We start from the raw sequence: 144,179 nt of genomic DNA on the forward strand, positions 1-144,179 counted from the left end.
TCCCTGCTGTCATCTCCCTTTCCACCTGCCAGCCTGGGGCTCGGGCTCATTTGGGTTCTTGCTGCAGATGTGACCATACTCTGCACACAGGAGGTGCCCAGCCCTCCTGTGTTGCAAAAATGTCTTAAGTCCACACCCAGACTCGTGTGTGTGTGTGTGTGAGAGAGAGTCAGTCACACTCCTTCTGAGGAGTGTGAGCCAAAGAGACCCTGTCCTGTGTGGGAAGCGGGAGCTCCTCACTAAGGCACAGAGAAAGCACAGTGGCCTCAACCTGAATTGCCAGGGGAAAGGGAAGATGGCATTTCTTAGAAAAGCTATCGAGTGCAGTGGGTGGTCCCTGCTTACCCTGTCTGGAGATGGAGAGACTGAGTCCTGGAGACAAAGACAAAATTTCCTGTCCGATAATCATGTTTTCCACTTCATGTTCAAAAAGTGGGAGGGTGGGGTGTGGGACATGTGGGAACCTCTTATATTTTTTAATGTAACATTTTTTGTATGATCTATGTATCTTTTTAAAAAAAAGACAATTTAATTTAAAAAAGTAATTAAAGAAGTATTTGATGGATGCTTTAACTTGCAGAGCTCAAATATCTCCTTCGGTGTTGTTGAGCTTCCCCGGTGTCCTTGAGAGTCCCCAGCAGCTGTGTCTGTGTATGTACCCCTGCCTTTTATTCCTAAGGAGTGGAGTCTTCTCTGGCTGGAGAGGCTCTTCACTGTCATTATTAGGGGAATTATTACTATTCTTAGTCTCTGCTTTCCTTGCAAGTTTGTGAACAGAGTTTATAGCTTTCACATATGCTAGCCTCCATTTAGCACTGTGGAGAACATCATCAATATGTTTTACTTTAGGATTTGGGCTTTAAAGAGAGTAGGGTGTGGTGAGAAGGCTGTAGCCTCTTGCACCAGGGCGCCTGGATTCTAGTTGGGTGACTTTGGAGAAGTGACTTAACTTTTCTCAGCCTCCGTTTTCAACAGATCTGGTAAGGGAGGATGGTAACACCCACTGGGGCGTTCCTAAAATAATGGCTACTGCTTGCTTGTTCTTAAAACACCTTCCACCTGTGGCTCCGCGGTTCTCTAATCTGAGCTTGCCCCAGAATCCGCTGGAGGGCTTGTGGAGCCACAGGCTGCCGCCCACCCCCAGAGGTTTCCAGGCAGTAGGTGGAGGGCAGGGCCTCAGGATTTGCATGTTTGACAAGTTCCCAGGCAATGTTGAAGCAGCGGGTCCCAGGATCACACTCTGAGAATCACTGCTTAGCTCATCTAAGTCAGTCATCATGACAGTCCCTTAAACTTGGTATTGGAATTATTGTCATTTTGCCGAAAAGGAAATTAAGGCTTAGTGACTTAAGTAACTTGCGCGGGGTCACACGGCCACTGAATGGTAAAGCTCAGATTCAAATCCAGGTCTGTTTTATTCCAAAGCCTTTGTTCTTAAACTCCGTGTGAAGGTGTGTGTGAGTTTCTAGCCTGCTGCCTGCCTGGCAGGGATGAGGTGCTCAGTCATTGCTGGCTGCAGTCCCTTTGCCTCTTTAGACCCCCAACTGGTGCTTAGGCAAGATTATAGCTGACACTAAATGGTTTTCATTATTGTTTTGTGATGAAACAGAACCAAATAATACTCGAAAACCTTGGATGAGAAAATACAGACTTGAAAAGATGGCTAAATGGAGAGGTGCTGATTCATCAGACAGTCACGGGCCTCCAGGGCCAGGAGGGGCTGGGGGTCGTTCATCCACCCCCACTCCATATGCTGCAATAGCACAGCAAGGGGCCCCCACCTGCGTGGGCAGGCAGCCAGTGACGGGAGCTCATCCCTCCTGCGACACGGGAACGGTTAGAAGGGCTTCCTTTTTAGAGTGGAGGCTGGCCTGATGGGGTCAGCAAGGCCAGTGGAGAGAAAGCACAGCCTTCTGTCTTTCTGCCGGCTCCTTTCCCATGTGGGGTGGGGGGTTCTGATGCCCCACAGCCCTGCAAAGAGAGCATGAGCGCAACCCCAGAAGGCTGGGCTTCAGGAGGCAGTGAGACCTGTAAAACTGGACCTTACAGAAAGGGAGGTATCTAGACGAGTGGAGTGGGTTGGATTCTTGATAGGGGAACTGGCAGGGGCAAAGGTCCAGGGAGCAGAAATGCAAGTGGCATGCTGGAGGTGCATGGTTTGGCCACTTTCAACAAATCCAGTCCTACCTCGCCAACGTTTTCCCTATAGAAACTTATTTTCTCATCTGGTCAGATGGTGGGCAGCCTTGAATACCAAGCTGGGGCATGGGATTGCCATCACTGAGATGAAGGAGCCATGTAGGCCCGCGGCTCTGGTGCTCTAGAAGGGGGAAGTCCCCATCCTGAACCTCACTCAGTCTGTGCTCTGGGTTTTGGTAGGGGCATGTTGTCTTTCTTTCAGGATTTTCAGTCTAAACATTTCTGTAAACTTTCCATGTGAGTTCTCTGGAAGCTGAATCACCCTGGAGATTTCAGGCAGGCAGCCTCTCTCTCTTTTTTTTTTTCTTGTTGCTGGAAGAAGTAAATTTAGGGAGAACCATTGTCCGCATTCCAGCTCCCTCACCCCTGAGCTGGTCCTGCTTAAGCTGGTACCTTCATCTAGTGAGCTCAACCCTAAACTCTCTGGGTCTTAGCTGGATTAAGGGCCTAGATTGTTGCTGAGGAGGAAGGAGGTACCTCTGTAATTGCTGTTTAAATCTACCTAACAATAGCCACATGTGGAGCTAGATTTGAGGGTTATTAAATTTGAGCACCATTCTTCCCCCAAATATGCCTTTGTTTGCATAGCTGGGCGTTATGGGGTGGTGGAGAGGCAGAAAGTTGTCTAATCAAAAAGAGCATTTCAGAGGCCTTGTTTCTAGGAGAGCATGGGTCCTTGGTTCACAGGGAAGTCTCAGGATCCGAGCCTGCAGCCCTGGCAGGGGCAGGTCATTCTGCAGGTGCCAAAACTGTAAACTCTAAGGTCCTAGGCCAGGGCAGATGCTTCTAAGTTTGGGGGCCTTACCCAAGGACCCATTCCCTTTTTAGAGGGCCTCATCCCCCTGCAGCAGCCCTTGGTGAACCCCTGGGTCTTATGGGTGACATGGAGGATGGGGCATTGTGGAGGGAGGCCTCTTGGATGACTGCTTTGCAGACATTTGAGTATGGATGTGCTTCCCAGCTTCTCCTTGTTGTCCTTTCCCACAACATGGTGAAGGGCTGGAAAAGCATAGCACTGCCTCCCAGTGCTTTCCTTATGAGGGGTGGAGGAAAGGCTGGGACAGCTCAGTTTCGCCGTTCTGCATTGTAAATCCTGTGAGCTGACTTTGTGCCATAAAGGCTCATTTTGATCAGTTACAATTTTGGAGACATGCCAGGCGTGTATGTGTGTGTGTGAGAGAGAGAGACAGACAGACAGGGAACTGGGTCAGGAAAAGTCTTGGGATGAATGTGACTTTCAAGGGGTTGGTTCCTAGAAGGATGCAGCTAGGTTCCTTGCGACCCTTGTTTGGGTGATGTGCTACCACCTGAGGTTGTGGGGCCTCCGCAGTCAAGGTCAAGCAGTGCCAGCTGGCTCTCGGGCCCTGGAGGCAGAACAGCAGGTGATGGCTTATGCTCTGGGAGGGCTCCCCCCACAGTGCTCACTGAGTCAGCCCCAGAGCAAAGGGTGCACCTGCTTCCCTTCTGAGGGCTACTTACCTGTCACCTGCCAGGCATGGGGGCACTGTTAACCACAGAGAGTAGAATCAAAATCCTGCAAAGAGCTGCCTTTGCCGGTGACAGAGCCTTTGATTTTTTGCTTAAATTATAGATTTAAGCAACTTTGTAAACTAGGTTATTAAAGTTGAATTTCTAGAAAAGGAACCTAAGGAGTAACAAAGACAAATGGCAAACAGGGAAATTACATTTGTACCATATGATTGACGAAGAACATATAAGAGTTCTTGCACATTCGTAGAAAGTTCTTGTTTGTGAGGATGGGTGGAGTGGGGGACCCTCATGTGATACTAGTTGTGAACGGCCACAGTATTTCTGAAAGACGATTTGGCAAACTGTACTAAATAACTTTAAAACATGCACAAGGCTTTATCTTTGGTCTACTCCTCTAAAACTTTGTTTCTTACCTTCCCCTGTCTCCCCTCCGCTTTTATTTGGTAATGGGCAGTGAATTTTCCTTTGTGGAGTATGTTGCATAATATATTTGCTTTAACTTTTAATATTATAATTTACACTGAAGCACCATTTACAGATTGTTTCTACCCTGCCCATAGTCCATGTTGCTAACGTTTCTAAGAGCACTCTAATACCAGGCTTTTCTCACCAGACGCAATGGATGTGACATGATGATGGGGGAGAGTGTTACTGTGGGGGGAGTGGTGGGATGGGAGTGGTGGGGACGAATGGGGACCTCATATTTTTTTTAATGTAATATCTTTTTTAAAAAATGAATAAATTGAGTAGAATTTGAAGAAAAATAAATAAATGCAAGGGTGGGGATGGAGGAGGAAAGAGTGTAGGTCAAGGGTTCAAACCCCTGCAGTACCCCTTTCCACCCGAATGGTTTCTGGTAAGTTTCCTAACCTCTGTGAGCCTCAGTTTCTGCATCTTTCCCAAGGGGCTAAGGTTCCCCACAGGGCATTGTTGTAAGGATCAAATGAAGGCGTGTGGGTAAGCTGCCCGAGCACGGTGCCCGCGTGCGGGGAGTGCTTGGGGAATGTGGCTATTGTTCCTGGGTGTCAGAGTTCCTGAGATTGGAGCTTAATCATCTGGGCCCTGGGAGCCTCGGTGTGCATCTTGTCCAATCCCCTCTCCTTGGCAGCACTGCATTCCAGGCAGCCCCAGGAGACAGCAATCCACCCCAACCTCAGGGACCTCAGGGAAAGGAGAGCCCAGACTCTTGCTTACTAATGCATTCCAGGGGCTCACCCTTGGAGCCAGGAAGTCCTCCTGAGTGTCTATACTTAATCCCCTTGCCAGATTTGAAGCTTATTTTCTCTTGCTGTTTCCTTAGGGAAAGAAGACCATTATTTTCCTCATATAAGCTAAGGTCTGACTTCTGTGGCAAGCGGCTCTATCTTATAATCTCCCTGTGAAATCACCTGGTAAGAAAAGTCATAAGGAGGAAATGAGGCGGGTAGGGCTGTGGAGAGAGACGTGTGCGACGTAACATCCTGGGACTTGCTCCTGAACAGCGTTTGTAAAGGGATCACAAGCCGCTAATGGCCCTGCCTTCCCCCTTGGGCCCTGAGTTCTCGAGTGCTCCCTTGATATCTCACATGGCTCGCTCAAGCCCTGCTCACAGCTGGGTCATGACCCTTCCACCCCAGGACATCCAATTTGCACCCCCTCCAGTATTCCCCATCTCGGGAACTATACCTCCGTCTATCCATTTATGCAGCGGGAGGCTCCCTGACCCTCTCCACGCCCAGTTCATCCCTAAGCCCTGCTCGTGCTCTATCCCTCGGCTCTCGAGTCCTCCACCTCGTCCGTCTTCTCCGCTGCTGCCCTAGTCTAGTTGCCTTGACCTCCCGCCTAGGCAGGGGCAGTGGCGTCCTAACTGGCCACATATTCTCACCTTGTATGCCTGCAGCTCTTTCTCCATTCAGCACCCAGAGTGATCTCTTCAAAACACAGGACCGATCATGATACTTATCTGCTTAAAAACCTTCCAGTGGCTTCCACTGCCCTCTGTATAAAGGCCAAACTCCTTAACGTAGCTCATGAGCCCTCATCTGCCATCATGCTGCCTCTTGTTCTCTGTTCTCCAGGCAGATGGGCTTTCTCTTAATTCCTCAAGCATTCCATGCTCCTTTCTACTCCAGGACCTTTGCACATGCTCTCACTGCTTCCTGCATCACTCTCAGTCATAACCCGGCTTTTCCTGATTAACAGTTACTTATCCTTCAGAGCTCTACTCAATCTTCACTTCCAACAAGCCTTCCCTGAACCTCAGGCTAGGCCAGATATCTTTGTTAAAAGCTAATTGATATTCTATTCTAGAACTAATGTGATTAGTAATGGAAGTAAATGTAGCACTGAGATGGAGAAAGTGGTCATGATGGCTGCTGGGGGTGGGGAATGGGAAGAAGAGATGTGATGTGGGGGCGTTTTCAGGACTTGGAGTTTGTCCTGGATAGTACTGCAGGGACAGTTACTGGACATTGTATGTCCTCCCATGGCCCACTGGGTGGACTGGGGGAGAGTGTAAACTGTAATGTGGACCATTGACCATGTGGTGCAGCAGTGCTCTGAGATGTGTTCACCAAGTGCAATGACTGTCCCATGATGATGGAGGAGGTTGTCGTTATGGGAGGAGTGGGGTGAGGGGGGTGGGGAGTATATGGGGACCTCATATTTTTTTAATGTAACATTAAAAATAAATTAATTAATTAAAAAAAAAAGCCAATGTGGCCCTGGCTTCACACATAGGAGGTCCCAGGTTCAGTCCCTGGCCCGGGTATCTAAAAAAAAAAAACCCAAAAAAACCCTTTCTTTCCTTCAGAGCCCTTCGGTGTGTTTGCAATTAGCATTTGCTAACGTGGTTTTTGGTTGATGTCTGTCTTTGCCACCACACTGTTTGCCCCCAGGAGGGCCAGGTTCTTGTTGGCTTTGCTCCCCCTTTCACCCTCGGTACCTGGCATAATGTCTGGCATGCGCTAGGCACTCACTCCACACCTTTATCTCAGGTTCAACAAGCACCAGAGCTATGGGGAATGCCTTCTGAGTGCAGGCCCATTTTCCTTAGCATCCTTTCTGTGTCTGCTCCCTCCTGCCTTCCCCGCCCATGTCTTTGGGGGAAGGATGGAGTACTTGCTTTATGCAAGGCATTTTTCAAGTCCCAACCTACCGCAGTAGCTTTGTGCTTCTAAATGGGTGGGTGTACTCTGAGTCTTTGTGAATGGGATTAAGCGCAAATGCTAGAAGGGCTCTCACTATTTATAGGAACCCTGGGGTAAAGAGAAAACAATCCTTTGATAAAGCAAATAATCACCAGCTAATTTGCCCCTTTTGTGACTTCAGTTTATTGTAGGTACTAAAAGAGCTTTGTTAGCTACCTCTTAGAGAAATGAGTGGCATCGGTAGTCTCCTGGGGACAGTGTCTTATCAGTCAGCTGGCTCTCCCTTCCAAATGATGAAATGATGAAACCGTCACTGTTGATAAACCCCCCTGTGCACTGAAGAGCTAACGCCCAACCCCCCCCCTCAATTCCAAACACACAAGCCTCTGGCAGTTTCAGCCTGTCGGTGTTAGTGGGTGAGACGCCAGGGGGGCAGGCAAGCGGCCTAGTGGAAAGGGCGGTCTGGGTTTTCATCCTAGCTTTGTCCCTGGCTTGCTGTGTGAGCTGTCTGCCTCATCTTCTCAAAGGGAAAATGGAGATAATTGTCCCTGCCTGTGTGGAGCTTGCCCATCGTAGTGGATTAAAGGTGCTTTAAAAAGTCTAATATTATTCAGGTCCAGGAAACACTGAGGATTGCAATCTATCAGTTGGCAATTCGCTAGCTTTCTGGTAAATTACGTTTTTTAAATGCTTTGTCTTCTGTTCTAATGTGTGACTTTCTTGCATGGGTTCACCTTACTTCCCTGGGCCTCAGTTTCCACATCTGTGAAGCAAGATGAGTTGATTCTGGGTTGGCAAATAGAACTAGATGCGACTTGCTGAGCCTTGGGGTAGGCAGTGCATCCATGTACTTCCAGCTTGCTTTGGGGAAGTTGCTCGGGTGGACCGTGATGTTTGAAACGTACTGCACAGGTCAACTCAGGCCTCAAATCTGGACCCGTTCATGTATTTCAAAGATGTCACTTTTTTCTTTCACCCACCTCGCAGTTGGTTCTTTGTCTTCTCGTGGAGGTGGCCATGATGTGTTCCTTTGCTTTCCTGACTCTTCCTGGGGTGAGTAAGGTGGACCCCAACAAGGATTTTGCCAGTCTCCAAGGAGGCAGACTGATGGCCATGTCCCTCCCTGGAATGGGTATTTGGAGCTGGGTGTCCTGGAAGGTGCTATCATCTGGAAGCAAGCTGGTTTCCCACCTTCTGAGGAATTTATCTGCCTAGAGGTGATCCAGGCAGAGGAGTGAGGAAGAGAGAGTTATTCGGAGTGAGTCAGAAACTAATAGTAAGGCGGCAGTAGGCTTCAAATCCCACAGCATCTGCCAGGGAGAGGAATGGGGAAGAAACTGCTGCCCTTCAGGAAGCTTAGGTGAGCGAGTCAGCTCCCCCTCCCCTTCCATCCCTGCCTCCCTCTTTCCAGTGTAGGGTCTCCCACTGCAGCAGGGGAGCTAAGGGTGGGACAGGGAAGCATGGGGCCTGCCAAATGGCACCTGAGCTGAGTCTGGGTGTGGGGAGGTGGGTGGGCAAATGGTGCATTTCCCTTGGCTCTTGAGGGCGGCAGGTCAGCCTGAGGCACCCAGCTCTGTGCAGTGGGGAGCTGGACTTGGAGGCAGGGGCCCGAATGCCGGGGTCTGCCTCCCAGTTCAGGTCCTGTGGGAAAGGCAAAGGCTCTTTGGTCTTCGCAACACTCTCGTGCCCTTCTCTATTTTATTCTTTCCACTTTGCTTAGGAAATTGATTTAATGAAGCCATTATGTGGCCAAAGAGGCCAGACCCCAAATGTGACCTCCAAGCCCCAAACCCAAATATTTCCCTTGACTCTCCTGTCATTTCGCAAGTGGCCATAAGCCCTGCTTGCAAATTCTGGGCATCTCAAACAGACACTTTTCTCTGACCTGGTTATGCCTTTTAACCAATTCATTTGGGGGCAAGTTCAGAGATGAGGATGGGGGAAGAGAAAGAATTGTCTTTTCTTAACCGTCCTCAGGACTCCCTGAGCAGGCTTGGAGGATTCTCACTAATCTAATCCCTGTCAGAAAAGGAACCATAAAACAATTCAGGCTTTAGAAGCCAAATCCCCTTTCCGAACTTGCACTATTTCTATATCTCTCCTTTACTATTTTTCCTCCTTTGCAATGAAATTGAGCTTCGGTTTCTCAGTAAGGGTTTCAGTGGATAAGGATTTCATATTTCACTCTTCCATTTTTCATATTTAAATTTGCTTTACTCTCCAGTTTGACTTTCCACTGACCCTTGAAGAATTGGCGTATTTCAAGGAGGGGGAAGAGATCTCATTATAGGAAATGAGAAAAATGGAGCAGAGTTTTAAAACTTTTAATGACTAAAACACAGTGTTCCAAGTCAGTATTGTATTGGGGTTGAAATCACTGTTTGGTTACAAGTCTTTTAGGTCTAAAAGGGGTTGATGACATCTGTTCAATTTTAGATGTCTGGAATACATTCTAAAAATAATGAAATCCAAATGTATGACCAAATTAGAGAACAATTTTATCTACGATGAAGAAGTTTTTAAAATAAGAGCAAACATTTCGACCAAACAAAGGTTTAAAAGACCCATCAAGCCTTTGGCCATCATGCCTTGACTTTTCCCAGTGGGTTTCCATGGCTGAGAGACCATTCATTTTCTTTGTGTGTGAATCAGACATTATGATTTAATTTTATACCCATTTTCCTGTCCTTGCTACGGGCGTGCACTCTGTGCCATCGGCCCTGGAGAGACTGTGTTTAGGGAGGTGAGGAGTCTTTACAGGAAAGCTCCAGTGATGAAGCAAAGGGCTCTTGTCACAAGCACTCGAGGGCCACTTATCAGCCTTTATATAAGAGTCAGAGCAGCCATGGGAAGGACCCTGGCAAAAATAAAAAAATGCAAAGGCCTTTGTTGATGTGGGCAGGGAGCTGTCCTGGGGATTGGGGAAAATGCAGGGTCCTCTGACTTGCTCCATTCCCTGATGCATTCTCGGCCTCACTTTTACTACCTGTGTGAGGTGCCCAGGCATGCAGCATTTCTGGGAGTCTTGCAGCAGTTGGCTTTTCTCAAGGAAGATTCTGTTGTGGTGAGCACCCCCTGCCGTTGGGATGGACTCGTGTACACAGGACAATTCTTTCCATACTCCCTAGCCAGGCTGGAGGATATGTGCCCATCTAGGTCTCCTTTATTGTCCTCCACCCTGGAAGTCCCATGAGCGTGGTGTCCTCAGATGGACATTGTCATGTCTACTCCACACTATCAGAGAAGGTAGAATGCCCAGCCCTCTCCTCCAGCCCTTGGTGAAACTTTCCTGGAAAGGTAGGTAGGGAATGACTGTCAAGGTTTTGCCTGGAGTCTTACAGGACTAAGTTACTGGGCAAGGTAGTTCTGCCCCTCCTGGGTATTTGCGTCTCCCAGATGTTTGTGAACCTGCCCCTCCAGTGTTAGCTTAAGTCTTCCCTTGAGAGCTAGCCCCTTCTTTGTTGAGTCCCCCCACCTTACCCAAAACTGTCTGGCCCAGCTCCTAAGTTCCAGGGTTAGCTCCCTGAACAATAGCTCCAAGGAGCACATTGACATATTTCACCTACAGCTTGGGCTTGGCTGCTGGACATGTCCCAGGGGTGGGAGAAGGTGAGTGGTCCCAATTCCTTGTCCTTGCCCAATGATCACAGACCACCCTACCCTGTGGTACCTCCAACAACAAGTAATTGGCAAAGAGCTCCAGTTCTACAGGAACTTGGGACTGAAGTTTCATTCGAGTCTGGGGGGTGGTGTGGAGAACATAGAGCATGTGACCTTGGATGCCTGAGTTTTAAAATCTGTGAAATGTGAGGATCAGTGCCAGCCTCATAGGAAGCCCAGATGATAAAATCGTTTTGGAAACATTGTGAAGACAGCAAATTATAAATGGTTTAGATAAATATGAGGAGTTTTAATTTTTGTTGTAACTAATAGAAGTATAGAATTAGTAGTAATGGTAACAATAAGTTTATCCCTATAGTATTATACCCATTCAGGACACGTGGTTGAAAGAACAGGGAATTAGGAGTCAGGCCATTCGATTTCTACTACCTAACTCTCTGCAAGTTCTCATGTCTTTGGGTCTCCATATCTCCATCTGTAAAGAGCAGCTAGTAGTCCCCCCTCTGCTTTCCTCACGGGACCCCTCAGAGGCTGAGCTGTGTGGTGTGATCAAGCACTCTGGCAGACTGGGAAGCACCTTGGGAGGGGGTTGGACTGGTGTTGATGTGGTTGGCTTCTGGGAAGGGTGATCAGGCCAAGACATCTTGGCGAAACTCCCAACAGCCCATCCATACCTTTGACTGTTCTGATTGAACATTTTCTTGAGGACCAGGTGCAACCTACCAGGTAACCAGGCTGTAGGAGTTGGCCCCTAATTTATTATCTGGAAGGTTGGGGCTAGGTGAAACAAAGTTTTGTCAGTATGGCTGTAATTAGAGTTCAAACTTCGTAAGATTAAGTACAACTTAATGTTCTAACTATGGTGCAATAAATTTACAGCATCCAGGGCTGGGTGTAGCTGTCAGTCACATTTTGCCAGGTACAATTAGAAGGACAGCTTGGGTTTTAGTTGACCATCCCTCCTCAAAGGTTTCTATGCATGAGCCAAATTGTCCTACCAACCAGGTCTTGCTCCATGAGCTGGGGTGGGGGCTGGTGCCAGTTCTCATAGTGCAGCAGCCATTTCCCCTCCAAGTGCCTCTGGTGTCCAAGGGGTATCAGTGCCCTCTGTACCACCCTGTGTGGTGGCTGGGAGGGTCTTGGAGGAGTTCAGTCCCCTGTTGGAGGGCTTTTCAGCATTAAGTGTGATATCAGTAAAAGTAGGTCCTGTTAATTTGTAAGGTCACCTTGTTCTGAATTAAATCAAGGCCCATCACTCCACTGGGAGGGATGCAGGGGAAAGGACATAGGAATATTTGAACTTGCTGGTGGGACTGTGAGGTGGGTCTAGCAGAGGCAGCTATTGAGTTCTTAGTCTTGAGATCTTTTGGCCACACTTGGCCCTAGATCCAAGAGGGGCATGAGTGGAGCCTCTGTCCTCCCCAGGGGCACAGTCTTGATCCCCATGACGGCCAATAGTATCAACAACATCTCCACTTCATTGAGTACATGCTCTGTGCCAGACTCTTCGCAATGGCTATCTCATTCAAATCATCACAGTCACCCAAGAGGAAGGAACTATTCTTACCCCATTTTCCAGTTGAATAAATTGAGAATCAGAGAAGTAAAGAGACTTGCTCAGGGTCCTCTGGCCAGTATGAGGGGCTTTGAACTTGCCAGTAAGTCTCCAGGCTCAGAGCAGGCATAGGCCTGAGCAGCCTAGGCAGGCCTGGGCAGTGGGGAGGTAGGAGTGGCACTGACGCTGGCAGGAAAAAGACAGTCCCTGTAATTCCTACTCTTTCACCTCTAATCCTAAGCCCTGTCATAAGCAGGACACTCAGTCATCACCATGTGGCCACTGGGCCTTGTGGGACAGGCTGCGGTCTTGGTCAAGGGTGAGTGGGGATAGGGAGACGGATGAGGAGGTGGAGGAGACAGTCGTTTGTGCCAAGGTAGCTGAGCTCGAATCTGAGTCAGGTGCTGTGTCAGATATGGGGATACATCAGTGAGCATGACAGACAAAGTCCCTGCCCTCCCGGGACTCATGGGTTCTCACAGATAACACACACACTATGAAAAAACAAGAAAAAGTACACAGTCGGGAACTGGGTGATGTGATGGAAGGCTGCTTTAAACTGGGTGGTCAGGGAGGACTTCCCTGAGGTGGTGGCATCTCAGCAAAGATCTGCAGGACTGGGAGTCAGCTGTGAGGAAATCAAGGGAAGAACGTTACAGGCAGATGAAGAGCAAGTGCAAAGGCCCCAAGGTGGCCCTAGTAATCTAGGTGGTAAGGGAATAGGGTGGTAAGAGAGTGGTAAGGGAATAGGCAGAGTTCGGCTCATTAGGGGCTTTGCAGGCCGACATTTAAGAGTGCGTGTGAGCCCAAGTACAAAGTACAGTGGTGGCTGTGGTAGTGACATGATCAGATTTGTATTTTAAAAAGATCCTTCTGACTGCTGATGGACAATGATTGTAGGGAGCAAAAATGAAGACTGGAAGTCAGTTAGGGAACAACTGCACAAGTCCAGGTGCAAAATGTTGCTGGCCTAGGCTAGAGTAGGGGGGGAGAGGGATGGAGAGCAGTGCGTGGGCTCTGGGTGTTTGGAACTGCTGCTAGATGGCCACTCCATCTATCCTTTTGCTCAAGCCGAGAGTCGTTCCTGACCTCCCTCATTCTCTCACCCCCAGCGCCATTTGCTGGGATGGGGGGAGGTTAGAGGAACAGCAGGTTTGCAGGGAGTGGAAATTAAGAGGGCAGCTTTGAATTTGTTAACTCTGAGGGGCCGACAAGAGGCACGCCAATAATGATGTCAAGCTGGCTGTTAGAGGAGTCTGAAGCTGAGAGGCAAGTAGGGGCTGGAGAGAGACGTTTTGGTCTTTAGATGGCATTTAAAGCCACAGGACTGGATGAGGTGGGAGTTGGAGAGAGAAGAGAAGCGAGCTCAGAGAACTGAGCCTTGGGACGCGGTGGTACTTAGACGTGGGAGGAGCCCGTGAGGGAGCCTGGGAAGGCACAGCCAGGGGGTGGGAGGAAAACCAGGAGAGGGTGGGGCCATCGAAAGCAAACGAGAGAAAGGGTTTGGGGGAAAAAAGGTTGGCTTTCACCACAGGGAGCTGTCGGCGACCTTGGTGAAGGCCTTTTCAGAGGAGAGGTGGACTCAGGAGGGTGGGGAAGAGAGGAGAGGGGAGGAGATATGTCAGATCCACACAACTCCCAGGGAATTTTGCTCAAATAGGAAACAGTATTTAGTCAGTCAAAGGGGTGCTGATGCAAAATATCAGAAATTGATAAAGGGTATTTATTTGGGGTAGGAGCTGACAGATGCCAGGCCATAAGGCATAAGTTACTTCCCTCACCAAAGTCTATTTGGAACAAGACGGCTGCCGACAGCTGTGGGGGTTCAGGCTTCCTGGGTTCCTACGTTCCTGGGTCTTGCTTCTCTCTGGGTTCAAGGTTCCTTTCTTCCTGGGGCTTGCTTCTCTTTCCTCTGTGAGCTTACTTCCCAGGGCTCCAGTGTAAGGCTTCAGCATCAAACTCCAATATAAAAAATGCTCAACTCTGTTCTTTGCCATGCCTTTTATGCTTTAGTGGATGGGGACTCAATACCCTAATTATAACTCAATCATGCCCAGGTACAGATCAGATTACAAACATAATCCAATATCTATTTTTGAAATTCATAACCATATCAAACTGCTACACTCCACCCTCTGAATTCCAAAAAGACAGTACAATATTAAAACCTTAAGTCAGTAACAATGCAAGGACTAAATCATATCACATCAATTTAAAGAAATACAGTTTGTCTTGGAGCAAAGTCCTGTCGGCTACAGACCTCTGAAACTTACAAAACAATTTATCTGTTTCCTATACACAAATGGACAAAGGATAATAAACATTTTCATTACAATAAAGAGAAATTGGTAATCCTGCAGGGCATCCTCTATTCAAATTCAGTCTGAGAGTCATTCTTAGGAAGATAGTTTCTTCTCCTTGGGGTCATATGGGGACCTACCCTTTCCACAGTCTTGCCCAATGACCATTTTCTTGGTTCCACCCTCATGAAGCATCTGGGTGTGGACAAAGCTCCAGACTTCTCCCTCCAAAAGTGTTGGGATGATTGCCACACCTCACCCAATCTTTGGATCTTTGGGTTAGAATCTTAACCCCCCTAGTACAGTGATGTGAAGACAACATTCCCCCTAACCTTTGGCATACAGGCTCAACGCTCTCAGAGCAAAGAGTTGACCACCTGGCCTTCCCTAACTTTTGAGGGACATGTCTGGAGCTTGGTCCAACCCAAAACCTCCCACCCCTCTCCTTGTACCAAATTCTGTATTAGTCAGCCAAAGGGGTGCTGATGCAAAAAGCCAGAAATTGGTTGGTTTTTATAAAGGGTATTTATTTGGGGTAGGAGCTGACAGATGCCAGGCCATAAAGCATAAATTACTGACCTCTCCAAAGTCTAATTTCACTTGTTGGAGCAAGATGGCTGCTGACAGCTGTGAGGGTTAGGGCTTCCAGGGTTCCTCCCTTCCAGGGTCTTGCTTCTCTCTGGGTTCAAGGTCCTTTCTTCCTGGAGCTGGCTTCTCTTTCCTCTGTGAGCTTACTTCCCAGGGCTCTAGCGTAAGCTTCAGCATCAAACTCCAACATCAAAACTCCAACATCAGAAACCCTCAACTCTGTTCTTTGCCATGCCTTTTACCCCTTGGTGGGTGGGGACTCAATACCCTAATTATAACTCAATCATGCCCGGGTACAGATCAGATTACAAACATAATCCAATATCTATGTTTGGAATTCATAACCATATCAAACTGTTACAGAAGCTAAGAAATGGGGCAGAAATTTGACAGAGATCTGGGGTTGAAGGCAGTGTCTTTTTTTTTAGACACAGGAGAAATTACAGCAAATTTGCTTCTGATGTGAATGATCCTAGAGGGAGGGAGAACTGAATGGCCTAAAGAGAGAGGGGACATCGGCAGGACTGATGTGTTTGAGGAGGCACGGGAGGAGGTACTAGGTGCACGAGGAGGGAACTGGCCTTGGATGGGAGCAGGGATACTTTCTTCAGGCCTGCTCACTGGAGGGAAGCAGAGAACAAATATATCTGGTGGGGGGACTCCCCAGGTATCTGCCCCAGCCCAGATGTCTCTCTGGGTTCTTCCACCCATCTGTCTCTTGGCATATCTAGTCACAGTCCTTCAGGTACACCTGGTCCTTTCCCACCTCTGTCTGCTGGTCTCCAGCCTCCTCCTTGTCCCTTCCTCCAGGGAGCCTTCCTAGATTACTTCAGCCCACATCATGGCTTCTAACAGACCCCTAGTCACTGGGCCTCAAGAGCTAGTGGGGGGGGGGGAGCCATCTTGTGACATCTCTGGTTCATTGTCATGAAGTCCTCACAGCTAGGGAGCTTGCCATGAGTTTGTGGAGCCAGAGGGAAGAAAAGTTGAGGGCTTGGGTTTTGGAGTCTAACTGACCCAGCTTCAAGTCAGAGGTCCCTTACTAGTTTTAATGACTTTTGGCAGTTTCTTCCAACCTCTCTGAGCCTCAGTTTCCTCCTCTGTAAAGTAAGGTTAATAACAGGACTCACCGCACTGGCTTTTGGTAAGGGTTAAATGAGAAAATGCATATAGACGGTACTGGTGCATCACTAGCACTCAAAAAATATCATTATTGTCATTGTCATTGTTAACATTATCGCCCCTACTGAAGCAGGCTAATAAGATAGGGAATTAATATTTGGATCTGGAACCTGGCAGAGTCCACGTGGACATCTGGAACCCCACCTCCTAGGACTCTGCTACCTAAAACAAAGACTTCTTCCTGGGAACAAGGAAAAGGCCTGATGTTCTCTAGGAACTTTATCATTGGGCCCTCACTAAGGAATTGACGATGGGGTAATCAACCCAAACAGCAAAGAGCTGGAGCCCCCTCCCCTTCCATTAGCAGAGGGGCGGAATAATCAACAGTTTAAAAGCCAGGCACAAACCGGAGCCCCGGCTCTCTCGCCCTGCTCTCTTGCCTGCAGACCTGTCCTGCCCTCTGTACGCCGCTGTCGCCATTTTCCTCTGCCATGTGGCCACGCAAGTAACCCTGGGGACTTATAATCCATAATGGGGAATTGTAGCTTGTAAATTAGCCCTTTCATCCCTTTTCATTGCCCTCCTCACTACCTGGGACCCCTGCTCTGCTATTTTCTGTTTTCTCCCATTTCTCTTCCCTCCCTGCCTGAAGAAATTACTGGCCTAACTCACCCGATGTGCTCTTGAAATTCATTTCTCTAGCGTAGTCAAATAAAATCCGGTAACACTACCATTTCCTTAATGGGACCTTAGGTAAGTCACTTAACCTTTTTATGCCTTGGTTTCCTCATCTGAAAAATGAGGATAATAATAATACTCTCCTCAGAAGGCTGCTGAGTTCAGTGCATTTAGGTTTCCGTACTAGTCTAATCCAGTGGCTGGCACACTGAGGATGTTCAGGAAGTGGGGCTTGCTGCTGCTGAGACGACACAATAGTAGCGACTGCTCTGTCTTCCCTGCTGGACCTGAGCCCCATGACAGCCAAGATGTGGTGTTGGGGGGCTGGGTGTCCACCACGGCTGACAACCCCCTTCTGCTCTGGCTTGGCTCTTTCCATAGTGCTGCTTGTACTTTCCCAAGAACCCATTCGTCTCTGGCTGTAAGGTTATAAGGCTTCCAGAAATTAAAACACACACACAGACTTTTCTGACCCTTTAAACTTCATTTTAAATCTTTCTAGTGCCTTAATGACGCTCAGGCTATTTTGAGCATCTTGGAGAAGTGTGACTGGCAGTGCTCTTTTTATTTACATAAAAATATAGGAATGCACATGGACCCAAATATGTATCTGTATAATTAAAATAAAAATCATAATCCCCTAAGTGGGCTGTGCTAGCGAGCATCAGGTTTAATAGGGGATTAGGAGGTGGAATTAAAGTTGCCCAAGGGGTACACTCAGACTTCAAACACCTTTCAGAAAACAAATTAACGTGGTTTTCAGAAACCATTTTCCAAGGGCAGCAGAGGGTTTTCCTCAGGCTTCCCTGCTTTCTTTTGAAATGTATTTTTAACACTTGTGTAAGGAGTCGGGACTTGTGACACGGGGCTTCCTGTGCTCCCTTCATTAGCTGGTGTCTGTGGGAGAAGAATTTGGCTCATTATTCGGGTGTTTTGATCTCCCTGGCTGCTGCTGCTGGCCCCGGTGTGGGGCCACCCTTTTTCTTTCTTGTTACCTAGTGGTGTGGAACCAGTGGTTTTGTGGCTCAGCCTATTTCCACATCGTCCAGTCCCGAACCTGGCTTCCCAGAAGCTCTCAATTCCCTGGAGAGCGGGAACCTCAGGCAGGGGCAGAGCTGGGGGCTTGAGGGTGGGGCCTGCCTCAGGCCCAGCTGAGAAGGGGGCAGAATCGGCCTCAGGCCCCAGTATCTTCTGGCCCCTTCGTTTATTCCCCTTTCCCCTCTCTTTCGGATGCATCTGAAATTGCACATGCAGCCCCTGTAGGTAGACAGTTCCGTCACTGCAGTGGTTTGAGTACCCTCTCGGTGGAGGTTTTGAGGGAATCTGTGCCCCAGCTGTGGAGTGGATATGGATGGTCATTAAAGTTTCTTCCAAGCCTGAGATGCTGCAATTTACGCTTTGCAGGGGAGTCTGAGCAGGGCCGGGCAACGAAGAGACCTGTGATGGGAGATACAACACCTGGCCCCAAATGGGAGGTATCAGCGAACCCTTTTTGTGTTATCATGGCTCGAGGCCTAGGACCTAATGCTCTGTTCTTACCTGGAGGCTCCAGGCTTATGCTCAGCCATAGCGTTTCCTTGAGATATTTTATCCTGCGGGGACTTGAGACTGAAACTCCAAATTCTATCTATCCAGGTTCCCTGTGAAAGTTGACTTTCTCCCTGTATAAATGGGGATAATAGAGTAAGCATTTATTGTGTGTCAGACACTGCTGGATGCATTTCGCTGCTTATTTCATCTGAACATCTCAGAGGAGGTGCTACTATTGTCTGTTTTACAGGTAAGAAAATTGAGGCTCAGGGTTCACTAACTTGCCCAGGGCTGCACAGCTAGTGAGTGTTCAATAATAACGTCTGCTGAGCATCTCACAGGGAAGTAGAGGTGCTCCCTCGACCTACCCTGAGCTCTGCTGGGAAGCCCAGACAGACGGGGTACATGACGGGGCTTGTCATGTTGGTTTGGCCAGTGCCTCTCCATCTTTGGTTGTCTGAGCCTGGCAGGGGGCAAGCAGTGAATGTGGTATTTTTTCTCCAAAAGGGAGCAGAGCTCCTGTGGGATGGCCAGCTGGTGGCATCCAGGCTGGAGAGATGAGTGTGCCATCCTCTAGAAGTTTTCCTCACCTTTGCAAATGGGCTGGCAAAATTTGGAAGTGAGCTCCGTGAGGCTGACTCATCCTGAGTTCACACAAGGCGGCTTTGCCCCGCATGTTGCCTCTGCTTCCTGATACTGCTGGGCAAGTGCCTGCAAGCGCCCACGAGGCAGGAGGAGGCGTGTCCTCATCCTGTGCAGGGGTCCTAGGAAGGAGGGGGCGCACGTATTTCCCTGCCTGTGGGTGAGGATGTGAAGAGGACCTGGGAGCTTAGCAGTCCTTCTGGTGGGACCTGCATGTGAGCCCCCTCCCCCATGGCTGTCTGCTCTGCTCTCACAGGGGACCCCTGTCTTGTGTCAGAGAGGTGCAGTCACCAGAAGCGGGCTGCTGGGGGTGGGAGGGGGGGCACGGGAGACTCTGCTGGGTCCAAGGGTCAGGCCTCACTAAGGAGGTGGGCTTTGGGCTGAGCCTTGAGGGTGGGAGAACGTCTCCAGGCATAGAAGGGGTGGTGAGTTTTCTGAGCACAGCCTTGGACCAGGCAATGTGCTGAGCTCACAGCAGCTGTGCTCTGAGTTCACGCTCACACCAGTCCTGCGCTTTTACGTGTGAGGGAACCCAGGGAGCAAGGGCTCGCCCAAGGTCCCACAACTGGATCCGTGCTCAGGACGGAGGCACACCCGTCCCCTCGCCCCCTTTGCAGCTGGTGTAAAGCAGGAGCTGTGGCAAGGAGGCCTGGGAGGACCTGGTGGGTTTGGTAAGCAATTGGGAGCAAGGAGGTGGCAGAAAGGGATTGGGGTGGGGGAAAAGAGAGCAGTATGCCCAGAATGTCAGAGGCCTCACCCAGCTGTGTGAAGATAAATGTTTAACAACCGACATTTCAGAAAGAAAAAACACAGTCCTTATTTGCAGTGTTTGCCAATTTCCGTGGTGTAAACAGTTCCCCTACAGCCGATTTCAAGCTGCTGGTATGAATTGAACACTTGGCTTTCCCAGGTTGCATGAGCTGGCTTCAGGGTACCGCTGGCCACATCTGTCTGGTCCTGGCATTTGAGTTTATTTGGGAGTCAGCAGAGAGCTAACAAGAGAACAGGAAGGAGGTGACCCTGTCAGGCCTCAGTTTCAAATGCACAGCTCTTGGGGTGGTCTAGCCTTGGGAAAAGAGGCTGGAGAGCATGGTTAATCAGGGGGTCGGCCTGGGGTGGGCAGGGGTGGGTGGGGCTCTGGGAGGGGACTATCATGGGCTGGATGAGCCTCTTTCCCTCTCTCGGGAGCCTCAGAGGTCTCTTGCTCTAAAAATGCGTTTCTCAGTGGGAAGTGTCCCAAGACAGTGAGACCTCCCAGCTCTCCTTTCCCCTCTAAGGTCAGGCTGGGTCCAGAGCAGTTCATTCACATGGGAGCCCTTGGCTTCTTTTGTACATCCAGTCCAATGACTTAACAACAACAAAAACATGTGTTTCCTCAAGAAATGACCTGGGAATTTTCATTTGGGGGGAAAAAGATTTTTTTAGGAAGAACCCTAGTTGGGGAGTTCAGCTCAATCTGAGTTTGTGCTTCGCTGGGACAGGGGTCTGCTGAGCTGTTGGGACATCTTTGGGACAGGGGAGAGGTCAGCCGGGAACTCTTGCCCTGACCCCATGTGGGCAAATGAATCAGGGACCAAGATGAGGTCAGGCTCAGAATCAGCAGCCAAGGCTTCCTGAGGGGAGAGAGTTTTAGCTGGACTTTGAAGTATGGGCAGGATCTGGAAGGGTGGGGGACTCTAGAAGGGGGTCAGGGTCTGAGAGTGTGTGGCCCTTCTTGGTCTCCTTGGTCTCAGATGCATTCCCCGCCCTTACTCTGCTCAATGATGTCACAGGGCTGGCCCTGGCCAACTCCAGTTCCCAGGCTTCCTTGACTGCTGGCTTCTGGCCAGGTTTGGCCAATGAGAGCCACACACAGGAGACCCCAGGAGATTGGACGGTGGGAGGAAGGAAGAGCAGAGGGTATTTCTTCCTCCCTCTCCTGCATAGGTGATGTCTCCAGCAGCAGCCGTGTCTCTTGTGCGGTTCTAGCTTTCGTTCCTCAGCCCCTCTCTCCATGGTCTCACCCCCTCACGCTGAGGAGGCCCCTGTGTGGTTTTCACTCCTCCTGATGACTCTGGCTTCCAGGGTCCGGAAGCACCACCTGCTGTTCCTCCAGCCCTAAGGTTGGTCCTGGCTCTCGGATGCGGCTGGTCTCTGTGCTGCTTCACTGCCCCCTGCTTGTCTTTGCAGCTCTCCCAGCTTGGTAAGTAGCTCACTGGGCTAAATTACTGGGCCTGGTCTCATGGACTGTTTTCCTGACTGGATCCTGACTGATACGTCCTGCCTCTTGGAGTGGGAAGGGATGAGGGGCAGGCTCCTCCGGGGGGAGGGGAGGCGGTGTCTTTCTTCCCGCTTGCCTTCGTCTTGGGTCAGACTACAGGCCTGCCAGCCTTCCGGCTCAGCCTGTGACTGTCTGGGACCCAAACCCCAGGTGCTGGCTGAAGCCCAGCATCACCCACTGTCATGCAGTTCTTCATTTGTGGGGTCAGGAGCAGGCCTCTCGAGCCTCTGTCAGCACCCCTGCACTGACGGGCTTTCACTCTTGCCTGGCCCTCCTCCTTCACCTGCCCAGACCTGCCTGGGGCAGAGGGCCCACTGACCTCGGGGCCTGGCCTTTCTCCACATCTCATTCTGTAGGTTCTTGCAAGCCATTTATGAGTGGGAGGAAGGGACGAGACCAGAGTTCTGTCTTGTGAAGGGGAAACACGTGCTCAGGGTTATGAACCAAGGACAAGAAGACTCGGCTCTGATAGACTTCCAGGTCCCAAATGTGGCCACAGGAAGGTTTGGGCATAGGAATGTGTTTGTGAAGGGGTCCTGAGACCGTTTTTTAAAACTCCAGGGCGTCCAGGAACGAAGTTCAGAAATCACCGGTCTAGTCCAAGCTTCCATTTTATGTATGAAAAACTGAGGCCCAGAGAGGAACAGAGACATCCCCGAGCCACACTGTAGCTGGGAGCAGGGCAGAAGCTAAGGCTGTGGTCTCCCAGCCCAGTGCCTTGCCAGGGGCCTGTGTCTGGGGTCTCAGTGGCTTTGGGGAGCACGGTGGGATGAGGGTGGATGGAGGCGTGTTCTCAGGAGGCCCGTCCGCTGTCCAGAGAGGCCTCACCAGGTAAGAACGGCCATGCCACTTAGTGCGCAGGAATTCCTGCACCCCAGCAGCTGTGGCTGGGGCCTCCATTTCCAGGTCCATGGAGGCCTCTGCAGAACCCCAGTGACCCCAGGCCACTGCTCTCCAAGTGCAGTGTCTGCACACGCGTGTGTGGATACCTGCCTCTGGGAGGGGCATGCAAAAAATCCCCGAGTCCGCTCTGGCAAGGCTGAGGGCCAAGTTGCGCAAGAGGTGAGTGGCTGCGGCTGTGGTCGTGCTTGTGTGACTTTGTACAGAACCAAGAGGGCTCCACTCTTCGTGGGAGAGGGATGACTCAGCAAAGCTGGGCCCCTTGGGGGAATTGCCAAGGGAGGGAAAGGTGGTGGGGCTACCCTGCCAGGAGAGGGCTGGGAGCGCTCTCTATGCCCACACCCACTGTCCCTCCCTGCCCCAGTCCAGTGACTCGCTAATGCACCCACCGAGTCCTCGCTCACACCCACCCCTGGCACTCTGGCTGCTTGAGCCGTGCACAGGACCTCCTGGGTGAGCTCCCCTGATGCCTCCACACTGGCTTGGTCTAGGCCTCTGGTTTACACGCAGTTGAAGTCTTGGGGGTGTGGAGGGTGTTCCAGGCAGAAGGTAAATCACTGGCAAAGACAAGCAGTCAGGCAGGTGTGTTCAAGAGAGCCCCATAAAAGAAGACTAGAGAGGAGGGGTCGCTACCTAATCGTACAAGGCCTTTAGTGACAGGCCAGCCTGGGCTTTGCCTGTTAAAATGGGCACCATTGAAGGTTTGGGAGCAGCTGAGTGCTGATGCCAAAGATGTGCTCCCAGGAGGCAGGTGGGAGTGGATAGGGCACCGGAGTCAAGCCAGAGGCCAGGGTAGGGTGGGCCGGGGTGAGGCTCACACAGTTTCCAACACGTGTGGAAGAGGGCTGGCACAGGGCAGTGGCCGCGGAAGGGAGAGCCAGGCTGTCAGGCTGGGGTCACTGAGGGGTCAAGGCCAGAGATTGTCCCACCATCTGCTTTCCCCACTGTGAGAGGATTTGGGCTCAAGAATGTGACGTGCTTTTATGAGCGCTCTGCCTCGTGCTGGCTGGCTTTGGGCAAGTTCCTTAACCTCTCTGAGCTGTGGTTATCTCATCTGCTAAATGGAAATCATATTCTCTACCTTCTAGGGCTGTTATGAGAATCATATGTGCATAGCCAGGCTTGCGGGTTGCCTGGGATGGAGAAAGTGCTTGGTTCCCGGAAGCAGGGCAGAGGAGATTGACTCATATGCTATTTGATATATTCCTCGCCAGAGTTGCGTCCTGGGAATTCTTCAACGTAATGCCTTCCGGGGCCTCTTCTTTGAGGCTCCTTGGGATCTGCATGTGGTGCCTGTCAAGATCCCCCTCCACTTGAGGAGCGCCTTCCCTTGCTACGGGGCCCGTGAATTAGGCGAGGCAGGAGCTGTCCTGCCCTTTTTACCAGCGGGGGTCACTGAGGGGTTAAGGACGAGGAACCGTTCCACTCATGGCCATGGGCTGGGCCCACTTCTACCCCCTCAGCCTCCTGGCTTGGGGAGCCGGAGGGGAAGATTTGCGTTTGGGTGGGTGGCCTGACTAGGCTGCTAAGCCTGTCACTTCTAAAGCCTCCTCCTTTTGATGATGGTAATTGTCAAGATTTCTCAGAAAGAGGCTTTTTTTAGCAAAGAAATGGGAAAAAAATGTAGCAATTAACTGAAGTGTGTTTCTGGGAGGAGCCTTGGTGTCTTTCACCCCTTCTGGTGTCCAGAAGGGGGCTAGGTGAGGTGAGCTGGGAGGCTGTGGGCAAGCCCCAGTCTCCTCCCGGGAACCTCAGTCTCCTTTCTGGGATATCTGAGCTGGAAGTCAAAGCCTGGTTGTGGGCTTTCTTGGGTCACCGACCACATGGAAAAGCACAGAAGCCTCCCTGAGGGCCAGTGAGTGATGGGTGGGCACAGAGCCAAGTCTTGGGGGCCCCTGGAAGGGGAGCTCCCTTCCTGGGAGCTGGGCGGTGCTGCCGCTGGCTGAAGAGCAAATCCTGGGCCTGTTCCTCCCACTGCCGCCACGCCCAAGGCTGCCCCCGTGCGCTGCCCCTAGCTTGGCTGGGCCGCTGGGCCTTTGTCTCTGCAGATTCCTGGCTTCAGCCTCACCTGAGCAGTGTGCAGAGCTGACTAACAGGGAGCAAGGCTTTCTCCACACACGGGGTACCCCCTCCTTCTCCAGGACAGCTTCTGGGGCAGGAGGCTGTGTGTGTGCCAGGGCGGAGGCCACGCTTGCATGCATGCTTGTGTGGATGTGGATATGAGAGAGATAAGGAGAGAGCCAGGCCGCTGCGGGGCAAGGGCCTGGCCCTCGGGCCTCAGGGAGAACAGCCTGAGCCGCGATTTCCTAGTGGGGCCCGGGAGAGTTGCCGTAAGAACAGCTTCCACCAGCGTGTGGAGAGTTCTCTCCTCCCTGGACAGTTCCTGCACTGGAGTGTCCTCAGCAGCTGGGGAGGTTGAGGGGACGTAGAGGCATGAATGAGGAGGAGAGCTGGTTTTGCTCAGAACTGGCTGCCCTGGGGGCTGAGTCTTAGGCGAGTCCACCAACTCCCGTGCTTTTTTCCCAAGGCCTGCCTGCAGGCAGGAAATTGGACAAGATGCCGCCTTTGCCAGTCTGAACCTGGGGTCTGATCTGAGGAGTGGCTAGTCTTGGTACCACCCTGAGGACAGGTGCCACACCAGCGCAGACCTTTGGCAGGATGCCAGGGCCTGGTCCACCCCCGAGCCCTGCAGCAGCACACAGCCACCCAGCTCTGCAGCCCAGGGCTCAGGGCTTGCCCGTAAAATGGAATCACGGCCTATTTGCAGGGGAAAAAACCCAAACTGAAGTGAGCGAATATAATGTTCTCAAGTGTAAATTTTTCTCCCATAAAGTTTTAATTAAACCTTCGGCACCTATAATGCCTTCATCCCTGGAAAGCCCTCGCAGGTGCCAAAGTTACAGAACCATTTCAAACACGTGTGAGCCCAAGGAGATGGTTAGCAGATTCACATGGGCAATGGGTGGGATTGGGAATTTAGCAGTTCCATAGTGGTTTAATAGTTGTGTTTTTGGCTGGTAAGAGTGTGCCTGGTCTGTGTGCTGGTATTTGAGATATCCATGCTCTGTTGGGTTCTCCAAGAGGGTCTTGGTGCCAGATACCCAGGCCCTGGAATAGGTGAAGAAATCAGTGCCTCAGGAGCCTGTTCCTCAATTCCTAAAGGTCTGCGTTTCCATTTTGACAATAATCTGTCAAAATTCATATACTCTTATCTCGATTATGTGGCTAACCGCCTTGTAACCTGGTATTGCCACGTGATTTTAAAGTAACATTTTTGCATGCCTTCGCGATGGCATTTTTTGTGTTTGACTGCTCATGTTTGCTCTAAGGGAAGTCCAAATGCAGTCACGGTCCATTGTAAAGAGGGAGAGTTCAGTTGCATTAGTTCAAAAAAAGAAAAGCGAGTGCAGGGCCAAGCACACCCTGGTATACCGTGCCAGCGGCCCAAGCACCTGTTGCTTGTGGCAAGGATCAAGCTCGTAGGGCAAGCAGATCCTGACTTGATGCATGTGGCAACTTGCTACACTTCATTGGCAGCAACTGTGCTGGGAAACACGTGAGGAAGAGAGTTCTGGAATTAGGATTAGGAAGAAATGGATTAAGTATCTATTTTAAGGCAGATTTTAGTATCACCAAAAGGCTAACTATGGTTTCAAGTGAAAAAGATGGCTTTACAGAGTTATGGCATGATACCTCATTAAAATTGGTATTTCTGGGTTACATTGTGGGAGATTTTTGGTTTTGTATGACGTCTGGTTATCCTGAACTTGCAGATAAAGTTATGAACTCCACTTTGTTTGCATTCACCTATTCTCAGGCATTAGTTCTCTGATTGGTACTAATTAAATCAAAATGCAGAAACAGAACTGGACTGAGGCCACATTTCTTAACTATTAAACCCATTCTTGGCAATTTAATTTTAGCAGTGCACATTATCTACTTGTGTTGGTAGCTTTGTTTGTGTTTAATTTCCAAATTTGCTTTGGCTTCATAGATGCTTAAGAGCAATACAAAAAAGGAGTGGATAGCTCTCGTTTTTGTTTTTATATGTGTATTCATTCATTTACCTAACACATTAATTGAACAACTACTATGTGATGAGTATGTTCTAGGCACTGAGGATGCAGCAGTGAACAAAGCAGGTGACATCCCTACCCTCAGGGAGTTTATAATCTAGAGGAGGAAAGAGACCAAAACAAACAAACAAAAACCCCACAGACAAATTAGTAAATATACAATATAATATTAGATGGAGATGAAGAAAAAGTTGGTTGGGTAAGGGGATAAAGATGATGAGGAGATTGGTGTGGGCCGGCCTCTCTGAGGAGGTGACATTTGCTCTAGAGACCTGGTTGAAGTGAGGGAGTGAAGCATATAAAGATCCAGAAGAAGAGTCTGAGCTAAGGGACCAGCATGTGCAAATGCCCTTGACCCAGGCACATGACCGTGTTTGATGTATAATTTAATAATATGAATAAAAATTTGATACACATCAACACATGGCAAGACAGGGCACTCAGGGTTTGGGAGCCTGCAGCAGGTACTGGGGGAGCCAGTCTGGTGTGGGGGACCCAGGAGGACCCCAGACCCAGACAGAGAAGTCTGTGGGGACTGAAGGGTTTCCTTGGGCTTGCTAGTGGAGAGCTTGGCACAGTACCTTGGGCTGAGGGAGAGCAGAGGAGTGGCTCATCCCCACCCCCTGGATTGTGCTCCCCGGTCATGTGGCCACCTGGCGACCTGGCGCAGCCTGCATCAGAATCACGCAGTGGGCTTGTTAAGACACAGACTGCTGAGCTCCACTCCCTGCGTTTCTGATTCAGGAGGTCTGGGGTGGGGCTGAGAATGCATTTCATCAACAAGTTCCCAGGTCATCCTGCTGCTGCGGGGACCACACCTTGAGAACCACTCAACTGTCCAGAGAATGAGGCCCAAAGCCTTCAGCTAAAGGGCCTGTTTGGGCCGTACAGGGATGCTGTGTGGCGGAGTGGGCCCTCCTGTGAGAAGCAGACATGATTCTGGTGCCCCAGGGCCGTGACCAGGCCGGCACTGCCCCTTGCTGAACGCAGGCGCGTGCGTGGGTGGCAGGCATTGCCCATGCGTCAGTGAGTCCATGCAGCCACTGCTGCCCAGCAACCTCCTGGGTTAGGGAGGAGCTGCAGCTCCGGACAGGGTGGAGTCCAGCCCTGCTGACTGTCAGTGGCGTGACCACCCGGTGCTCCTCATCTCTGCCTTGTGATTCCAGGGACCCAGCATCTCTCTCTTGCTCGCTTTTCTCTCTTGCCCTCCCACTCTCCCCTGAGTTTGGCCTGATCTTCCAATAAGGGGCATGTGTGAAGGTCCTTTGCAAACAGTTGGGTGCTCCAAAAATGGGAGGTTGTATTATTAGAGATGAACCCCTGATGCCCAGCTGATTTTCCCAAGTTAAGGTCTCTACTCTTCCCATTGATTCACCCTTGGGTGTGGATTTGGGTGTTGGTGGAAGAGAGAGGAGAGGCAGCAGGCCGTGCTCAGCCTGGAGGCACGCAGGGGTCTGATGGGAAACAGCTGAGCCGATGGCTCTGCACACTCAGACAATAAATCCTGGCTTCTGAAGAAGCTGCAGAAAATTGATTTTTTACAGCTTCAGTGGTCATCCTGAAGGATTTGGTGGGGTGGAAATGGGGCCCATTTTTTCATCTCTCTGCCCTGTGTGCTGCCTTGGGTCAGGTGTTCAACTGGTTTCTCCCAAAAGAACAGAGAGCCCTGGATCAGCACCCTCTACTGCTGCTTTTTCCTCCCACTGCCTTGCAAACTGGAAAAGGACAGAGGGCCCCACCTTCTTCAGATACTCTCAGTTTCCAGCTGTTTGTTGTCCCTGCTCCTCTTTGGGCCCAGTGCCACAGATGAGAAAGGTGCGTGTGTTTGTGCAGCTACGCTGCGGTTAAGGAATTTGTACAGGGATGCAGCTGTGGCTCTCTGGTATCTGGGGTGTGATGGTGCAGGCCTGGGGGGGGGGGGGGGGGGGAAGAGGCTTGCTGAGCTCGGCCTCTCCACACCTGTCCAGTCCTTCATGCATACTGACTGCTCTTAGCTGGGGGGGGAGACACAGCCGGCCATGTAGGTCTGATGGAGCAATCCCTGTGGGTACTGAGTGGGCTTCCCAGGGGTAGAACCTTCCCCGGGTGAGCTACTGAGGGCAACAGGGATGGCCCTTTGGCACATTTCCCCTACGTGTGTGGAGAGAGGACTTAGCCCAGCCCAAGGGAGTAGAGGATTCCCACAACCAGGGAGGAAGCCACAGCTATAGACCTGGAGCCACAGCTATGTTCCTGGAGCTCCCATTGTCTTTGCATGACTTAATGGAAAACTTGACCAGGGTGCAGTGAGACGGAGCCATGACCTCTTGGCCCGGCAGCCAGCTCAAGGAGTGGTTTAGCCAACTAGAGACGTGCTGTGTGGGCAGCCACGTCCACCCTCCCAGCGAAGAGTTGCAGGGGCAAAGGACCTGGTTCTCTGTTCCAACTCTGCCTGCAAACAGAGCTGCCATGGGCACATCTCTGTACCTCCTCCTCAGCTGGAAGGGGGGAAATAATTCCTGCCTGGCTTGGCTGCTGGGAAAATGGGATGAGACTGGGCCTAAGTCCCCAATTTCGGTCCATGTGTGGAGGTAGAGTAATTAGACTCAGGGTGGGTGCGGTCCACGTGGAATTGCTTTTGTTGAGGTTGGAATTTGGAAAGGGACCATCTTTCTGGTTGTCCTCGCTGATGTGGCATATTGGTGTCCTTTTTCCCTGAACAGCGTCGCCACACTGTTCTCGAATGTTTCCATCTTGCTTGACTTATTGGAAGGAGCAATAAGTGAACATACTGCCAAAAGATATCAAGTTTATCGGTTGTTTTGATGCTAAAGGCCCTGAAGAGTGGCGAGCATTTCTTTTTCCTGTTCTTGTTTGTGATGGCAGTGTATGTCTCCCACACCTGGCATCCTGGTGCTCCAGCCAGGGGTTACAGCGGGGACGTGGGGAGTGAGAGGGAGGGAAGGGGCAGCATGTGGCGGTTTACCAGAATGAGAATGAACTCTTTAAGTAAAAAGTGGAGTGCTGATAAGCCCTGATCCAGCCCAAAGTCGGAAATAATAATGTTATGGTAGAAGATAATGTGGAAATCATTATTTTTCTCCAACTTTGGCCTGATTGGGGCTTATATATACTGGCATTTCATATGTGTAGCATTAATATTATAATGTTATTAATAATCATAATTATTAAAGAGTAGCTAGCTTCCTGACTCTTATTTGCCTGGCACTGTATACTTTAATTTCCATTTTTTATTTTCTCAAGAACACTATAAGTAATTATTGCTTCCATTTTTAAAGTAGGGGAACAAAGACTGAGATTGACTACCTTATCTAATGTCCACTGAGGCAAAAGCAGGGAAAGCCTACAGTTCAGACTCTGGACTGAGACCCTGGGTTGGTACCCTAAGGGTACCAATTCCTGGGTGCTAGGCTGTGCCTACATGGGACAAATGAGCAGGGAGCATACATGTTTTTGTTATAATAGCAGTGAGGATGATGCTTGAAGCAGTGGTAAAGAGCATGGGATTTGGAACTAGACTGCTCAAATCCCACTCCTATAGCACTGCTTACTAGCCAGGTGGCCTTGGGTAAGTTGCTAAGCTCCTCTGTGCCTTGTTTTCCTCATCTGTGCAATGGGTATAACAGTTATGCCTGCCTCAAAGGGTTTTTGTGAGGAGTAAATTGTAGAGATGGAAAGTGGCTGGCAGGTGCCCCCAGTATGAGTTGGTTGTTACGTCATTATTGTCCACCACACGTTCTCCCAGGTCCATACCTTGGCGTGCAGGAAGGATGTGGGTCAGTACAGTGAAAGCGGCATGTGATGGATGTCCAGTAGATAGTCACCGGATAAAGGAGTGGAATTTACTAGGTGTCCTGGAGGCCTCCTGTAGTAATCTTCTCTTAGAGGATTCTCCCCACACAGGATTCCTGCCTGAGTCCCACCCACAAGTGGGGCCGAGTGTGACTCTCACGCGTGTCACCCGACAGGACCGCCTGTATCTTCTTGGCTGGAGGCCCAAGGTCCCCGTGGGTCCCAGTGCCTCTTTGACAGGTATGTGATGGCAGACCTGCAAGGTGGGGGTGGGGGCGGTAGGGAGTGGCTGTTCCTGACTAGTGGGGGCTGCTCTAGGTGGGCCCGGGGGTCCTTCCCCAGCCTCGGGAGAGGGGCTTGCATAGAGCTGGGGCAGCCAGTGCAGGAGGCTGCAGAGCCTGTCAAGGTTAACAGATAGTCCTTGGCTCTCCCCTAGGAAGTAATTCAACTTCTCCCCTGACTTAGGCCACATTGTTTCAAAGCATGTGGTATAAACTACTGACCACTGGGGAATTGCTTGAATTAACAAACTCATTTTTCCGGAGACCTGAGGTTGAACTTGAGTGAGGAGTTCAGGGCTCTTTTGCAGAAATCCAATAGATCAGGAGAACTCATGTTACACCATGTTTTCAACCTTGATCAAATGCACATTTTGCATGGTGAGGCCTTCTCCATGCCTGCACACTTCCAGCTGCACTGGATTGCCTGGAACCATGGCAAACTGGGACCATAGCTGGCACTGGGGCTGCGGATGTGGGAGAGCCAGCCTCTCTGCCTGGGTTGGAAGGAGTTTCAGAACCTTTCCTCCCTTCTTCTCTTCCTCCTTTCCCCCTCTGGCACCCTCTCCTGTGCCCACACTACTGAGTGCTTTTTTAAAAAGAAAGAATGGGTGTGAAGGCTTTGCTTGAACAATCCAGGTCCCAGGCTGAATCATAGGGCCCCAGCTCAGCTCTCCTGCGCGTCTCTCTCACCGCTGCCTGTGGAGACCTGCTGGGCCCGCTGTCCGTCCATCAGTGGGTCCTGGACACAGGAGTCATTGTAGGTCCAAAGCATCAACAAGGAGCCCATCCCTCTCCCTCTCCCATCTCCAGCCCCAACCACACAGCCCATGTACAGGCCTGAGCCTAGAACAAGAGTTCAGTGGAGGCTAGGGATGGCTCCACACCACAGGAGAGGATACAGGCCTGTCTCCTGTAGGCCAGAATCTCTCAGGGGTGAGGGTTCCATGTGTGATATAGGTGGAAAACCATAGGGGAAGTGGATGCCCAGGGCACAGGCAGGGTGGGACTCAGGAAGGAGTTCAGATAGAGGGACGTAGGCTCCTGGAGGGGGTCGGGTGAGATTTGCAGGCCCAAGAGAAAAGAGAACAGTTTTTGCTGGCTGATGAGCTTTTCAGAAAGCATCTTTGCATCCTGGGCCCCAGACTTTGTCATCTGTACAACAAGGATTTGTGTGTGTATGTGTGTGTGTGTGTGTGTGTGTGAAGCAAGGGGTATGTGGCCAAAGCTATTGGTCATTAACCTGACCCAGAATCCTGATGGTCTGGGGGGCTTTGTAAAACTAGATGCATGGCCGTAACCCAGTTCTACTGATTCGGTAGCTCTTGCGCAGGGTCTGGACATTGGCAGTTTAAATGCTTGCTGGGCCAGCCCCTGAAAATCCTGTTTCCCACTGCATGGGTTGACTCTTCTCAGCCTTCTTGCTTTCCTGCCAGAGGTTTTTGGGGTTTAAGGATTTCAAATCATGAAGAGTCATTTGATGGACTTTCTCTAGGTTTCAATTCACCTATTGGCCTGACAGCAAACCCCCAAACTCAGCCTGGCCTATAGGAAGTTCTGGATTGTGGTGGCTCTGGGGCCTAGGGGTAGGAGATGATGACTCGCTTACTCCCCTTCGGCTTCTCTCCACCTGATGGTGTCCTCATCCCCTCCTCTTCCATAGTTTTTCTTTGTTCCTTGGTTTCTTCAAACTAGAGTGAGCCAGGGTTGACCAGTTTGGGGAAATGTCATGATTTTTCAGCTTCATCTGCTGCAGCCCTGTGGTTCTTTTGGTATTTCTTCAAAGTTCCAGGGCAGGGAATCTGATTGGCTTACCTCATAGGTCAGTGGTAGGCCATGGGTTGTTGCCCCAGTGGGCAAGTGAGAAGGCCTGTGATACAAAACATGGTTGTCAAAGGGCTGCCTCCTCAGGCTTGCCGGAGTGGGGCAGGCAGGCGGTGGGCGTGACTGGCACAGAGAGTCTCTGTGTGTTGAGGCAGAATCTTCTAGGAAACTAAAGCTGGTGGGTTTCCCATCAGGGAGAGCTGGTGGCTAGTCATGTTCTCCATGTTCAGATGGGGAAGCTGAAGGTTAGAAAAGTTGTCCCACTAAGAAATGCATGCATGAGCTTGAGTCCCCATTTTCATTTCAGGTGTAAAGAGGTCAGAGACTTCAAAGTGAGGAGTGGGCATAGCCCTGGAGCCTTCACATGGTTGCAGGTGTGGCTCCCTCCTTGTGTGTCCCAGGGCTTGAGGTGTTTGAAGAGAAATAACTGGCTTGGGGATCCCTTGGCTTCCTTGTTTTACTTGTCATATTGGAAAAACTTTTATGGCAGAATTTCTTCATCTGAGCTCCCCTGGGTGGCTTTAGGAGCTTGTGAATCCCTTGATATTGGATGAAAAAATGCTGCATTGTATGAGCTTTTCTGGAGGAGTCCATACCTCTATTAGATTCTCCTAGCCTGTCATGTGAAAACCTGCTACTCCCTGGGGTTTTTTAGTTAAAACAATTTCTTGTGTCTTCAACTATGATGAGATTGTGTAGAAATTGCCTTTGCTTTATTTCATCAAAGGAAAGTGGGATGTTTTGGTAGTTTGAACTGTGTGCCCCAGGTTGCACAGCTCTTACATCTTGGTCCTTGTTCTGGTGGGTGTGGACCCATTGCAAATGGCAAATAGATTTCTTGAAGATGTTACTTCAGTTAAGGTGTGGCTCAACTGAATCCGGATTACTGGAGTCCTTTATAAATGGAATGAAGTTTAGGCAGAGACAGGAGCCACAGAAAGCTGCAAGTTAATGGAACATGGAAGGGAAAGGAGAAGATGCCGCCATGGGAATTGCTGTTTGATAGAAAAGCCAAGGACCCAAGGCTCACCAGCCGCCAGCCCAAGGATGCCACAGTCTTCAGTGGGAAAGCATTGTCTTGCTGACACCTCAGTTTTGGACTTCTAGCCTTAAAACTGTGAGCCAATACATTCCCATTGTTTAAGCTAATCCACTGTTTGTTACTAGTTTTAGCAGCTGGGAAACCAAAACAGATTTCTTCAGAGTCATTGTCTTCCCTCCTTACTTTCCCGGTGGCTGCTGCTGTGCCAGGCACACTCTGGGTGGACATCACCCAGAAAAGGATGTGTGAGCTGAGTGCATGTGGGCTGTGCTTTATGTGTGGGTCAAGAGGGGAATCACTTGTGCTCACTTCTCTGATCTTGGCACCTGGCTGAGAAGAGCACATAGACTTGGGTGCAGGAGATTTTGTCATCTTCCCCTGCTTATCTTCCAAAAGAGCCTCATGGGCTTCCTGGAATGAGGGCCTACAGGGATAAAGATCCTCCTTCAATTTTGTGGCTCAAGTCGGCTTAGCCTGATGTCCAGGGTTCTCGTGGCTTTCTATCCAGGTCAGGGCCAAGTCTCCTGAGCTTTATGGTATTGTTTTAAAAGACCAGACCTCTCAGTGAATGCCACTAGACCTTCTCCTGAGCAGTTGTCATGTACAGTATTACTTATGTGCCAGAGGTTCTTTTTTTTTTTTTTTAAAAGATTTATTTATTTATTTCTCTCCCCTTCCCCCCCACCCCAGTTGTCTGTTCTCCGTGTCTATTTGCTGCATCTTCTTTGTCCACTTCTGTTGTTGTCAGAGGCACGGGAATCTGTGTTTCTTTTTGCTGCATCATCTTGTGTCAGCTCTCCGTGTGTGCGGCGCCATTCTTGTGCAGGCTGCAATTTCTTTGACACTGGACGGCTCTCCTTACGGGGCGCACTCCTTGCATGTGGGGCTCCCCTATGTGGGGACACCCATGCGTGGCACAGCACTCCTTGCGCACATCAGTACTGCACATGGGCCAGCTCCACACGGGTCAAGGAGGCCCGGGATTTGAACTACAGACCTCCCATGTGGTAGACAGATGCCCTAACCACTGGGCCAAGTCCGCCGCCTGCCAGAAGGTTCTGATGGAGACACATCAATTCCCCTGTTTGGAATGCTGGAAGACTCTCATTTCCATGGGGATCCTGGTGCTGACAGTGGATGCTGTCACCCTTTCACAGTCTGCTTCATGTGGACATGTGTACTGTTTATGTGGCTAATAGGCTTCCTCACTGAGGTGACATTTACATGCTATAAAAAGTCCATTAGCTGAATTTAAGCTTCTCCAGAGATTGTGGAGCCTAATCTGTACTTGGCATTTGACACAGAGAGAATTGAAAATCTAAAGGATCCTTTTTGCTGGGCCTTCACTGGGATTGGAGAGATGAGCTTTGCTCAATGAATAAGTAGGTAAATGAATGAATGAATGAATGAGGTGAGTGAGAGAATGATATTGTTGGGCCAAGCACTTATCTCGTAAAGCTTGTGGACAAAAATTAGGCTATTTTTGGATGAGCCAGCAGAGCTTGGACAAGTATAAATATAATCCTATGAGACCCAAAACAAGAAATTCATATTCAGTAATTCAGTAATTGGGATTCAGCCTTTGATTTTTAATGCCAAAGTTGCATGGTCTGAATTAACTATGGGACCAAAACAGTTTTGTTATTTTGGAGAGCAAAGTATTTTAAAATAACGTTCCTTATTTTTAAAGCAACTGTTAAAAAGCCTTTTGTTTTTGTTTTAGTTAAAGATTTCACTAGATTGAGAATGAATATCAGTTTATTTTTTCCTGGTGCTGCATTCTAAACTGGAGCCTGGGATTGTCCCTGACCCGGGCAGGGCCCTTTGGTCCATCTGCAGATGGACCAGCTGCACTGGGTCCTGCTTCTGTGCTGTGAAAGTCGCTTGAGTACTCAAGCTGTAGGTGGGCACCAGGTTTGTTTGGGGAAATATCTCTGCTATGGCCTGGTTTGAGGACCCCCTGGACAAAAGCCTCCCTGATTACCCCACCCTCTCTGACCTCCAAGAGAGTGCCCACCCATGCCCTTTTTTTTTTTTATCCCACCCAGGCCTTTTGAGGTTCACATAAAGCCACAGTCAAATGTGAGCTCTCTGAGGGCAGGGAAAGACTCCTGTTTTCTTTTTTTTTTAAAAGAGATAACCAGGGATTGAACCCAGGACCTCATACATGGGAAGCAGGTGCTCAACCACTGAGCTGCATCTGTTCCCCATCCTGTTTTCTTGAGCCCTTTCCTCACCCATTACTAGATATAGAAAGTACTTACCAATTGAGTTCCTGGTGGCACCACCTCAAACAACACCATGTGAGGCAGTGGGAGGCCAGGAAAGGATGCTCTAGATCATGGGAGGCAGAGAGGTGCAGAGTTAAAATAGAAGCTTTAGAACCAGAGTCCTGATTTGAATCCGGCTCTACCTCTCACTACCTGCATGACCTTGGTGAAGGGCCATGACTCTCGTAAGCCCCAGTTTGCACGCCTGTGAAATGGGGATGAGGATGATATCCATACTAAACAGGGTTAGCCACCCCCCTGAAAATGATTATTGAGTGCTGTGTTGCATAAATACAGGAGAGCAAAATCATAGCAGTCTGGATTTGAATCCTGGTGCAACTCATGTGACCCTGAAGCTCAGGGAGGCTGAGTAAGCTGGTCGGTTTCCTCTGCCAATGGGTGCGCCGTCCCCTCCTGCCTAATAACACGCCGTGTTCCGTGCACTGGGCCTTGCCGGGCAGTGGTCGTAAGCATGGGATCAGCCCTCTCTACCCCCAGGGGCCAACCAGCAGAGGGTAGACACCCTCCTCTCGCCACGGGATGTGGGGACTAACTGGCTCCTGTCTGCACGCCGGGGCTGTGATGATTGCAAGACCAAGCCTCCCACCCAGATTTGGGGAATTTGGAACCGAAGGGCTGGAGAGAGCACCCCCTTTCCCAGGCAGTCCCAGGAGTGTGCTGAGCCTCCTGATTGCTTGCAGGCCGCGGAGCAGCCAGGCTGCGGAGCTCGGCCTGGCCCTGACCTCGGGCACAGGCCCCTCCGGTGCCTGGCTTGTCATCCACGGCCTCGTCAGGGCTGGCCCGCTGGGCCGAGGGGCTGCCCTGTGTTCCTCTGGGTCCCGGGCCGAACACACCGACTTATGTAATGCTGCTGAGCCAACATTTACGAGTCGCAGCCAATTTGCCGGCCTCAAGTTACACTGTGCAGATGCTCTGTGTTACGGTTTGCTTTTGTCTCGGAGGCCGTAAGCAGATAGCATAACCCCGCTTACCATTAGACGTTTCGCAAATCATCTGGGCTGGAGCGTGCTGCAGCCAGACAGTTCATTTATGCTGCGAATGGTATGATTTGTAAAGTAATAAATTTCCCGTCTCTCTGCCAGCAATAAAGTACAGCAAGCAGGCGAGGCCAAAGCCCTCCAAAAATAAACGGGCTCCCAGTGTGACCTGGAAGAGAGCTCTTTCAGGTTCTGCCCCTCTTGGATCCTGAATTCATTGGATTCTGGGAAAGCAAGCTTGGCCCATAAATCCCCTCTACCATCTGGGTAACTCTGGGCCCAGCACGGATTGGCTATTAGCATGTGTAATTGGCCCCTACCATGACACATTTGTCATTTCCTAGGCTTTAAAGGGAAGGGCCTGACAGACAGTGCTCAGGGCTGGGAGGTTGGAGAGTCATTACCGTCCCTCCCCTCTTTGAGGCTACACTTCTGTGCTTGGGCCAAGACAAGGCCGTTTCTCCTGTGACGTTAGCAAGATGCAGGGGGAGCAGGTGCGTGCTGGTGGCGAGGACAAGTGCTCTGTAAACTAAAGGATTCTCTGATGAGCAGGTGGCTGCTCTGAGCAGAAGGTCAAGGACAGAACTGGAATGAGCCTTAGGCTGGGAATTGGGAGGTATGGGTTCTAATTTTCTGCAAGTGGTGGACCCCTGTGATGAGCAGACACTCGCACAGTGGTAAAGGGGGGGGGGGGGGATAACACAGGCTGTCGGGGAGACCCCAAGGCCCCTGTCTTCTTGCCCTGTGTTGTGGCTTCTGCCTAGAGTGGCTCTGGTCTTCTCTGAACTCTGCCCTCAATGATCGCAGCCCGCTCAGCTCTGACATTCTGCTGGTCAACAGCATTGGTGTCCCCTCCGTGGAGAAGGTGGGCCTGGAACTAGCACACGGTGATGCCAGCCATCCTCACCTCAGCTTGGAAGTTTCCTTCAGAACCCTCCTGTGTTACACGGACCCTTCTTCTCCACCTTCTGCTTGTTCTCTCTTTTTCCCTCTTCTCTTCTTCCTTTCCACCTCTATCACCTTTGATATCTGCTTTTTTGGTCCCACTTTAAATTTAAATGACATCTAACATTTAGGAAATAGAGGAGAGTAGGAGCAATACAGTTGTGTCTTGTGCTACCACCCAAACCCAGTCACCGTGACTGTTTTGCTGGGTCTCCTCCAGGCTGAAGGTTTCAGTCCTGGCTTTGGGGAACCCAGAAAGCAACACCCCTTCAATTAGGGCAGTTCTGCTGTCACCTGTGGACATACTGGGCATTCACAGGATAAAAACGTACAGGAGGAGTGTGTAGATTCACTCCTTTCCATGGAAAAGGTCTAAGTAGGGAGAGTTTGAGGTTTGTAAAGTTGCTTCCCACCATCAAGAGCCAGCCTATGAGATCTCGGAAGGAGGGCAAGCTGAGCTCAGGGATGCCCTTCTAGCTCAGTGTAGCTTCCAGGGTCTCTTCCCCCAGCATCAGCGACCCAGTCCTCCACTGCTAGTTCTACCCCTTCATCTTCTTCCAGGCCTAGGTGTAGGTCCCAGCCCCATCACTCACTGCGTGCTGATCTGGGCCAATGCACCTTTGCTCTATGAGCCTCACTCGCTCTGAGATGGGGATGATCACAACTTCGGCTTCACACGGTTGTTGTGAAGCTCAGAGGAGATCTGTATGGAGTTTAGCAAAGGGCGTGGCATAGAGTGTTTCAGCAAATGTTGGCCCATAGTGCAGTGTAGGGCATCCAAGGAGGGCACTGTACACAATCTAGTGTATGTGGATGGTCCCTCCCCCTGCCCCAGTGGGCGGCGCGTGCCCTTCACCCTAAAGGCAGCAGCCCTGAAGGGGGTATCTCCAGGTCTGGAATTGGGAAATGAGAGTCCAGGAGAAAAGTCTGTCGGAGAAGGAGAAGCCAATGTGGGGTTCTAAAGGGAACAGTGAGAGTCTTTGGACCTTGTTTTGTGGGGGAGTGCACAGTTGGGGTGACCCAGGTCATGGGGGAGGAAGTTGTTCATTGCAATCTTTGCCTCTTTGGAGAGAGGTGAGAGCGGGGGCTGACCGTGTGGCCAGGATCTGTCATTGAAGAGACCAGAAGAAAGGCCACAGAGAAGGAAATGCCACTGCAGATTGCCAGGAAGGAAACCCTGAAGCTGAGACTGAGGCTCCAGGTGGACAGAGTCCAGGGCCCTCTGTCCCTCAGGACTGAACCTGATGCCCAGACTCCAGGTCTGGGCACAAATGGCAGTGGGTGGGTAGGGATTGGCTGGGGTCTCTGGGGCTTTGCTGGGGTGTCCAGGATCACTCCTCCCTCCAGCAAAATGGCAAATGCTTGTTGAACATGTATGATGTGCCAGGCACTGTGTGAGGGACCTTGTGTATCTGACTCTTCCATTTAATCTTTACAACAGCCCTGTGAGTAGGCAGAAGAATGCAGTAGTGGAGTCTCAAAGAGGTTAAGTGAATGGCCCAAATTTTCCCAGTTGGAAAGTAATAGAAACAGGATTCCAAGCACTTAAAAAACTTCCACGAGGGTGCAGATGTAGCTCAGTGGTTGAGTGCCTGCCTTCCATGTGTGAGGTCCTGGGTTCCATACTTGGTACCGCCTAAAAATAACATAAATAATGGCCTTGACTTAAAAAAAAAAAAAAAAGACTTCATTTAACACTTCTACTAGATGGTAAGCTCCATGTGGGTAGAGATTGGGCCAGTTCTCTCTCCTCTGGATCCTCTGCTATAGCAACATACCTGTCATAACTGCAGGACTGAGTGAATGAACAAACGAATGAATCCTGCATCTGAGGCCTTGGTGCTCCACCTGGGCTGTGCACATTGTCCCGTGGCAGCCCCCGTGCTCCCTGAGGACCAGGATCAGGCATTACTTGCTGGTGGGGGGAGATTGCTAGGCCCAGAAAAAACCATTGAGTCACGTGTTTTCCTTGGGTTTTTGGGGATCCATGATTCATGCTTGTAAGGAAGACAAGAGAGTGACTCATGCTGATTTAATAAACCTACCAATATTCTCAAGAAGTGGCTGATAAATCGCTGGCTGGCAGCCTGCTCCCTGATGTCTGCCAGCGCCAAGTGCTCAGAAATCACCAAGTTAAACAAGTTTGCTGCAAATTCAATCTCCCCGCATTATTTTCCTTATTTTAGGTAATAGCGTGAGGCGCCTTTCCTCTGGCACTGCGAGGTGCACCAGGAGGCCCTGCCGCTTTTCTTGGGGCCCTGTTGGAGAAGGAATGCAAATCTTTACGTTCAAGCTCCTGAGGGTTTGGCGGGTGATGAGTCGCCAGGGCCTCCCAGCGTTTACCTTGTGCCCTGGGAGGCAGACGGCGAGGCCTCGGGGGGCCAGCCTGTGTCCCAGCACCTGAAGGCGTAGGGTAACGGCAGTGGGGCCTCGTCTCCACGGGGTAATGAGAACAAGGCCGACAGCAGTGTCCTCGCTTCTGAGCAGGCTGTCAGGACTGACACACCTCCGTCAGGCCGCTGGCTCAGGTTACCTGCAATAAACAAGTGGAAGTGAAGTGGGGCAACCCAGAGGGGCAGGGGAAGGTGGCAGCGAATGGATCTTTTGAGACAGTTCACAGGCTGCCAAGAGGACCCCTGACATCCAGCAGGTATTGACGTTGGGGTAATCCCATTGGTTTATGATTCCATGCTGATTTCCCATGTACTTCTGCTCTAGAGCATTTAGGCAAGTGGACTAGAAGAAAATTCAAAGATGCCCTTGACCAGGTTAGCATCTGGGCAGGTATCCAGTTACTGTTTATAGTTTGAGCTTTGGAGCTCTGATTCCTTTTAGAAGTGCCTAAGGTTCAAAGCAGAGTGTGGGGTGGGGTGGTGAATGGGCCATCAGAAGTGGGGGTGCCCCATTCAAATGTAAGAGACTTCCAAAACTATGGCCCTTTTCTGTTAGTTCTTTGGTGCCCCTTCCCATATTTAGTGGGTCCCTAGTGGTAAGTTAACTCAGTGCTGGGTCTGGCTACGTGACAGGACTCTGCCTTTGAGAGTCGACACTTGGAGAAGTTAGAGAGCAGCCTTGCAACCCTTCTCTCCCCTCCCTTCCCTCTTCCTTCTATCCATGCATTCATCCAAAAGATATTGACTAAATGTGATACCTTATGTAAAGCATTTAACATTGTCTCCTCCACAAATAAATGTTAGCTTTTATTATCATAATTAACATTACTGCTATAATTGAACAGCTCTTGCTTGCTTGACAAAAATGATGGGTAATGGTACAAGTTGTAACTGTTAAGTAGCTAGTGAACATACAGTGTGGGTGCTGGGAAATCATAGATGTAGTCCAAGCTTAGCCCTCGTGCTGCAGATGGGGATATGCAGGCTGGAGAGGTGAAGGGGTCTCAACAGGGGTCTCACGGTGAGGGTGTAGCTAAGCCAGCCCTAGAATCCAGGGCTTCTGCCTTGGCATAGCTGCAGTGGTAAGGAGGCTTCCTGGAGGAGGTGGGCTTGGAGGTGAGCCTTAGAATAAGAATAGGAATGGGGAGACGGACTTTGGCCCAGTGGTTAGGGCGTCCGTCTACCATATGGAGGTCCGCGGTTCAAACCCCGGGCCTCCTTGACCCGTGTGGAGCTGGCCATGCGCAGCGCTGATGCGCGCAAGGAGTGCCGTGCCATGCAAGGGTGTCCCCCGCGTGGGGGAGCCCCACGCGCAAGGAGTGCGCCCGTGAGGAAAGCCGCCCAGCGTGAAAAGAAAGAGCAGCCTGCCCAGGAATGGCGCCGCCCACACTTCCCGTGCCGCTGACGACAACAGAAGCGGACAAAGAAACAAGACGCAGCAAATAGACACCAAGAACAGACAACCAGGGGAGGGGGGGAAATTAAATAAATAAATAAATCTTTTAAAAAAAAAAAAAAAAAAAAAAAAAGAATAGGAATGAAAAGCCCTGGAGAGGAGAGAAGACAGAGAGCGCAGCCTAGCCTAGGATGGTGTAGAGGAGGGGCTACAAGAACAAAAGGGCCTGGTGAGACTGAGAGGGGTACCGCTGCCATCTCTGTAGCATCATCTGTGGGGTGCTGATAAGGTCCCGTTGTACCCAAATCACTCTCTTGGTCACCATCAGTGGGTGCTGCTTTTTGGCATTTTCAAATCAGACATGGTGACTCAGTGCTCAAACTTGGTCTGCTTGCCTGCTTCTGCTTTTGTGCTCAGTGGGAGCCACAGGCCACTAAAGCACTTCCTTTGGGCTAATCTACTATTGTCTGTTATGATGCATTTACCCTTGATGAGGAAACCTACCTTTACAATTAACTCCTAGTACTACTATTCTAGGGCTGGAATAACAAATTACTACAAACTTGGTGGCTTAAAATTTATTTTTACACAGTTGTGAATATCAGAAGTCCAAAGTCAAGGTGTCAGCAGGGTTAGTTCCTTCTGGAGGCTCTAAGGAAGAATCTCTTGCAGCTTCTGGTGGCTGCTGGCAATCCTTGGATTGTTTGGCTTATGGGCACATCACTCCAGTCTCATCATCCAACTTTACATGAGCTTCTCCCTGTGTTTTTTCTTCTTCTTATAAAGATCTTGCCATTGGATTTAGGCCAACATGGATAGTCCAAGATGACCTCATTCTGAGTTCTTTAATTACCTCTGCAAAGATCCTTTTTCCAAATAAGTTCACATTCACAGGTTCTGGGTAGATATCTCTTTTGGAGGACCACCATTCAACCCATTTCACCCATGTGAGAATATGGTTTCAAGAGATGGGTTACAATGTGGTGCAGCAGTGCTCAGAGATGTATTCACCAAGTGCAATGAATGTCCCATGATAATGGAGGAGGCTGTGGTTATGGGAGGAGTGGGGTGAGGGGGGTGGGGGGTATATGGGAACCTCATATTTTTTTAATGTAACATTAAAATTAATTAAAAAAAAAGATGGGTCACAGAGTAACTTTTGGTAGGACAAGAGGGTAAGTGTGGATGAGACACTACAGTGAGAGTACTAGGAAAATTCATAGAAGCATTTTGGGCCTTGATGGTGGTTTTTTTTTTTTTCTTTTTCCTTTTCTTTCTGAGAATGAAGACCCAGGGCCCATCTTAGAAGTTATGATCTGGGACTTACAGATATCCAACAGAGTCTCCTGACAGAGTCTACCACGTGAAGGATGGGCCATTGTGACCACAGCTTGGAATGGTTCAAAGCAGTGCTATCCAATAGAACTTTTGTGATGACGAAAGTGTTCTTTAATGTTTGTGCTGTCCCACACATAGCCATGTGTGTCTATCAAGCATTTGAGATGTGGCTAGTACAACTGAGGAACTAGATTTTTACTTCTATTTAATTTTAATTTAACTTAAATTTAAATAGACATGTGGCTAGTGGCTACCATATTGGACAATATAGTTCTCTCTCGAGTGTTTTGATATGACCCTTCTCCTGGTTTCTTGAGGAGAGTGGAGTATTTACGTCAATGAAGATAATGCTGTATTATCTACATGGGAAATAACTGTCTTTTACATGGAAGAAAAATTTGGAAGGAGAAAAATTTGGAAGGTCCCATAGAGAGACAGCTGAGCCTGAATTTCAGCATTCTGGGAACAGTGATTTGTAGACTTAAACCTGTACCCATTTTTTTAATGGGAGCCTTTAGCCAATTTAGCAATTCATACAGCAAACAGTGATGCTTATACTTGTGAATAACATAGCTTTGAAATGACAAGACATTCTGAACAGTCCATGAAAATGTCTCTCTCCTGCCTTAAATATGTGTCTGTTTCACTGTGTTTACTTGTCCATGTTGGTCTTTCACACACCTTTTGCCATCTTTCCCTCTTATTGTCTTTCTCTGTTTCTTATTTCAGACTCCTTTTCTGTGCAACTTTCTTTTTCTATACCTCTCTGGTGCTTGATTAAGAGTAGGTAGGTATGTATTAAGTGTATGTTGGGTTACTATTCCTATGTATCTCCTACCTCTCTCTCTTTTAAAAAAATTTTTTTTTTCTCTCCACTCCCCTCCCCCCTCCCCCCCTCCAGTTGTCTGCTCTCTGTGGCCATTCGCTGTGTGTTCTTCTGTGACTGCTTCTATCCTCATCAGCAGCACCGGGAATCTGTGTTTCTTTTTGTTGCGTCATCTTGTTGTGTCAGCTGTCCGTGTGTGCGTCACCATTCTTGGGCAGGCTGCACTTTTGCATTGGGTGGCTCTCCTTACGGGGCACACTCCTTGCGCGTGGGGCTCCCCTACGCGGGGGACACTGCTGAGTGGCAGGGCACTCCTTGTGTGCATCAGCACTGCACATGGGCCAGCTCCACACGGGTCAAGGAGGCCCGGGGTTTAAACCGCAGACCTCCTATGTGGTAGATGGACGCCCATCCATTGGGCCAAGTCTGCTTCCCTCTTCTACCTCTCTTTAATGTGCTTTCACAATGTTGAGCAGAAGCTGTCCTAGGGTTCCGTTTCTCCCTCTAAGTGAGGACATAAGGTGAAACGACTACCAAGGCCCCCACCCCTCCCCAGCTATAGGAGTCTATTACAGGCCTGAGTGTTTTCTTATTTGTTGTAATTATTTAACAGTCCATGTTGTCTTTTCTTCATTTCCCTATCAAAGTGTATTTCATCATGAAAAGTTTAAAGTGCTTTTTTTGTTTTTTGCGTATTAATACTTAAAGTTGTAACTTTTTGCTGAGGAGCAGAGGCCAGATGGAATCGATTGGTTTTAGATCCAATACAAGAAAGCATGGTTTGCTCTTTGAGTAAAACGGGAAAGAGGAGTGTTTTCCTTTTGACACCCTTGTAGCTGACAGTTGCCTGGTAGTTAAGCTGGAGAAGCAGCTGGAGAGGCCACAGTGAAATCCATACCCACTGGCAGAGAGGAGGTTGCCTGGCAGATTTCCTAGTGCTAGCAGGAAAGCGTGAAAGCCCGTGTCCACACCACTGGCCATGTTTGGGATTCTATCAGTTAGGAATTCTTTGTTCTTTTTCATGGTTTCTGGAAAGTCACAGATAAAATTTGAGTCTCAAAAAGCTATTTCCCCCGTGCTCTCCCAGATGGATACTGTATACTGTCTTGCTTTAGAGTAAGGATATTTATTTTTGCACAATGTTTAGACATGATCTTAAGCAACACTTCATTTATTTACACATTTGCATGTTTTTGAGTCTTCTGGATGAAAAATAAAGTGTTTGCCTGACAGCAGAAAATCTCAAAGGAGGCGGCTTCTGGGGCGACATTCTCTGTAGCGACTGGACATACGCAGGCTTGAAGCACATTTCTCTTGTTCCTTGCTTCTTTCTGACATGTACGAATCAGCGTTGGTGGCTATGAGACTTGAAACTTGTCTGCTTGCTGGCCCCTGTGCTCATGCTCGATGGGAACCCATGAGTCAAGGCTGGAAGTCAGAGACCAGGAGTAGAAGAACGTTCGGGGCCTCAGATGCTGATGATGCAGGCAGGTCGGGCCGGTTTTCAATGGGGAGCAGCAGTGAGGACACTGCCGAGGGGCACACGCACACTGCGCCGTGTACATATAAGACACAAATTAGGGATTTAGAGGTGAGGAGGCCGATGAGTGTTGCTAAGCAACCTTGCAGCTGGGTCTCGAGGTAATACTATCTCTGGAAGCAGCCTGGTAGGAAGGCCTCCTGAGGACAAAGCTGAACTTCAGAAGCAGCATCTTCTGCGGCTGCGCCCGTCTGGCCTGCTTTTAGGAGGGGACAGGAAAGGTCAGCCGAGCCGTGCTGTTACATAAGCTGCTTGGGTGAATGATGCATCTGCGGATTCTTCATTTATGATGTCCTCTTTCTCTTATGTATTTACTCATGCTCCACCTTGCACCAAAGAAGACTTGAAGTGGTTTCAGAAATACAGATTCTGCATCAAGACAGACTTTAAATAAGAAAAGAAAAGGGAGTGAAGGGAAAAGAAGGGTTGGAAAATAGGAGTTCAGCAAATATTTATTGAGTGCTTAGCATGTGCCTGGCTCCATGGGGAGATCAGTGAACAAAGCACCTGTGGTTCCTGTCCTCCTGGAGCTTACAGTTCAGGAGGGGTGAGAAAAAAAGGCCATGGATTTAGGCTGGGTGTAGAGTGCAAATCAGACTTTGAGTCTCCTAGCAGCCAAAGCAAGAGAGTAGAACCATTGGTTGTGAGCGGCTAGGTGTGTTGCTGGGGCTGTCAGTACCAGTGCAGCAAAAGTAGTGAGCTGCATCCTCATCGCCAAACTGTTTTCAGGTGTTTGTCTCCTGGTTGGGTCCAGGGAGCCAGCCTAGTTGTCCTGGTGGACCGCTCTCAAGTGCAAGGCTTGGACTTCCTTGGGCCCAGCCAGTTTCAGAGCTGTTTCCTATCCCCTCCACCCCCATATCTTAGGTCAGACTTTCCAAGCCTCCCCCCACCACCACAGCTGAATGCCTTTTATCTCTGTTAGTGTCATTTTTCTCTCCCTTACCTATTCAGGGTCCTCCATAGTTTTTGTTGTTTAAATTTTTAATTTTTGTTAAAATTTTTCATTGGAGAAGTTGTGGGTTTACATAATAAGTATGCAGAAAATACAGGATTCCCATATACCACCTCACCAAATGTGCTGAGCATTTGTTACAATTGATGATAACCCCTTTTTTGTAATTGTATTATTTGACGTGTTAATTAGTTTTCCAATCCATGAATGTAGAATGCCCTTCCATTTATTTAGGACTTCTTTGATTTCTTTTAGCAATGTTTTGTAGTTTTCTGTGTATAAGTCCTTTGCATCCTTAGTTAAATTTATTCCTAGAAATTTGATTATTTTAGTTGGTATTGTAAATGGAATTTTCCCCTTGATTTCTGCCTCAGATTGCTCATTACTAGTGTATAGAAAGACTACTGAGTTTTGTACACACTTCTTTGCTGCATTCATTTATTAGCTCTAGTACCTTTGTGGTAGATTTTTTTGGACTTTCTATATATGGGATCATGTCATTTGCAAATAGTGAAAGTTTTACTTCTTCCTTTACAATTTGAATGCCTTATGTTTCTTTTTCTTGCCTAACTGCTCTGGCTAGAATTTCTAGTGCAATGTTGAATAACAGTGGTGACAGCGGGCATCCTTGTCTTGTCCAGATTTTAGTGGGAAAGCTTTCAGTCTTTCACCATTAGGCATGATATTAGTTGTGGGTTTTTCATATATGCCCTATATCTTGTTGAGGAAATTTCCTTCTGTTCCCATTTATCTAAGCGTTTTTTTTTTTTTTAACAAAAAAGAAGGCTGGATTTTTGTCAAAAAAGAGGCTTTTATACATCAGTGGAGATGCTCATGTGTTTTCCCCCTTTGTTTTGTGAATGTGGTATATTACATTAATTGATTTTCTTGTGTTGAACCACCCTCGCACCCCTGGGATAAAATCCACTTTATTATGGTGTGTCATTTATTTATCTATCTATCTATCTATCTATCTATCTATCTATCTATCTATCTATCTATCTATCTCCCTCCCCATCCCCCCCGCCCTGGTTGTCTGTTCTCTGTGTCTATTTGCTGTGTCTTCTTCTTTGTCCGCTTCTGTTGTTGTCAGTGGCATGGGAATCTGTGTTTCTTTTTGTTGCTTCATCTTGTTGTGTCAGCTCTCTGTGTGGGCGGTGCCATTCTTAGGCAGACACTTTTCTTTCACACTGGGCGCCTCTCTTTACGGGGCGCACTCCTTGTGCGTGGGGCTCCCTTACGCGGGGTACACCCCTGCGTAGCATGGCACTCCTTGTGCGCATCAGCACTGCACATGGGCCAGCTCCACATGGGTCAGTGAGGCCCTGGGTTTGAACTGCGGGCCTCGCATGTGGTAGACGGACGCCCTAACCACTGGGCCAAGTCCGCTTCCTGCGTAATTTTTTTAAGGTGCTGTGGGATTCAATTTGCAGGTCTTTTGTTGAGGATTTTGCATCTATATACATTTTGCATCTATATTTATAGATTATTTAGATAATCATAATTTTATTATGATGTATAATTCTTTTAATGTGCTGTGAGATTTGATTTTAGGTATTTTGTTGACGATTTTTGCATCTATATTTATTATAAGAGAAATTGGTCTGTAATTTTCTTTTCTTGTGGTATCTTTATCTGACTTTGGTATCAGAATGATGTTGGCCACATAGAATGAGTTAGATAGTGATCCTTCCTGTTCAATTTTTTTTTAAAAGATTTATTTTTTATTTATTTCTCTCTCCTTCCCTCCCCCCACCAGTTGTCTGCTCTCTGTGTCCATTCACTTTGTGTTCTTCTGTGACTGCTTCTATCCTTATCAGCAGCACTGGGAATCTGTATTTCTTTTTGTTGCGTCATCTTGTTGTGTCAGCTCTCTGTGTGCGCGGTGCCCTTCTTGGGCAGGCTGCACTTTCTTTTGCGCTGGGCGGCTCTCCTTATGGGGCGCACTCCTTACGTGCATCAGCACTGCACGTGGGCCAGCTCCACACGGGTCAAGGAGGCCTGGGGTTTAAACCTTTTTACCACAGACCTCCCATGTGGTACACCCTATCCATTGAGAGAAGTCCACTTCCTCCTGTTCAATTTTTTGGAAGAGTTTGTGCAGGATTGATATTAAATCTTCTTGGAATGATTCATAGAATTCACCTGTGAAACTGTCTGGTCCTGGACTTTTCTTTGTTGGGAGGTTTTGATGACTGATTCAGTCTCTTGTAATTGATTTGTTGAGGTCTGTTTCTTCTAGAGTCAATGTAGATTGTTTGAGTGTTTGTAAGAGTTTGTCCATTTCATCCAGGTTCCCTAATTTGTTGTCCTTTCAATTTCTGTGGGAACAGTAGTGATTTCCCCCTCTAATTTCTCATTTAATTTATTTGCATCTTCTCTCTTTTTTCTTTGTTAGTCTAGCTAAAGGGTTGTAAATTTTATTGATCTTCTCAAAGAACCAAAGTTTGGTTTTGTTAATTCTCTTTTTTTTTTAATTCTCAATTTTATTTATTTCTGCTCTAATCTTTGTTATTTCTTTCCATCTGCTTGCTCTGGGATTAGTTTGCTATTCTTTTTCTAGTTCCTCCAGGTGTGCAGTTAGGTCTTTGATTTTAGCTCTTTCTTCTTTTTTAATGTAAACATTGAGGGCTGTAAATTTCCCTCTCAGCACTGCCTTTGCTGCATCCCATAAATTTTGTTATGTTGTGTTCTTGTTTTCTTTCATCTCAAGATATTTACATTTCCCTTGCAATTTTTTCTTTGACCCACTGATTAAGTGTGTGTTATTTAACTTCCGTGTATTTGTGGATTTTCCAGTTTTCTGCCTGTTATTGATTTCCCACTTCATTCCATTATGGTCAGAGAAGATACTTGTATAATTTCACTGAGTCTTGTTCTATGACCTAACATGTGGTTTATCTTGGAAAATGATCAATGAGCACTTGAGAAAAATGTCTATCCTGGTTTGGAGGTATAATGTTCTGTATAGTTCTGTTAGGTCTAGTTCTTTTATCATATAATTTAAGTTCTCTGTTTCCTTATTGATCCTCTGTCTAGATGTTCTGTTGATGAGAGTGGTGTATTAAAGTCTCCAACTGTTATTGTACAGGTGTCTCTTTCTCCCTTCAGTTTTGCCAGGGTTTGCTTCATGTATTTTGTGGTGTTGTGATTAAGTACATAAACATTCATGATTATTTCTTCTTGGTAGATTGTTCCTTTATTAATATACTGTCCTATTTTTGGTCTTTTATAATAGCTTTTGGCTTAAAGTCTATTTTGTCCAATATTAGTATAGCTATCTTTTTCCATTCTTACACTTTAACCTACTTGTGTTTTTGGGGTTTAAGGTGAGTCTCTTGTAAACAACAAGATATAATTGTATCATGCTTTTTAAAAAATCCATTCTGTTGTTCTGTGTCTTTTGATTGGGGAGTTTAATCTATTAACATTCAACATTATTACTGTATAGGCACTACTTATTTCAGCCATTTTGTCCTCTGGTTTTTATATGTTGTATCTTTTTTTGTCTCTTTTTTCCTTTATTGCAACCTCCTTTACTGTATAGTTGATCTTTTATGATATATCTGATTGATCCCTTTCTCATTTCCATCACTGTATATATTATAAACTTTCTTTGTGGGTGCCCTATGTCTATAACCTACTAATTGAAAAGATACCAACTTAGTTTCAATAGCTTACATGTTCTCTGCTCCCATATTCCTCTGGTTCCCCTTTAGGTTGTTTTTGTCCCCTTTACCCCTTTATATTTTGCATGTACATTATCAGGAAATATGTCTTTTTCTTATTCAATTGTATTCTGACTTTTATAGGAATTAAAGAGTAGAGTTGTTGTACTATTGGGTTTTACATTTACCCCTTTAGTTACCCTTACTGATAATCCTCATTTCTTCACACTACTTCCAGCCATTCTATCCTATCTTTTCCTTTCAACCTGCAGAACTCCCTTTAGTAATTCTTGTAGGGCAGGTCTTTTGTTGAGAAACTCTCTCTCAGTTTCTGTTTGTGAATATTTTACGCTCTTTCTGTTTGCCAGATAAAGAATTTTTGACTGGCAGTTTTTCTCTTTCAGTATCGTAACTACGTCATACCATTGCCTTCCTGCCTCCATAGTTTCTAATGAGAAAATGGCACTTAGTCTTATGAAGATTCCTTGTATGTGATGAATCACTTTTCTCTTGCTGCTTTCAGATTCTTTATCATTGGCATTGGATATTCTGATTAGTATGTGTGTCAGAGTAGGTCTATTAGGATTTATTCTGTTTGGAGTGTCTTTCATTTATTTATGTCTTTCATAAGAGTTGGGAAATTTTCATTATTTCCTCAAATATTCTTTCTGCCCTTTTTCCCTTCTCTTCTCCTTCTGGGACACACATGGCATGTATGTCTGTGCACTTTGGATTATCACTCAAATCCCTAAGACACTACTCAGTTTTTTTCTTTTCTTTTCTCTCTTTGTTTTTCTATTATTTTTTTTTTAAGGACATACTAGGGATTGAACCTGGGACCTCATACATGGGAAGCAGGGGCTAAACCACTGGGCTACACCCATTCCCCTGTTCTTTTATGATTTTGATTATCCTATCTTCTTGTTCCCTGATGCTTTTGTCTGCCTGTTCAGAGCTGCTGTTTTGTGCTTTTAGTATAATTTTTAAAAATTTTTAAGGAGGTGCTGGGGATTGAAACTGGGACCTCACACTTAGAAGCAGTCATTCAACCACTGAGCTATGCCTGTTCCCCTTTAGTGCATTTTTAATCTCTGTTATTTTGCCTTTCATCACCATAATTTGTTATGTTTCTTTTTTATGCCTTCAAATTCTTCTTTATGCTTACACATTGTCTTCCTAATATCCTTTATCTCTTTATGCATATTTTCCTTCATCTCCTTGAATTGATTTAGGAGATTTGTTCGAACTTTGATTTATTGTTCTAATTCTGAGTCTCCTCTGAACTTTTAAGTTCTTCCTTGACTGAGCCATATTTTCCTGTTTCTTAGTATCGCTTGCAATTTTTTTTTTGCTGATGTCTAGGTATCTAATTATCTTCTTGATTTAACTCTGAAGGCCAGTTTCTCCCTCCCTCATGTCTAGGGTTTTATTGTTGATTGGCTTTGTGTTAAGGCTCTTCTTTGATGCTTGGTCCAACTTATTTTCTTAGTTCTTCTTCATCTGATTCTTGCCCTGGATATGTGGTATAATTTTAAAGATTGTACTTTATGTGTAACTGTTTCACTTCCAGGAGTAAACATCTTTCCCTCTGATCCTTCTCTGGGAATCTTGATCTCTTCTGTTTTTGTGCAGAATTTTCTTCCCAGCTCCTATGATTTGCTTAAATTCTCTCCCACACTCAGAGACCCTGTTTTCCTTATTCTTTTCAGTTCTTGGACCCTCCTATCTTACAGCAGCTCAGTTTACACTATATTTCCCGCGCCCCCCCCCCCTTTTTTTTTCTCTGGTTTCTTCCCTGTTAGGGTTTTCTGTCCCAGGGAGCCAGATGGGGTCAATCCAAAAAGGTGGGCCAACTCCAAAAAAGTCTGTTTTGTGTTTAAGCGGTCACGCCAACAGAAACTGAAGTGAGTAAACTCAACACTTGCTAGCCACAGCTCTACTACAGTCTCTTCCCCTACCACCCCGGGCAGGGGGTAGCTTTTCTGTAGCTCTCCTCAGCAGCTTGTGTTCTGTCCTGTGTTCAGACTCAGGTCCCTGTGCCTGAAAATGTATGGGGCTCCATCTTGCTGCTATGGGTAGCTCTATATTGTCTGTTCCTGCTGGGAGGTGGAAGGGATCTCTGCCTCTGCCTCTGAGTGTTGCCAATCTGCATGGGATTGAATGAGGGGGAGGGAAGTGGACTGGTGGTCTGGGACAGAAGTTTCCACCGAGTTTTTAGTTTTTCTTTGATTCAGCATTTGGGAGTCCTTCTCCAGTCTCTACTATTATCTCCAGAGGTCTAAGCTAGTGGCATTTATCTTTTTATTCACTGAATCTCTGGGGATGTTTTTCTTATATCACCATGTTGATAACATCACCAGCCTTCCAGTTTTTAGTGTGCCCTTTACTGATTCTCCCAGAAACATTTGTGAGCTAGTCATGTTTTTAGCCATTTTACAAAGGAAGCAGAGGCACAGAGTGGCTAAGCAGTTTGCCTGAGGTCTCACAGTTTCATAACCCCACTTTTTTTTTTTTTAACATTTATTCCCTCATATTTTATTTACTTATCTCAACATTTAATAAATATAAAGTATCTTTTATTTCAAAACATTTGATTTCTAATTGCAGAAAAAGTTGATTAATTTTCTTGAATTTAACCACACTATTTAATTCTTAACCAAAATTTGGAAATACTCTTAGTTCTTTTTTTTATTATTATTTTATTTTTCTTCTCTGTTTTCTTTTAAATGTTACATTAAAAAAAATTTGAGGTCCCCATATACCCCTCACCCCACCCACTCCACCCCTCCCACATCAACAACCTCTTCCATCATTGCAGCACATCCACTGCACCTGGCAAATCCATTCGGGAGCACCACTGTACCACATGGACAGTGGTCCACATTGTGGTCCACACTCTCCCCCAGTCCACACAGGGGGCCACGGCAGGACACACGACATCCAGCATCCATCCCTGCAGCACCACCTAGGTCAACTCCAAATCCTGAAAATGTCCCCACACCATATCTCTTCTTCCATCTTCCTACTGTCAGCAGCCACCGTGGCCAACCTCTGCACATCACTACTACAATATCTTCCCTTACTAATCACAATAGTTCCCCAGCAGAACACCAGTAAGTCCACTCTAATCCATACTCTATTCCTCCATCCTATGGACCCCAGGATGGTTATGTCCAGTCCCCCCTCTACATCAAAAAGGGGCTTAGATTCCACTTGGATGATGGAGGCAATTCTCCTGCTGGAAGCCGTAGGCACCCCTGGCTCCCTGGTGTGGTGGCTGACCCTCTTCACCTCCCTGTCAGCTGACCAGGGTAAGTCCAAGAAACCAGAGGGTAGAAGCCACAAGTCTGCTGAGGCCCAGGGCCTAGCCGTCACATGGGCAGTCCAGAGATTTGAGTCTCCTGAGTATACACTAACCCAAACACCTAACACAGGTCTGGTAAAAGTAACAGAAAAGGCATGTGTAGAAAGGTCATATCTGAGTCTAACTCCATCACACTCAGGAACAGAAGCTGCAAAGTAGGGCCAATTGACATGGCCCTGAACTCCAGAGCCATCTGCTCTGACCATAGAACCTGTGGGTCGCTGCAGCCCTCAGGAGAACCAGCACCTGGGTTTCCATCTACCTTGGCTGTCTTGGTACCCTGCTGAGGTGTGCATAAGCATCACCCCTCTGATGACCTCCTGTCTCTTTCTTGGAGACTCATCTATATAAACTTACTTGCATGACCCCACTTTTACCCCTTATATTTGGCATCATCAGATTAGGCATTTATTGTTATGCCCTCTATAATGGGAGTCTGACTTACTAATAGACTCTGGAAGAGCTTATCCTTCAGTCCCTGGCATCTCTATTGGAGACAGGCTAGAACATTGTTATTCCTTCCATTGGCAGGCTGGAGTCAGGCTGGACCAACTTCATCCTTCATCCCCTTCAGGGGGGCTGGCAGATACTGGCAACTGGGAACCCAGCCTTCCTTTTTTTTTTTTCCTATGTGTTCATTCAACAAATATTTCTTGAGCATCTATCAGGTACTATGGTAGGCAGTGTGGGTATGTGGTTAACCTTTTATTGTGTCTACTCTCAAGGAGTTCATAGTTTAGTCGAAAGAGAAGGGTCAGTACATGTGAGGTTATAGTGCAGAGTGAGAAAGCAGGAATATGTGAGTATAAATGAGAGTTCTAATCGCCAGCAGAAATAAAAACAGAAACAGGCTAATAAGTAATGCAAATCCGAAATTATTTCATATGTCCTGATCCCAGACTTCCCCTCATCCTGAGCAAGTTATGCATACAGAGGCAAGAAGGGCTGAACATCTCTTGTTCTTGGAAGTGTACTCCATTAATGCAACCTGAACTTGTGGCTGTCTGGAGGTTTAAGAGAGAGTCTTGCAAGGTGAGGCTGCCATATCAGCCTTTTGTGCAAAAGGAGTCTTCCTAAGTGCTTGGAGCCATGGGGCTTACTTCTCATTGAGGAACATTTAAGGAATCACCACTAAGTACATGAGGGCATGTGCCTTCTGCATGCCCCACTAATGAATGCCACCTGCTGTCAGGTTACACAAGCAGTGTTCTTGGAAATATTTCAATGTTTAGATCCTCTTTAAAGGAAGCAACCACAGCTATTCCAATTATGAATTCTGAAATACCCTTTTGTAGCCATGGGGGTGGAAGTTGATAGGGCCATTGTGTTATCATTCCACACATATCCCAGAGATAGAGACCTGCATAAGTAAAACCATATTTCTGTTTTTAGGATCCAAGGTACCAATCCCAGGCAGGCTCAGAAAGCAGCACGTGGGGAACATTCTCAGACTTAGTAAGTAGCTGGCCTGATGATAGAGGAGATTAAGGTGCTTTTGATCTCATCCTCCCTAATGGCAATGTCTCTAGTTTTTTAAAATGACTTGGGGAAAGCTTCCTTTGACCAGCCAAGAGATTGCTTCAGGAAGAGTCAACCCTATTCTAGACATGATGACTGGGAGAGTATGCTGCTGAATGATAAATATATGTAGATGAATTTTCCCATCTGCTCCTTTACGATCATGGGTTGGGCCTCCAGATCCATTATGTGATGACTAGGGTGCACCAAGGCTCCCAACTTCCCTTGTGAGTCAGGCTGTTTGTAGAGGCCCTTAATGTCTCAGGGGCTCTCTCTGGACCCTCCACTCTTCTTGCATTTGCCCAAGGAGTTGTCTGCAGGCCAGTCCTGCTTAGGGGCGTTGCTCTCCTGCCATACTCTGCAACTTCTGCCCAGTCTCAGCCCTCATCCCTTTCTTCTGGGTAGGTAGATTTGGGGGAGGCTCCTCCTGAAGACGGTAGGATGATGCAAGGGTATTCTGGTAAGATTAATTCTGGAAGCTGCAAGTCCTTGTGTAAGATTCATGTGAAAAAGTATGAGTATGTGTGTTTCTCTGGCCTTGGATACATGAAGAGCTATATGAATTATTCAGAACTCAGATATCAGATAATCAATGAAAAAAAATTAGTTTAAGTAGGGCATTTAACCCTTTACCCACTCCTTAATGACCTGGAAGTTGAGTATGAATTCCAAAACCCAGATTCCTTGGTTTCATGTGCTGATTTTTCCTGGATATTAGCTCTGTGGCCTTGAGCAAATCATTTACTTTCTCTGAGCATGAATTTCCTCGTGTGGAAATCAGTGTCTATCTCACTGAGCTTTGTGAAATGAAATGATGCATATGTACAACACTACTTGCTTTATCTGATGTGAGTCCAACAAATGTTAGTTGTTTTGCTGTTAAAAGTATTCCAGTTTTCTCCATTCTTTCACTGATTGTGTATAACTTTCTTGCCTCCTATATGTCTAGTCATGTTCAAGGAACTATAGGGTTCAGGGGGAGGATAAGATTTCATTTCAATTTCATTAGAAAAGACTAAAATGCACAAAGAGTGAAGCTGTGTACCAAAGCATATAAATATATATATCAAAGGAGAGAGGTTATTAGTTATTAATATTCATATTTAATGAGAGATTCCACTTAGGTTGTAAAAAGTTTTAAGAGAAAATCTCTCCCACCCTAACAATAAGAACAAGCCAGATAATGTACAAAATTATACATTTTAACTCTGTAGGAGAGCTGAGGACACAGGTGATCTACTGAATTAAAATCCAAAGGGTGACAGATCTATGAGAAAAGATTTGACATATGATTGTTTCACCGAGGACAGGGAAGCAGGAGGTGATAGCTATCACATAAGCAGGTAAGAAGAAAACAACCAACATTTTAATGACTTTTAAAGGCCAGGCGTGGGCTAGCATGACATTTTAGAATTTCTTGGAGCCCCAGACATAATAGGTGTCTGCTTGCTAACTCTTGTCCATGGGCCTCCAATGATCACTCACAAGAAAGACTGGGGACAGGGAAGGAGAAAGGAGAGAGTTCTCTGTGGTACAGCTGTGCAGGGCCTGCCTAAGTTTATAGGTGAAGCAGGGGAACCAATGGAAATCTACCATGCTCCTACCTTTCAAGAGTAAGAGACAGAAGTTATCTGCCACTCAGAGGAGAAAAGGAGTGCTTAGAGAGCCCCATCCCTGAGGCAAAGGTGTATAAGGTTTGCCTAACACTGAAGCTAGAACAGGAGAACCAAGATAAACATGCTTGTGCTGAGAAACCCTCTTGGGTTTTACATGGAAAGAAGCAGTGTTCTTCTGCTTCTGAGGGAGGGGCAGAAAACCCACCCTTACTCAGAAGCTTGCACTGAGTACAAGACAGTCATAGTCTGCCACTGGGGGTGAGCCAGAAACCTGTCCAAGCTCTGAATTCTGCATTGAGTCTGAAGCAGTGGTGTCTCCTGCTGGAGGGAAGGACAGGAGAGATGAGAATCCTCTCTGCAGTGCAGGTATGTAGCTGCCTAAATAAATATGCCTGCCTCCTGGGCCTTGCGTCAAGGCAACAACTTACCACTTGGATAGGGGCTGGAATACTGAGAGAAGCCTCTTCCATATTGCAGACCCTGCTGAAGTCTAAGAATGTAGGAGAATTGAGAGAAACTCAGCTTCACACTAACTGTGAGGCAGTGACAGTCTGCCACCAAGGGAATTTGAAGCCTGTAGTGCACAGTATGTAACTAAAGCAATAACAAAGTCAAAACCCAGCTCAACTACCGACTAGGCACCAACTCAGCTTACCATAATAAAAGCATGATAGAGCTCATTTACCTCGGTCTCTACTATTTTTTACACAATACGTGACATTCAATATAAACTGTTAAGATACATATTCACACACACAAGCACACAAAGCCAACAAACAATAGTATGACCAATTGCCAAGAGATAAATAATCAATAGAACCAGGCCCAAAGATGGCCCAAATGTTGGAATCATAGACAGTGGCTTTAAAATAACCATGAAAACGATTATAAAAGAAGGTGAAAAAATGAGCTTCTGAGATCAATGGGAGAAATGAGCTAACACATACATAATTGGAGTTCCAGATGAAAAAGAAGAAGAGAAAGAAAAGGGCTGAAGAAATATTTTAAGAGATAGTACCAAAATATTTTCCAAAAATAATGAAAAAAAGAAAAACAACTACAGATCCAAGAAGCTCAGAGAACTCAAAGCAGGATCATGTAAAATTGCTGGAAACAAAGGATAAATAAAATATCTTGAGAGTAGGTAGAGGAGAGAAAATTGCACGGAGATGGGGAGTGGGTATAACTCAGTGGTTGAGCACCTGCTTCCTGTGTACAAGGTCCTGGGTTCAATTCCTGGTATCGCCTTAAAAAAAATAAAAATGTAAAAAGAACTACACAAGGAGGAATAATGACAATGACAGTTGACTTCTCATTAGAAAAATGGAGGCCAGAAGACATGGAATGCTCCAAGAAAACCGTCTTATGAACCTTATATTCTATATCCAGTGAAAATAGCCTTCAAAAATGAAGGAGAGAAAGACATTATCAGGCAGAAAAAAGCTGAAAAAAATCAAGCTCCGTAACAGGGAATGTAAAAATGAGTTCCAAAGGAAAATATCAGAAAATATAAAAATGAGTTCTGAAGGAAAATACCAATGGTACTTCAAGAAAGAATGAAGAACACCAGAAAGAGTGAAAAAGTGAAACAAAGCAAAACAAACCAAAAAAACCTTTTAAACTCTTTAAAGACAATTGTCTATTTAAAGTAAAAATAATAAAAGAATGTAGGATTTATAGTCCTGTAGAGCTAAAACATGACAACAAGAGCACAAACGGTAGGAGGCTTATAATTGGAAATATATTGTCATTAAATTATTAAATTGCTCCTGAAGTAATAGAATATTTTTAAGTAGACTGTGATGAATTAAAAATGAAGATTGTACTCGTTAGCAAAATGACCAAAAATACAATACAAAGATGCATGATTAAATGTCATTAGAGGAGACGAAACAAAATTCTAAAAATATTTTATTCATCCTAAAAATATAGTGTAGGAGGAACAGAAAACCAGGGCATAAGGTATAAATAAAAGGAAACCAAAATTTGGTATATGTATATAAAAATGTATGAATAATTCCATTACATATAAATGGATTAACCATCCCAACTAAAAGGCAAAGGTGGTCAGACTGAATAAAAATGGAGACGACTAGAAACTATAAAACATTGCTGTGAGAAATTAAAGAAGATCCAAATAAATGAAAATATATTGGGAGTCTCTTTATTGAGAGACTCATCATTTATTAAGATATTAACTCTTCTAAATTGATCAATCCCAAATTCCAGCACACTTTTTTTGACAAAATGATTTTAAAATATACATGGAAAGGCAAAGTACCTAGAATAGCCAAAACAATACTGAAAAAAGAATTTAGAAGGCTAACGCTATGTGGTTTCATGACTGATTATATAGTTATGGTAGTCAAGACAGTTTGGAATTAATAAAAGGATGGGTAAATAGATGAGTGGAGCAAAAGAGTCTAGATATAAACCCCCAAATGATATGGTCAAATGATTTTTCACAAGGGTGCTAAGGAAATTCAATAAAGGAAAATCTCTTCAATAAATGGTGCCAGAACAAGTGGGTTTACATTAGAACAAAAGAACTTTGAGTCTTACCTCTAAACATGTATAAAAATCAGTTCAATATGGATCACTGACTTAACATAAGAGCAAAAGCAATAAAACTACTAGTAAAAACAATATTTTTGCAACTTTGGGGGCAGGTAGGCAAAGATTTCTTAGAGGGTCATGGAAAGCATGGGCCATAAAAGCAAAACTTAAGAAATGGAGTTCATCAAAATTTAAACATTTCTGCTCATCAAAAGACACTGTTAAGAAAGTGAGTAGGCAAATCAACAGATTTGCCTGCACATATATCTGAGCAAAGATTTGTATTCAGAATATATAAAGAACTCTGACAGCTTGACAAGAAAAGACAAACAGTCCAATATAAAATGGACAAAAAGACTTGAATAAAAACTTCACTAAAGAAGATATACAAATGGCCAATAACACTGAAGTGTTTAATGTTATTAAGCACCAGGGAAATGCAAATTAAAATTACAGTGCATTACCACTATACATCCACAAGAAAGGTTAAAGTGAAAAATGTGACAACACTAAATGTGGGTGAGGATGTGGAGTTACAGGAACTCTCGTGCCTTGCTGGTGGGAGTGTAAAATAGTATATCCCTTTGAAAAACTGTTTGGTACTTTCTTTAAAAGTTAAAAATACATTTACCCCATGATCCAGCGATTCCTCTCCTAGATATTTATCTGAGAGGATAAAAATATATTTCTATGAAAATCCTTGTGTAAGAATTTTCATAGCAATCTTATTCATAAAAATCTGAAACTGGAAAGTAGCCTAGATGTCCATCAGGAGGAGAATGGATAAACTCACAATGCTATAGTCACACAACAGAATATAAACAAAATAAAGGGATGGTCTACTAATACATGCCACATCATGGGTGAATCACAAACATATTATGGTGAGTGAATGAAGCTGGAGACAAAAATGTGTTTACTATGTGATTCATTTGTAAGAGCTTCTAGAATAGGAAAAACTAATCTATAAATCAGTGCCTGATGCTGGGAGGAGTGGAGGGCAGGGGGGAATGGGGTTTTTAATGTAACATTTTGTTTGATCAATTTATCCATTAAAAAAAAAGACAATAAAAAAAGATTATGTTAAAAATAGTCCAATGATAGAACTATTATATTATGATGGAAAAGTGCTGTTGGAACCCTAATTTAAAATACTCAGTGAGAGCTGTGTTCTTTAAATCCAGCAGCATTATTCTTGAACCCAAATCTGCCAATACTGCCTAAGCCTTGGGGAAGGGCAGGTAAGAGGTGAGCCTTCTGGCTCCCGGAGGTGGGATGTCCCATCGGTCTGTGGGACAGCCATCACAGTGATGTCCACAGATGCGTCTCTATGATGCCTGTTAATTATCTGCTTCTCAGTCTGGAGTTTATGAAATGCTGTGTACTAGACTTCAAAAGCTGGGGAGTCATCTTCGTTATCTCTCTGAGGAACCCAGCTTATCCTTCCCTCCCAATCCGTGACATCAAAGACTCGGTTCCATTGCAAAACCGTCTGGTACAATGACGTCAGGCTAGCTTTCCTCTGGAAGGGTTTGGAAAACAGTGATGACTCAGAGCTTCTCTGAGAAGCACCTGACTCACCCCTGTCTTCTCAGGTCTTGCCCAGGGTCTCTGGCTCCCAGAGGCCTCAGTGTTGGGGATGCAGGGCTCACCCAGCTTGGCTCTGCTTGGATGTCGTGTTGAACTCTAACCCGCCTGTAGGAACAAACCTCGCAGGCTAGGCCTGGGAGTAGCGGTTATTTGCTTTGCTTTGTTTTTGTGATTCTCTTTTCTTTTTCTCTTCGATTTTTGTTGCCGGTGATAGTTTCCACTGGTTGGGGGGTAAAACTGTACTCTTTCCCTGAACTGACAGCATCTGCTTGAATTCTGACCTTTCTTTTTTATCATCCTTTTAAAGTTGAGTGCCATGACATTTCCTTATCAGAATCTTAGGTGAGAATCGACTTCTGTTTGTTTTGCCCTCATTTTCCTTGTTAGAGTAAATTGTTTCCCCATATCAATATATGTTTTTCAGACTAAAGACAGTTGAATTTATTTGTGGACAAAAATGGAATGAAAGTTTGCTTCTTCTTTTGTTTCTCTACACCCTGGTATGAATTTTGGAAGTTAAAACTCTGTGCTGTTGCTTCCCATGTTAACGATGCCCATCTTACTAACTTATGCTGCAGATGTGAAGTTTCAGTTTAATTTGGATTCTGGGACTATGCTTACAAAGGTAAATGAAGACCCCAGCTTCGTAAATCTTTTTTGTTTTTCCACTTTCATTTTTAAATGTAGCTATATCCAAAGTTTATGTCCATTTAGCTGACCTTTTCAATAGTAAGAGCTATTTTATAAGGCAGCAGAAGTGAAAGTTATCAGCAAGGCTGGGTAATGTAAAGTATTTATGAATGAACGCGCAAAAAACCAATCTGGGGGTGTAAAATGTGGGACTGCACTCCAGCAGAGCTGCTTGTGACTTGAGCCTTCTTTGCAGTAAAGCATAATTCATGCTGCTGTTAGCCCTTAAAACAGGAAATAATATACCCATTTAACTTAATCACAATTTATATTACATGTGCATATTTCTAAACAAATGTTGTAGATGGAGAGTTTGGTAGCAATAATATTTATGAATTACACTTTTAGTTAGCAGAGGAAATGTGTGACCTCTTACATTTGGTTTGACATTTGAATTTGGTGTTCAGTGTATTTGACAGGGGTGATGGATTCTCATTAGCTCAACGTATAAACAGGAAATGCTTCCTTGGTGAACAGTTATTAATGTGGGACATCCCTGAATTTAAATTTTTAGTTGCTAATTCTGGTCTAGACTGTGAATTTATTTTATTTCTCTCTTTAAAAAAAATGGTAAAAACAAGATGTGAAGTTTGTATATCAGCAAACCTGAAGGACATATGAATGCCAAGCTCTGAAAACTGGAAAATTTGGTTGATAAACTGGAATCATGATGAGCTTGCTGAGGTCTCAGATGCAGGGAGCCGTCCTGGCTGGCACACAGCTTCCATGTGGATTTGCAATTGCTTGCCTTCCTTTCTAAATAAGATAACCTATAGGAGTTAGAACATGACGTGGGGCAGATTTGAGTAAGCTCATACTTAACCTTTATCCACATCAGGATTAAAGTAGTTCGTGCAAAACGGGCATCAGAACAAGTTTGCAACATAGCTTAAGAGAGGAATTTCATTTTGAGGTTTTGGCACTAACTAAGTGCTCTGTGACATACAACAAAACAGAAACTGGAGGGAAGGATGAAGAAAAACAAGCAGAAGGTCTGCCTTCAAATGGAAATGAGGAGAAACCAGCCGAGGGGGCCAGCCGCCCACCGGGGGACCTGGGCCTGTGCAAAGCCCCCTCTGAGTCGTGCCTGGAATTGAATTCGAAGTCAGTTAGAAGCCTGGAAAGTGAAGCCGGGAGGCCTTTAAACTGAATTTCAGGCCTTCAGGGGAGGAAAGGAGCGTTTTTATTGTCGGAGGTCAAAGTTTAAATTTAGTTTATATCAAATTACCAAAATATGCTTTCGGTAAGGTTAGATTCTCATGCTCAGAGAGAGTCGGACTGTAATGAAAGCAAACACGGCAAAAGATAATCCCATTACAGATGAACTCTTCACTTGAACCTCAAACATTTGGGAACCATAACAACACCCATGTGGGCAGGCAGATAAAGGCTGAGGCAGGAACCTCGGGACCACTTCCTCTAGCATTGCCCCTTCCCACCTGGCACGCCCTGCCTCTGCTTAGTCTTCTAGTAGTTTGTAAATTCCTGATTTAGGTAGGGCTTTTTTGTTTATTTGTTTTTTCTTCATCCGGTGGTAAAATTTAAGCCCCAAGAGGGCAGGGCTCTTTGGTTTCTTTTGTTCACTGTTGTGTCTTCACCTTCTAGAACCCAGCCTGGCTCCTAAGAAGCACTCATTAAGTATTTGTTGAATGAAAGGAAAAGGGACCTGAGTTGCTCTGAGCAAAAAGAAGAGATTTTAAAAACCAAACATTTTAAAGTTAAGGTAGGGAGCCAGCATTTTGGTGTTCTGGGGAGAGAGGCGGTTGCCCTGGAGGTAGGAAGATTTCATCATTCCTGTGGGCTCTGGGCTGGAAGCCAGCAGTGCCCCTTTCTGGTTCTGGTTTGCCAGGCTCTGAGCTCCCTGAGGGCCAGTCCTGTCCCGCTGCCTGGGGCTCGCACAGGCTTAGCACAGAGCAGTGCAGGTAGCGAGGTGTTGAGCTGAATGGAGTTAGTGAGGGGTGGAGTTAGGAGAGCCCTCTCTTGTGTGTCTGCAAGATGACGTCTGGCCTTCCCATGTCCTCTCAGGACACTGAATGGGTCCAGGCTGAGCAGGGCAAAGAGAATCAAGTCACAGACTGGAAGTTGCCTGGGGACCAAGGATCGGTCTGGGTGGAGGATGTGATCCTCCCAGGAAGTCACTGGGCTGCGCTAAGCGGGCCTGCCCTCTTCCTGGCTGGGGGTGAGTGGTGTGAGGGCTGGGAGAAGGCACTGCCAGGAAGGCAAGTGTCTCCCTTCAGAGCCAGCTGTGCTGTTCCTGGTAGCCTAGGAGCATCACCCCCATCAAGATACGACCAGGCTTAAAACAAATCATGCATCACCCTTTTGGACTAAGGATGTGCCTGTGGGAAAACCACCCGCCTTCCTTACTCCTTTAGAAATCACACGTGAAATAGGCCATGCTCGTGCCTCCAACGAAAATGATTTGCAAGCTTTCTCTTTTTCCTCCTTTTTCCGCAGAATAAAATGCAGAGGCTGCCTTCTTCCAGCCTTCAAATACTCTCTTAGGAATATTGGTATAGCTCACTATTTTCTTTTGGTCTCTCCAAACAAAACATTCTTCTAACCTCTATTTCCCAACACTTACCTCCCAATCCCTGGTTAGCATTACTGCTCCACCAGAGACCAAAGTGAAAAGCTAGAGGCTTCTGCTGCAAAGACCATGTCTCTGAACAAACATAAATTCAGCGTTATCTTCACTGAGCGCCCACTGTGGCCAGGCCTGGGCCTGACGGTGGACCATCCGGACCAGGCTGCTGCCTGCCCTCCAGCAGCCTCGACAGCAGAGGGGCAGGCGGGGGCTTCGGAGTGGGCTGGTGGGCTGGGAGGGTGGGGGTGCCTGTGGGAACTGACCTTGGCGGGTCTGGCCAGGACTGCTATTCTTGTAACCCCAGAGGTGAGCCTTACAGGCCAGGCTTTCAGAAAGGCCTCAGAGGTCAATCTGGTTGTGAATCCTTCCCTAGAGAACCATCTCTTGAAGTGAAACTGAAACCAGCTCTAGGCAGACAGTTTTCGGGTAGATGTGCAAACTGTCTTACCAGTGCCACCTTCTGAAGTGGAGGAGAGTCCCTGGGTGAGCTCGGGACCCTTCTCAGCCCTCACTATGAGGAGAGCCGTGCTGACCCCTCGGCCTCCTGGTGCCTGGTGCCCTCACATCAGGAACCTTAGCTTACGCCATTCGCTCACTCTCGCACTGCCCTTTTCCTGCGGTCAAGTCCTTCCGCTCTCGGAACCTGACCCCACCTCTTTGGGAAGGCCTCCCTGTACCCCCAAGTCTCACCTCTGAGCCTCTGTGGATTTCTAAATTGTCCTCTAAGAGTCTCGTGCGCTTTGGCTGAGTCTCCTGAGTGAGGGGTTGTGCAGCTTCTCTAGCCCCGCCATCGTGTTTATTAAGCACGTCCCTAGGGTTCTGCTACCGTTGTCCAAATGCCATAAAAATTGTTTTCTGGGGGTGAGAGATGGGAGTGATTAAAAGCTTTTCTTTTTCAAAAAAATTGTAGAACTAATAGATGTTTTCTGCAACAAGCCGAACAGTATAGTTTGGCTATAAGCTATTTTTTAAAAAAATTTGTGGTTCCCTCTTCCAATCCCATTCCACTAAGTTGCCAATGTTAACAGTATAGGCAGATTTCATCTGTATCTTTCTCCATGCACAGACAAAATATATACAAAAATATAGGGATTTTACCCTTGTCCTTTTTTTTTTTTTTGAAATAAAAACTGGCTCATATGAAACACATTACTCTACATCTTGACATTGTTTTTCAATTAACACTATATCATTGTATTGCACTGGCTAATAAACTTGCTGAAAAAAGCCTTCTCTGTCAGTAAGAGATATCGATAAATTCAAACCTGATACACACGAATACCTTTTAAAAAAACATTTAGTACTATGAAGGAAAAATAAAAATGGAGATAGACTCACTAATAAAACAAAAGCAGCAAATGTTAAAGGAGAATGCATTATAATAGATGAGTAATTAAAAACAAATCCATTGGCCTCTTTTTATGTCATATAAGTGATTAATTTTTTTCTAATAGATGTATAATTTATATTCAGTGGTGCAGACATAATTTATTCAACACTTTAACTGATGGACATTTGTTTTGATTTTAGTATTTTGCCCTATTCAACAAGGCTGCAATAACATTCTTGTAGATATGGCCTATAGGACATATTCTAAAAGTAAGACTGTAGGTGTTTTAAATATTAATAGATACTGCCAGACATCGCTTATAAAGGTTGTAGCAATTCATAAGGCCTTAGCAATGACTGAGAGTTCCTATTTCCCCATTCTTACCAGCACTAGTATTACTAGTCTATTTTAGTTTTGTCAGTCAGATAGCTAAAATTGGTTGCCTTAATTTATATTTTCCTGACTACCAGCAAAGTTGTTTATCTTTTCATTGTTTGTTGGCAACTTATACTTTATATTCTTTAAATTGCCTATTCTTTTGTCTATTTTTCTGCTCATTTTCTTTTTTCTTATTAATTTGTAGGAGTCCTTTCTTATGTCAGCATATTAACCCTTTGCTACATGTGTTGCAAATATTTTCTCCCATCTATTGTTTGAATTTTTCCTTGACTACATAAAATTTAAAACTTCATATTGCCACATATTAAAACCTTCTTTTTCTTTATGGTTTTTTGGTTTTATGACATTCTCTTAAATTTTTTTCCTGATATTTTATAGTTTCATTTTTTAAAATTTTCGATCTTTAATCCACCCCGAAGTTATTATCTATGTATTTGATGTACAGAGAGGTCTCCTTTCATTTAATAAATGTTTGGACTAAGTGACTATCCTAGGGGAGAAAAATATGCACAGAGTTATTCTGCCTTTATGATATTTTGGGTTGGGAGGCCTTGTTCTCAAATTCTTACCTTTGGGCTGGAAAACAGCACCCTTGTTCTGACAACATATGAAGTGTGAACCTGAGCTCTGGTTCCCTGACCAGGTGAAGTCTCCTCTTCCCTTGATATTTAGCTGCCAGTGGGGAGAGGGGAGGGTTTGGATTACACTCTCAAACTCTGGCCTCTGCAAAGATCTCAAAGCAACAAATATCCCTTCTTTGGCTTGGAAAAAAAAAGGTGAACCGCTTTCTGAGTTACGACAACACCAGCGGGGCCTTAAATCACCAGGCTTCTTACATCCTGGTGACGACACAGCCCTGGTGTAAGTAGTCCTGGTCGGAGGCACCCTTGTCCTGGGGGGCTTGGGGGCGGTGTCCGTCTGGCTTTCTTCTCCGTATCTACTCCCCGCCTGAGATTTTCTTTAGGCCAAGTTTCAGCCTGGAGCAAATTTTTTATGGCTGTGAGCTAATCCCCTAGCAAACCCTGGTTTATATAGAAACGCTGACACAGTGCTAGTTCTGGTGATTCAACTCGGGCGGCTGGGCTATTTATGGCTCCCCAATGCCAATAGGGGATAATTCTCATTTAACAGATTCAGTTTCTGTTGGGACCAGGGGTCCCACTTTTTCCCCCCATGGAGTGGTGGAACTTTTTGCCCCAAGACCTGAGCCAGGGGGCGGCTGCCTGTGGGGAGGGCCTGCCTTGGAAGCAGCTTGAGCTGCCGTAAGTTACAACCGAGGTGGGCTTTTCATCTTGGGATCGCGAGAGCCTTAGAAACAAATAAATATTTTCATCTCCTATTTTGTCTCTGGGCAGTCGGCCCAAAAAGCGTCTTGACTTTCCTCAACTTGGGAGAAAAGCTGAGGATGACTTAATTCCCCTTTTCCTCTTCCCCTTTCTGCACTTATTTCTTTGTATTGAGGACCCGGAATGAGGGTCCTGTGTGGCGCCACTGCTCGTGGGCGTGAGCCAGCAGATTGGGTCACGAGGCCCCTGGGAGTCGAGGCAGGGTGCTGGCAGACCCGTGCTGAGACCCTCCTGGGGGTGCCCACGGTGGTCAGCCTCCAGATAGGGGCTGGTGGAGGTGTGGAGGGCCTGGGGGCTGGCAAGAGGAGGCCAGTGCTTGATTTGGGCTTCATTTCCACCCTCGGTCTTCCCATAAGCAGGTAAGAATCTTGGTTTCCGGCCGTTGCCCTGGGAAGAGCCAAGAGGCACTTTGTTCCCGTTCCTCTTGACTTTCTTCTCAACCTGGGGGCCGGATGTTGCCACTATAAGATGAGGGGGTTTGGAGCCCTGAACTCTGCTGGGTCTAGGGTAGAGGCAGGGAGCTGGGAGCTGCGGCTGGGGATGCCATGTGGCCCAGGCCCTTTCTTACCCCTTCTGGCCTGATGCCACCCAGCGGAGTCAGTTTTCTGTGTTACCAAGGGCCCTATTGGGATGGCTCTCAGGGACCCTAAGAGCAATCTTCTCCATATAGGCGGGCACCCTCTTCACCACGTCAAGCCCTTCCCACGTTTGGAGGATCAGACACACGAGCAAATTGCATTATCCCCATTTGGTAGATGAAGATCCTGGAGGCCAAGGAGTGTAAGTGACTTGCCCGGTTATCGAGTAGCAAAGCTGGGACTTGAACCAGGGCCATTTGGCTCCAGAGACTGTGCTTGTAACCACTTATGTGTGTTTATTGATAGGCTCTGGGGCTCCAGGAAAGATCCACAGACCAACAGGGTCACCCCAGGAGCACCAAGCATTGCTCTTAACAAGGCACCCAGATCGGCCCCACCTAATTCGAGGCCTTTGAAGTCCGTGATGTCAAAAGCAGGGCAGCCGTGCCTTTTACCAGCTTTTATGGGGCCTATCAGGGGGATGGAAGCACTTAGAGATGGCAGGCAGATAAAGGATGGGCTGGGTTTGCCCTGATAAGATGGCCCGAGATGGGGGGAGAGGCTGAAGCCGCCAGGACTGTGGTTTTTTGCTTAGGAATAAGTGCGATTTCTGGCAGAGCCGGAGAAGCCGTGAAGACAGGCTGGCGGCCGCGGGATTTAGTGGTTTAGCTTTGCTGAAATCCCCAACTTCAAGGACTTCCCCTGGTGACTGAGTTTTGTCAGGCTAATTAAGAGCAAGCTTGCCCCTGCCTCCAAGCTCTGGGAAGAGAGGAGGGAGAGAAAGCGTGGATGAGGGATGCCTTGAGCAACTGGAGAGGAAGGAGGCCTGCTAGAGACTGGCAAAACAGGTGGTGAGGAGGGCCTGGGCCACTGCCTCACAGCTGCTCCTCATGGGATCTGCCTCTCAGAGGTCTTCCAGGCCTGGGCACGCACCTGGGGATGGGAGGAGTGGGGCGCCAAGCCTGGAGGGCCTTGGACAGCCCTCGGGTTCAAGGTTCATCAGTTGTCTCACCTCCACACATGAGCTCGACTGGAAACTGGAGCTTGGAATGTGGCTTGTGTGGAGTGGTGGGTTCAGAATGAGGGAGGGGACTGTGCTGAGGGTGGCTGGGAGCTGGCCAGGAGGCAGGGGACTGGGGAAGGTCCTGGGAAAGGACCCCCAGGGCTTTCTGAGAGCCGTCTCCACAATGCAGGCGTTACTGGGAATATGCGCCCAGTGCCTGGCCCTTAGCATGGCTCAGGATATATAAGAGGTCTTAGGAACTAGTTTACGCCTCCCTGAACCTCTGTGATATCAGGTGGATACTTCTGTCATCCCCATTTTACAGATGAGGAAGCCTAGGCTCGGAGAGGTTAAGCACCTTGTGTGACATCATACTGATAGAAAGCATAGTGAACCCATGTCTGACTCTAGAGCTTAGCTCTTGAGCACGGGTTATGGAACTGACAGAAATGGCTTCCTGGAACTCCGGCCTCTGCCACATGGGAGAAGAGGGGCCTGAGAGGGGCCCTGCTCACCCGTGCCCTGACTTCAAGTCCCACAACTTAAGAGGCTTTTTGGAAACTAGCTGGGTCTCTCAGCCTGGCACGGGCCAGGAAAGTAGGGGCCCAGAGGCATTTGGTAAGCTGTTGGGGGGAATAGCTCACCTCTAGTCTGGGGGCGGGGGCAGGTCTAGAGAGCCCAATCACTGGGTACAAAGTGCTAGGGTCAGAAAGCCGGAAGCCTTGAGAGCACGGCCCATGTGGGAATCTGTGCTCGCATCCCAAAATGCTGAATAACAGGGCCAGGCAGATCCTGTCATGACTAACAGAGCAGGCTCAGCAGCAGACTTGGATGAGGGATCCAAAGGGCAGGGGCTGGAGAAGGGGGTTTCTAGGATTTGGGGGAGAGCGGGGAGGGGGGAAGCTGGGCCTGGGAGGATGAGCAGAGTTTGAAGGGTCAGTCCTGGCTAAAGGATAGTGTTGCCTCTGGGCTGAAGAGGCCAGGGGTCTGTTTGGGTTAAAATCTTGGCTTTGCTTCTTGTGACCTTGAGCAACTTAACCTCTCTGTGCTTTTCCTCATTTATGGGGAGAACAGTAGTACATGTGGCATACAGCGGTTTTGAAGATCAGATAAAGTAATGCAGATAGACAGCTAGCCCTATACTCAGTAAACTGTGAGGTGACTGCGTGTCAACTTTCTGCTGCTATTAGTCTCATAACTGAGAGACACTGATAGCCACAATCTCGGGATGAGGGTGGAGGAAGCAATTTCTATTAAAAATGCACATTCCTTTTGATTTAGCAACTAAACATATGGGACTTTATCTTATGAGTATATTCATAAATGAATGCAGTGATATGCATTTAAGGGCATTCGTTACACCATTTATTATAGCAAAAACTGGAAAGAGCTATAAATGTCCATGATAGAGGCCTGAATAAACTACAGTACATCTGTACAATGGAATGCCTTGAAACCCTTTTAAAGAACATGGTGGGTCTATAACATAATGTAGAGATCTTATTGCCAAGATATATTATGTACAGAAAAGGAAGATGTAGAGCAACATGTATAGAATAGTTTCATTTGTATAAACATTAATAAAAGGTGTATGCCCATATGTATGCTTATATGTATAGAATATATCCCATGGCTTACATAAGAAACTATCAAGAGTGACTACTTCTTAGACAGAGGTCCTGGGAGCCTGGGAAGTGAGAGAGACTTACTGCTTATCCTTCCTTTTTGTATTGTCAGAATTTTTTATTATATGCATGAATTACTCTTATAACCGGAAAGAAAAATGCCATGCCAATTGAAGCCATACATTTGTAGTGGAGAAAAAATGATGTTCCAAGTTGTGTGTGTGTGTGTTTGAACTTGAACAGTGATTTTCCTTTGAAATTCTACTAAGAATTATCCAAAAAAAAAAAAAGACTTTCAGGCATCACTACCCATCCAGATGTTCAAGCCTAAACTGGGGACCTGCAGTGCTTTGATCAATGGGAGGCAGAAATCCAGGGATTGGGTTTGGGCTGGCCAGTGGGCTGGGGAAACCTGTCCTTCCTGAGGGCTTGAAAAATAGGTAGTTCAGTCCTGTGTACTTGTCTCCCCTGTAGAATCAGAAGACACAAGCCCATTGGGTGAGGATTGAGGATCTTGATGTGCCCTTAGAGCAGACACACCTGTGCTGGCTAGCAGGTGTTCTATAGGAGAGAGATTGTAGGGTCAGGTTGTCCTGGGAGAAGTTTGGCTAAAGCCAGTCCTCCAACTCAGTGAGTAAATCTGTGAGGGCATCAGGACAGCTTTCACTTGTATGGAATTTGGGGTACAAACTGTCTTCTCTCTGCCACCAAGTCCTCAGGAGCTAGAGAGGGGCTCCTGTCAGAAAGGCAGCTGGAGAGGGTTAGGCTGTGAGAGCTGTGAGCCTTTGGAACAAGCTGCATTCACAGTCGATCTGTGGCTTCCAATGTTCAGGCCATAGGAGTTAAAGCTACCCTGTTTTCTTCTCCCTCTTCACCTTCTTTTCCTCCTCCCCCTCCTTTTAGTCCACTTGGGATTTTTATTAGTTTTTGTTTTAAATTTCATTTTAAAATGTTATATTTACACATAATTTAAGGAGTCAAATAGTTCTAGAAGGTTTGCTGCAAACATGTGTGCATGCACACGCACACAAACACACGTGGGTGCCAGTCCTGGGCTTTTTTTGCCCCCATCTGCTATTTCCCATAGGCAATCACTTCTAGTAATTTAGCTAATTCTTTTGATATTGACCTCTATATTTCTAAATATCATACTTAAATTTACGCTACTTGAATTCATTTTTGGCATTGTTTATTGACTTCTCACTATGAAAGATGAAGATTTAGCTCTTTTTTTTTATCACCACACTTACCCTCTCTCGTATTTCCAAAATAGTTAAGCACAATTTTATTAGATCAATATTCAATGATTATATTATTTTGAGCCTGAAAACACTATTCACAACTGAGCTGTGATGACTTATACTTTCTTTTTTTTTTTTTAAAGATTTATTTTTTGTTTCTTCTCCCCCTCCCCCGTGGTCTGCTCTCTGTGTCCATTTGCTGGGTGTTCCTCTGTGACCGTTTCTATCCTTATCAGTGGCACCGGGAATCTGTGTTTCTTTTTGTTGCGTCATCTTGCTGTGTCAGCTCTCCATGTGTGCGGCGCCATTCTTGGGCAGGCTGCACTTTCTTTTGCGCTGGGCGTCTCTCCTTACAGGGCGCACTCCTTGTGCGTGGGGCTCCCCTATGCAGGGGACACCCCTGCATGGCACGGCACTCCTTGCGTGCATCAGCACTGCGCATGGGCCAGCTCCACACGGGTCAAGGAGGCCCGGGGTTTGAACTGGACCTTCTGAATTGTGTAAGATGCTTTCTGTGTCTGCTATGTTTGCAGATCATTCTTCACTACCATCTCGTCAATTCCCTTGGTTTTCTTTTCTCGTGCATCTTTCATTTCCTGGATCCCATATCCTCCTCCTTCTTGGGTTACTTCTTCATTTTGGTGGAGCACATTCTTTCCCCACTAACTTACAGAAAGATAAGCAATTTTTTTGAGACCTTGTGCATCTGAAATGTATTCTACCCTTCTGCTTAATTGATTATTTGATAGAATTCTAGGTGGGAAATAATTTTCTCTCAGAACTTTGATGATCTTATGCCAATGTCTTCGAGCTACTGGTATTGCCAAGAAGTTTGAGCCAGTCTCATTCTTCAGCCATTATATGAAATTTATTTTTCTGTCTGTCTCTCACTTGCATGCTCTTTCCCAACTTAGGAACTTTTCTTTGTCTCCATTTTGTGAAATTTCACAAGGAGGCTCTTTGGTGTGGATCTGTTTTTATTCATTGTGCAGGATACTTTATGGCATGGTCCTTTCAGTCTGGAAATTCATGTGTTTCAGTTCTGGTTATCAATGGTGAAAATAATTTCCTTGATGATATTCTCCTCTTATTTTTTCTTTTTATGTTTTCCTCCCTTCCCTGGAATTACATTTATTTGGATGTTGGAACTACTCAAATGTTTCTTCCATATTCTTATGTTTTTCTCCTGTTTTTCATATCTGCTTTTTCTATTTGCTAATCCATTTCTTTACCTTTATTTTTGAAGTTTTTATTGTATCTTTTCCATCATTTTAAAAAATTTCTGTGAGCTCTTTTTTTTGTTGTTTCTGCAATGTTCCCTTTTAAATAGTATCTTGGCATCTTGTTCTTTCTTCAAAGATGCACTATCTTCTCTTATACTGCCTGAGAGTATAAATGATAGTTTTACTATCATAGTTACTTCCTCCTTGCCTTTTTTTTTCTGGTTTCTGCTTTCATATTAGATACTTTACTCAAATGACTGGCAACTCTTAGTTGTCTGCTCAAATTTAATAGTGGAGGTAAATAGAAAGCTGACTTAAAATTTCTATGTACTTTGGTAGAGCTGGTTAAACTATGAACTTCCTATAGAGTAATCTAGCTGGGCTGTTTTCAGAGACTTTCCTCAGTGTTGGTGTATTTTGTTTTTATTCTCTCTAAATTATCAGATTTCTCAGAGAAGAATTCTCTAGTCTCCTGCCTGGAATATATATATATCTGGCTACCAGCATTCTGGGAGCTTACAAGGTAAAGAAGCCTGCACGTCTTCTTACTTAGTATGCAAAATTTCACTTAGTCTTCCAGTTTTCATTCTGTTATTCCCATTTTCCACTATGCCTGGTGATCCCAAGACTGTTGCATCCTCTCCAGAAAAGAATCCTGAGTCTTCTCCTGGAGTGGTGAAGAGGCTGTTACCTGGCTACATAGCACGAGGATGAGTACCTGAAAGTTTAGTTGCTCCTTAATCAGACTGTCATCCAATCCTGTTCCTTGTAGATTCATATTCACCCCCATTTCCAGAGGTAATGGTGCTGCCAATTGCTGACCGGCTTTCATTATTGCTGATTTAGGGCTAAATTTTTCAGATCTGCTAAATTGGTTACCACGTGTCCAATTTCCAAAATGTTATTGCTATTGTATTTTCTCCAGTTCTTTGTCTTTGGTGGTTATGCCTTTAAAAAATTCTTTCATTGTCAATTTAGTGGACATTCCAGAGGGAATGGAGGTAAATATGTATTTGCTTGTGACCATCGTTACCCAGAAGCTATATGTGTTCTTCCCTTGAAAGCCCATCTGATGATTAGTTAGCTTTGAATCAAAGTCCATTTCTCCCCCAAATATGGTGTTCACAGAAAATTTCCTTGTTGCATCTAAATGTAATTGATTTTGATGCATTGGTTGGTTTTGGGGGGCTGATAGTCTGGCACCACTTGACCAGAGCATAGGAGCACATTCAGGGATCATCACAAGTATGCAAACCTCTTAATAAACTCAGAAAATGGCTTGTGATTTGAGTTGAATAAAGTATCTTCATTTTCCTAAGCACCATTTCCCTATGTTTTAAAATTTAATATAGTTCTAGGATAATCTAGCCCATATGTTTCTTATTTATTTGCTTTTAATACATCATAATATTGCTTCATAAAGCACTACTTGAATCTACATTCTTTATTAGTTTTTTTTTCCTTAAGTAAGCCCTTTATTTAGCTTTTCTTTAGAACCATATTTTTTTCAAAAATTCCCAACCACAAAGTTGAACTGAGCTTCCAAAGATCTGAGTTTCATTTGAAATTTTTACTTTTGTTGGGTTCTAATTAGGAAAAACCTGTGTTCTCTAAAACTTTGTGAGCACTGTGTGTGTTTCCCAGCTAAGGAGATCTGTGTCTAGAACCATGAGATACATGTCCTTTGGTCCACTGTGCAATTGGATAGACAAGAAGGAAATATGGTTCCTGCTTCAGCAAGCTCACAACATACTTAATTAGGGAGACAGAGAAAGAAGGAAAGGGACCAACATTTCTTCACTACCTACTATATGCTAAATATTGGGCTGTCCACTTTACCATTATTGTCCTATTGAAACCTCAGCAAGATAAGCATGCATTTTATCTAAATTTAATCCTTAAAATAAGCCTTTAGGCTAAATATAATTATTATCCCTATTTACATAAGAGTATTGAGGCTCTAAAATATTTCTTAACTTTCTCAGGGTCACAAAACTAATAAGTGGTAGGAGGTTGTTCTAGAATACAGGCAGGATTCCAACATATAAAGACATACTCTGAGAAGAGGGAAATTATTAAGTACCTGGTGAGAGTAGATATTCAAGAATGTTTGGAATTGATGTAATGGGGGCAAGGTAAATACTAAAAGAGATGAGAGGAGATTTATGATGACTGCTACTGTTAAAGAAGATGTCCTGAAGGAGACCATTATCCCATATCTGTTTCAATTTCCACCACTGCCAGTTTATTCCAAGTCACCATCATCTCTTACCTGAATTACTATACAGCTTGCCATTTGGTCTCCCCACTTTCCCTCTAATACTATTACTGCCTGTTCTTCACAAAGCATCTACATAATCTTTTTTAAAAAAATAGAGGAATAATTTATCTAACGTGAAATGCACACAGTTTACATGTGTAATCTGATCAATTTTGACCAGTGTATGCACCTGTGTAACCAATACCATAATCAAAACATAAGACATTTCCATCTCCCAAAAGAGTTCTTTGAGGTGGTCTTCTAGTAAATCCCCACTTACGATTGGCAACTATTCTTACTTCAATCACTATGGATTAATTTTGCCTGTTCTTGAGTTTCATATAATATTGAGTTTTATATTCAAATCATGCAGTGTGTATCCATTTGTGTCTAGCTTCTTTCACTCAGAATAATGTTGTGGGATTCATCCATGCTATTGTATGCATCAATAATTCATTCTTTATATTTGTTAACTAGTATTTCCATTGCATAAATATACCATAGTTTGATTATTTCCTGTTAAGGGAGATTGGGTTATTATAAGTCTGTGGCTATTATGAATGAAGCTAATACAAACATTCTAATACAAGAATTTTGGGTAGATATATATATATTTTTTTCTTTGGAGATAAATAAGACCAAGTAGACATATGAACCTTGATCATCTCTCATTTAGCATGTTTTCAAGGTTCATCCATGCTGTAGCATGTAACTGTTCTTCACTTATTCTTATGTCCGAATAATTTTCCATTGTATGGATATATGACATTTTCTTTATAAATTCATCATTTAGATTTTTACTGTTTTTGACTATTATGAAAAATGTTCTTGGAAACATTTGCGTACAAGTTTTTGTGTTGACATCTATTTTCAGTTCACTTGGGTATATACATGGGAGTGGAACTGCTGGGTCATGGTAACTCTATGTTTAACGTTTGGAGGAACTGCCAAACTGTTTCAACAGAAGATACACCATTTTACATGTCTATTAGAAATGTATGAGGGTTCCAGTTACTCTACATTCTCACCAACACTTGTTATTATGTCCTTTTTATTATAGTCATGCTAGTAGATCTGAAATGGTATCTGTTTGTGGTTTTGATTTATGTTTCCCTAATGGCTAATGTTGAGCTTCTTTTCATATAAATATTGGTCATTTGAATATCTTCTCTGGAGAACTGCCTATTCAGAGCCTTTATCCATTTAAAAATTGGATGGTCTTTTTTATTATCAAATTTTAATATTCTTTATATATTCTAGATAGAAGTCCCTTAGATATATGATTTTCAGTTTGTCTTTTCACTTTCTTGATGGTGTCCTCTGAAGCATAAATGTTTTAAATTTTAATGATGCCAGATTATCTTGTCTCTTTTGGTGTCCTGTGTAAGCAACCATTGCTTAATCCAACATCACAAAGATTTATATCTATGTTTTCTTCCAGGGGTTTTATGGTTTTGCTCTTATGTTTAGGTCCTTGGTCCATTTCTAGTTCATTTTTGTATATGGTGAAGTATGGATCCAAACTCATTCTTTTGCATATGGGTATCCAGTTGTCCCAGCACATTGTTGAAAATACTATTCCCTCCCCACCCCCCCATTAAATTGTCTTGACACCCTTGTCAAAAAGCAGTTGACCATAAATATAAATGATATAAATGCCCATGGGTTTATTTCTGAACTTAATTCTGTATCACTGATTTATACGTCTATCCTGAGGCTAGACCCACATGCCTTGTTTACTGTAGCTTTGTAGTAAGTTTTGCAATTGAGAAGCGTGATTCCTCCAATTTAGTTTTCTTGTCAGATTGTTTCAACTATTCTATGTCCATTAAATTTGCATATGAATTTTAGGATCATCTTGTTAATTTATACAAAAGGCAGTTGGAATTTTGATAGGAATTGCATTAAATCTATAATTCAATTTGAGAAGGAAGTGTTCAACTATTGAGCTATATCTGCTCCCCAAATAGAGTTGGTTTTTTCATTTGTTTGTTTGTTTTTAGGAGGTACCTGGGGATCAAATCAGGGACCTAGTACATGGGAAGCAGGTGCTCAACCACTTGAGCTACATCCACTCCCACATCTTTCTTGCCCGCCCCCTCATGGTTTTTTATTTTGGTTGTTTTTTAAAATATATTTTTATTGCAGAAGTTGTGGTGAACTTATATAACAATCATGCACATGTGTAGAATTTCCATACAACCTTTCACCAACACACTACATTGTTGTGGAACATTTGTTACACATTATGAGATAATATTATCAGACTGTTACTACTAACTGTGGTCCATGGTGTATATTTGGCATATTTCTTCCATACCCCATTTCTTTTTAAAAGTCAAATTTATTGGCCCAGAGTTGTTTCTAATAGTCTCTTATTGTCTTGGTAATGTCTATAGGCCTGTAGTGATGTCCTGGTATTATTAATTTGTGTCTTTTTCCTTTTTTTCCATAAAACCTTAACTAATCTTTGTCTAATCTAACTTTGATTCCAACCCTCCCTCCAATTATCAGCTTTTGGCTTCATTGATTTTCCTCCATTGTTTATTCATTTTCTATTTCAATGATATATACTCTTTCCTTCCTTTCAATTATTTTGGATTTAATTTGCACTTATTTTTCTAGTTTTCTAAGGTAGAAGTCTGAATCTTTATTTTAGACCATACTTCTTTTCTAATATACACATTTAAAGATATAAATTTCCCTATAAGTACTACTTTAGCACCATTTCACAAATTTAAATATGATGTGTTTTTGTTTTCATTAACTTTAAAATATTTTCTAATTTCCCCTGCAATTTCTTCTTTGACCCTGGATTATTTAAAAGTATACTGTCCATCCAATTCCAAATACTTGGTGATTTTATGGCTATTTTTCTCTTTTTGGTCAAAGGATATATTTTATATAATTTCAATCCATTAATTTTGTTGAGACTTTTTATGTAAAGCATGATAATCTATCTTAGTAAATCCTACATGTACATTAAAAAATACATATTCTGATGTTGAGTTGAATGTTCTCTAAATATCAAATCAAATTGATTAACAATATTGTTCAAGTCTTCTGTATCCTTAGTAATTTTCTACTTGTTCTATCAATTAGTGATGAAAGAGTATTGTAATATCCAACGATAATTGTGAATTTGTTTTTCTGTTTTGGTTTGCTAATGCTGCTGGGAGCAAAATACCAGAAATGAGTTGTCTTTAATAATGGTATTTATGAGGGTAAAATCTTACAGTTCTGAGGGTGAGAAAAAGTCCAAATCAAGGCATCATCAGAGATATTTTCTCACCAAAGGTTCCCTACTGGCAGATCCTGCACTTCTGTCACATTGCAAGGCAAAATGGAGGGTTTGCCAGTCTTTCTCTGCTTTCTCCTGTAAGCTCACCTTCTCTTTCAGCTTTGAGCTTCTCCACAGGCCTAGACTTTTAAGGGGCCTCATTGCTCCAGTTTCTCCACTGATTCCAGCCTCTCTGTCAGCCTCTCAGGGTTTTTCTGTTATTTCTGTAGCTGTAGGTGATCCTGGAGTTCTTTCTCACATGTCAGGGCAAAAATGGCATTGTTCTTCTCTGAGTGTTTCTGCTTTCAGTTCTCAGTTTATATAAGACTCCAGCAAGAGGGTGGAGACCTATCCTGGGTCACACCTCACTGATGTAGTCTAATCAAAGGCCCTAAGGCTATCTAATCAAATTGATCTAATCACAAATTCCCTTAACTGAATCTAGTGCAATCAAAGGGTCCCAGACCCACAAGAATGGATTAGTTAAAAGAACATGATATTTTCTGGGATTCACAAAATTTCAAACTGTAACATTGTCCTGCTAGTACTGAAAGTTATTGCTTCATATATTTTAAAGTTGTTATTCAGTGTATTCATTTTTAGGATTATGTATTTTTGATGAATTAACTTGCTTATCATGAAATGTCCCTCTTTATCCTAAAATCCAGCTTTCTCATGATTACAGTTTCTATGGTATATCTTTTTACTTTTAAAATCTCTCTCCTGTTTTAAAATCTTTTTTTTTTTAATAGAGAGTATGTAGTTGGATCTGACTATTTTATCTAGATTGAAAATTTCTATCATTTAATTGGACTGGATAGACCAATTACATTTAATGTAATTAATGGCATGTTTGGGTTGGGTTTAAGTATATCATCTTGCTATTTCTTCTGTGTTTATTTATTCTGTCTTTATGACTTTCATAACCTTTTATTGATTTATTAGGTCCATCTTGCTTTATTTTCTTAGTAGTTATTTTAAACTTTACAATATGCATCTTTAACTTTTCATGGCTTACTTTCAAATAATTTTGTTTCATTTATAACATAAGAATCTTAAAAAAGTAAATTCTTCCTCCTATCCCTTGTTGAATTTTAAATTATTTTTTACTTTTACATATATCATAATCCCCCATGTATATTTTTTGGTACTATACAGTCAAATCACTCTTAAAATTTTAAAACTTTTTATTTTTTACTAATTTTAGGCTTTCAAAAATTTTGTAAAAATAGTATAGAGATCCTGTATACCCTCCACCCAGCATCCCCTAAAGTTAGTTAACATAATGCATAACCATAATACAATTATCAAAACTCAGAAATTAATATTGATACAATTCTGTTAACAAAATTACAGACTTTATTCAGATTTCACCAATTTTTCCACTAATGTCCTTTTTCTGTTCAAGGAGCAAACCCAGGATCCCGCATTGTTTGTAGTTGTCTTTCTCTTTAGTATCCTCCACACTTAGTTCCTTTACTTGTTTGTCATGACCTTGATACTTTTGAAGAATATTGTTTGATTATTTTGTAAGAATATCCTGTAATCTGGATCTAATGTTTTCTCATGTTTAGATGGAAGTTCTGTACTTTTGGAAAGGATACCTCAGATATGATGTTTATCGCATCAAGGGCCACATGATACTTAAATGTCTTAATACTTGTGTTAATATCCATCACCTGTTAAGTTGGTGTCTACCAGGACTCTACACTGAAAGTTGCCAATTTTTCCTTTCTAATTAATAAGTCTTGGGATGAGATACTTTGAGGTCATGAAAATATCTCATTTCTCCTCAAATTTTGCTCACTAATTGTAACATCCAATAGTGGGTCTTTCTGCAACAACTAATATTGTGCCATTCTAATTGTGATTTTCTATTCTCATCATGTCTTTTAATTGGAACTCTTCTGTAAGGAAGAATTTTCTCTCCCGGCTGTTTATTTATGTTAACCCATACCTCTGAGAAACAAATTTACTAACTAGATTATAACATTTCAGTATAGTTTTTTTTTTTTTGTCTCTTTAGCCTTACAGTATCTAGTCAAAATAAGGTTTTTGAAAGAAACTTAGGTTAGTTTGTTTCTTACCTATCCCCTTTAAAGTGCTTATGCTATTCATTTGTAGCGCACTTAGGTTAATCTTTTACAGTTTGTATTCCATTTTGGGTTCTCACAACACACCAGTTTATTTATTTTTATTTATTTATTTTAAAAGATTTATTCTATTCATCATTTAACGCCCCCCTTCCCCACATGGCTTGCTTGCTGTCCACTCTCTGTATCCATTCTCTGCGCCTTCTTCTGTGCCTGCTTGCCTGCCTTTTGTTGCGTTATCTGTAGGTGTGGGTGGCCAGCTGACGCAGGCCAGCGTGCCTTCACAAAGATGCCCTGGACGCAAAGCCAGGCCCCCCATATGGCAGACGAGAACCCAATTGGTTGAGCCACTTCTGCCCCCCTGGTTTATTTTTATATATATAAATCTACATCCAGTAAAATTTACTGAACAGTTGTATGAATTTTGACAAATGCACAGTCATATGTGTACCATAATAATCTTGATGCAGAATAGTTCTTTCACCACCAAATTCTTTTGTGGTCACCCATTGTAGTCAGCACCTTCTCTAATCTCCGTCCTTAGCAATCACTGACTGGTTTTTCATTTGCATTTTTCAAAATGTCCTAAAAATGGAATTATATATAACCTTTTATCTCTGATTTCTTTCATTTAGCAATATGCATTTAAAATTCATCCATGTTTTATGAATCAGTGGTTTGTTTAGTTCCTTTTGCTTATTAGGTAGTATTCCATTTTATGGTTGTGACATGAGAATGGTGTTTATCCATTTACCATTTGAAAAACATCTGGGTTATGAATAAAAATACTATTCATATACAAACTTCCACTTACAGGTTTTTGTGTGGACATAAGTTTCTTTTTTTAAGATTTATTTTATTTATTTCTCTCCCCTACTCACCCCCCCCCTTGTGTCCATTTGCTGTGTGTTCTTCTGTGTCCACTTGCATTCTTGGCGGCACCAGGAATCTGTGTCTCTTTTTGTTGTGTCCATCTTGCTGCGTCCGCTCTCTGTGTGTGTGGTACCACTCCTGAGTGGGCTGAGCTTTTTGTGTGCAGGGCAGCTCCCCTTGCGGGGTGCACTCCTTGTGCGTGGGGCTCCCCTATGTGGGGGACACCCCTGCATGGTACGGCACTCCTTGCGTGCATCAGCACTGTGCATGGGCCAGCTCACCGCATGGGCCAGGAGGCCCTGGGTTTGAACCCTGAACCTCCTATATGGTAGGTGGATGCTCTATCAGTTGAGCCATATCCACTTCCCTGAACATAAGTTTTTATTTCTCTTAGTAAATACCTAGGACTGGGATTGTTGGGCCTTATGTTAACTGCACTTTTAACTTCTCAGAAACTGCCAAACTGTTTTCCACAAGGGCTGTACCATTTTGCATTTCCATCAGCGATGTATGGGAGTTCTACCTTTGTCAGCACTTGGTATTATCATTTAAAAAGAAAAGCCTAGCCATTATGATAAGTGTGTAGTGATCTTATTGTGGTTTTACTTTGCATTTCTTTAATGACTAATTGATATGGAATATCTTTTCATATGCTTGTTGTCCATTTGTTTATCTTTAGTGAAGGGTCTATTTATGTTCTACTATAAGGCAGGGTGCCCTTTTATGATTTATTTATTTCTTTAAATCTGTTTTTCATTAGCAAAGTTGTAGGTTTACAGTGCAACCATGCAGAAAATAGTTCCCATATACCCCACACACAGTTTTCCCTATTATTAACACTTTGCATTAGTGTGGTACCTTTGTGACAATTGATGAAAGAATTTTATTATAATTATAATTATAGTTTGAAATGTAGTTCATAGTTTACATTAGAGTTCACTGTGTTATACATTTTAATGTTTTTAAAAATAAATGTAGGGAAGCGAACTTGGCCCAGTGGCTAGGGCATCTTTCTACCACATGGGAGGTCCACGATTCAAACCCTGGGCCTCCTTGACCTGTGTGGAGCTGGCCCATGTGCAGTGCTGATGCGCGCAAGGAGTGCCGTGCCACGCAGGGGTGTCCCCGCGCAGGGGAGCCCCACACGCAAGGAGTGCACCCTGCAAGGAGAGCTGCCCAGTGCAAAAGAAAGTGCAGCCTGCCCAGGAATGGCACCACACACATGGAGAGCTGACACAATAAGATGATGCAGCAAAAAGAAACACAGATTCCCATGCTGCTGACAACAACAGAAGCAGACAAAGAACAAGTAGCAAATAGACACAGATAACAGACAACTGGGGTTGGGGGGAAGAAGGGGAAAGAAATAAATAAATCTTTAAAAAATAAATAAATGTATATAATATAAATAACCTAAAATTTCCCTTTTTAACCACATTCAAATATATAATTTGGTGGTTTAATTACATTGACAATGATGTGCTGCCATCACCACAATCCATTTTCAGAACATTTCCATCCCCCTGATGTCAGATTTTTCTCTAGGTTCTTGGCTAAGCTATAAGAAATGAATTTCAAGAGCATGCCAGGTTAGTTAGGCCAGTAATTTATTAAGGAAGGGAGGGAAGAGAAATTGGAGAAAATAACAGATCATGGGTCCCAGAGAGAGGAAGGGGCTGAAGAGTGATAAAGAGGGCCAGTTTACAGATTACAATTCCATTATAGATTTTTTTTTAAAGATTCATTTATTTATTTCTCTCCCCTCCCCCACCACTCCCCTAGTTGTCTGTTCTCTGTGTCTATTTGCTGCATATTCTTCTTTGTCTGCTTCTGTTGTTGTTAGCAGCATGGGAATCTGTGTTTCTTTTTGTTGCATCATCTTGTTGTGTCAGCTCTCCGTGTGTGCAGCGCCATTCCTGGGCAGGCTGCACTTTCTTTTGCGCTGGGCGGCTCTCCTTACGGGGCGCACTCCTTGTGTGTGGGGCTCCCCTACATGGGGGACACCCCTGTGTGGAATGGCACTCCTTGTGTGCATCAGCACTGCCCATGGGCCAGCTCCGCAAGGGTCAAGGAGGCCTGGGGTTTGAACCGCGGACCTCCCATGTGGTAGACAGACGCCCTAACCACCGGGCTAAGTCTGCTTCCCCCATTATAGATTATAAATACCCAGGCTTTACTTGCGTTGATCATCATGGCAGGGAAAAACAGGGAGAGCCAGGCACAGAAGGCAGGAACAGGACCGGAAAGAAACAGACACATAGACAGGCACTGGGAAAGGCACCTCAACAGGGTGAAGTCAAGAAGACTGATTTGGCTTCCTGCTTGCTTTTTTAAACCACTAATTATTCCACCCTTTGGCTAATGGCAGGGAGGAGTCCCAGGTGTTTGCTGTTTTGATTGATTACCCCACCCATCAACCCTCCAGGGAGGGCCCAATGATAAGGCCCCTGGAGAATATCTCCTGGCTTCTGGAGGAAATTGAGTTCTGAATGGGAGTTCTTGTAATGGTTTTGCAGCAGCCATTTTGGGGGTACTGGGGGACAGGTGTTAATGGTGGTGGTTTTTCTTCCAGGTTCCAGATCCATCTATTGTTTTGCTATCTAGCCTGCTTCACCCCCACACAGAAATTCGATACCAATTTTGCCCATTTTTGTTGGGCTGTTTGTTTCCCATATCATTGAATTTTGAGGGTCCTTTATATATTCTATAAACAAGTTCTTTATAAGAAATGTGATTTGCAAAGATTTTCTCCCGGTTCATGGCTTTTCTTTTCATTCCCTTAACAACGGCTCTCCGAGAATAAAACTTTTTAACTTTTAAAAAGTCCAGTTCATAAATATTTCTTTTATGGATCAGACTTTTGGTGTATCTAAAAACTCTTTGCCTAACCTGATATTACAAAGATTTTTCTCTTATGTTTTCTTTTAGAAGTTTTATAGATTGTTTTACATTTATGTCTTTGATCTATTTTGAGTAAATTTTTGTTTTGCACCACTGAAAAGGCTCGTTCCATTTAATTGCCTTTGCACCTATGTCAAATCCAGTTGCCTTTATGTGGGTGGGTTTATTTCTAGACTCTATTCCATTGATCATTCTATTCCAATCAACCACTTTGATTGACTTTTTGTTTTTTTGCCTGCACTCAACCACTGACCCACATCAGTGCCCCTGAGTTGTTGCTTTTTTGTTTTTAGGAGTCACAAGGAACTGAACACGGGGACTCCTGTCAACTGCTCGAGCCATATCTGATTGACTTTTAAATGTGATTCAGTCTTGCATTCCTAGAGAAACCCCATTTCGTCATGATGTGTTATTCTTTTTAGGTATTGCTGGATTTGGTTTGCTAGTAATTTGTTGAGGATTTTTGCATCTATGTTCATGAGAGTTATTGGTCTGTAATTTCTTTCCTTGTAATGTATCTCTCTGGGTTGGGTATTAGTGTTACACTAGCCTCATAAAATAAGCTGAGAAATATTCGATTTTTTTCTATTTTCTGGATTAGGTTATTGTGGCATTTTGATATTATTTATGAATTCTGAAAAGGGATATAGATTATGTTCATAAACTTGTCTGTTCCACTGGGCATGATACCCTTAAATTGATTTAAATTCAAAGGCTTTGTGTTTATTTGATTAAATCAAGAGTCAGGCCTTCATTCAACCACATTTAGGGGTGCAGGGTTGGGTCCTTGCCCCCTTGATGGGCTATGTAAATGGATACTCAATCAAGAAGGCAGAGGAAGATGTACATGGGAGTAGAGAGAGCTCCATTGGCACAGCAGAGGAGAGAACTTGATCTGGGGCCCTGGAGTGAGATGAGCCATTCACCTGATAGTTTGCAGCTGAAGAGACCAGAGCCCTAAGCAGTTAAGAAGGCCTAGAAAGAAAGGAACCTTCCAGCCTGCAGTTGAGATTGGAAGAAGCTGGGCCCATGGGGCCTTGAGAGAGAGAGGAAGGCTGAACCATCACAGATCTCATCCGCCATCTTGCTTCAACATGTGGCAACAGACTTTGGGTGAGGAAGTACTCTTATGGTACCCTCTACAGGGCCTTGTAATGTAAGCTTTTACCCCCAAATAAATACCCTTTATAAAAGCCAATAGATGTCTAGTAAGTACTTTGCACCAGCACCCCTTTTGGCTGACTAATGTAGTTATATAGAATTATTATTATTTCTTCCCTAAATGTTTGGCAGAATATCCAGTGAAACCATCTGGACTAGGAGTTTTATTTGTTGGAAGGTTTTTCAAATGTTAAATTTCTATAGGCCATGGTTTAACTTAGAGGTCCTGTGTTATGTAGCAGGTTCATGGATTTTTAGAAAATTATTATTTTATTACCCATTATATACAAACCTAAAATTTCCTCTTTTAACCACATTCATATATATAATTGTGCTGTTAATTGTGTTCATTATGTGCTATCATTATCATCATCCATTACTTTGTTTTTAACTAAGATTTCAATTTCTGTTTAAGACATAGGACTATTCAGGTTATCTGTATTTTCCTGGGTGACTTTTTGTTTGTGTCTTTCAAGGAATTGGCTCATTTCATCTAAGTTGTTGAATTTAAGGACATAGAGGTATTTGCAGTGTTTACTTATTATCCTTTAATATCTGACGGCTCTGTAGTCATATTTCCGGTTTCCTTCTTGATATTTTGGTCAGGATGATTAGAGAAAATTTACTCATCTTTCCAAAGAATCATCTTTTGGGTTCAGTGATTTTTCTCCATTGTTTTTCTTCTCTCATTCTCATTGATTTTGGGTCTTATCTTTATTACTTCCTCCCTTCTGCTTGCTTTATTTCAACTTTCTCTTATTTTTCCTAGTTTATTAAAGCACAATCTACTGTAATTGATTTGACATTTTTTATTTTCTAATATATAAATTTAATTCTATAAATTTCTCTCTAAGCACTGCTTTAGTTGTGTCCATAAATTTTTGTAGACCTTACTTTCATTTTCATTCATCTTAAAATATTTTGTAAATTTCCTTGAGAATTCCTCTTTACCCGTGAACTATTTACAAATGCACATTCTAATTTCCAAATTTTTCAGGATTTTCCAGATCTTTCTGTTATTGATTTCTAGTTTAATTATCACAAAAAGTTTTATGTGATTTCAATTTTAAAAAATGTTTCAACATTTGTTTTATGGCCCAGAATTTGGTCCATCTTGATGAATGATCCATACGCACTTTAAAATAACTACTATTTTGGGGTGGAATAGCTAAAAATGTTGGTTAGGCCAGGTATTTTTTTTTTTAATTTTTAATTTTTATAGTGTTTTTCCCCTCTTCTCTATCCCTGCAAATTTCCTGTCTACTTGTTCTGCCAAATACTAACAGAAGAATGTTGAAGTCTCAAATTATAATTATGGATTGTGGGTTTATCATTTTCTACATTTAGTTCTATAAGTTTTGCTTTAAGTAGTTTAGTGCTTTGTTGTTAGGTACCTACAAAATTAGTACTACCATGTTTTTCTTGGTGAATTGACCCTTTGGCATTGTGTAATATTCTTCCTTTTCCCTGGGAATTTTCCTTGTTCTAGAGTCTCCTTTGAATATTACTATGACCACTCAAACTTTGATTTGATTAGTGTTTGCATGGTCTATCTTTTCTCATCCTTTTAGTTTTAATCTATGTATGTCTGTGTATGTAAAATAGATTTCTTGTATATGGCTGGGGATATTTTAAAACCCAATCTCAAAATATGTGTCTAGACCATTATACATAGGTAGCATAATTACTAATGTTGTTGAATTTAGGTCAACCATTTAATTGTTTTTCTGTTTGTCTCTATTTTTTGTTACTCTGTACCCATTCGTGCCTTCTTTTGGATTATTGGAATATTATTTAGTATTCTACTTTCATTTATCTATTGGCTTTTTAATAATTTTTTGGTATTTTTCCTCCTTTTTTTTTTTTGGTAGTTGTCTTAGTTTCCTGAGGCTGCCTGTCTTAGTTTGCTAAAGGGCTGTTGTAATGGGAATTTTACTTAGGGTAAAACCTCACCCTAAACACCCAAATCAAGGCACCAGCAGAGATGCTTTCACACCCACATCAGCTACTGTTGATCCTGGTGTCCTGCCACGTGACAAAGCAAGATGGCCACAATCTCTGCCAATGTCTCTCCCATCCGCTTCAGAATCTGACACCTCCCAGAGCTCAGCTATGGGCAATGAGGCATAGAGCTTATCTCTTCCCAGGCCTCCTCTCTGTCTTGTCTGTTCCATTTTCTTCTTCAGTTCAACTGTGGCCTATAGACATGTGGCTCATCTCCTCAGCCTTGAGCTGCTCTGTGTGCCCAGCCCCTCAGGAACATCTTTCCGTGCCTCTGTGCTCTGCTGATTCCAGACCCTAGGGCCTCTCTCAACCTCTCAGGGTGTCTCTCCTTGAGCTCAGCTGTAGGCAAACCTGGAGTCCTTTCTCTCTCCACTTTCTTCTCTGTTTATACAAGACCCAGCAAGAGGGTGGAAACCCAATCTGTGTCACACCTCACTGATGTAGTCCAATCGAAAGGGCGCCACAACCCACAGAAATGGATTAGTTTTAAAAAATCTTCTTCTTTTTGGGATTCATAAAAAAATTTGGAACTGTCACACTGCCATAACAATGTTTTATAGACTGAGTGGCTTAAAAACAACAGGAGTTTATTGTCTATGGTTCTGGAGGCTGGACATCTGAAATCAAGGTGTGGGCAGGGACATGCTTCCTTTAAAGTCTGTAGGGTTCTAATTGATGGCATGTTGGCACTCCATGGCATAACTCAATCTCTTCCTGTATTACTTGGCCATTTTTTCTGTCTATTGGGGTCCAATTCTCCCCTTTCTTATGAAGGCATTAGTCATATTTGATTAGGTTTCACCCTAATCTAGTTTGGCCTCATATTAGCTAATGGGTAGGTTTAAGTACCAACTTGGCCAGGTGATGTTGGGTTGTTTGGTTAAGCAAGCACTGGCCTGATTGTTGCAGTGAGGGCATTTTGTGGACTTAAATCGTCAGCAAGTTGGTTACATCTATGGATGAGTATATCTACAATCCACTGAGGAGATTGCCTTCAACAATGAGAGACATCTCATCTAATCAGTTAAAGACTTTAAAAGGAGAAGTGATGATTTCAGCAGTCAGAAGAGAGAATTTCTATCTCTACCTCAACCAGCCAGCTTCTTCTGGGGAGTTGACAAAAATCTTTATCAGAGTTCCCAACTTGCAGCCTGCCCTATGAAATTTGACTTGTGCATCCCACAGTCACATGAGAAAATTTTCATAAAAATCTAATAACATTTACAGATATCTCCTATTCGTTCTGTTTCCCCAAAGAACCAGACTTTGGTACCAGGAGTGATTCTTGAAAAACAGAATCTTAAGGATGGAGTTCTATATCAGTTCTTGGGTTTTTGGAATTGGTTCTCTATCTGATTAGATTCAAAGACACTAATGACTCTATTCCAGTAATCAAGATGGCACTGATAGTCCTCAGCAGGAGTTGGCAATTGAGATATACAAAATATCAACACTGGATATGGCTACTCAAATACAAGAGGAAAGGCTCTGTGTGAGAGTGTTTATGACACCTTAACAGAGTTTTGTGGAGCTGAAAGTTATAATGATATTGACTGGTTCTTCCTAAATATGCTGGATGCAGTTATAAAAGAGAGAGATGAGTGTAAGTGTTCAAATTTGCAACTTATGCACTACATGAAGGAAGTGAAAGTCTGTTTATGCCCTGAAAGAAAATCTTATTTCATGTAGCTGCAGATTAGAGATTTCTGAAAACCAGACCTAGAGTCTCATTGCCCAAATGGCTGAATTACAACATAAACTAAATTTACATCTTTGCAGGGTGTCAGCTGTTAAAGTGAAGGTATTGTTTGGAAAAGAATGGGATTCCAAAATTTGGACTGGGAATGTCTGAGTTGATAATGATGATGGTGGGGACATTGAAACCCAAGATTCTGCTGAGTCTTCGCCAAATAAACCTGTAATGGTCTGCTTTGAGAAACTGGCCTCCTAACCTCCAGTTTGCTCTGAGGAGGTAGCCTCCAGATCTCTAGTCTGCCCTGAGATCTGCCATCTGCCTGAAAAGTTTAACCCTGCTCTGCCTGATAAACCTGTAACCACCTCCCCTGAGGAAATAGCCATTACTCCTCTATCTGAGGAGATTAATCCAGTTTCACCTGATGAAACTGCAGTGGCATGCCCTGAGGTAATTGGCTTGCAAGGCACTTCTAATTCTTCTCACTGACCCACCCCCAACACCCTTCTTTTCTTCCAGACCTATAACTAGGCTGACGCTCCAAGGGCCCTAAAAGGTGAGGTACAAAGTGTGACTCGTGGAGGTGCACTATACTCCAAAATAACTGCATAAGTGTTTCCAATTTATATAGACAGAAATCAGGGGAATATGTGTGGGAATGGATACTAAGAGTGTGGGCTAGCAATGACAGGAATATAAAATTGGATCAGGCTGAATTTTTGATATGGATCCACTATGCAGAAATTCTAGGTTCAATGCTCTAGCTTGAGGGGTTAGAAAGAACTCTTAACAGTTTGGCTGGTTAGGTAGTTGGCTGAAACATAGACCCAAAGGTTGACCTACATTACCTAGGGTCAAAATGCCAGAACTGCCCTGGTATAATGTAGATGAGGGGATTCAAAGGCTTAGAAAGATTAGAATTTAGAATGGGTTTATCATGTAAGACCTGTTCACCCACCCCAGGAATGGACAGAGGATATGACTTTCACCAGGACTGTGAAATTTGTGAGACTAACTCCAACTTCCCTGAAGAGTTCTGTGGCCACTCTTATCTGTAGGTCAGATACTACTGTGGGAACTGCTGTTGCCAAACTTGGATCCTTAAACACAAAGGGAATGATCAGGTACCAGGTTGGCAGAAGCCAAATGGCAGCACTTAATTACTATTAAGTGTGTGGCTCCCATAGTGGACAGTGGATTCAAAGCAGTAATCAAAATAGTCTGATGCACAGAGAACTATGGCATTCACTTGTAGATCATGGGGTACCTAGAAATAAAACAGATAGGCAGACTACTAAATTTCTAATTGATCTATATATAAGCAGAAGAGTTCTACATGAAGTGAACAAAAGTCTAACTTGAATTAAAACAAACAAACAAAAAACAGAGTCACAACCCCTTAATCAATTCCCAGACTTGAGAAATTTTGTAGACCTAGAGTCCCTTGAATGAAGGAAAGGCTGGGTCCTCTTCCCTTGGGGAATGACCCTGTTATACTGCCAAAAATTTATACTTCCCTAAAGATATCTACTGCCTTTCACCAGGGTCACTGTGCTCTGGGAAAAAGGAGATGATCAGACATTTCAGAGATTATTACACACTGTCTCAGAAGTGACTTTAATTTCAGGAGACCCAAACTGTCTCTATGGTCCACCTGTCAGAGTAGAGGCTTATGGAGGTCTGATGATCAATGGAGTTTTATCTCAGGTCCATCTCACAGTGGGTCCAATGGGTTCCCAGGCCCATTCTGTGGTTATTTCCCCAGTTCTGGAATGCATATTTGGAACAGACATATGAGCAACTGGCAGAATCCCCACATTAGTTCCCTGACATGTGGGGTGAGGGCTATTATAGTAGGAAAGCCCAAGTGAAAGCTTCTAGAACTGCCTTCAACTAGAAAAACTGGAAATCAAAACAATATCAGATTCCTAGAGGGATTATAGAAATTAGTGCCACCATCAAGGAATTGAAGGAGACAACAAACTCTAAAACAAAAACACATTTCTGTACCAAATAATGTGACTCGCATACTTCTCTACCTTCTTAATTATTGTAATGAAGAAAATATCCCATCTTTTTCTCCATCTCACAGTATGTGGAAGACCTTCAGAGGCATCCTCTTGGCTGATCAAGAGGATCACACAGTCATTTAAGAAGGGCATGATTGAGGTTCTTTCTACTTACTTAAGGCCTATAGCCTTAATAAACACTCTGACACTAGGAACTCTAAGAAACATATTCAGGGCTAGCCCTTGGGTTGCCCATGCCTCTTCTAATGGTATGTTGAGAACTTGATTTGGACTTCAAGCCTCTAAACTTTGAGTCAATTAATTCCTGATGTTTAGGCCAACCAGTGTGTGGTATTTGTCATAGCAGCCCTGGCAAACTAAGACAGTGTATTTAAACCACTTACATCTAAAGTGATTATTGATATAGTTGGATACATTTCTATCATTGTTTCCTATTAATTGTACTTGTTCCTGTTTTTTTTTCCTTTCTCACCTTTTCTCCTCTTGTTTTTTTTTTCATTTTTTATCTTTTTTAATAAAAAGATACATAGATCACACAAAATATTACATTAGAAAATATAAGAGGTTCCCATATACCCCACTCCCCACATCCCCCAATCCTCCTATATTGACAACTTCTTTCATTAGTGTGGTACATTCACTGCATTTGATGAGTACATTTTGGAGCATTGCTACACATCATGGATTATAGTTTATGTTGTAGTTTACACTCTCACCCAGTCCATTCAGTGGGTAATGGCAGGATATATAATGTCCTGCATCTGTCCCTGCAATATCATTCAGGACAATGCCAAGTCCCGAAAATGCCCCAATATCACACCTCTTTTTCCCTTTCCCTGCCTTCAGCAACTCCTGTGGCCACTTTCTCCACATCAATGATATAATTTCTTCCATCACTAGAGTCACAATAATTCTATAGTAGAATACCAGTAAGTACACTCTAATCGATATTTTATTTTATTTTTTAAAGATTTCTTTCTCTCCCCTTCCCCCTCACCCCAGTTGTCTGTTCTCTGTGTCTATTCGCTGTGTGTTCTTCTTTGTCCACTTCTGTTGTCAGTGGCACTAGAATCTGTGTTTCTTTTTATTGTGTCATCTTATTGTGTCAGCTCTCCGTGTGCACGGCACCATTCCTGGGCAGGCTGACTTTCTTTTGCACTGGGCGGCTCTCCTTATGGAGTGCACTCCTTGTGCGTGGGGTTTCCCTACGCAGGGGACACCCCTGCGTGGCAGGGCACTCCTTGCGCGCATCAGCACTGCGCGTGGGTCAGCTCCACACGGGTCAAGGAGGCCTGGGGTTTGAACGGCGGACCTCCCATGTGGTAGACTGATGCCCTTAACCACTGGGCCAAGTCCGCTTCCCTCTAATCCATATTTTATTACCCCATCCTGAGGTCCCTGGGATGGCAATGTCCACTTCACCTCTAAATCAAGAGAGGGCTTAGATCCCATATGACTCATGGATGGAATTCTCCTGCTTGCAGCTGTAGACTCTCTTGGTTGCCTGGTGTGGTGGTTGACCACCCTCACCTCCCTTTTAGCTGACCTCCTCTTGTTTTAATGTTCGACATTATATGATTCCATTTTATTTCCTCTCTTAGCATGTCGGTTGTCCTTCCTTTTTAAATTATTTTAGTGTTATCCCTAAACTTCACAATATACATTTACAGGTAAAAGTAAATCTGCTTTCAATTAACATAAGCCACTTCAGGTATGGTACAGGTAGTTTTTAACAAACTATTCCTCCCTCCCATTCTTTATGACATTTCTGTCATTCATTTTTCTTGTGAATATGCCATAATCATCCAATACACATACTGTTACTACTTTAAACACTTAGCTTCTAGATAAATAAGAAAAATAAAATATTTTATTTTACCTTCTTTTTTCCCTTCTTCAGTGCTCTTCATTTCTTTTATAGGTTTGAGTTTAGGCCTATAATATTTCCCTTATCCATGAAGAACTTCTTTTAACAGTTTTTGCAGGTTAGCTCTGTTGGTGATGAATTCTCTGTTTTGTTTGTCTGAAAAAATCTTTCTCCTTCACTTTAAAATTTTGTGTATATGGTAAAATAGATATAACATAAAACTTGTCATTTTAAGCAAACAATTCTGTGAATTAATTACCTTCATGATGCCGTGCAATCATCATCACTATTTCCAGAACATTTTCATCACCCCAAATAGAAACTCTATTCCCGTTAAACAATAACTTTCCATTTCCTTCTCTCCCAGTCCCTGGTAACCTTTAATTAATTTTCTGTCTCTCAGGATTTGCCTATTTTAAGTATTTTATATAAGTGAAATCATATAACATTTGCCCTTTTGTATCTAGCTTATTTCACTTAGTGTATTAGTCAGTCAAATGGGTGCTGATGCAAAGTACCAGAACTCTGTTGGGTTTATAAAGAGTATTTATTTGGGTTAGAGGCTTACAATCACAAGAGTCCAACTCAAGGTACCATAAAAGGTACTTTCTCACCCAGAGTCTGTTGCCATGTGTTGATGCAAGATGGCAGGCAATGTCTGTGAGGGTTCAAGTCTTCTTCTACTTCCTAAGGCTCCATGGTCCCGGCTTCTTCCAATATTGGCCACAGGCTGGGACAAGTATTGTCTCTCTCCCAGGGCTCATTTCTCTCTGGGCTCAACTGCTCTGCTCTCTCCACAAGGCTCTCTCCATAACTGTCAGGTGAAGGACTTATCTTTCCCCACCAAGCCTCTGTTGTGTTTAATGGAGCCTTCCCTCTTTCCTCATGTATCTGCTTCTCTGTGTGCTTACTTCCCAGGCTCCAGGATCAAAACTCTAACTTTCTCCTCTGCCATGTCATTTTCTCTGTGAGTCCTCTCCCCTTTGGTGTGGGGACACACACTGACAGGATAGAGAGTCACTCTGACATGGCCCATCAAAGCCTTAATCATAATTTTATCAAGTAAGAGCAGAACATCTGAATCTAATACAATCTAACATACCCAGAAGAACAGACCAATTTATGAACATAATCTAATATATCTATTTTTGGAATCCATAAATAATACCAAACTGCTACATATAGTATAATGTTTTCATGGTTCATCTGTGTTACAGCATGTATAAGAACTTTACTCCTTTTAATGGCTGAATAATATTCCATTTTATGTTTATGCCAGATTTTGTTTATCTTTTTTTAATTTTTAAATTTTTTTGTCTTTATTTTTAAAAAATATTACATTAAAAAATATGAGGTCCCCATATACCCCCTACCCCCCTCACCCCACTCCTCCCCCCATAGCAGCAATCTCCTCCATCATCATGAGACATTCATTGCATTTGAGTTTATCTTTTCATACATTGATGGACATTTGGGTTGTTTTCATCTTTTGGCTATTGTAAATAATGCTGCTATGAAGATTGACACACAAGTATCTGTTTGGATTTTTAACTTCTTGGGGTGTAAACCTAGGAGTGGAATTAATGGATCATATGGTAATTCTATGTTTAACTTTTTGAGGAACTGTCAAACAAATTTTCCACAGCAGCTGCATCATTTTACATTCCCATCAGTAATACATGAGGATTTTAATTTCTTAATATTCCCCTCAGCAAACATTATTTTCCACTTTTTAAAATTAAACTTTTTTTTTTGAGGTACCTAGGGCCAGGGATTGAACTTGGTACCTCTTAAGTGGGAAGCCAGCGCTCAACCACTAAGCCACATCAACTTCATTGAGTTGTTTTTTTCATTTGTTTTGCTTATTGTTTTTCTATTTTTGTTTTTATCAGGAGGCACCCAGAACCAAACCCAGGACCTCCCATGTAGGAGGTGGGAGCCCAGGTGCTTGAACCAGATCTTCTCCCCCTCCACTTTTATTTTTAATAATAACCCTTCTAATGGATGTGAAGTGGTATCTCATGGGTGTTTTTAATGCAGTTACCTAATGACTAATGATGTGGAACGTTATTTTATGTATTTACTAGTCATTTGTATATCTTTTTTTGGAAAAACATCTATTCAATTTCTTTGTCCATTTTTCAACTGGGTTTTGTCTTTTTGTTGAGTTGTCGGAGGTCTTTATATATCTGCAATATTAAACCCTTTTCAGATGTGCGATTTACAACTATGTTCACCCATTTTTCAGGTTGCCTTTCCACATTTTTTATTATGTCCTTTAATGTACAGTTTTTAATTTTGATGAAGTACAATTGATTTTTTCTTTTGTTGCTTAAGCTTTCGTGTCATATTTAATAATACATTGCATAATACAAGGTCCTGAAGATTTTCTGCTATATGTTATTCTAAGAGTTTTATGATTTTACCTTTTATATTTAGGTTATTGATCTATTTTGAGTTAATTTTTGTATATGGTGTGAGGAAGGGGTCCACTTTCATTCTTTTGCATGTGGATATCCAGTTGTCCCAGTACCATTTGTTGAAAGGACCATTCTTTTCCCATTGAGAGGATTTGGAATTCTTGTCAAAAATCAATTGGTTGTATATGTGTGGGTTTATCTCTGACCTCTCATTTCCTTTCCATTTGTCTATATGTCTATCCTTATGTCAACATCATACTATTTTAATTACTATCACTTTGTAGCAACTTTGAAACCAGGAAATTTGAAAAATCTTTTTCAAGATTTTTGTGGATATTTGGGCCCCCTTGCAATTCCATATGAACTTGATGATTGACTTTTCTAATTTGAAAATAAAGGCCATTGGGAATTTGATAGGGATTATGTTGAGGCTGTGGATTGCTTTGGGTTATTTCGACATCTGAATACTATTAAGTTTTCTGCTCCATGAACATGGGGTGTCTTTCCATATGTTTAGGCCTTTAATTATGTCTTCTGTTGAATTAACCAATTTATCAATATATAATGACTTTCTTTGTCCCTTACAACAGATTTGGTTTAAAGTTTATCTGCTATTAGTATAGGTACCCCAGCTTTGGTTATTATTTGCATGGTATATTTTTTCCATCCTTTTACTTTCAAGGTGTCTTTGCATTAAGGTGAGTCTCTTGTAAACTGCATGTAGTTGGGTCATGCTTTTTTAACCATTCTGCTGAGCTCTGCCTTTTTACTGAACAGTCATTTCCATTTAAAGTAACTACTGATAATGCAGGGCTTTCTTCTGACATTTTTTCACATGGTCATTGTATATCTGATATCTTTTTGTCCTTTAATTCTTGAATTAATGCCTACTATCCTATTTCACTTTTTGTAATATACCATTTGAGTCCCTTTTTATTTCTTTCTCTGTATATTTTTCAGATATTTTATTTGTGGTTATCATGGAGCTAAAATTAGTATCATAAAACTATAGTAATCATGTTCAATTCTATACCAATTTCAGTGACATAAAATATACTTTTCCTATACACCTCTGCTCCCCCCAACTTTTTGTTGTACTTGTTTAAATGATAGCTTTTATATTTTATGTCCAAAACCATAGATTTTCATTAATTTTTATGTATTTGATTTTAGAAACTTCAAGAAGTAAAATGTGGTGTTACATACAAAAAAAAAATAACACAATCATACTAGCATTAATAATTAACAATATGGTTGTCTTTACCAGAGGTCTTTATTTCTTTATGCTGTTCAAACCACTGTCTGGTTTCCTTTCCTTTCAGTTTGAAGAACTCCCTTTAGCATTTCTTGTAGGACATGTCTAGTAGAGACAAACTCCCTCCGCTTTTGTTTATCTGGAAATGTCTTACTCTCAGTCTCAGTTTTGAAAGACAGTCTTGCTTGATACAAAATTCTTGTTTAGAAATTGCTTTCATTCAACACATTAAATATTTTATCCCACTACCTTCCTGCATCTGTGGTTTCTGATGAGAAATCAGCACTTAAACTTATAGGAATTTCCTTGTACATAATATGTCAATTTTCTCTTGCAGCTTAGAGAACCCTCTCCATGTCTTTGGTATTTGACAGTGTGACCACTATGTATCTGGCATGGTTCTCTTTAAATTTATCCTGCTCAGAATTTGTTGGACTTTGAATGTGCATATTAATGTCTTTCATTAAATTTGGAATGTTTTCTGCCACTATGTCATTGAATATTCCTTTTCCCCTTTCTTTCTTTCTTTCTTCTCCTTCTGGGACTCCCATAATGAGTATATTGTTCTGTGTAATGGTGTCCCACAAGTCCTTAGGCCCTGTATTAGTCAGCCAAAGGGGTGCTGATGTAAAATACCAGAAATTGGTTGGTTTTTATAAAGGGTATATATTTGGGGTAGGAGCTTACAGATACCAGGCCATAAGCATAAGTCACTTCCCTCACCAAAGTCTATTTTCACGTGTTGGAACAAGATGGCTGCCGACGTCTGCAAGGGTTCAGGCTTTCTGGTTTCCTCCCTTCTTGCTTCTCTCTGCGTTCCTCTCTTCCCAGGGCTTGCTTCTTCCTGGCCTCAGGGTTCCTCTCTTCCTGGGCCTTGCTTCTGTTTCTTCTGTGAGCTTACTTCCTGGGGCTCTAGCTTAAGGCTGGATTATCAAACTCCAACATCAAGACTCTAACATCAAAAATCCTCAATTCTGTCCTTTGTGATGCCTTTTATCCCTAATGATGTGGCCTAACCAAAGACCTAATCATAACTTAATCATGCCCAGGTACAGACCAGATTACAAAAATACTCCAATTTCTATTTTTGGAATTCATAACCATATCAAAGTGCTATAGGCTCTGTTCCCTTTTTTTTTTTTTTAGAAGGTACCAGGGATTTGAATCAAGGACCTTGTACATTGGAAGCAGGTACTCAAACCACTGAGTTACACCTGCTCCCCTCTGTTCACTTTCGAAATTCTTTTTTCTTCCTTTCAGTCTGAATCATTTCAATTGTCTTGTCTTCAAGATCACTGATTCTTTCTTCTGTCAGCTCCAATCTGTTGTTGAAACCCTCTGGGAATTTTCAGTTACACTTCTACATCAGTATTTCTGTTTGGTTCTTTAAAAAAATTTTTCTATCTCTTTATTGAGATCCTCATATTGTTTACTCATTGTTTTCCTGATATCCTTTAGTTCTTTCTCCAGATTTTCTGTACCTCTTTGAGGATACCGAAAATCATTTTTAAAAAGTGTTTTCTGGTATGTCCAAAGTTTTGTCTTCTTCATTGATGGATTTTGGATTTTTATTTTGTTCCTTTTGATGGGTGGTAATATCCTGTTTCTTTGTCTTGCAATGTTTTGTTGCACATTGTAAATTTCAGTATTTTAAAGTATTAACTCTGGGATTTAGTCCCTGAACTGTCTGTTCCTTAAGCTTATACCCAGATAGTGATTTGACAGAGATTTTCTTAAGTGCCAGGAGGTAACAAGAACAAACAAACCAATGCTAAAGGAAACCACCTTTCACACTCTTTGCAAATTGACTCTACCTTGACTGGTGCTCTCCTTCAGAAATCCTATCAAGGTCAAGCTGAGGTAAATGTGAAGTGCAGGGTCCTCTGTGTCTTCTTTTAGCTTGCTTCATGGGCTTGTGGTTTCTCATGACCTTAGAAATTCCTGTACTTACAGGAACTCAAAAATGCCCCTTCTGTTCCCTATGAAATAGATTTTTACCCCACTTTATTGTATGGCTTAAATCAGGTAATCCTTATCCCAGGCTGCTTTGATTTAAATTTAAAAAAAATTTTTTTTATCCTGCTTTAGCTCTCTGCAAGTTGCTTCTGCCTACAGGGCAAGGTCTGGAAAGGTGAGCCAGAGAAGAGTTCTCTGGTTCAGTTTTTCAGGTTACCACCCATATATTGACACTGAAATACAGGCACATAATATGTGCATAGGGGTTACTCTGTTCCCTCTAAAATAAGGCCAGGTGCCCACAATGGGAGCACAGGTTGGCTCTGGGCTGCACCCAGGGAAGTTGTGGGGGTGGTCCCAGCAAGGACAAGCTTTTCCTAAAGAAACTTGCATTTTCTGGATTCAGCACTCACCCAGTTACTGCAGCCCTTTATCTGTTTTCTTGCATTTTGAGGAAGTCAGTTATGTCTGATTTACTACTTCAAAGATTCTTTGGGGAAATTGCATCTTGGAGTATCTTATGCTGTCATTTTGGTTGATTGGCTTGTGATGATTTTACATCTTTATTCATAAGGGATTTTGGTCTGGTATTTTATTTTCTTATATATCTGCAAATGTCTTCATTTCTCCATTTTTAAAGGACAGTTTTTGTTGGATATGGAATTCTTGATTGGCAGTTTTTTTTTTTTTCTTTCAGCTTTTTAAATGTCTTCCCACTGCTTTCTGGCCTCCATAGTTCCTGATAAGAAATCGTTAATCTTATTAAATATCTCATGTGTATTTCTTCTTTCTTGCTGCTTTCAAGATCCCCTTATTGTCTTTAGCTTTCAGCAGTTTGATTATAATGTATCTTGGTGTGGATCTCTTTGAATTTATCCTACTAGGAGTTCATTGAGCTTCTTGGATGTGTAGGTTCATGTCTTTAATTAAATTTGGGAAGTTTCAGTCATTGTTTTTTCAAATATTATTTCTGCCCTTTTCTCTCATCTCACTGTGGGACTCCCATAATATGTATGTTGTTTTGCTTCATGATATCTCACAGGTCTTTTAGATTCTGTTCATTTTTTCTCTTAATCTTTTTTGTATGTTTTAGTGGTAAAATATAATATAAAATTTCTTATTTTAACCATTTTAAGTATATAATTCAGTATCTGTAATTGCATTCACAATGTTGTGTAGCTATCATTAGTACCTATTTCCAAGACTTTTTAAATATCACCCCTAAACAAAAACTCTTTACCCATTAAACATTAACTCCTCATTTCATTCTTCTCCCTAGTCTAGCTTTGTTCTGTTCTTTCATTTTTTATTTTTTATGCCCCTGAGATTGAATAATTTCAGATATACCATCTCCAAGTTTGCTGACTCTTCCTTCTGCATGCTCACATCTGTTGCTGAATCCCTCCAGTGGAATTTTTATTTCAGTTATTCATGTTTTTAGTTACAGAATTTTTGTATGGATAATTTTTATAATTTCTCTTAACTGATACACTTATTTTGTTCATACATTGGTTTTCTGATGTCCTTTATGTCTTTGTCCCTGTTTTTTGTTAGCTCTTTGAGCGTATTTAAGACAGATATTTTAGTGTCTTTTTCTAGTATATCCAATGTCTAGGTTCTATGAGGGATGTTTTATTTTGTTCCTTTGAATGAATTGTCCTTTCCATTTTCTTTGCATGGCTTGTGATATTTAGTTGAAACCTGGTCATTTGAATATTATAATGCAGTAACTCTGGAAATCATATGCTCTCCCTTCCCTAGGATTTCCTGCAGTTTTTTTTTAAAAAGATTTATTTGTTTATTTTCCCTCCTTCCCCTCCTCCTGCCCTACTGTTTTTTTGTTTTGTTTTGTTTTGTTTCGGGTTTTTTTTTTGCTGTCTGTGTTGTCTTCTCTTCTCAATCTCTCTCCTCTAGGATTCACTGGGATTCAATCCTGGAGACCTCTGATGGGGAGACAGGTTCCCTGTCAATTGTACCACCTCAGTTCCTGGTCTCTGCTGTACTTCACCTTGATTCTCCCCTTGTCTCTCTTTTGATGCATCATCATCTTGCTGTGTGACTCACTTGCACGGGCCACTGGCTCACCACACAGGCACTTGCACAGGCACTCATGTGGGCACTGGCTCACCACACAGGCACTCACACTAGCACTGGCTTGCCACACAACCATGCTCTCTTCTTCTTTTTCACCAGGAGGACTCAGGGATCGAATCCAGGTCCTCTCATATGGTAGGCAGAAGCACTATCACTTGAGCCACCTCCACTTCCCTCCTGGTGACTTTTGATTGTTTAAAGTTGTGTAATTCATTGTTCAGTGATTTTTCCAAAATATTTTTTGCAAAGACTATGTTACTTGTTGAGTGTGGTCACTTTAGTCTCTATGTTGTTTTGAGCAAGTGTTTTGAGAAATATCCTTGAACTCAGGAGCTAAAGAACAAAAAACAAAAATGAAACAAAACAACCAAGCAACAAAACACCTTTTCAACTCTTTTCAAATTGGCTCTCTTCTTGAGCATTCCTTAAACACTTAGCCAGGCCTGCACTGAGCCTAGAGATCAGCCAGAGGTAAAAGCATAGGATTTTCTCAGAACTTTTCTGAGTAAGTGACTTTCCCTTAGCAGGCACCTGGCTTTCTAAATTCCCCCGTTTTCGTGGGTGCTTTTGATCGCCCTGATTTCCTAAAGAAAGTCTTCCTAGTTTTCACCCTCAGGCTTTCAGTCATCTGTTGTATTTCTTAGCCATAATCTTTTGCCTGGGTGGTTGTATGTGTGATTATTCATTTTACAATATTTTCACCCATGACTTTTCTGCCCTGAGTGGGTTTCAAGCTGGTGGATACCAAGAAAAGCATATTGCATCAGCCCTTCAGGTAGCCACCAGACAGTTTAGAACAGGCAAACACTCTAATTTGTGAATAAGGTCTGTTCTGCTCCTTCCGGAACCAGTTACCACCCTGGGAACATAGGTTTCCATCTTCAAAACTGCAGAGAATTTGGGGCAAGGGCAAATATTAATGCAACAAAATTTTCCTACCAATTTTCTAATCCCTTAGACTTTTAATTTTGAAATGAATTAAAACTTACAGGACAGTTGCAACAATAATACAAAATCTATTCAGAGAACTCCAACGTAACCTCCCTTCCCCAGATACCCAGATCTACCAATTTTAACATTTTCCCACATTTCCAGTATGAATGTATGCATGTATGTATGTGTGTATCTATCTCATCACCAACATCAGTCATCATCTGTATCTATCCATTTTCTAAACATTTGAGAGTAGGTTATATACATCATGCTTCTTGAACACACATAATACTTCCGTATACATTTACCAAGAATAAGAATATTTTCTTATGTAATCACCTTAACTATAGTTATTAAGTTCAATTGATATAGATATAGAGTTTTCGGTCTATGTTCCAATTTTTTCAAATATTCCAATAATGTCCTTTTGGGTCTTTTCTCCTCCATTATTAGGTCAAGTCCAGGATCATGTATTGAATTTTTGTCTTAAATTTATTTGTTAGTTGGCCCTTTTTTGACAAGTTATAGGTTTACAGAAAAATCATATATAAAATACAAACTTTACCTTTACCACCGTATTATTAATGCCTTGCATTACTTAGAAAATTTATTACAATTCATGAAAGAACATCTTTATAATTGCACTAATAACTATATTCCATCATTTACATTAGGGTTCACTGTGTTGTACAGTCTTATGTTTGCTTGTTTAAATTTCTATTCTAGTAATAGATATACAACCTAAACTTTCCCCTTTTAACCACATTCAAATATATATTTCATTGCTGTTAATTATATTCACATTGTTGTACTACCATCACTACATATATTACCAACATTTTACAGTCAACCCAAACAGAAGCTCTGTACAATCTAAGCATTAAGTCCCCATTCTCTACCCAACCCTGATTCTGGTAATCTATATTCTAGATTCTGATGCTGAGTTTGCTTATTCTAATTATTTCATATCAGTAAAATCATGCAATATTTGCCCTTTGTGTCTGGCTTATTTGACTCAACATGATGTCTCCATGGCTTATCCATGTTGTCACATGTATCAGAACTTCATTCCTTTTTTAGGACTGAATAATGTTCTATTATATGTATTTACCAGGTTTATTCATTTGCCAGTTGATAGACACTAGTGTTGCTTCCACCTTTTGGCAATTTTGAATAATGCAACTATGATTATTGGTGTGCAAATATCTGTTCAAGTCCTTGCTTTCAAATCTTTTGGGAATATACCTGAAGTGGGATTGCTGGGTCATGTAGTAATTCTATAGAGAACTTTCTGAAGAACTATACCATTTTACATTCCACAACAATAAATAGTGTTCCTTTTTCTCCATATCCTCTCCACCACTTCTATTTTTCCATTTTTTAAATAGGAACCATACTAGTGGGTGTGAAATTGTATCACAATGTAGTTTTGAATTGTATTTCCCTAAGAGCTAATAATATTTAGCATCTTTTTTGTGCTTGCCGAACATTTATATATCTTCTTTAGAAAACATTTATTCAAGTCTTTTGCCCATTTTTTAACTGGGCTGTTTGTCTTTTAATTGTTGAGTAGGATTTCTTTATGTATTTTGGTTAGTAAACCCTTATCACATATATGGTTTCCAAATATTTTCTCCCATTGAGTACATTATCCTTGAACTTTCATGATAAAGTTCTTTGATGTCCCAACATTTTAAAATTTTAATTAGGTCCCACTTAACTCTTTTTTCTTTTGTTGCTTGTGCTTTGGGTGTAAAGTCTAAGAGACCATTGCCAGACACAAAGTCCTGGTAATGCTTCCCTATGTTTTCTTGTAGGAGTTTTATAGTCTTGATTTGTATATTTGGGTCTTTGATCCATTTTGATTTAACTTTTGTACATGGTGTGAGATAGGTGTACAACTTCATTTTTTTTTTTGCATATGGATATCCAGTTCTCCCAGCACCATTTGCTGCAGAGACTGTTCTTTCCCCATTGAGTGGACTTGACAACCTTGTCAAAAATCAATTGGCTATAGATGTAATGGCCTGTTTCTGAACTCTCCTTTTGAATCCATTGTTTAATTTATCCTAATGCCAGTACCATGCTGTTTTGACCACTGTAGCTTTGTAATATGCTTGTGTAATATGTAGTTTTGTGTATGGAAATATAAATCCTCTAACCTCATTCTTTGGGTATTCAGGGTCCCTTACCCTTCCAAATAAATTTGATGATTGGCTTTTCCATTTCTACAAAGAAGGCTGTTAGAATTTTGGCTGGGATTGTGAAGCATCTGTAAATTATTTTTGGGTAGAATTGATGTATTAACAATATTTATTCTTCCGTCTGTGAGTATAGAATGTCCTTCCACTTATTTAGATCTTCTTTGGTTTCTTTTAGCAAAGTTTTGTAGTTTTACATGTACAAGTCCTTTACATCCTTGGTTAAATTGATTTCTAGATATTTGATTATTTTAGTTGCTATTGTACTTGTTTTTTTCTTGATTTTGTCTTCAGATTGTTCAATACTAGTGTGTAGGAACACTACTTTTTTTGCGTGTTGATCTTGTACCCTACCACTTTGCTTTTTCTTGGTACAGCATTTGTTTGATTACTGTGAACATTTGACTGTTTTCCATATGTGCTGGTTTCAGTCCTTTGAGGATCCCAGAAACATTGTTCTTAAGCTAAGGCATTCCTGTGCATGTAAACCTATTATATATAGGGCCATTTGGTTATATCATTTCAGTTAAGAGCCTTTGATATGATTGTGGGACCCAGGGTAGGTCCTAATCCTTTTACCAGAGAAAAAGGACAGTTATTTTACCTTACCATGTGAGAGAGGACTCCAGAGTTGCCTCCAGCTTCAGAAACACAGAAAAGCCCTGAGAAGTTCAGCGAGAGGCCAGGTGAGAGGCTGGAATCAGTGTAGCAGCTGAAACTGAAGAGAGAGGAGAGGGGAGACACAAGACATATGCCTGACCACCCACAGCTGAGTTCATGGAAAAAGTAAGCCTGGAGGAGAAGGCAGAGGCCAGTTGCCATTTTGCATTGCCATATGGCAGGAGTCCAGGATTGCCAGCAGCCCACCTTTGGTGAGATAGCATCTCTGATGATGCCTTGATTTGAACATTTTCACAGTCTCAAAGCTGTGAGCTTTCCCCCTAATATATTTCCATTATAAAAGCCAACCCATTTCTGGTACTTTGCAGTGGCAGCCAGTGGCAAACTAAAACACCATAGTTATGGCTAATTTGTTCCTGACAGTTTCTGGGTTGTTTTTTTTTTCGTTGTTGTTTTTGTTTGTTTTAAGAAATTTTAGATTACATAAAAGTTACATTAAAAATATAGGGGATCCTATATGCCCCACCCACCCTCACACTTTCCCCCATTAACATCTTTCATTAGTGTGGTACATTTGTTACCATTGATGAACACACATTGAAGCATTGCTGCTAACTGTGGACTATAGTTTATAATTTACACTCTGTCCTGTACAATTTTGTAGGTTATGATAAAATGTATAATGGCCTGTATCCATTATTGCAGTGCCATGCAGGGCAATTCCAGTGTCCCAAAGATGCCCCCATATTATACCTATTCTTCCCTCTCCCTCCCCTCAAAACCTCTGATAGCCACTGCCTTTATATCAACGATAAAAGTTCTTCCATTGCTAGAATAGTAATAAATCTATAATAGAATAATAAATACTTTAGTCCATTGTTCATTCCCCATCTAGAGGATTTTGGGATGATGATGCACAGTCTTTTTCTAATTGAGAGGGGGCTTAGATCCTATAGGGCAGATGGATGGAACTATCTTGCTTGCAGTTGCAGACACTCTGTGTTCCTTGTGAAGGGCATTGTCCATCATCATGTCCTTGTTAATTGTCTTGAGTGAGTTCAATGAACTGGAGATTAGGTGTTGCAACTCTGCTGAGATTCAGGGCTCAACTGGCACATGAACAAACCAAAGATTTAAGTGTCTGGGACATATATTTAACAAGTATAGTGCTAATTATAGGTTCAAATAAAAGGGGTAGAAGAGCCATGTGTAGGGAAACTATAAATGAGTCTAACTCTTTTACACTGGGGAGCATAAATTCCAAAGTAAGACCCACTGACATGGTGCCAAATTCCTTAGCTTGTCTGCCCCTCTTATAGTGTCTAGATGTCTCTAGAGCCCTCAGGAGCCCCACTGTTTGAGGCAATGTTTACTGTGGCAGGCAATGAGATCCTCCTGAGATGTACATAACTATAACTTCTGGAATGATGGAAGATGGGGGCATTTTTAGGACATTAGAATTATTTTGCATGATCTTGCAGTAATGGATACAGGCCATTTTAAATTTCGTCAAAACCTATAAAAGTGTGTTGTGCAAAATGTAAGCCATAATGTAAACCATTGACCATAGTTAGTAGCAATGATTCAATATTTATACATCAATTCTAATAAATGTACCATCTGCATATAAAAGTTATTAATAGGGAAGGATGGAAAAGGGGGAGAGCATTGGGTATACGGGAATCTCCTATATTTTCTATGTGACTTTTCTGTAACCTAAAGCTTCTTTGAAGATAAAATGAAAAAAAAAAAAGATACTGGGGAATATATGGAAGAAATTGTCACTGTACATACAAGACAACAGATCTTACAGTGGTGAAAAACACAATGTCTAAAAAATTTTTATATTTCAAAATATTTTAAAATTTTATTTGATATTTTAAAACTATTTCATTTTCTTATTTTGTTATTTTGTTGGTTTTTAGAGAGGTTTTGGATCACAGATGGGTCACAACTATGACAGGGGAGACCACTGATGTGGGGTGTCAGTGATGGGGAATGTGTGGGAAGGGTGCACCTTGGGTATGGCTCTAAGCATATGAATATGTTCAAGTGTTCACGAGGCATTGTCTCTTTGGATGGAGACCCACACAATGACAGAAAGAATATTGAATTTCCATCCTGGGGAGTCCTTCTATATTCTCTAATAGAACAGTAAGAATCCCCTGAGTACAAGGGTAATGCCTAGTAAAGGAAGACAGACCATTACTCTAGGCTCTTGATATTGATGATTATCCTTATGGAATTTTTCTTGTGAAATTGAACCTTAGTCTAGCATTATATATTACCTAAGAAAGCCTCCTTGTTGCTCAAATGTGGCCTCTCTAAGCCAAACTCAGCATATAAATGTACTACCTTCTCACCCTCCCAGCATGGGACATGACTCTCAGGGATGAGCCTCCCTGTCACTGAGGGATTATTACCAAGCTCCAACTAGCAATGCACATGGAAAAAGACCTTGACCAAAAGGGGGAAATATTAAATACAAATGAATTTTTATGGCTAAGAGATTTCAAAGTGAGTATGTCTTTGATGTTTCTGTGTGGGGTCAGAGTTTTAGAGCTACCTACTCCACCATTTTTTTTTCTCTCTTTCAATTTTGAATGATAATTTTGTTTGATATAACGTTCTATTTAGTGTTTTTTTTCTTTTAGTCCTTTAGATGTTTCACTCCACTGTCTCCTTGCTTGCATGTTTTCTGACGAATAGTCCACTATAATTCTTATCTAAGTAAGGTGATTCTCACTAACCTCCTTCCCCTGACTTCTTTCAATATTTTCTCTTTGTCTCTCATTTCTTCAGTTGAAATATGATATGCCTAGGTGTAGTTTTTTGGTGTTTATTTTGCATGGTGTTCTTTGATCTTCCTGGATTTTTGGCTTGTTATTTGTCATTATTTTTGAAAATTCTCAACAATTATTGCTTTAATATTTCTTCACCATTCTCTCTTTCTTTCCTTCTGGTATTCCAAGTATACATATTACAATTTTTGAAATTGTTCCACAGTTCTTTTTTTTTCTTTCTCTTTTTACAGTTCAGTTGAGAAGCTGTTGATTTTCAGTTTGTTTAGCTTTTTTCTTCTTGTAAGGATAGTGGGTATGACTTCCAAACTATTTATATGTTGGAACTGGAACTAGAAGTTCCTAAAAATATATTTTGTATTGTTGGTTTCAGTGAAAAAAACAAAGCAAAAACCCTGGGCTTTATTTACATGGATTCTGTTACATCTGCCTTGGTGCTCAGATGGTGTTCTGGGCCATAACTCCCCATTTTATCCAATTAAAGATACCAGTAGAATTCTACTTAAGCAGTCACATAGTAATTGGTATAAGACTAGTCTTCCCATCATAAAGACAATTAGGAAATTGGACAAAACTTGGAAACAATTGTTTTTAAACATTCAACAATAGGCATGGGAGAACCATGATCACTGAGAGAAGAGAAACAAAGACAGCAAGAATTACAATCACTCCATCTCTACCCAGAGGCATTTGCTGGACCCTGGATCAGGGAAAGAGAACCCAAGCATGATGGTCATGATAAGCTAAGATAATAGAGTTCAGAGTTGGAAAGGCTAAGGTGGCTAGAATTCCAGAAGAAGAGAGCTGCAAAAAGAGAGAACTCCAAAAATATGCATGTGAGTTACATTGAGATTTTGGCTGAATACTATACTGCACATGTATAGGATGAAACTTCGTGAGGTCTGTCAAAGAATAATAACTGGTAAAAGAACAACTAATGGGGAGCTGTAAGGTGAGACAACCACTGGAGCTCAAAGAAAATTGGGAGACATTCAAGTTCTGACCATTCAGAATAATTAGACTAGTTGATCACTGGGACATTCAATAGAAATTCCAGAAGAGCTATACCTTAATAGTAGGTGTATTAGTCAGCCAAAGGGGTTACTTTGGCAAAATACCAGTAATCAGTTGGTTTTCATAAAGGGTATTTACTTGGAGTAGAAGCTTACAGTTACCAGGCCATAAAGCATAAGTTCCCTCACCAAAGTCTTTTTAGAGCAAGATGACTGCCAACGTCTACCAAAGTTCAGGTTTCCTGGGTTTCTCTCTTCCCAGGGCTTGCTTCTCTTTTCTCACAACCAAGCTCCTCTGTGTGCTTATGTCCTGGGGCTCCAGCTCAAGACTCCAAATTCAAAAACTCCAACTCTCTCCTTTTGCCAAATTGTTTATCTCTGAGTCCCCACCCACCAAAGGGCAAGGACTCAATACCCTATGATGTGGCCCAATCAAAGTCCTAATCATAATTTGATCATGTAAATGTTAAACTTCTGACAGACCAGTTTACAAACATAATCCAGTATTTCTTTTTGGAATTTAGCAAAAATATCAAACTGCTATAGTAGGACCAAATTCTATCTAGAGTACAATCTACTCTTGATCCTCCCTAAATAAGCTTTAAAAACAAACCTTGAAAGTATCAAGCTGATCCAATGTCATTTAACTGCCTGCCAGAATAGAGTTGAATAACATTTAAAGGAAAACATCAAAGTCCTGGCATTTAGCTAAGTAATATTCACAATGTCCAGCTTCCAAATTAATTACCAGAAATGTAAAGAAGTGGGAAAATGTGACTTATAATCAGAAAAATAAAATCAGTCAATATAAATAGATCCCAAAATGGTAGATATGAGAGAATTAGCACACAGCATTTTTAAAACAGCTATTATAAATATGATCAGGTTTAAAGGAAAACATGAACATAATTAGAAGAGGAAAGGAAATGAAAAGATAGATATTCTAGTGCTGAAAATACAATATATGGTATGAAAAATTCATTGGATAGAATAAGCAGCTAAGTAGATACTGCATAGAAAAGATGTCAGTAAACTCTTGAACACATGACAATAGAAACTATCCAAACTTTCAGAGAAACTATCCAAACAGTCCAGAGAAAAAGACTGATAAGAATGAATTGTCTCAGTGACCCATAGAAAAATATTAAGCAATCCAACATACGTGTAATTATAATCCCAGAAAAGGGAGGGGGCTTAAAATACTTGAAGAAACAATGGCTAAATATTTTCTAAACTTGACGATAAGTAAAAACTAATAGATATCCAAATTGGATCAACACAGAGCAAATCACACCAAGGGATATCCTAATCAAATTGCTAAAACCCAACTATAAAATAATAATCCCAACAGCCACACTGGGGTTGAGGGAATAAAGCAAAATATAACCAGTGGAATAAAAATTAAAAATTTCAGCAGACTTCTCAGAAATAGTGCAAACAATAAGGCAATGGTACAAGATTTTTAAATGCTGAATGCAAAAACAAAATAAAATAAAATTGTAAGCCCTCTGTGAGAAGATTTCTGTATACAGAAACAAACATTCTTCCAAAATGTGGCTGAGGGATCACCATATCATATTTCTACAGTAAGATATGTTAAAGAAAGCTATTCGTGGTTAAATAATATGCTTCCAGATGGAAACTCAGATCTATGGAAAAGAATGAAAAGCATCAAATGGTAAATATGAATACAAATATATAATACTTTTGTTTTATTATTTTTTAAGTATCATGGAGCAGGTGTGTAGCTCAGTGGTTGAGTGTGTGCTTAACGTGTATGAGGTTTCAGGTTCTATCCCTTGTACCTCCTAAAAAATAAAATAAGATAGAATAGAGTGAAATAAAATATCTTTAAAAAGTAATTGTTTAAGAGAAAATAAATAGGAGGTTATAACATATATAGAGGAAAAATTTAAGACAATGATAACATGAAGAATAGAAGGAATGGAAATGGAAGTATAATGCTATAAGGTATATTATAATTAAAATGTACAGTGTTATTTGAATATAGACTTTGATAAATTAAAGATGCACATGATAAATCCTAGAGCAATTCTTAGCAAAACAAAAGCAAAAGAGGTATAACTAACAAGCCAATAGAGGAGATAAAAATATATATACACACAAAAAAAAGCCAAAACAGTAATCCCAAAGAAGGCAGAAATTAAGAACAAATGGAACAATTAGAATACAAATAGCAAGATGATTGACTAAAACCCAATCGTAACACATAACTACATTAAATATAAATGGAATAAATACTCCAATTAAAAGACAGAAATAATTACAGAGATAAGCAAGAATCAACAGTATGCTTTCTATAACAATTGTATATAAAAGTAAAAAATATTTTGAAGGTAAAGATATGAAAAAAAGATGCACCATGCAAATAATAATAAAAAAGCAGGAGTAGCTATATTACTATTAGACAAAGTATACTTTAGTACAAGGTATATTACCAGAGAAAAGTGTGATATTTAATAATGAAAGACATAAAAATGCTAAATGATAAAATACTAAAAATAGAGCTTCAAAATAAAAGTTATCAATAAACAAAACTGAAAACACTACTCCACAATTAAAGTTGGAAACGTCAACACTCCTCTCTCACTGGTATGTTGAAAATCAGTTGCATATAGAAGACTTGAAAAACTCTATTCAGCAACTTAAACTGATATTTATAGAACAACATATTCAGCAACTGCAGGATATATATTATTGTCAAATGCACATGGATGATTTGCTTAGACAGACCAGATTCTAGGGCATAAAATAAGCCTCAAGAAATCTAAAAGATAAGAATCATACATTCTTTGACCTCAAAGAAAATAAATTAGAAATCAATAAAAATTATCTATGTTATGTAATTATCAATAGGAATATATACACATGTACACACATAAATATCTATATCTCTATATGTAGATATATATGTGTGTGTGTGTGTATATGTTTGACCCCCAAATTTTTGAAATAAAAAATACATTCTAAATAACCCATGGTCAGAGAAAAAAAAATCACAAGGAAAATTAGAAAATCTTTAACTAAATGATAGTGAAAATATACCATATTAATATTTGTGGGCTGCAGCTGAAGGAGTGTTTATAGAGAAATGTGTAATTTTAATGCTTGTATTAGAAAAAGAAGAACAGTTTAATGTCAGTGATATAAGTCTCTTTAAAAAGCTAGACAAATGTGAAAAAATTAAATTCAAATTAAGTGAAAGGAAGGAAATAAAAATAAGAGCAAATCAAATAAATGAAAAATGAACAAACAATAGAGAAAAATAATTCAAACCATATGTTATTTTATTTTTATTTTCATTTTTTTAAAAGATTTATTTATTTATTATTTCTCTCCCCTCCTCCCCCCTCACCCCAGTTGTCTGTTCTCTGTGTCTATTTGCTACGTGTTCTTCTTTGTCCGCTTCTGTTGTTGTCAGTGGCACAGGAATCTGTGTTTCTTTTTATTGCATCATCTTGTTGTGTCAGCTCCCTGTGTGTGCAGCACCATTCCTGGGCAGGCTGCACTTTCTTTCGCGCTGAGCAGCGCTCCTTACGGGGCAAGCTCCTTGTGCATGGGGCTCCTCTACGTGGGGGACACCCCTGCGTGGCACGACACTCCTTGCATGCATCAGCACTGTGCATGGGCCAGCTCCACACAGGTCAAGGAGGCCTGGGGTTTGAACTGCAGATCTCCCATGTGGTAGATGGACGCCCTAACCACTGGGCCAAGTCCGCTTCCCATGTTAGTTGTTTTAGAGGGATCAATAAAATTGAGAAACTCCTAGTTACAATGGTCAAGAAAAAAACCCACAAAATATCAATATCAGAATGAAAAGGTGATTTCTCCATAAATCTTTTAGACATTACAATGATAATAAAGGAATAATGTGATCATATTTATGTCACTACATTTTACAACAAAATAGAAAAATTTCTTGAGAAATGTAACTTCCCAAATGTTGGGAATTGAATCATACTCCCCATAAGAGGCATGTTCAGGTCCCAACCCTTGGTTCTATAGGTATGAACCCATTTGTAAATAGGACCTTCAAAGATGTTATTAATTAAGGCGTGCTCAGACTGAATGGGGGTGGACCTTAATCCAATTTGGCTGAAGTTCTCATAAGCAAAGTAAACTGTACCAGGAGGAGCCATGGGGGACCGCCAGAACTTGGGAGTCAATGGAACCCAGAAGAGAAACGGGAACTTCTGCCTTGTGCATTGCCATGCGAGAGAAAAGCCAAGGAACCCCAAGATTGACATCCAGCCAGAAGATAGCAACCCTGGGAAGAAGAAAGCCTTCTTAGCCTCTGAAACCATGGGCCAGTATATCCCTGTTGTTAAGCCAAACCATTGTATGGTATTTTTTTTTAGCAGCTAGGAAATGAAAACACCAAAACTGACTGAAGATCAAATAGAAAACCTGAATATCCCTCTACTATCAAAGTAATTAAATTTCTTACCAAAAACCTCCACACAAAGAAAATGCCAGGCCTAGATGATTTTACTGGTAAATTCTAGCAAACATTTAATGTATAAGTAGTATCAATCTTACACAACCTCATTCAGAAGATAAAGAAAAACACTTCTGAACTTGTTTTACGATGACAGCATAAATCAGATGCCAAAACCCAACAAGGACATTATAAGAAAAGTATAGATCAATAACTCTTACGATTATAGCGCAAAAATTCTTAACATGACTTTATCAAATCAAACCCAGCAATATATAAAAAGGATAATACATCATGATGAAGTAGTATTTATTCTAGGAATGCAAGCTTGGCTTAATGTTTGAAAATCAATAAAATATTTGTCACATTACCAGACTGAAGGATAAAAACCATATGTTTATTTCAAAGACATAGAAAAAGCATTTGAAAAAACTCACCACCATTATTACAATAAAAACTAAGCAAATTAGAAGCAGAAGGAATTACTTCAACTTAATGAAGTGTATCTACAAAAAATGTAGATGCTTTTGATATCGTACCTAATAGTTAAATATTGAACACTTTTCACCTAAGATAAGAAACAAGGTAAGGATGTCCACTCTCATTAAGTCTATTCAGCATTGAACTGGAGATCCTAGCCAGTGCAATAAGCCAAGTAAAAGAAATGAGGCATAAGATGGAATGGAAAAATTAAAAACTGTTTTCATTCATAGACAATATGATCATGTATGTAAAATTCTAAGACATCTACAAAAAGAGCAGCTGGAACTAATAAAGTGAGTTTAGCGAATTGAGAGGCTTACAAGGTCAATTTACAAAAATAAGCTTTCTCTATGTACTAGCAGCAAACAACTGGAAAATTAAATTTAAAAGCCAATTCTATTTATAATAATGCTATGAAAATATAAAATATATAATGGGTAAATGTTACAGAATGTTTGTAAGATCTCTACATTGAAAACTGTAAAACATCACTGAGAAAATTTAAAGAGAGCTTAAATAGAATGATATGCCAGTTCACGGATTGGAACACTGATTATAGTGAAGATGTCAGTTCTCCCCAGGCTGATCTGTAGATTGAATGCAATTCTGATCCATCATAGATTTCTTTTTGGTAGAAATTGACAAATGGTTCCAAAATTTATATGGAGACACAGAAGTCCTAGAATATCTGAAGCAATATTGAAAAAGAAGAACAAAGTTGGAGGAATTACACTATCTGATTTCAAAACATACTATAAATTTTTTAAAAATACGCTATAACTATACCAGTCTGCGGTGTTGAGATAAGGATATATGTATGAATCAAAAGAATAGAAGAGGGAATTCAGAAACAGATTCATAAAGTCAACTGATTTTCAGCTAAGGTAATTCATTGGGTGAATGGATATTCTCTTTAACAAATGGTAAAGGAACATCTGAATAAGCATAAGAAAAAGAAAAGCCACCTTGGCCTCCTACTTTATACCATACATGAAAAAAAAATTCAAAATGGATCATGTACCTAAATATCAAGGCAAAAATTTTTTTAATTCTGAAAAATAGATAGGAAAACATCCTTGTGACTTTGGAATAGGCTAAGATTTCTTTGGATACAAAAATTCAAAAAAGAAAAAACTACAACTTGGATATAATAAAAATTAAACCTTTCTGCTCATCAAATGATGTGGTCAATAAGCTAGAAAGGTAAATCACAGATTGGGAATAAATATTCAAAGTACATATATATCATGAAGGCCAAAAAAATACTTTGGGCAAAGTATTTTTTAAAATTCTTACAACTTAATGAGACCAAAAAACAATAAAACAGGCAAGGTATTAGAATAGCACTTCTCAATATAAATGAGCAGATGATAACCACACGAGCATGTATATAATATCTTGAATAAGTAGGGAAATGCAGTGAGATACTGTTCCCACTAGAATGGCTAAAATTTTAACAATTTACATTGCCAAATGTTGGCAAAAATGTGCAACCGAAATGCTCATACATTTTGCTGTATGGAAATACTAAATAATACATCCACTTTGAAGACAAGTTTTGCAGTGTTTTATGAAGTTAAATATCTATTACTATATAAACCAGCATTCTACTCCTTGTTATTTACCCAAGAATAATGAAAACATGTGGCCAAAAAGATTTGTATATGAATATTCTTAGCATTATTCATAATAAACAAAAATTGGAAACAACCCAATGATTATCAACTGGTGAGTGGATAAACTATTTGCAATATATCCATACTTTTGAATACTACTCAGAAATAAAAAAAGGAATAAAATATACACATAAAATAGATAAATCTCAAAAAAAACAATTAAGTGAAAAGACTATGTACTGAATGACTATGGTTACAAAATACATCTGTGGTGGCCAGGGATCAGGGGAAGAGATTATTGCAAAAGGGATCAAAATATTTTCTGGGTGACAGAAATGCAGAAATGTTCCCTGTCTTCCTTGTGGTAGTGGTTACATGACTACGTGCAATTATCAAAGCTAATCAAACTATATCTTTAAAATAGGTGAATATTGAGTGTGATTTATACCTCAGTAAAACTGTAGAATAGAAAAAACATTTCAAAATTTTTAAAAAGCTGACAATTCCAAGTGTTCGTGAAGATTTGGAAAAACTAGAACACTCAGATATTGCTGGTCAGCATGTAAGTGATAGAAGGTTGACAGTTTCTTTTAAAGTTAAATACACATTTACCATATTCCAGTCTTTGGTATTTATTCAGGAGAAATGGAAGCATATATCCACCAAAAGACTTGTATATGATTAATAATAACAGCTTCATTCAAAAGAATCCCAAACCAGAAATAGCCAAACGCTCATCAACAAGTGAATGGACAGGGAAGTGGACTTGGCCCAGTGGTTAGGGCGTCTGTCTACCACATGGGAGGTCCATGGTTCATACCCCAGGCCTCCTTGACCCGTGTGGAGCTGGCCCATGCACAGTGCTGATGCGCGCAAGGAGTGCCCTGCCATGCAAGGGTGTCCCTCACATAGGGGAGCCCCATGCGCAAGGAGTACGCCCCATAAGGAGAGCCGCCCAGTGTGAAAGAAAGTGCAGCCTGCCCAGGAATGGTGCCGCACACACGGAGAGCTGACACAGCAAGATGATGCAACAAAAAGATTCCCCTGCCGCTGACAACAACAGAAGCAGACAAAAAAGAACACAGCAGCAAATAGACATAGAGAACAGACAACTGGGGTGGGGCGGGGTGGAGCATAAATCTTTTAAAAAATACACACAAAAAACAAGTGAATGGCTAAACTGCAGTGAAACAGCAATAAAAAAAAAACAAACTACGACATCATGGATGAATCTCAAAATATTTTGCTTAGTAAAAGAAGAGTGTATACTGTATGATTTTATGTAAGATATTAGGACATGCAGAACTATAGTGAATGAAATTTTATTAGTTGTTGGCTAGAATTAACTACAAAGGAATACAAGGACACTTCTTGGAGTGATGGAATAATCTATATCTTGGTTGCAGTGGTGGCTACATGCACGCACATATTTGTCAAAATTCAACCTATGCATTCAAAGTAGCTGCGTTTTACTTTATGTAAATTGTGACTCTATAAAGTTGAACAAGGAGATGCCAACCAAGACCATCAGCTGACGGCAAGTTTTGTCAGGTTATTAGACTTGGTGCCTAATTTAGATAGTGTGATTTTAGATGCCCTGGGTCAGATTCTATATATTCTGGGTTAAAAACTGAGAAGAAAAGATGTAAAAACTTGTTTATTTTAAAAGATGAAGTTGGAAGGTAAAGTCACATTCATTAGAACTTTTAATTATTACCTTTTTTAACATGAATTATGTGCCTTCCCAGGGATTTTCTTTAACTTGGTTGCTTGTTTGGTACAATTATTGTGGGGACAGCGGATTGCATTTTTATCCTCCTTTCTGCAGAGGAAAGGTTGTCTTCCTGCCTTCTGGAAATAGGACCAGTGGTGTGTTTTTTCATCTTTTGTTTATCAGTCTATGCCTATTACATACACAAGAAATTTGAGACATTTAGATAATTTCCATGGAAGAGAATCCCTGTTATTTCAGTTATCTAGTGATGGTCATTTAAAATTATTTCCTTTATCTAGATCATTGATCCACTCGCCCACTTTGTCAGGGTGGTGGCTGAGGGGAGGAGACAGATATTATGAAGTGCTGGTGATGTGCCAGGCACAGGGCTTAGGATTTTATGAACCTCGCTGTATGTAACCCTCACCATAGCCTCTCAGGCAGGTCCCATCTCTACTTTCTACCTGTGGCAGAGGGTCAGAGTGGGTAAGCCATGTGGCTTTTAAGTTGTGGAACGGGGATTTCACACCTGGGATCTTCCTGACCTCCAAACCCATGATCTTTCTGCTGATCTCACTACAGAAAATAAATCATGGTACAAAGGTGGCCAAAGAAACCGCCCGTGCTGTTTACAGGTAGCAGATCTGAAATGCCCTCTTCCCTGCCTTTGCCCACAGCCTGCAATCCCACGTGCGCAGCTGAGGCCTCTGCCAGGGAACGGGCCCTTCTCCACATCGCCATCCAACAAGCAGCCCCTGGGACCCCTCTCGCTGCAGGGGTTCCTGAGAGTCCCTGAGAATCTGAGCTGATCTGTCCTCCCCACCCCTGCCCCCAAATTTTGCAAAATGTGTGCCTCCAAACCCTTCAACCCACCTGGAAGCTCCCGCAATCTTCTTGTGAAAAGACCAACAAAAAGTTCTCAGGATTTCGAGAGCTTGTATTACCCCTTCCTCTACCAAGCACATTTTACACTGGATTGAATTTCTCCTCTTTATGCAGGAACTCAGCCTTGTGCACAAAAATACCACCAAAGTCATGAATATTAAGAGCAAATTTTTCTTTCATTTTTTTCTCCTGCTGCCCCAGTCTTGGTAACAAGCTGCAAAAGCCAGGCAGGTGTGTAATCCTGCACGGATCACCCAGTTCTCTGGGCTCCGATTGGGCAGAGTGCGCTGGGCTGGGTGGTGCCCGCGTTGCTGAGGCAGAAGAAATGCTTTTGTGCGTATCTGGAGGCTGGGGGAAGGTTCACGGCCAGGTCACTGCTCCAGCATTCCTTCCTCATCCACAGCAGCAACGGTGGGTCCCGGCAGGAGAAGCCGAGGCAGGCGGGGCGCGGGGCGCAGGAGGCAGAGCTGCAGCTGCTGTGTTTGGTTTCCCTTTGGTCCCGGGGATTTAGATAAAAGGGCTGCTTTTATTGATTGGGGAGAATGGGGGAGGGAGGTTTCTAGAAGTCAGCCTTTGCCTTTTTTGTTTTTCTAAGCAAACATTTATTGAACATTTACTGTGTGCCAGGCACCGTGCTAAATGCTTTTCATGCATTATCGGGTTTAATCCTCATGACAGCTCTGCTGTTAAAGCCTCCTTTAAACCAAGGAGACTAAGGTTCAGAAAGGTTAAGTAATCTGCCCGAGGTCACACAGCTTATAAGTGGTAAAAAAGAATGGGCTCTGAAGTCCTCTCTCACCTGGACCACTGAGATAACCCCTTCACTGCTCTCTTCTTGTCTAGTCCACCCTTTCCTCTGTCACCAGAGTTATCTTTCTAGAACTCAGCCTGGCACTGGAATCTTCCCATTTCCCAGGGTCCAACGTTTACACTCCATAGCCAGCCTCCCAGAACTCCTTGATCTGAGCCCAGCTTATCCTCCCCACAGCAGCCCCACTACTGTGCCTTTCCACCCTCCTGGGCTTTCCTCTCTCATACCTTGCCTTACCCTAGAGTACCTGAGCCCCAGACCCCCTATCTGTCTCTCAAATCAGAGCTCAGAGGCCCGGCCTGTAGGGGGTCAATCAGCTGCAGCGCTGGGCTGTGCAAGCCTTTGTACCCCAGGTGCCCGTCACAGCTCCCAGGCCAGCGTGCTCAGCTTTGGTCAGAGGAGGGCTCCAGTGGGCAGGGGTGTATTTCGTTTGTCTTTCCATGCCAATGTCCACACAGGAGCTGGCATGTGGTAGGTGCTCTACTAATGCTTGTTGCACTGTCTTGCATGGAAACAGCTGTTTGCCCCCTTTGTCCTCAGCACTCAAGCACCTTGTGGCCATGCCTTGCCCCACGCCATGCCAGTCTCAGGACTATTCTTATCACCTCCCCCAGTTTGCATGTGTCCCATGCCTAGGGGAGGGCTGGGCTGTGGGGCCATTCCTTGCCTGTTAATGAAGTCACAAAGAAACTGGCCAGTGATCTGAGGTGAAGGCATTGCTTTCTGGCCAAGTGGGCAGACGCCTTCCAGGGCAGGCAGGCTGGCAGGCTGAGGCAGGTGGGGCAAGAAGAGGCCCCAAGGGGCTACAGTCCAGAAGGTGGATGGAGACCCAGTCCTGGGAGGAGGGTCTGGCTGGCTCAGAACAGACGTGGGAGATACTCAGGCCAAGATCCTGGGATGGCAGAAGAGGGACATCAGACCCATAAAAGAACACAATAAAAGGGCAGGTGAGGAGACTGCTGGGGAGTGCAGGTGTTACCTGGCCAACAGGAAATCAGAGTGGCTGGGATTATCCAATTTGAGATCACAGAGACAGAAATGCATTGGATGCTGTTTGCTGAAATGAATTAGGACCCCAGCTGAGTGTTCAAGTTGCAAAAATTTTCAAAGAGGTATTACTGGGGGATCAGTGTTACCCACTCTAGTTAATGAGCTGATACTGCTTCCATGGGAACCCTGTGGCTGAGTCCTAAGGGGAAATCCGTGTCATTTCCTCGATGCAATCCCCTGGGCCTCAGTTCCCTCACCTGTGGCACGGGCCCTGGGCACAGCAGCCCTTGTCTAGGAGGGGTCAGGGTGCCACACAGACGGTGGTGTGCAGGGACTCTCCCACCTCTGTGCTGCGAGCAGCAAAGCAGTAGTTGCCCAAACACATCACTCTTGGGCTCGTAGCCGAGCGGTCACTTTGCAGGATTGGATAGAACAGGGCCATCTGGGAAGCCGAGTCTCCTGTCATGGGAGAAGTCAACCTACATTTAGTGCATGGATCGCTTCATTTAATTCCTAGCAACTCTGTGGGGCAGGTAAGGCGGAGGTTGTTTTCTCACCTGTAAAATGGGGCTGATGTGGTTTGGACAAGCAGGTGACGTGGTCCCAAGGTCACACAGGTGGCGAGTGTGGAGGGAGGAGCGGAAGTCGGGCTCAGCTGACTTGCCTGCTAGTGTCTCCCGCCGCTCAGCCTCTCTCTGACCAGGCGCGCGTGGGGCTGTGGCTCGCCCACCATCCTCCTTCCCCCGCCTCTGGAGCCGGGACTGCAGAACGGACCCGGGACCAGCAGCTTGTGGTTGGGGTGACCCTTCTGTTCTTTTTTTTTTTTTAATCTAAATATCATGGTGAAGTTGTTGGTTTAAGAAATTCAACATTCATTTTTAAAACATGAAATTTTATGTCATTGTTCTGAGGAGTTCAAGGGAACTCATTTCCTTTTTTAAAAAATAGACTTTTTACTTTTGAAATAACTTACGATTTTCCATTTTAACCATTTTAAAGTGTGCAATTCGGTGGCCTTTCAAGTCTTCAAAATGTTGGTTCACTGTCCTTGACCTGCCGGCCCACGTTGAGCCCAGCGGCTCTGCCCGTGCTTTGGGCGTCGTGCTCGCCCTGGCAGGCTCTTGGGGGAGCTTTAGTTCCCCAGCCTGAGGGTTCAGGTATAAGCAGAAGCGTGACCCACTGTGGTCATGACGCTGGCTCGCGTTGCGCCTTGCTGTTTGCAGAGCTCTTCCACGTCACAGTCTTGTTGAAGAGGCCCAGGGCCCTGACTTCACGAAGCACGTTCAAGGTCGTTGGGAACAAAGACCTGTGGGCTGCTGACCCCCGTGTGTGGGTGCCAGGAGGCAGGGCAGGGTCAGGGCTCTACTACCCCTCCTTGGGTGACCTTGGGCAAGTTGCTCAGCTGCAGTGCCCGCACCTGGGAATCAGGGAGACCAATAATAAAAGCCGCCGACAGCCTGGTGCCCACGAGTGGGAGCCCAGATCCCTGAAAGCAGCCGTGCCGGGTGGACGTGGCGGCGGCGCTGCTGCTGTGGCCCTGCAGGCGAGCAGGCTGGTGGCCCCTGACCTGCAGGACAGGTTCCTCCACGGGGCGAGCCGTGCGCCTGCCCAGAGCCCCTTCTGATGGGAGACACATCTCAGTCACGTTCGGACCTCAGCGTCCATTGTTCAATCAGTCCGGCTAATCTGCCTACCCTCAGTAAGCGAAGGGATCGGGTTTCAGGGAGCTTTTCCCTGGATTACTCCTAGTAGCCACTCAGTCTAGACAGGCCTCTCAGTTACAGGGGCGCAGACAAAGGCGAGGAGCCGAAGGCCCGCCACGAGGCAGGCCCAATCCACGCGGACGCCTCTTCTCCCCTCCCCTCCTCATCCCTTCTCTCTCTCTGGGGGGCCGGGGCAGGGAGGAAATCTCACTGACCTGGGGGCCCTTGTCAGTCCCCGCGAGGCCCCGGGCCCCTCTCAAGTGCCCAGGCCGGACCCGAAGGAGTGATGAGAGCAGGGGCTACTGATGTCTGAGAAGCGGCCCCGCTGCCGGGCACGGCGGAGGGCAGAGCACGTGCTTTGTCCAGCGGTCGCCTCCTGAGGCAGCCACTCTTGTGCCCATTTTAAAGATGAGGCCGCTTAGGCACCAGAGGGATAGAGAGGGTAGAAACGGGGCTTGGCTCGAGGCCTGTCCTTGGGGCTGCCCCGGAAACGTGGGGCGGGATTGTTGGTGAGTGAGGGGCAGTCCCAGTGCTGAGGACTCCTGCAGAGGGATGGCCCAGAACCTTTCTTGAGCTCTTGAGCACCCCTGTCCTGGCACAGGCGTTCCCAGAGGGCGCTGGAGCCTGGGCGGCCTGGCCTGCTTCACCTCAGCTCTGGGTCTCCAGCCTGGATTTGGGGCTTCCTTGCCCTGGGCCAGTCACTTTTCACCATCAGTTTGCTGGCGTGTGAGTCACCTCAGGGAGCATGCATGAAATGGTGTTTTTTACAAGCTGTAAAGTGCGGTGCCAACGCTAGCCACCCAGTTCCTAGCACACAGAGGTGGCCATGAATAAATGAATGAGTTAACGAATCTGAACATTCCTCCTCCTAAAACAGGATTGCTGGGTCTCCTCAGCCCCTTTCTCTGCCTCCCTCACGCCTCCCTGCGCCAGAGGAGGTGGGGAGTACCCCTAGGGGCCAGGTGTTGGCAGCGATCTCACCCCAAGGCCACGGGAACAGGGAGCTGCGGGTGGGGCCCCTCAGAGCTCTCCTGGATGGTGAGCAGCAGGCTTCCCGCCCTCGCCTGCGTCCTGGGAACATGCCGGTAAGACCCCCTCCTCACACGCTGAACCCAGGTGTGGGTGCGGGAGGGCCTTGAACACAGCACCCACCGTGCTCGGGCTTTTGGAACGGGGCCTGGAGAGGGGCCTCATGCGAACATCCTTTGGGGGCTGGAATGTGAACTCACAGACTTGTGTGCATGTGAGAGCAAGAGAGATGCGAGGACACGGGCAGACCTGGCTGCTTATTTTCCGACTCCTCTTCCGTGGATTTGAAACAGGGTCTGGTATGTTTTCTCTATCACTTTCTTGTTCTCTCCATCTTTTCTCTACGTCCATCAACAAAGTTAAGGACTTTGCTCAAGAGATGTTTGGAGGTGGACTCGCCCCCACCGGATTCGGACAGGAGGGCATTGTTGATTTACTTGATCAGCTTTTCCTAGAACAGCAAAACCAAAGGGGAAAAAAAAGAAAACAAAACAGAAAGCATTAATAACAGAGAACCTGCAAGTCCAGTGAGACCCTGAGGTGTTGCTCTTCTGTAAAAACCACTTCTAAGCCACCTTCATTTTGAGGGCCTCAAATGAGAAAGTGCCCTTGTACATGTACTTTGGAAGGCAGAGGCTTTACAGTAGGGGTCCTTAATAAGGGGCCCTTGAGCTTGAATTGAAATTTTAAAAAATATTCCTGTAAGGACATGTTGGTGCAGGTGTGATAGATTTATTAAATGATACACAGTATAGTGTGGACTTCGTAAGGGGTCTGTGGTTTCCGCCTGTGTGGCAAAGGGGTCCATGGGACAAAAAAAGTTAAGAACTGCTGCTTTACAGAGACAGCCGCCAGCGGCTGAAATGTTTCTTCATGCCCCTGTCCTGTGTTATACAGTTCTCTGGCCTATGCATTGTGATCTTCAGACCAGAATGTACAATAATCAGCAAAGCATAGCGAGGGCCAGGCTGCAGGAAAGGGGTCCCATGGCAAGAGACACCAGGGAGAGGCCTAAGTTGCTCATGGAGTTTTTTGGTTTTTTTCTAAGCACATCAATTTTTTTGATTATATTTACATAACATACAATTCATCCAAAGTATATAATCAGTGATATTCGTTATAATCACATAGTTGTGCATTCATCACTTCAGTCATTATTAGAGCTTTTTCATTATTTCAAAAATAATGATAATAAAAAACAAGAAAATTCTTCACCTCTCGATCTCTCTATGCTTTCCCTGGTGTACATAGCTGATTTTTCTGATTATTCTTGCACAATTTAATTATTAAGAAGTTTTATTGAGATATATTCACATACCATACCTTCTATCCAAAGTGTATAATTAATGGCTTTCAGTATAACCACAACATTGTGCATTCATCACTACAAAAATTTTAGAACAATTTTGTTATTCCAAAAAAGAAAAACTCCATACCCTTTAGCAGTCCTTCCCTAGCCATACATAACCACTAATCTAATTTCATCTTTAAAAATTGATCTTTATTTATATTTTATATAAATGTAATCGTACAATATATAGTACTTTGTGTCTGGTTTCTTTCACTTAGCATAAGGCTTTTTTGCCTGCTATTAACATCTTATAATATTAACATAGATTTGTTCAATTTCAAGGAATACCGGTCTTATATATGCAGTTTTACCCATATTCATATTTCACATGCGATTTTACTATGCTACACAGTCCCATGTTGTATTTTTTAGCTTTCTTTTAGTAATATATAGGACCTTAGACATTCCTTTTAAACCACTGTCATACCCACATAATAGTGACACTAATTATAAATATTATGTTGGGTTTTCAACGTTTCATTTCAAAAGATTAGCACACATCGTTTTTACCAATTCTACAAGTGTAACCCTCAGCTTTCCATTCTCTAACCTCATTATATTTTCTGGTGACCCATGAGATTAGTTCATAGTAGCACAATCATATAGTATTTGTCCTTTCGTGTCTGGCTTGCTTCACTCAACATAATGTCCTCCAGGTTTATCTATTTTGTCACATACTTTGTGACTTCATTTCTACTTACAGTCACATAATATTCCATTGTGTGAATACACAACAATTTATCCATTCATTAGTTGATGGATGCCTTTTGGCAATCCTGAATAACACTGCTGTGAACATGGTTGTGCAGATGTCTGTTCATGTCATTGCTCTCAATTCCTCTGGGTATACCCAGTAGTGGTATTGCTGGGTCATGTGGCAAATCAATAATCACCTTCTTTAGGAAATACCAAACGGTCCTCCACAGTGGCTGTACCATTCTACATTTCCACTAAAGTGAAAATGTGGAATGTATAAGTAAATATCCACTAAATGTTCCTATCTCTCCACGTCCTCTCCAAAATTATAATTCTGTCTTTTAAATAGTGGCCATTCTAGCAGGTGTGGAATGTTTTCTTATTGTAGCTTTGATTTGCATTTCCCTAATCACTAGTGATGTTGAATATTTTTTCTTTTTGCCATTTGTATTTCTTCTTTTGTGTGTGTGTTAATTTTTTTTAAAAGAAACTTTAGATTATGCAAAAGTTACATCAAATATGTAGGGGATTCCCATATACCCTCCCCTCCCTCCCACACTTTCCCCCATTAACAACATCTTTCATTAGTGTACTACATTTGTTACAATTGATGAACACATATTGAAGCATTGCTGCGAACTATGGGCTGTAGTTTACATTATAGTTTACACTTAGAACCACACAATTTATGGGTTTTGACAACATGTATAATGGTCTGTATCTGTCATTGCAATGTCATGCAGGACAATTCCAATGTACCCCATGTTGCACCTGTTCTTCCCTTTCCCTCCCCTCAGTACCTCTGGTGGCCACTGCCTTTGTATCAATGATACAAGTTCTTCCATTGCTAGAATAATCCTAAATTTTCTTAAGTCCATAGTTGCATTCCTCCCTTATGTTTGTTCATTCCTCAATCTTGAGGCTTTGGGGATGGTGATGCCCACTCTATTTCTGATTGAGAGGGGACTTAAATTACATGGGGTATAGCTCTTCTTTGGACAAATGTCTATTCAAGCCTTCCGCCCACTTTTTAATTGGGTCATTTGTCTTTTTATTGTTGAGTTGTAGCATCTCTATATATCATGGATATTAACCCTTATTGGATATGTGATTTCCAAATATTTTCTCCCATTCAGTGGGCTACCTTTTTACCCTTTTGACAAAGTCCTGTGAGGTGCAAAAGTGTTTAATTTTGAGGAGGTCCCATTTATCTATTTTTTCTTTTGTTGCTTGTGTTTTGGCTATAAGGTCCAAGAAACCACCACCTATCAGAAAGTCTTTAAGATATTTCCCTATATTTTCTTCTAGTAGTTTTATGGCCCTGGCTTTTATAGTTAGGTGTTTGATCCATTTTGAGTTGATTTTTTTTATAGAGAGTGAGATAAGGGTTCTCTTTCATTCTTTTGGTTATGGATATCCAATTCTCTCAGTACCATTTCTTGAAGAGACTGTTTTGTCCTGTTAACATTGACTTGGTAGGTTTGTTGAAAACCAGTTGGCCATAGAGGTTTATTTCTGGATTCTCAATTCTATTCTACTGATCAGAGTGTCTGTCTTTATGCCAATTCATACTGTTTTGAGCACTGTAGCTTTGTAATGTGTTTCAAGGTCAAGCAGTGAAATTTCTCCCATGTCACTCTTCTTTTTTAGAATGCTTTTGGCTATTCGGGTGTACTTTCCCTTCCAAATAGGTAATTGCCTTTTCTATTTCTGATAAGTAGGGTGTTGGAATTTTTATTGGTATTGCATTGAATCTATAAATCAGTTTGGGTAGGATTGACATCATCATGGTATTTAGTCTTCCAGTCCATAAACATAGAATGCCTTTCCATTTGTTTAGGTCTTCACTGATTTCTTTTAGCATTATTTTGTAGTTTTCTGCATATAGGTCCTGTACTTCTTTGATTAACTTAATTTCTAGGTATTTCAGTCTTTTGTTGCTATTGTAAATGGATTTTTCCCACTGATTTCCTCTTCACATTGTTCAGTACTGGTGTACAGAAACATTACTGATTTTTGTGTGTTTATCTTGTATTGTGACACTTTACTGCAATCATTTATTAGCTCAAGTAGCTTTGTTGTAGTCATTTTAGAAGTTTCTAAATATATTTAACAGGATCAAGTCCTCCACAAATAGTGAGAACTTTACATCTTCTTTTCCTATTTGGATGCCTTTTTAAAAAAATTTTTGTCTAATTGTTCTAGCTAGAATTTCTAGCACAATGTTGAATGACAATGGTGAATGGGCATCCTTGCCTTGTTCCTGATCTTAGAAGGAAAGCTCTCATCCTTTCCCCATTGAGTATAATATTGGCCATGGGTTTTTCATATATGCCCTTTATCATATTGAGTAAATTTCCTTTTATTCCTAACTTTTGAAGTATTTTTTTAATCAAGAAAGGGTGCTGGATTTTGTCAAATACCTTTTCTGCATTGATCAAGATGATCATTTGTTGTTTTTTTCCTTCAATTTGTTAATGTGTTTTACATTAATTGATTTTCTTATGCTGAACCAGCCTTGCATACTAGGAATAAATCGTACTTGGTTGTGATGTATAACTTTTTTTTTTTTTTAATTTTTTTATTTTTTATTGACTTTGTAATAATATTACATTAAAAATATATATGTGAGGTCCCATTCAACCCCACCCCCCCACCCCCCCTCTCCCCCCCCCAATAACACTCGTTCCCATCATCATGACACATCCATTGGATTTGGTAAGTACATCTTTGGGCACCTCTGCACCTCATATACATTGGTTCACATCATGGCCCATACTCTCCTCTATTCCATCATGTAGGCCCTGTGAGGATTTACAATGTCCGGTGATTACCTCTGAAGCACCATCCAGGGCAGCTCCATGTCCCGAAGACGCCTCCACCTCTCATCTCTTCCTGCCTTTCCCCATACCCTTTGTCCATTATGTCCACTTTTCCCAATCCAATGCCACCTCTTCTATGTGGACACTGGATTGGTTGTGTCCATTGCACCTTTATGTCAAGAGGAGGCTCAGATTCCACCTGGATGCTGGATGCAATCCTCCCATTTTCAGTTGTAATGATGTATAACTTTTGATATGCTTTTGGATTCTTTGCAAGTATTTTGTTGAGAATTTTTGAATCTATAGTCATTAGAGAGATTGGTCTGTAATTTTTTTTGTAGTGTCTTTATCTGGCTTTGGTATTATGATGCTGGCTTCATAAAATGTGTTGGGTAATTTTCCTTCCTTTTTAATTTTTTTGGAAGAGTTTAAATGGGATTGGCATTGATTGTTCTCAAAATGCTTGGTAGATTTCCCGTGAAGCCATCTGGTCCTGGATTTTTCTTTGTTGGGAGATTTTTGATGACTGATTCAATCTCTTTAAATGTGATTGGTTTGTTAAATTCTGGTATTTCTTATAGTGTCTGTATAGGTTGTTTGTGTGTTTCTAGGAATTTGTCCATTTCATGTAGGTTGTCTAGTTTGTTGGCACAGAGTTTCCTATAATATCCTCTTATCCTTTTTATTTCTTTGGGGTCAGCCATAACTTTCCCCTTTCATTTCTGATTTTATTTATTTACATCTTCTCTCTCTTTTTTTTTTCATTGTTAGTCTAGCTAAGGGTTTGTCCATTTTATTGATCTTCTAAAAGAACCAGCTTTTGGTTTTGTTGATTTTCTCTATCGTTTTTTGATATTGTTTGTTTTGTTCTCAATTTCATTTATTTTTGCTCTAATCTTTATTATTTCTTTCTTTCTGCCCGCTTTGGGAGTGGTTTGCTGTTCTTCTAGTTTCTCCCGTTGTTCAGTTAGATCTTTGATTTTAGCTCTTTTTTTTTTATATATATAGGTAGTTGGGGATATAAATTTTCCCCTCTGGACTGCCTTTGCTATATCCCATAGTTGTGATCGGTTGTGTTCTCATTTTCACTTGTCTCAGTACTACTAATTTCACTTACAATTTCTTCTTGGACCCACTGATTATTTAAGAATGTATTGTTCAACCTCTACATATTTGCATATTTACCTCTTTCCTGTCTATTATTGATTTCTAGTTTCATCCCATTATGATTTGAGACAGTGCTTTGCATAATTTCATTCTTTTTGTATTTATTGAGACCTGCCTTGTGACCTAGCATTGGTCTATCCTGGAGAAAGATCTGTGAGCACTTGAGAAGAATGTGTAACTCACTGAGTTTGAGGGCAACATCCTGTATATGTTAGGTCTAGCTCACTTATTGTATTGTTCAGGTTTTCTCTTTCCTTGTTGATCTTCTGTCTAGTTGTTTTATCTAATGATGTGAGTGGTGTGTTGAAGTCTTCACCTTTTACTGTAGAGATGTCTATTTCTCCCTTCAGTTTTGCCAGACTTTGCCTCATGTATTTTGGGGCACCCTGGTTAGGTGCATAGATATTTATAACTGTTATTTATTCCTGGTGGATTGTTCCTTTTATTACTATATAATGGCCTTCTGTATCTCTTATATAACATTTTTGCATTTAAAGTCTGTTTTGTCTGATGTTAGTATAGCTACCTCAGCTCTTTTTTTGGTTACTGTTTGTGTGGGGTATCTTTTTTTAACCTTTCACTTCAGCAGTTTGGGTTCCTGGGTCTAAGGTGAAGCTCTTTTAGGCACCTGTATTAGTCAACCCAATCAAAGTCTTAATCATTACTTAATCAAGTAAAAGTAAAACCTCTGAATCCAATATACTCTAATATGCCCAGAGGAAAAGACCAGTTTACAAACATAATCCAGTATTTCTTTTTGGAATTCATCAATAATATCAAACTGCTACAGCAGCATATGGATAGCTCATGTTTTTTTATCCATTCTGTCTTCGTATATCTTTTTAGCTTTTTTTTTTTTTTAGGTACCAGGACTGGGGATTGAACCTGGGGTTTGTGTGTGGGAAGCCAGCGCTCAACCACTTGAGTCTCATCAATAACCCTGAGTTGGCTCCCTGGTCTATTTGCTCATTGTTGCTTTTTGCTTTGCTCATTTCAAATTTGTTTTCTTTAGGAGGCACCAGAAACCAAATCTGGGACCTCCAGGTACTCAACTGATTGAGCCACATCTGCTCCCAGCCTATATCTTTTGATTGTGGAGACTTTAATCCCCAATCAAATATCACAGTATCACATTCAATGATATTATTGTAAATGCATTATTTACATTCCACCATTTTATTCTTTTTTTTTTCATATGTCATATCTTATTTTTGTCTTTTTACTCTTTTGGTTATCCTTTCTGCTATTCTTCCTTCTATATTCTGCTCCAACCCTCACTCTCCTGTCTTTTTCCTTCAGGCTGTAAAGCCCCCTTTGATACTTCCTGCAAAGGCTGATACTTTTTTACAAACTCTCTTAGTTTCTGTTTGTGAATATTTTAAACTCACCTTCATGTTTGAAGGAACAATTTTGCTGGATAAAGACTTCTTGGTTGGCAGTTTTTCTCTTTTAGTATCCTAATTGTATCATACCACTGTCTTCTTACCTCCACAGTTTCTGATGAGAAATCTGCACTAAGTCTTACTGGGCATCCCTTGTATGTGATGCTTTGCTTCTCCCTTGCTGCTCTGAGAATTTTCTCTTTCTCTTTGACATTTGACATTCTGAGTAGTATGTGTCTTGGAGTAGGTCTGTTTGTATTTATTTTGATTGGGGTATGCTGCACTTCTTGGACATATAAGTTCATTTCTTTCATGAGAGTTGGGAAATTTTCAACCATTATTTCCTCAAATACTCTTTCTGCCCTTTTCCCTGTTCTTCTCCTTCTGGAATTCCTATCACATGTGTGTTGTGCTTCATGTTATCATTCAACTCCCTGGGCCCCTGCTCAATTATTTCCATTCCTTTCTCTCTCACTTATTCTTTTGTATTAGCCAAAAGGGGTGTTGATACAAACTACCAAAAATCTATTGACTTTTATAAAGGGTATTTATTCGGGGTAGAAGCTTACAGTACAAGGCCCTAAAGAGTCCAGCTCAAGGTACCACAAGAGGTACTCTCTCACCAAAAGTCTGTTGCCACATGTTGATGTAAGATAGTGGGCATGTCTGCAAGGGTTCAGCCTTCCTCTTCCCTCTTAAGGCTTTGTGGGCCCAGCTTCTTCCAACTTCAGGTATAGGCTGGCATAAGGCTCATATCTCTTCTTGTGGCTCATTTCTTTCTGGGTTCAGCTGCTCTGGTCTCTTCACAAAGTCAGCTGTAGACTGTCAGGCTCATCTCTCTTTCTGGGGCCTCTGCCATGTCTAATGAGCTGTCTTTCTTCCTCTGTGTTCTTCTTTTCTTTGCATTTACTTCCTGTGAGAGTCTGTTTTATTAGCCCACCAAGGGGGTGGGCACTGAATGCTGAGTCGCACTTCAATGATGTGGTTGAATCAAAGCCCTAATCTTAACATAATCAGACATCTCTCAGCTGACTCTAATACAATCAGGGGGTTATCATGCCCAGAGGAGCAGACCAGTTTACAAACATAATCTATATTTCTTTTTGGAATTCATAAATAATATCAAATTGCCACATCTTTTTTCTATCATTTTGAGTCTGCTGTTGTATGCCTCTAGTGGTTTTGATCTCACTTATCATGTCTTTCATTCCCATGAGCTCTGTTACTTTTCTATCAAGGTTTTCAAATTCCTCTTTGTGCTGGCTCAGTGTCTTCTTGATGTCATTTATCTCTTTAGTCATATTGTCTTTCAACTCATTAATTTTATTTTGGAAATTTGTGTGAATCTCATTGATTAGTTTTCTAAAAAAATCCTTTCTCATCTGGGGCTTTGATATATTCCTTTGCTTGAGCCATTTCTTCCATTTTCTTGGTATGGCTTGTAATTTTTTGCTGATGTCTAGGCATCTGATTATTATAGTGAGTTTACTCAGATGCTCAATTTCTCTCTCTCTCATAGAGATTTAGTGGCTGGAGGCTGTGTGTTACTGCCTCTGGGTCTTTAAGATTGTCCCTGTTGGTTGCTCAGATCTGCACCCTGGACCCAGTAATAAGTTGCAGACCCTTTTCCAAGGGCCTTGAAGAGGGAAGCTGTAAAGGCCAGAAAAAGTCTCACTCACTTTTAATATCCTTATATGCACTTCCTCAGTCCGCCAGCAGATGGGGTTCTTTGGCAGCCCTCTCCCTTCAAAGCCTGGTCTGAGTTTGTCTGCTGTAACATGAACTAGATCAATGTGATAGAGGATCCTGCCTGGAGACTAAGAGCCTCATAATTCAAACTTTCTCTGAGGCAGTTCTCCAACCTTTGCTGACAGCCCATCCCTTTTCCTGGGTAGAAAGTAATTCCACTCCCCGTTGCATCCTCAACAACCAGTCCCAGTCATTAGAGAGGGAGATTGAGAAGATTGGATCTCTTTAGTCCCATGCAGGCTCCCAAGGCAAACATTGGTGCAGCCTCACCTGACCTAGGACTCGTGAGACACAGCAGACCAAATACATGGGCCAAAAGCTGAGTCAGCCTTAGGCTGTGTCCCTCTTTCTCCCCTTTCCTGGGAGGTAGATTCCTGGGGCCCCCCTTTGTCAGTGGCAATTGGCCCCATGCCTGAGAATTCACAACAATGTGGGGGAGGGTGCCGGCAGTTCCAGCTGCCAAGTTGCTGTTGAGTTTGAGGTCTGGATCCACTGTCTATCAGATGCATGACACAGGCAGGTCAGTTAACCTCTCTGAGCCTCTACTTCCTCATCTGTGAAATGGGGGAGAATAATAGGACTTAACTCATGGGGCCATGGTGAGGGTGTGTCTGATGGCAGACATGAAAGGGCTATGGAAGGAAGAGGACAGCCCTTGGAAGGGTTTGTCCTTGGAAAAGTGAGCATGGGAGCTGTTTGTAGGGTTGTGAATCCACTAGCAAGGAACTTGCTGTGGGTTTTGGGGGTGTTTGACTTGCCCTTTATAATCCGCCTTGAGTTCCTTGACTCGTTTCCATTTTACAGTTGTATTTAAAATGCCATAGGGCCCAGAATGAATGCCAGTTTAACCTAAGCATGTCTTCCTCTCTGTAGTGGGGTCTTGAATCCCCACCAAGTCATTGACAAGATGAGCAGAATTATAATGAAATCAGTGTGTGTTCATGGATGTTGACTGCGTTAACATTTCTGGATTTAATGAACCCTAATCTCTTCCACGTTCAGTGAGTGAGCAATGTCAGTGAAGGAGAGGTCGGAATCTCCTGTGGGTAGACCCAGCAACAGCAATGGCAGGAAAGGAACTGGCAGCAGCTTGGCTACGTCCTCTCTGTAGGGCCTCAAGTGTGAATCACTTGACATCTCGGGCCTCACTTTTCTTATTTAGTCAAGTGAGAATTTTTGTTCTCTCTACCCACTGGGCTATTTTGAAGATCAGTTGAAAATATAGATGGAAAAGGCATTAATTGTATAAAATCCTATACAATTGTTTAGAGATGTTATTGATGGAAGAACATGGTGGTATATGGACAATCATTGGCATTGGATGATTTTTTAAATCCTGTAGTTAGATTTTAGGTTTCTAAAAGCTATGGGGAGTGAGTGACTTGAATAATATAGACAAGCAAGACAAGCATTACATTCCTAGGAACCCACACTGTGGGTTTTTAAAATTAATTATACATCCTTCTATGTTCTTAAATAGAGTAAAGCAGAAAAAAAAACCCAACTTTTTCTTATTTACCTGGCCATTGTGAACATTGCCAGTAAATGATAGCTGTTAGGAGCCAAGCTCTGTATGTGTTCTTTACCTGTGTTGTTCTATTTAGTCCTCATCAGACTGAGGAGACAAATATTACTATTATTGTATATATACAATAATATATTGTATATTATTATGTATTATTATAAGTGAGACAGCTTTCCCCAAACATACAGCTAACAAGAGGTGAAGGAAAGGATTTGAACCCCTAAAATATATTGCCCTCCTGTATTGCCACCAAGTAAAAGAAAAGATGACTTTTTCTCCCTTCCTTTCTCTTTCCTTCCTTCCTGAATAATTCAGTCAAAAAACCAGTGGGAGGGAAAGGGACTTGGCCCAGTGGATAGGGCGTCTGTCTACCACATGGGAGGTCCGCGGTCCAAACCCCGGGCCTCCTTGACCCGTGTGGAGCTGGCCCACGCGCAGTGCTGATGCGCGCAAGGAGTGCCGTGCCTTGCAGGGGTGTCCCCGCGCTAGGGAGCCCCACGTGCAAGGAGTGTGCCCCATAAGGAGAGCCGCCCAGCGCAAAAGAAAGTGCAGCCTGCCCAGGAATGGCGCCACACACACGGAGAGCTGACACAGCAAGTTGATGCAACAGAGACACAGATTCCCGTGCCACTGACAACAACAGAAGCAGACAAAGATGATGCAGCTAATAGAGAATAGACAACCAGGGTGGGGGGGAGAAGGGGAGAGAAATATATAAATAAATTTAAAAAAAGAAAAACAAAAAACAGTAGGGTCTAGTATGGTGGAATTAGAAGCTTGGCAAATTCTTTCCCTGTACAGCAATGGTAAAACTGGATAAAACTGTCAAAACCATTCCAGGGTTCTGGAAACTGACCGAAGGTATACATCACATTGACAAGTGGTTATTCATGATAAACTACGGAATTTCAGATTAGAACAGTGAGAGTCTTTGAGCTCTTCCTGCTATTCCCATTCCCCACTGTAGATGGCTAAAAGAACTTGAAATGACATGCAGCATCAATCATTAGGGAAATTCAAGTTAAAACCACAATGAAATACCATTACTCACCCACAAAAATGGCTATAATCCTAAAGACAGGTAATACCAAATGTTGGCAAGGATGTGGAGGAACTAGGATTCTCATAAATTGCTGCCACAGCCAGCAACTTTTGAAAACATCTTGACAGTGTGAAGTGTGAGGATGCACAGTCCACCCCATCACCTTCACTTCTGACATAACCACGAAGTTAGGAAACAGCCCATGAGATCACTCTTCTTTCTGAACACCGATTGCTAGTTGAGGGTTCCAAAGACCAGCCTTAGGTCTGATCATTCACTAGGATTCACAGAACTCACTGAAGTTGTTATAGTACCAGTTATGGATTATTACAGAAAAATGATATGGATTAACATTAGCCAGGGGAAGAGCCACACAGGGTGGAGTCCAGGAAGGTTCCAGACCTAGAACTTCCTGTTGTCCTCTCCCCATAGTGGCAGGAACAGTGTTACTCTGCTGACATCTGTGTGTGACAATACACAGGAAGTATTGCCAACCAGGAAACTCACCCAAACCTTGGTGGCCAAAGATTTTGCTGGGGGTCAGTCACATACATGGCTGATGGCCCACATGGCTGATCTTTGATTTTTAGTCCCTCTAGAGGTAGAGCAGAAACTGTGTGACCTAAAGCCCCCTTCATAAATCACATTGGTAGACTGGCTGGTGTGGCCCAGACACCCCAGGTAAACAAAGACACTCTTCCTAGAGATTACCTCCCAGGAGAGGAGGCAAAGGCCAGACCTCTGTTTCTTTTTTAAAGATTTCTTTTATTTATTTTTTTCTCTCTCCTTCCCCCCACCCCAGTTGTCTGTTCTCTGTGTCCATTCGCTGTGTATTCTTCGGTGTCTGCTTCTATTGTTGTATTGTTGTCAGAGGCACCAGGAATTTGTGTCTATTCTTGTTGCATCATCTTGCTGCATCAGCTCTCCGTGTGTGCGGTGCCATTCCTGAGGAGGCTGCACTTTCTTTCATGCTGGGCAGCTCTCCTTATGGGGTGCACTCCTTACACGTGGGGCTGCCCTACGCGGGGGACACCCCTGCGTGGCATGGCACTCCTTGCGCGCATCAGCACTGCGCATGGGCCAGCTCCACACAGGTCAAGGAGGCCCTGGGTTTGAACTGTGGACCTCCCATGTGGTAGGTGGACGCCCTATCCATTAGGCCAAGTCCGTTTCCCCCATAAGGTTAAATCTTTACAACATAGTTTCTTAAAAAGTTAAGCATAAATTTACCATATAATGAAATGATTCCACTCCTAGATACCTACCTATAGCAGTTTTCTATTGCTTCAGGAACAAATTTGTACAAACTTAGTGGTTTTAAACAACACACATTTATTATTGCAAAGTTTTGGAGGTTAAAAGTCCAACAGGGGTCTCACTGGGCTAAATCAAGTCAACAGGGCTGCATTCCTTTCTGGAGGCTCTAGGGAAGAATTCATTTCCTTCCTTTTCTCACTTCCAATGGCTGCCTGCATTCCTTGCCTCAACACCTCTATCCTCCATCTTCAAAACTGGCCACATGGGCTGAGTCCTTCTACCACAGCACTCTGACCTCCTCTACTGCTCTTAAGGACCCCTTAAAAATTATCTTGATAATCCAGAATAATCCAGAATAATTTTGTATTTTAACCATCTTAATTCCATTAAACTTAATTCTTCTTTGCCATGTAATGTAACATATTCACAGGTTTTGGGTATTAGGACATGAACATCTTTGGGGGGGCAGGCACTATTCTGCCTACCGCACCAGTCAAAATAAATGAAAGTACATGTCTACACAAAGACCTGTACATGAATGTTCATAACATCATTATACAGAATTTCCAAAAACTGGCAACAATCCAAATATCCATCAGTTAGTTAATAGATACACAAAATGTGGTATTTCCTTAAAATGAAATATTACGTAGCAATTAAAAGGAAGGAGCTACAACATGGATGAATCTGAAAGCCATTATTCTAAGTAAATGAAGCCAGACAGAAAAGCCCTCTTATATGCTTCCCTTTATATGACATATCCAGAAGAGGTAAAATCTTCAGAAACAGAAAGCAGACCAGCAGTTGCCTAGAAGTGGGGAGTAGGATTGACTGAAATAGGGACTGGGGGATCTGTTTTGTGGTAGAATTATTCTAAAACTAAATTGCAGTAATTGGTACACAGTTTTAAAACCTTAAAAATCATTAAATTGTGTACCTAATTCAAATTATGTTAATTTTAGGGTAGGTAAATTATATTTCATTAAAACTGTTAAGACAAAAAAGCATTTAATGAGTTTATATGGCTACGAGTCTCTAAAAAAGAGTCTGGAGGCTGTCAGAAGGATTGCCCTTATGCACAACTGAGCAGAGTCAGAGAGACAGATAAAGCAGATACAACCCCCAGATATCGGTTCCTTCGAGGGCTAAAGAGACCCATGGGAGTTATGGTCATGGCCGATGGGGTTAACTACCAGGTCAGATGGCCCCTCTTTGGAACTGGTGTTTGTGTGTGACGAATCTGGACTCAGATGGGATCTCTCTTCATAAGACTTTCATGCTAATGTGCTGGAGGTGCAGTTAGTGTCGGGGTTTAAGATATATTTAGGGGATTTGAATCTCTGGACTGACAATGTGATAGCCAGGTCCTGAGCCTCAACAGACTCCAGCACCTACAATCTGACTTATTGGGCTCACCACACTCAGCTAAGATGGAGTTGAAGAAGGACAACCACCACACCATGGAGCCTAGAGTGATTACAACTGAAAGTGGGAGGATTGCATCCAGCATCCAGGTGGAATCTGAGCCTCCTCTTGACATAGAGGTGCAATGGACACAACCAATCCAATGTCCACATAGAAAAGGTGGCATTGGATTGAGAAAAGTGGACATGATGGCTGATGGGTATGGGGAAAGGCAGGAAGAGATGAGAGGTGGAGGCGTCTTTGGGACATGGAGCTGCCCTGGATGGTGCTTCAGGGGCAATCACCGGACATTGTAAATCCTCACAGGGCCCACTGGATGGAATGGGGGAGAGTGTGGGCCATGGTGTGAACCGTTGACCATGGGGTGCGGGGGTGCCCAGAGATATACTTGCCAAATGCAATGGCTGTGTCATGATGATGGGAGGGAATGTTGCTGAGGGGGGGGGGAGGTAGGGTTCAATGGGACCTCATATATATATATATATTAATGTAATATTATTACAAAGTAAATAAAATAAAATAAAATTAAAAAAAAAAAAAAAAGCATTTAAGCTTGCCCAAACAGAGAACGTACCTGGGGTGAAGGGCATGTGAGGAAGGTGGCTGAGTGGGGTGGCAGCCCCATGAGTTTGGGGATTGGTTACATACAGGGGGATGGAGCAAATAAGTAAATACATTGAGGATAATAGAGGCTTGTTTTCTCACTGTTGGAGAAGGGGGTTACAGATATGGAAGGGGAGAAAGCTAGAATGAACCCAGTGTTGTTGGACTGGAATTGGAGATATTGATGTGAACTCATGGTTTTCAATATAGATAGATGGAGACAGCAATAACTATAGATGTAAATGTGTGAGATACATATATACACACAAATATTTCTGAGCTCTATCCACTGGGAGGGTCTAGAAACAATGGCACTTACATAGCAAGTAACACAACTAGTTGCTCAAGTTGTGATTTCTAATACCACTTTCCACTAAAAGAAACTAGGACTCCTTGGACAAAAGACTGTTTCTAGGGCTGGGGTAAGAAAATGACAAGAGAAGCCAGAAACATCTTCTGTGAGAAAGTAAAGAAGTGTTCAAAGAATGATGTGGGCATGTCCAAAAACCAAGGAAACCAGCTTGAAGGGGCCCTGGGTGGCCAAATCTGGAACATCTGAGCTTCAAAATGTATAATGATAGTAATGAGTTAAAACCCATTAAATAAAATAGGAATCCGTGAGACCACACTGGTAAAAATACATGAATGGGGGAGCAGAGAAAGCTTTTCATTATAGTGGAGCACCAACTAATAAATGCAGAAGGAATGATGGGGTTAGAAAATCTCCATAATGTAGTCATGGTAAGAATTCTCTGGGCAAAACTCCTCACTGGAGACCAAAACTTGTGGACAAATGTTGGGATGAGGAACAGGATATATACATAGGCTCAAATATTTCCCACAAAATGTTTATCAATTTAAAGAGGAAAAGGAGTAACTTTACATGAAGCAGCCTGGAAGAGAACACCACAATCAAGCGATGGGGGTTAGCACCACCAACAGGACCAACCTAGATGATGCAGCCCTGAGAGAATGCACCAGGAAGAGCCAGCATCACTGCTCTGACAGTCTTGCCAAAGATGCTCAAGTTGGATCTAATCGCAAGGAAGCGTTCGACATTGCCGAAATGTGGGAATTCTACAAAATAGTTAGCCTGTAATCTTCAAGAATGTCAAGGTCATGGAGACCAAGATAGGGTTGAAGAAGTCTTCCAAGCTGAAGAGACCAAAGAGCTATGACAGCTAAAGGCAATGTGTGATCCTGGATTGGATTCCTTTGCTATGAATGACATTGTTGGAATGGTTAGCAAACGTGCATAAGATTGCTGGGTGAGGAATGGATGGGAATTCTTTGTACAGTTCTTGCAACTTTTCTGTAAAATTGCGTCAAAATATATTTTAAAAATATATTTGGGGGAGCAGAAGTGGCTCAAATAATTGGGTGCCCACCTCCCACATGAGAGGTTTTGGGTTTGGTTCCTGGTGCCTCCTGAGGAAAATGAGCAGACAATGAGCAGAGAGATGAGAGAACCTCGTGTGTGTGTGTGGGCAGGGGTGGGGTGGGGAATCTCTCTATATATTTGAACACCATGATGTGGGCAGGCCCTGTTCTGTGCTCTAATTCAGAACTGACTCAGGTAGATTAGATGGCACTGTCTGTCCCTCCATTGAATGGTCCCAGGCTGCTTTTTCTTTTTTTAGTTTCCTTTCATCTGCTTTTATGACTGTGTTCCCCTTTTTGCACTCAGTCTTTGCTCTCAGGGTTGTAGCCATCATTCTTGCTGTCATCACTGTTCACCTGCAGGTGGTCCTTCTAACTCACCACTCCTGTCTGTTGTTTTCTATCTGTCTTGGTTGGGGTCCCATATGAACCAGCTTGTTCAAATCTGCATCACTGGCTCTGAGGGAGTTATTCTGTGAAGAAAGGGTATTTATTACATGGAAGTTGGGACATCTCTTTTGGCTATTCAGGGACCATGTGTTTTTTTCTTGGCTCCTGACAATATTCTGAAGAGGTAAAATTGCCTGAGAGTTGGATTTCCTAAGTCGTGGCCACATTTGGCTTAGGAGGATGTCCAGTTTCTTTTCTTCTGCTTTCTATCTGATAGGTTAATGTGAGAGTGAGCATACTCTGGCCAACCCTGGAGCCCAGAGGTTGCCAAATGTTAATAGATTGGCCAAGGCCATCTGCAGAGTGACTTGTCTATGGACAGCTAACTGTGAAGTTACTCCAGTGACATCAAGGGAAACTCCAGCCAAATGATTCTCTACCGAAAATAAGCAATTCCTTGAGTGTTAACGGGCCCAATAATTCAGTCATACCTCCAGACCTAGATTCTTTTACTCAGAGACAAAAACTGTTTCTTCACATGCCAGCCCACACCGTCCACAAAACCTCTTCACTTGATGTTTCCTGGGCCATTGTAAAATCTGCAGCCGTTGCCTTCCCTGCCAGGGCCTGGGAAGAAGGGCAGAGCCCCAAGGACAAGTCATCTCTGGTGCCAGCAGTGCCTCTGGGCCTGGGGGCCATGGGACAGGACAGATGGTCCTGGTCTCTGGGAAGCCATCCGAGGAAGTTTGGTCTGCCACCCACAAGTAGTTGTTCCTCATCCTGGAAATTTGGCTCCTGGCACTCATTTTTATGTTCTGTTTATATTGGCCATACTCCTCAGAACAACTTTGGCCAGCCAGGAAATAAGAAGCAGATTATACTCCGTCCACTTTGAGAAGGTCGTTCCCCAAGAGAAGTGAGTTGGTTTGTCAGAGACTTTTCTGGTAGGGTCGGGCATGCTCCTTCCTGGCAGGGCTTGGTTTTGATTTGGCTTGAGTGTTCTCTTGTGAGTGGCAGTTTGGGGTGTACAGTGCCAGGAGAGGCCCCAGAGGCCCACTTGCATCCTGGGGAAGGTAGTTTCTTCCAAGGTACAGCCATTGTGAGCCAAGGAGGATCTCCTTGTGTGGCCCATCAGGGCCTTCGTGGGCTCTCCTTGCCCTCCTCTTAAATCCTGTCTCATGGGTCTGAGGAACACCTGCTCAGTGTGCCCACCTGCATCAGGCCCAGGAACATCCACCTCAGCTCTCTGTGATCGGAAACACAGACAGGTTGGTGGGCACTCTGGACCCAAGTCTCAGGTCTGCCAAGAGAAGGAGATACCATGCTACCTCTTTTTGAGCCCTGTGTCTTCATCTGTCATTGAGAGGCCAGCTTAGAGGCTCTCCCAGGTTCCCTCCAGATAACACAATACCTGCAAAGCCACCTGTCTGGCAGGACTCCCCAGTAAAGAGGAAAAGTATCCCCATATGGAGTTATGCAGGTCCCCAGACAGGGAACTCATGCTAGAGAGAGATTTTATCCTCCCTGCAAAGACCATTTCTTTATCTTTGGAGTTGTCCAGGATCACTGCAATGTGTCTAAGCGTGAATTTCATTTTATTTATCCTGTTTGGGATTCACTGGGCTTCCTAAATCTGAGGGCTAACATCTTTCACCAATTCTGGTAAAGTAACTGCCATTATCTCTTTAAATATGCCCTCTGCCCCTTTCTTTTATCCTCAGGATATCTGATGAGATGTATAATAAATAATCCTTCCCAATTTACCTTCCATTAAACTTTTGGAGAGAGGGGGACTTACAACAAAAACATTCATTCTTTACTCCCCAATTTGTGGGTTGGCTCTTGTGGTTCTGCTCCAGGCCGAGGGTTGGGTTCAGGTCTGGTCCACATGGGCTCTTCTAAAAGGACCCAGCCTGAAGGGGTGGCAATTACCCAGGTGAATTCCTGGACGTTTGGGAAGCCAAGACAAACTGCAGAAGTACATTTAGCCTGTGCACACATCATGTCCCTTCACATTCAATTGGCCAACGCAAGTCACACGGCTAAGCCCAAAATCAGTGGGTGGGAAATGTACTTTACCCTAGGAGGAGTTGGGGTCAGGGGATTGTTTGCTGAAGCATAACACAGCCTATCACAGTCTTCCTGTTAGTCACAAACTTTCACTTTCCTCCCTCAAGCAAAATGCACTTACTCCCTCCATAAGACAGTGGAAAGTCTCATCCCTTTGAGCCCAGAATTTAATGGTCTCCATCAGTTCCTTCGACCCAGAGGCCTCTGAACTAGACGTGGTTATCATTCCCATTTGAGAAAAGGGAGAATGGAAGCCCACAGCTGTCAGTCAGTGTCCACAGCATTCCAGGTCCCTCAGAGAAAACGCTCAGATCCTCCTACCCTGGGACCAGGGAGAAGTCCCTGGTTAGGCCCTGGTTCTGCTGCTGGAGCAGCAACTAGTCCATCGTTCTCCACGACTCCTGATCCTACCTTCCAGGAGTTCCTTCATTTTCCATCCTCCTGCTTGCCTCCTTCTGGAGAAAGCATTAGAAAATATGTCATCCTCACAGTGGCCAGTGACTTTCTCAGCCCGCTTCCTGCCTTTTAAAAGCTGGGGGGTCCAAGAGTCTTTTTAATGTCCCAACCTCTTTTAATCCAACCTGGCAATGCTTTTGGCCATACAGCTTTCAAAATCACTTTTAAAAAATGTATTTGACTTTATTATATATTTAGTGTTTTATTAAATGCTTTAAAAGAAGTTTCTGAGTTCCAACTCCATGTGCCAAAAGCCAGACCCACAGTTCTTTAGAGGCACACTTCTGTGTGTGTACTTAGTCCTAGTTATAGTTGATACTCATTACTCACAGATTACGTATTTGCAAATTTGCCTACTTGCTAAAATATATTTGTAACCCCCAAATCAATACTTGTGGCACTTGTGTGGTTATTTGTGGACATATTCAGAGCAGAAAAAATTTTTGAGTTGTCTGACACACACTTTCCCAACTGAGGACCAAGGTAGCGCCGAGCCTTCCTGTTTCAGCTCTCGTGCTGGGGTCACGTGTCCTTTTCAACTGTGTTTAGTCCTTGTTGGTGACTTCACCTTTTAAAATGGCCCCCAAGAGTAGTGCTGCCCAGTGCTCCTAAGCACAAGAAGCCGTGATGTGTCTTAGGGAGAGAGTGAGTGTGTTACGTAAACTTCATTCAGCCGTGAGTTACAGTGCCGTTGGCTGTGCGTTCACCGTTCGTGAATCAACGCTATGTATTAAATAAGGAGTCTTTAAACAAAAACACACACAAAACGGGGTTATGTCCTGATCGGTTGACAAAAATGTTGTGGCCAGGGCTTTGGTGTTGAGAGACAAGTGCATGTGGGGCTGGGAGGGGCGTGCTGCAGACCTCTGCAGAGGGGCCAGCTGCCCTTCTGTGGGTCACTCCCCGAACGCCCACCACCGAGTACGCAGTGGGCATGGGCTTGGTGGGTGGGTACCCCCCACCCCCCGCAGTGTTTTCTTAAGCTTGTTCCATTCAGAAGGTCACCTTTCCGTCTCTGTCCCCGGGCACCGCCCGAGCCCCCATGCAACCTACTCCCCGGCGTCCTCCGCCTCTGTCACTACCAGCATGCCCCGCCCCTGAGAGGGAGGCGCAGCACGTGTGAGTGCCAGGCAGAAGGAAGCTGCTCAGAGCAGCCCAGCAGGGCCTTCCCCGCCAGCCTCAGGACTTAGCGGCCCTTACGCTGTGTTTGGCCTCAGTTTTCCCAGGCAGACGGGCAGGAGGCTGTGCTCAGAGCAGGGAAAGGCCTGGGGGTGGGCGGACTCAGCTGCTGGATGTAGTGGTTGAAGAGGCCTTAGGTTCTGGAAGATACGCTGAGCACAGCAGCCTCGACGCAAAGACCTCTGGGAGGAGTTCTGTGCTGGAGGGAAGGTGCCACACGCAGCGCGAGCACAGGGATTTAGAAAGTGACGTCTGGTGGAGGGAACCCAGATGCCTGCTAACAGGTGATGGGTAAACGTGGAGTACTAGTCAGTTGGGGAAAGGGGTGAGGTTCTGACGCCTGCTGCACCATGCGGGGACTGGGAAAACATCAGGCTGCGTGAACAAGCAGTTACAAAAGACAGCATCTTATACACTTCCATTTCTGTTCATGCCCCCAAAAGGCAAATCCAGAGAGACAGGAGCTAGATTAGTGGTTGCATCGTTCTTGGGGGCAGGGGGAGATGGTAGCAGGTGGGTGCAGGCTTTCTTTTTGAGGTGATGAAAATGTCCTAAAATTGACTGTGGTGATGATTGCACGTATCTGTGAATACACTAAAAACCATTAAATAGTACTCTTTAAATGGGTGGATTATCTTTATTATCTCAATAAAGCTCTTAGAAAAAAAAGGGAGAGGAAAGAAAAAGACTCAAGTCAGACAGACCTGGATTCAAGTCCCTGCTCTGTCCCCTGCCTGGGTGACCCTGGACAAGTTCCTTAAATTCCTAAAGCCTCAGTCTGCCCCCTGTGAGAATAAGAAGAGGGCACCGACCTCAGAGTTTGTAGTTGGGCTTTCCGTACACAGCCAACGTACAGCACACAGTAAGCCTCGATAAATGCTGCCTGCTGTTACGTGGCTGTAGGAGCCGCTGAAGCCCATGGGGCTGTGTGCTCTTGGCTCTGGCCAGAGTGACAAGAGGAGAGCCCAGTAATTCAGAGTGCCATTGTAGAAGCTGAGTGACGGGGACTGATGAGCCCATGGCCCTCCTGCTGTGGGAGGAGGGTGTAGCTATATGCAGGTTTCCCAGCCCGACTTGAGTTTGCAAGGGCCTTTCCCAAAGGAAGCCCGGAGAGGAGCCTGGGTTGCTGGGATCAGAATCAAAGAGCAGGCAGGCAGGCCAGGACTCCAGAGAGAAGTGGGAGAAAGCCACCGAGCTCAATGTTTGGAAAAGGCTAGATCTTCATCCTGGGGATCGCAGAAGCTTGATCGCCAGCCGAAAGACATCAGGGAACAAAAAGAGGGAACCGTTCTACTTTCATGCCTGCATAGAAAGCCAAAATAGTGGTAGGATCTGTGAGCCTTTTTCAGAAATACCTTTTGGTGCTGGTGGTTCTCAGAGGGCAAGCACGCTAAACCAGTATCTTTATCCACAGCTTAAGGCGGCTGTGTGATTGGCCGCTGACCTTGCTGAGAGAAACAGTCGGACTGCGGTGGTGGACAAGGGGTGGGATGATGGGGAAGCCAGCTCTTCATAAGGCCTGGGGCATCTTCCGGACGCGCTAGTTTTCCTCGCCATGGGCTGCCTCCCCAGAACCTGATTGATTCTCGCATCCCCAGACCTTTGAAAAACTTAGAAAAACAAATCAACTCTAATTCAAAGAGAAATTCAGCATGGACAGTTACCTGGAGCTCTGTGGCATTTCAAGGCTGCGGTGAAAGAGGGTGAGGCCAAGACAGAAAGGCAAACAGACAGAGACAGAGGGACTGAGACAATGAAGCTTAGCTTCCCAGCACTGACACAAGTCTATTAACTGGCTGTGGAGCAAGTTCTGGGCCTCAGTTTCCCCATCTGCTACCCAGATGTTCACCACGAGTCCAACCGCTTCTGACTTGTTCAGTTGATTGGTTCCAGGCTGAAGCACTGTCCCAGGCCTGTACTTTATATTACAGTACATTGAGGAGGCCTTAATTAAACATTCAGAAACAAGGAGAAAGTATTCATGAATGATTCCATAAAAATTCTCCTAGAAAGATGTCCACGAAGATAGTTAGCATACAGCTCTCAGAATTTTCAAAGAGACATCAGTTTTTCAGAGAATTCCAGATAAGGGTGTGGCAGGCAGATGTCAGCCTTTTCAGAGGGGCGGTGGGCAGTGCTGCCTCCTGCCTGCAACCCTCCCCTCCAGACCCCCTCAGGGCTCATCCTGCCAAAGAGCGGCCCGGGGTCTCGCTGCCACGGGCTGGGAGCTGCCAGCCTGGCTGCTCAGGAGCCACGTTGAGTTAACTGGACACGGAGCAAGGGGCTGATCTCTGGCAGCAAACAAAAAGTTGGTCCCTACACTAGACTAAGTCCCCTAAGAACTGAAAGAGTATGATACTCACCCCCACCCCCACCCTCGGTAGTGTTTAATTCAAAATGGGAACAACACTAAACCGTGAATCAGGAGCCTTAGTCACGCCGAAGTGAGAATGATTCCCTTGGCCGATTGCAAAATTCTAGGTTCATTTATTGATATCCCATTTATTTAGGGTGCCTGCTT

Source organism: Dasypus novemcinctus, chromosome 2 (genome assembly GCF_030445035.2).
Source record: "Dasypus novemcinctus isolate mDasNov1 chromosome 2, mDasNov1.1.hap2, whole genome shotgun sequence".
Classification (NCBI taxonomy): domain Eukaryota; kingdom Metazoa; phylum Chordata; class Mammalia; order Cingulata; family Dasypodidae; genus Dasypus; species Dasypus novemcinctus.